This window comes from Callospermophilus lateralis, chromosome 20 (assembly GCF_048772815.1).
Source record: "Callospermophilus lateralis isolate mCalLat2 chromosome 20, mCalLat2.hap1, whole genome shotgun sequence".
NCBI classification, from domain to species: domain Eukaryota; kingdom Metazoa; phylum Chordata; class Mammalia; order Rodentia; family Sciuridae; genus Callospermophilus; species Callospermophilus lateralis.
In genome coordinates, this window is record NC_135324.1 from 14656812 (window position 1) to 14800990 (window position 144179).

The following is a 144179-nucleotide window of genomic DNA, read 5'->3' on the forward strand; positions in this document are numbered from 1 at the left end:
ACTTCCTGGGATGTCTTTGCTGCACAAATTCTTCAACCCTGGGTCTAAGGGATTCCAAAATGTGCTGCTAGAGAAGTTCTACTTAAGGAAGAACTAATGTGAAACCAAGATGGCAAGACATTGATAATCTCGGGTAAATAGTGAATGTTCTGCTTTGAGCTTTCTGAATTTTTAAAATGACATCGAGTCTCTCTATTTTTGCATCTGTACAGATAATTACTGTTGCATTTAAAAGTTGCCTTCACATGCAAAAACACAATTAAAAGTTATGACAAACTAGTGAAGGAGGTGAGGTAAAATATTTGGAGCCCAGCCATGGGTCTGGCCCAGCTAAAATAGCAGAACCCGGTACCCCTTGATGCTGTGATAGTTTGAAGACCAACACATCCTCCGTGATGCCACAGGGAAACTCCTGCAAAGCTTATGCCTTTCTTCATTTAGTTTTGAACCTGATCAAAAGGGATGACTTGGAAGGGATTGGGAGAATGAATAAGGAGAGATGCCATGAGTTCTTGGCAACTCTGTCAACCACTTACCTCTTCAATGTGTGATGAGCCTGACGTCACATCCTTTCTTTAGAGTATGGCGGACGGACTCTGAGACATTAGAAACTTGGTGCTGTGGATTGAACGTGTCCCCTTCCAAAATTCATGTTGAATGCCAGCCCCACTCTGGTGGTATTAAGAAGGAAGGGGTTTAGGAGGCTGTGAGCCCACCAGGCTCCACATTCATGATGGATGGGTGCCTGAGAGAGGTCGAGTTCACCTCTTCTATCTCTTCCAGCAGGAGAAGACACAGCTTCCTCCCCTCTGAAGGATGCAGTCTCAAGGCGCCATCTTGGAAGCAGAGACCAGGCCCTCACCAGCCAATGCTGGCTTCTGGATCTTGGACTTCCCAGCCTGTAGAACTGTGGGAAGTGAATTTCTGGGATTTGTTTGTTTGTTGTTGTTGTTGTCCTTTTTTTAGATACACATGACAGTAGAGTATATTTTGACATATTATATGAACATGGAGTGTAACTTATTCCAATTAGGATCCCACTCCAGTGCTTATACACGATGTGGAGTTGCACTGGTTGTGAATTCATATATCAACGTAGGAAAGTGATGTCCAATTCATTCTACTCTCTTTCCTACGCCCATCCTCCCTCCCTTCCCTTCATTCCCCTTTGTATAATATAACAGATTTCTATTCTACCCACCTCTCTTTCTTGTATGTTAGCATCCACTATTAGAACATTTGGCCTTTGGTATTTTGGGATTGGCTTATTTCACAAAGCACGATAGTCCCTAGTTCCATCCACTTACTGGCAAATGCCATAATTTCAGTCTTTTTTAAATAGCTGAATAATATTCCATTGTCTATATCCATTCTTTTTTTTTAAAGAGAGAGTGAGAGAGGAGAGAGAGAGAGAGAGAGAGAGAGAGAGAGAATTTTAATATTTATTTTTTAGTTATCGGCGGACACAACATCTTTGTTTGTACGTGGTGCTGAGAATCGAACCCGGGCCACACGCATGCCAGGCGAGCGCGCTACCACTTGAGCCACATCCCCAGCCCTGTCTATATCCATTCTTTATCCATTTACCTGTTGAGGGGTACCTAGGTTGGTTTCATAGCTTGGCTACTGTGAATTGAGCTGCTGTCAACATTGATGTGGCTGCATCACTACAGTAAGCTGTTTATAAATCCTTTGGGTATAAACCAAGGAGTGGGATACCTGGGTCAAATGGTGGTTCCATTCCAAGTTTTCTAAAGAATCTTCATACTTCTTTCCAGAGTGGCTGTACCAATTTGGAGTCCCACCAGTGATGTATGAGTATACCTTTTTTCCCCACATCCTTGCCAACGTTTATTGTTACTTGTATGTATTCTTAATAGCTGCCATTCTGACTGGGGCGAGATGGAATCTCCGTGTACTTTTAATTTGCATTTCTCTAATTCCTAGAGATGTTGAATATTTTTTTTTCATATACTTGTTGACCATTCATATTTCTTCTTTGGTGAATCTCGGCTTTTGAAATGCATGACTTAGTTTAAACATTTTGTTTTTTACCAGCACAAATAGACCAAGACACTCATTTAGGGTCGGTTAGCTGTTTACCCAGTCAGTGGTGAGGATAGAAGTTCAGTGCAGGAATTTCTGCCTCTTCAAACCTGGGATGCATAACCAGAGACCTAGGGAAACCGCAGCACCCTGTCCGCAGGCTGCCTCTGCCAATTCCCGTGTGCATGGCAGACCTCACTAATGGATGCTGGCTCTCTCTGTTGACCCTGCTTCAGTGCACCTTCTTTGTCAAGTAGATCCTCCAGTCACTACCAAGTGATTGAGCTGGGCTCTGAAATTAGTTGCTATTCTTTCATCAGCATTCCTGACTTTAAAATTCATCCTCTAAGTCACTAAGATACGCTCGGAAGAAAAAAAAAAAATTGCTAACACATTCTATCATTGATGAAGATGACCCTGTCACTATTAATACTGCAGAGTGATGTTTATGTATGCATTTTAGTTTAGACAAGTAGGAAATGAAATGAATGGTTTTTAATTTGGCACCGCAGCGCGGGCCGCACGGGGAGGAGGAAGATCAAGGAGTTTGTTTGATATGGAATATGCATTTTTAATGATTTAGGCGAGTGGAGTCACTGTGACTAGTTCCAAAGTATAAATAACATTTTAGATACCATGTGTCCAACCATCTGCAGAATTCCAGTATAATGTGTGTTCCAATGAACTTAACCATACAATAGGGAGTTGTGCAAGCAATCAGTGGCTTTGTGTGTGTCCCCTGGTTCCACGGGGAGGCTGGCAGAGAAAGCGAGAATTTGTAAGGAGAAAAGAATAAAAGACACATATACACTTTTAGTGGGTGAGACCATAAATACTACAACCATCAGCCCAGACTCCCGAAGTAAATACAAAGACCCTGAAATCAACCCTTCACGAAGGGTTTAGATCTCTTGTAATGCCTTCATTTCTTAAAAATCCCCGTTCAGACTCTGAAGATAGAGAATGACCTATTCAAGGGAAGTCCAAGAGCTCGGGCCACAGTTGCAAGTCCATAGAATTCTCTTCCATTTTCAATTATAATGACTTGCGGATATTTTTCTGAGACATGCTACAGACAGCTTATGACATGCTGACTTGAAGGGATGCATTTAGGAAGTACCAATGAATATGAAAGAACTTTTCCTTCTAGAAACAGAAAGATGGAAGCCCTCTGGGGGTGGCGGGTGGCTAAAGCTCAACAGCTCCTGCACCAACTCTCTGAAGTGTGGCACAGAGAACAGTTCAGAGGTAAGGATATTGCCCAACACTTGATCATATAGATTATAAGGCATCTTTATGACTTACTCTAGATGCTTTTATATTTATTGGCCATAACAGTTTTGCTTGCTTTCGCACACGATAATCGTCATGGTTAATTTTATTTGTCAACTGGACTGGTTCACAGAGTGCCCAAATATTGGTTCGACATTATTTCTGGTGCACTGCAAGGGTGTTTCTGGATGAGACTGACATTGGAAATGGCCCTGAGTAGAGCAGATGGCCCTCCATGGTGCGGGTGGCCTCACCCAAGCTGTTGCAGGCCTGCGTAGAATAAATGCATGGAATAAATGGCTAAGGAAGGAGGCCCTCTCCCAGTCTGTCCACCCGAGAGTGGGAGGTGACAACAATCTTTTCTTGTGATCACGCTCACCCTGGAACTCACACCTTTGGCTCTCCTGGTTCTGAAGGCTTTCGATACAAACTGGAAGTCAACCTGTGGTTGTCCCAAATCACCAGTTCGCCAGCTGCAGATTTTGGACTTCTAATCCCTCGTAATTGCAAGAGCCAACTCTTTACTGTAAACCTCTACATAGATACAAAGATGTGGGTGTGTGTGTGTGTGTGTGTGTGTGTGTGTGTAGTCCTATTTTTTTTTCCATTTCTCTGAAGAATTCAGACTCATGCAACAGCAAGCATATCCTGCCTTTGACTGTTTGCTTTACAGTCTCCCACGGTGTTTTGGGAGGAGCCTATTTTATTCCTTGTTATTTTAATTAAATTTTTCTGACACATTCCTTCCCTCCAACCTGAAAATTAGATATTGCTACGGAGGACAAAGCTGAAATCCCAAGTGTTTGCTAGGACAGACAGGTGGTAAGCGGGGGGAGTCAGACTTTGAAATGGGAAAAATCCGTGGTGACACAACTACCTAAGAACTTGGTAGGACTTTTCTTTTCTTTCAGCACTATGGATGATGAGACCTTAGGTGTGTCTTTCTCTGGTTCATTCTATCAATAATGACGTTTAAGTGGATATCCTTTTTTTTTTTTTTTTTTTTTAAATCAAGGAATTCCGGAACAATGATAAATACAATGCAGCAACCATGAAAACACATTACGGAGATTATATATTTAAGAAATACTAGAGCCAGGCATGGTGGTGCATGCCTGTAATCCTAGTGGCTTGGGAGGCTGAGGCAGGAGGATAACAAATTCCAAGCCAGCCTCAGCAAAAACGAGGCACTAAGCAACTCGGTGAGACCCTGTCTCTAAATAAAATACATAATAGGGCTGGGGAGGTGGCTCAGTGGTTGAGTGCCCCTGACTTCAATACCTAACACCAAAAAAGAGAGAAAAAAAGTACGAGAGAGGTACAGATATAGATAGATAGAGGTGAATAGAGAACTGGATGCGAAATTAGAATTTGTAGAGCTGATGCTCCCTTATTTGGCATATGCTATAATGAATACAGCATCTTTGGTAAACTTCTCGGAAGCCTCGGTTTCTTTCTTGCATTCAATGTTGAGTTTACTGGACAGGGAGTTCCCCAGCGTGCTGAGTGAGCTGGGTTTCCAAAACTTCCAAAACTCTCCTGTATTAAACATAGAATTGTTCAAAGGGGCCACTTTGAGAATCTGATAAAGGCCCTTGTGGATGTTGTCTGGAAAATACACTTGTCCCTAAATGCAGAGTTCAGACATAATGTCACATGTTGACCCCTGAACGAGACCAGCCCAGGGGTCTTTCTGTTCCGACATTCTATGACTCTGAAGTGTGATCTTCATAACAGACTTCACCTAAAAATGACTAGGTAAGATGTTTTCATCGTATCGATTATTCTAAACATTTCATTAAATTATAGGAAAAAGAGGAAATACGGCTTTTTTAAAGATGCTTCTAGCATACGTTTTGGAGCTTCTCATATTTTGCCAATTCTGTAGGGACTGACGGTCTCTTTCTATTTTATTTTGTTTTTTTAAATATTGAGCTTTACTGTTGTATTATTGCTACTGCATTTTTACGCTTCAGATTTGAACTAGCCACAGCTACAGCGTAGACTGTGAATATTTTTAGCATCATGGTAAAACCTGGGAGTGAAGAAGGACACCTTCAGATAAGCACCCTCTTCAGATAGAAGTACCAAGGTAGGTTCTTTCGGTCCACACAACAAGGTTCCCTGGTGCAAAGCTGCCTGGTGACCTGGGGGTTCCTCTTACCACGTGCTCTAGGTATCTCTATAACCTGAAAAGTTCCTTGAGATTTGTGAATCTGAGGAAAGCAGAGGACCCTGGGAAGGAAGATAATTTAGACAGGGTTTACAGTCATTTTCTCTGGGAATGAACATTAAAAGCTGCAGGGAAGACAAAGAGATACTCAATAGAAGTGGGCTGGGAATCATCTGGATGTCAAAAAAAATTTTAAGAAAGCTCTGTGTGGTTTATTCCTGGGCAGAGGGAACCTTCTGCCCAGATCTGGAGACATCCGTGAGCAAATGTAAGATCGCCCGCCCTGCCTCAGAACCAAAATAGGTGCTGAAGCAATTTTAAACCACTTTATAGCTTCTCAGAGCCCCTCAAGATGAACTGTGGATCATGGGCTCAATTTAAAAAGGAAAACATCACACAGAGTTGAGCAAATTTCCCTCAACTACTAGCATTTCTTGGAGTCAAAAATAAAGATTTTTTTTTTCTGACAGATATTAAAATCCCCTTCAAAATTTATATTACTGGGTTGTGGATTTTTAGTTCATAAATCATGAGAAAGGAAAAAAAATGCATGCTGTAACTTTTTCAGTCTAAAAGTCAATTTGCTACCTGGTTAAAAGCAATATTTAGAGACCTGAGGGAGGGTCTTTATATTTGGGACTCACTTTCATTCTTTCTGAAATTTCCTCAGGTGTAAGTGGTTTTCAAAATGAAGCTCTGCAGGGATTCAGTGATTCCCAGGTGCCATCTCCAGCAAATCTGTGGGTCCAGGTTCAGATCTACAGAACTAGGTACACGGAGGGCGGGTCCCATCAATCTATTTTCAAAAGCCCTCCAGGTGATGAATCTTAATTTCCTTAAAACTAGATAATAATGTAAATAATTCAGAGATCACTTCCATTTCCTTTGACCAACATTTTTAAAAGTCCAACTAAGAAACTATTTTTCTCCAGTCCTATGTAAGTATAAAAAGGCAATTTCTAACACACTCCTGTTAAGATTTGGAAAACACCAATCTCTTCGAAAGTAGAAAAGACCTATATAATTTGCAACATTTGCATTAAAGAAAGTGAGTAATAATCATGACAAGACTGTAGAAATGAAAGAGGAATGATCGATGAACCCTACTACATACAGACTTTTAAAAAGTCAGGGGCAAAAGAAAACACTTATATTGCAGAGTTTATAATACTTTCAAACACTACCATCTAGTGGTTGAATATTTTAACTGCATCTTTCATTAAAACTAAAATTTTTCATTGAGACTTTGATACCTCCACTACTTAAATTCAGCAGAGACGTGTGAAACAAAGCTGATTTTTATATTTTGTCTCTCTTTCTCTTGATAATATAAACATATCCCCCATGGAATTACAACCATACATTATAAACATTTTAGTTAATAATAATCATTCAAATTATAATGGGCTGTTATTTTCCCCAAACTTTATATACTAGTTTCTATCCTTGTAATTTTTAAATTAAAAAAAAATTAGTGAGTTACGTGGCACATAATTGTCTTAAAAACCATGAGCAACTTAAATAAGAGAGGACATGGTATTGGTTTTTTGTTAAATCTTTTTGCATTATAATCAGTTCTCCTGTATGTAATTTTTGTGCTTTTGCATTATCAAAGTATTTTTGGTTAAAGCCACTCTAATCCTAAATACATGAAAAAAATTTAAAACACAAGTCAGTAGGGTTTTTGTAGGCAGATCAATTATATTTTTTCTTACTACAAAATTATTGTATTTTCCCCATTTATGATTTACTTCATTAAGTTTTTTAACATATTTGGCACCTACTACTGTATACTGGGTCTGGTTATTGGAATGAGAACAGGGATGAAGACTACATTGTTGTTCCTGTGGAACAGATTAGGATGGGAACAGAGAAGAAAAATACATAAGAATAAATATTCATATAGTAATGATTGCTACGAAGAAATAAAATGAGATTTTATAATTGGCCCTGGCTATTTTCCAACTGATAATCAGCAAAGTTTTTTTCTGGTGACCTGAAGTTAAAACAGAGAATAACATATGAAAATAAGCCAAGTTGTACAGGATTTGGAAGAACATTTCAGACAATAAGAACAGCATTTGCCAGTATGGAGATTCCTAAGAAAGCTTGGAATGGAACCACCATTTGACCCAGCTATTCCACTCCTCAGTCAATGCCCAAAGGACTTAAAGTCAGCACACTACAGGGACGCAGCCACATCAATGTTTATAGCAGCTCAATTCACAATAGGTAAACTGTGGAATCAACCTAGATACCCTTCAATGGATGAATAGATAAAGAAACTGTGGTATATAAAAACAACACAATATTACTCTCATTAAAAGAGAAGATTATGGCATTTTTGGATAAATAGATGGAGTTGGAGAGTATCATGCTAAGTGAAGTAAGCCAATTCTAAATAAAGCCAAAGCCAAATGTTTTCTCTGATAAGTAAATGCTGATCCACCATGAAGCAGGAGCATGGGAAAAATGGAGAAACTTTGGACTAGACAGAGAAGAGTAAAGGGAGAGGAGGGAGTATGGGGGTAGGAGAGATGGTGGAATGAGATGGATATCATTACCCTAGGTACTTGCATGATTGCACAAATGGTATGACTCTACGTCATGTACAACCAGAGAAATGAAAAGTTATGCTCTCTTTGTGTACAATGAATCAAAATTCATTCTAGTCTCCTGTATAACTAATTAGAACAATTTTTTTAAAAAAGAAAAAGACCTTTGCAAAGTGTAGCCGAGGCAAGGAGTTTTGTCGGTTCCAGAAGCGGAGACCAGAGTAGCTCAATCTTTGCTCTGGGGGAAAGCCATTGGTATGTAGGGACTAGCTCATATGTGGTTATGTGGTTAGAAATTTGGGATGCTGGCTAAATTTATGAAGAAACCATTAACGCAATCTGGTTATATTTTATGGCATTTGTGGGATTATTCTATAGATTGAATATTCAAGTAAGAATGAGGCAAAAAGACCTCATTCTTACAGGAGAAAGATGATTTGGGATTTTGTAGGGTGCTAGTAATAGCAATAGAGTAAAATAACTGAATTTAAAATATATTTTGGAGTTGGCACTGTAGAAGGTGACCGGATATGGGACAGCAAGGGAAAGAGTTGATTCAAGACGGATTCAAGCACTCTTGGCTTGGGTTCCTGGGCAAGTGATGGGATCATTTATTAGGACACCCAACACCAGAGGAAGAGTGCAAATAGAGGACAGCCTTTATGCATTTTGCTGCAAATGACATGATTTCATTTTTCTTTATGGCTGAATAAAACTTCGTTGTGTGTATATATTGCATTTTCTGTAGCCATTCATCCATTGACAGACACTTAGTCTGGTTCCATCGTTTGGTTATTGTGAATTGTGCTAATATTAAAAACAGGTATGCATGTACTGCTATATTATGACTTTAATTCTTCAGGATAGATCCCAAGGAGTGGTGTAGCTGGGTCCTATGGTGGTTCATGGCTGGCCTTCTGAGGAGCCTCCCCACTGATTTCCCTAGCAGTGGTACCCATTCACATTCCCACCGACAGTGTCAAAGGTTCCTTACTCTCCACATCCTCTCCAGCATTTATTGTCATTTTATTCTTGATGGCTGCCATTTCTAACTGGACTGAGATGGAATCTCAATGTGCTTTTGATCTGCCCTTCCCTGACTGTGAGAGAGGTTGAACATTTTTTTCATATATTTGTTGGCCATTTGTATTTCTGCTTTTGAGGAGTTTCCGTTTAACTCATGCCTGTGTATTTGGACTAAGCATTGGACAACAATATTGTCATTTACTGAAGTGCACATTTTGGGTAAAAAAAAAAAAAACAGGTTTAGAAAAGGAATAGTATGCACTCACTTTTAAAACACTTAGTTTGATGTATCTTTTAGGCGTCAGAGAAAGTCAAGCAGAAATTCATGTAAAACACCTCGGCTCTCAGAAGGGTACTGTGCTGAAAATATCTTCAATTCATCTGTCTGCACCTGTCAATCAAAATCTTAGTTGGACAAGATATGTTAAGGCGTCAACATCGTGGGACAGACACCTAAGATTGAGTCCGCAGATAGCTGCAGGATCCCCCAAAGTGTGGATAACATATTCTCTTGGCAATTTGTAACGCACCAGATGTATTAATTTGTTTTTACCAGAATTTCCAAAGTACTTTGATGGAAAATAAAGTGATGCAAGAAACCTTCTTTGGAAAATGATTACATTAGCAATTACTATGACAAATTCTGGATTTTCTTTTCTGTTATAAATAGACCAGCCAATAAACATTTTTCCTGACCTGCTCGCAGAATTTATATATTTGAGTTGTTGCACAGTATGTGTGTGTGTGTGTGTGTGTGTGTGTGTGTGTATAAATTCAGGGACTGTCTGACCATTTTCTTCTTAAACAATTTGCTTATGTATATATAGGATAAGATTGCTCACACAGTGGCTGCTATATTGATGATACAAACCCCATTGTATTAGCATAGCTTAGCAACTGACTAAATTGAATGTCCTTGGAAAGTGGCTTCACTTAATCTCTGTATTGTATTTTATGGGGTATCAAGTGAGAATAGAAAAAGAAGAGACCGGTTTCATTGAATATTTCGGTTTCTGATAAGAACACAGAATAATCATCCTAAAAACATTCAGGACACTCATTGTGGAAAATAGTTCTGGAACCATCTCCCCCCCCCCCAATTTCCCACAGAAGTGAAGGGAATATGATGTTTGTGATTCATTTAAAATAATTTTTCTGAATTGCTACTTTGTAGACTTCACATATGCAATTGCTTTATATATATTATTTCCCCTATTATATATCTTGATCACATATCTCAAAACCAAAAGTTTGTAAACATAATCAATGAATCAGCATGAAACGAAACACACCATTCTTCAGCATTTTCTAAGAGGATGTGAAGGAGTGGAGGAATTTAAAAATATGTATTATATAATGGTTATTGACCTGATTTTGGACTCAACAGCCCTGGGTTTAATTTCTAGTCCTTGCTCACAGTAGTAACACCAAGTTATTCAGCCTCCTTGTGCCCTAGTTCTAAAGCCAAAGGTTAGTGTAAGGCTAAATGTGAGAATGTAAATAAGATTCTTAGTACAAATGAAAGGATTTCAAGGTTTTTTCAATTGATTGTCTACCAAGCCAGACTGGGTGTCCCAACTTTAAAACACTGTGAAAAATATCTGGTAGCCATATTTGAAAGTATAACATACTGAAAATCCTCTTGAAAAAAAGTTAACAGATGAATATACGTTGATCTTAAAGTTATATGTGTTTAAGTATAAATTTTATTGACATTACATTTTATAGATCTTGATGATGTCAAGTACTCTATTTGCAAAAAAAAATGAATTCTAATTCAAATCAAAGGACTTTACTTATACCTCACTTATAGTTCATTGATTTATACTTCATTCTTTAATAGAATCTGCAGCAAATGGAATTAGGGCTGATAGGTAAATTCTGATTCTTCTTAAAAAATGGATAGAAAACAATCCAGACATCTGTCGAGTACATGAAGTTGAACTTTTATTTTGAAAGCTGAATTTCATGTGTAGTGAAAATAGTTTTGAACCATACATAGTCAGAAGCATAATACAAACACCACCTACGATACAAACACATTTCAATAAAGTTCTACTGTGAGTATTAACCTAAGTAAAAAATAAAAATGGAAATTGGGGAGGAACCTGCTCTACATACTCTCATCTCTTCTGATGATATAATCAAACAATGTAAGATACAAAACAACATAAGCTTTGGCTCAGCCCTCCTTATTACGCTATAGGAACACTGGGATATGTACTACCACAGATTACAAACCCAATCCCATTATAACCAATTTAAAACTGTTACAAGAATTATATCTTAAAGGCATGTAAACATCTTTAGGGTTTCAATTGGCAATTACGTTTCAGATGCTTAGAAAAACACACCAACATTCTTATTATTGTCTTCTCTTTAGCTCATCTCTTCCATGAATATAAAATAGGAAAAATATTATTTGAGACTTCCAGCATAATTTCATTGTGCTCTACACGTTTATAAACATGGGTACATCTAAAATATCAGATGCCTTTATACCAACAGAATAAATTCACCAAATTCACATTTTCTTATAAATATGCATGCAAAATCAGTGGAAAAAAATCACTTTTGTATAGCAAAGACCCTGCTTAATTTTCTTCTGATTAATAATTTTCAATGGCATGTGCAAATCATACCACTCGGCGAGCAGTAGATTTATTTATTTTTTTTATTGTTTTTCTGTAGAGTTGTTCTTCTATAAAAATATATTTATATGCTCGCAGGATAAAAGTTGAGTTGGTGTGTGTGTGGGGGGGGTGACTTTTAGATACATAATTCGATTACAGTTTTGTTTGTGAAGTTAAAAGGCATCTTAGCTTTTTATCATTTGCAAATTTATATTCATAAAAAAAGAACACCCTGTGACAAAGATCATTAGCACTTCGTAAGTTGAGAGTTTGAAGCGAAGGAGTGTGAAGCCACTTGCCTAAGGTTGATGTGTAAAATCAGAGCTGGAACCAGGAAGAGGAGTAGGATCTACTCGGCCCTTGGACAGCTCGCTAGGGGGCTGTCCCCATCCACGATCGTTGAGATTCTATGCACTCGACCACATTAAAGTCACATTGACGGTACACCAGAGAAAGTAAAGCCAATTAAGGACAGAATTCTAGGTACTGGCTGCTCTTATTCAGTGGGCATTTTGCAAGTAATTATTTTGCAAGTAATTATTGCCTATTAATAACCAACACTGCGCATCACAGACTCTTGTTACTCGTTTTCCAAAGGAAAAGGAGAAAATCCAGTTTAACCTACTTGCTTTTGTTTTTCATTTAAAACTTATTCTGACTCTTACAACACATGGATAATTTCATAACTAAAACCAGGGAAAGTCATGGAATTCCGTGCTGAATGTTTCTAGGAAAAGCCACGTTGTATTGAGAAGAGGCATCAGGTAGGGCACGAGACAGACACGGTCCAATCTCATTTTTCATGTCTGTCAGTTTTGACCCTCTGAAAATATGATTAGGCACCTTGTTTCTCAGCTGAAGGATGACAAAGTCTCAGAGTCAATATTTCCATATTTGCATTGACTTCTGACTTAAGATTCTAATACTTCTTCTAATGGATCGACTTATCACACATGCCTCTCAGAAAATCTAGACATGAGGATACCTCTGATTTCTGTGCCTTAGAAATCAGCTCGTGCTAGAGGCTCAAGCTGCAGTGTTGGATGTGAGGACCCTTGCAATCACATGGGTGGGGGGCGGGATATCTCCCTTGGTGAATGTTTATTTCCAGGGAAGTGTGGTCAATTCCAAGCCCATCAATATGGTTTTAAGTAAGACTTGCATCTCTGGCCCGTGGGCCTGCAGGACACATGAGGTTAAAAGGACAATTATTCCATGCACATGACTTCATCAGCCATTATTAATGTCTCAGGGTTGGGTCCCCAAGATACACCATGGATCACATAAATCAAAGGTTCAGAATTAACAGTACACATTAAATAATCAAAGTTCAAAAAAAAAAAATAAAGCAACATCTGTGAGTCAATTTCTTTTAAATACTTAATCGTTTCAGGGTGAGGTTAAACAGGTTTCCATTAAATGAGAAGTTGGAAGCTCAACTTTACGGATAGGTATGAACACTCCTTCATACCACTTTCTACAACATTTCCATATATTATTTTGAAAAGGACCTACTAGGAGCCCACAAGCCAGGAACTCAATTCCCTGAATTTGCACTGACTTTGACAGGAGGAAATTATAGGGGAAGGAAAAGAAAATCTCACTATAAATGCATTTAAAATGTGATCTACACAAATCTATGCATAGGAATGTGCACTGTCAATAAATTTTCTTTGTTGGGGACTGGGCTAGGGGAACACTCAACAACAAAAACTTATTCTGAAAAACAGGAAAACCCTTCCCTCGATATTTATATGAGCTTTGATTTTGAGGCGGTTGGAAAAGCACGCTATAAGAACAAAATCCAAAGGCTTCATACAAAGTCTTCAGTTCAGGAAGCTCAGGTCACTGGCTGCAGTTTGGAAGAAGGAAGACGGCAATCTAACTATATACTCTACCTGTACAGACATGCCTGCCCGGGGTTCTTTTTCCCACTCCAAAATAAAACACATCTATGGTTTTAAATTGTGGAAATACTAACATAATCTGTACAATGCATTCATGAAACATATGCCAATGTACCACCACATAAACAAACAAAAAAAGGTCACAGTGACCAACTGGGACATGATGACATAGAAATGCCTATTAGAATTCAGAACCAGGTACTACACATGACACCTGTTCTTTGTACAAGGACCTTCTGACCACTGCACCTTTGAAGCTAAAGTTAGTGCCACAAAAAAAAAAAAAAGCTAAAAATGAACAAGAAATGAAGATGCTTCTGAATGTCATAACTGATAAAAAATTTTTTTCTTAAAAAAATTGATATTGAAATTAAAACGTTATAACTCTGTTTTAAACATGACCATCTCTGGGGCAAAGAGTTAGGAGCTCAATAAATACTAGTTGCTTTTTTACCTAAGACTTTTTTTTTTCCTACTAACATTTAAATAATAAATTCAGACTGTATATATTCAAGGAATTGTTTTAATAAGATATTCATATTTCTTTTTTCTTTTCATTTTCATTTTTTTTTTTTTTTACATTTTAAATAACCAGTTTGCTTAGGATCTTTTGAACCTGCAAGGAAGCAAAGTCACCCAGACAGTTCTCAGAGACTGAATACCAGTGTACACAGAGATTAAACCCAAAGGTGGCAAATCAATGCATACAGTGAACAGGAAAAAAAAAAAATCAGGCGATGTGGAGTGCTCAAGGGGTGCTTTGGATTCAGAGGAGGTGGATCTAAACCCAGGATCTGTTGTTGTGTTCTGCATTGTGAGCACCTGCAAAGTAAAGCAAAAAAAATAAGAGGTGGCCTGAAGTGTCTGGTGTTCCACCTTTGAAGGCAGTGCTGTTATTATTCTCCACCTATCTGCAGCGCGTGGCACTGGGGATGCCAATCTGCAGGCGTGTTTCTATTCCTACGTGAACGTTCTTGCTCCCTTGGACAGATGCACATGGAAGGTCGGGGTGACACAGGACCTCGTTTGCATGGGTGGTGTTTATGCTCGAAGTGGAAACGTTGCGGTGGAGCTTCCGTTGCTCTCCACAGACCCCTTCTCCTTGGACCCCGTGTAAGCGCCAATAAACGATCCGTCTTCGTTGAAGAGACCCTGGTCTCCCTCTCCGTACTCGACTAAGCTGTCAGCACTTTCCGTGGCTTGCATGTCCCGATGGAGGGACCGGAGGCTTCCTTTGAGGGGTTTCTCATCACTGTCACTGGGAAGTTAAAAAAGAAGGGTTCAACAGAATCCAGTACTCATCATAGACATCGGAAGCAAGACCTTCTCCCTGGTGCCAACAGGCTTTAGAATTCTCCAGGGATCCTTATTAGCATGGGAGACAGGTAGGGACGTGAAGCTCAGAGAACATTTTCACAAATCAGTGAGCTGCACCTTTCTCAGTAATGGAGAAATGATTTTCTATCACTGTCAACATTTCTGTTTCTCTTAAATTCAGGAGCTTGGGGGTGGGTGGGTAGGGGGGCATATAGAGATTCAACCCATTGATTGGCCAAGAGGCACTATGTTCTCAAAGTCTGTGAAATAACCAACGGATAAACGTTAACAAATTCAGATATGTTAAACTGAAAATAAGAAGAAAAGGTTGGTATTTTTAAAACATAAATGCTGTACGTCTATTAATAGGGTGGGTTTTGCTTTTCAAGAGAAGCAAATTGAATTTAGCAAACTAGATAGTGATACGATTTTCTAAATTTCTGATCAAGGATTTTTTAAAAAGTACCAATTAGTTTTAAAAGATGAATATCAGAAAAAATGAATTTATAAAACCTGAAAAAGCAATGATTCAGAAAAAAATCTAATTTAAACATATAGATTTTTGATGTGTGTATACACCAGTGCTATTCATCAAATATCTAACCTCAGCCTTCTGGGAACATGGCATGGTGGTAGTTCCTGTGCACACAGAGTTATTCATCTCCACATGTAACTTGCTTTGGCCAAAGAAAACTCAGTAAAGTTGCCTGTGTCACTTTCAAGAGGGAAATGTGGAGCCAGGGCTCCATTTCCCAGGTTCTGTTTACACTGCTGTGTGGACCCTGGATCCTCATCCAGCCCTGATGCTCCTAAGTGACCAGGAGTAAGCCGGGCTTACTTTAGGTTGCATATGAGGGATCCCTGTAAACGTTCTTGTGGCAATGCAGGAATATTCAGAGGTGACATGATTAGATTATGAGAGCTATAATCTCATCGGTGGATTAATTCATTCGATGGCTTAATAATTTAATGTACTAGTGAGTGGTAACTGTAGGCAGTTGGGGAGTAGCTGAGGAAGTAGGTCACTGGGGTGTGCTCTGTTTCCCCTCTTCCCTGACAGTATTAGGCATTAGACCCAGGATTGCTTTACCACTGAACCACATCCCCACCATTTTTGATTTTTTATTTGGATACAAGATCTTACCAGGTTGATTTTGAACTTGCAATCCTTCTTAGTCGACCCAGTTGGTGGGATTACAGGCATGCATCACCACGCCTGGCTGAAAAGGAGTCCCAGCACATCCTGGAGAGCCCCCTAATTTACACTTCATTTCTTGCTCTTTCTCCCATGTATGGCACCTTATATACCATTGTATGTTTGGCCGTGCTCTGCCCAGCAGCTACAGCGACACAATCTTCTCATCCTTTATGGCATACCTTATCTCTTTTGGATATTTCTTTCTGCAGAATCCACCCAGGCAGAAATCCCTTCCCTTTTGTGTAACTAGTTAATTTCAGTTATTTGCATCTATAAGTATCTTTCCCTCACGGACTTGTGTTACCTAGAGGGCTGGGTTTGTAACCTATTTACCTTTGTAGGTGCATGGAAGGTATACGCATGTGTCTGTGGATACAAGAGTGAATGTGACCGAGGTTCACTGTGGCCACGCTAAAGAGTGATTTTAAGATACTTGATCCACTCCAAGCAGATATTCCAGCTAAGTAACAGCAGTGTCCTTGTAAGACATGCACTTTTTTGCACCTTTAGTACACCTGATGAATATGTGCATTTTGAAAAGGCAGGTTACCATTTACCTGTATTCACCAAAAGTTTCATCTTTCACGGACTGGACTTCTGGGTCCGGATGTAAGTCCTCCTTTTCTTTCACTGAAAAATAAAAAATAAAAAAGTAGGGATGTGGATAATGCAAAAATTTGCTCATGACACTTTGGCAGTGCAGTGGAAAGGCGGTGAATCAAAAAGAACAGCATAATTCCAGGTTTTCTGAAACCAGTGATAAGAAAGAAAAGGAATTATCTGGGTTGTATGTAGTTTTCATTATGCCGTCAGTATGCTGCCAATCTTCGGGAGACTACTTGATATAATATTGTCCACACATCTTGAAAAAGTCACTTTATACTGGCCCCTCGATGAAGACCAAATTAGTTAATATTCATTTTACTATCCAAACATTTTCAAGATGCCCTCTCAAATCTGACATGAAACTAACATGTGTAAAAGAAATCAATCATTTAATTACTCTGTATCACTGTCTTACTAAAATTGCCTCAACAACAAATTATCAAGGGCTACTGCAACATTTTGAAATTTAGATTTATTTTCAACTGTGAGATACAAGTCATGGTTTCCCTTTTCTTGGAAAATGGAAATAAACCGTCCTCCTTTTTGGCACTTAGTACCAGTACTGTCCAGGCGATTCTCTTAGTTTTCATTCAATTTGAAAAGATGGATTGTCTTTTTTTTTTTCTTTTTTTTTAAGGGCATGATTTGAGGAAGTTCTTTAAAAATAGATGAGTCCGCACTTCACTAATAGTTTTTTTGTTGAGGCTACCCAAAGAGGAATGCTAAATCTCTTTAAAAGTTTCCAATGAAAGATGTAGAATATTCATGAGTCATCACAAATATAATTCATAATTGAGAGAAAAACCTGAGATGCATAACTGCACCAATTATCCATGGAAATTGTGCCCTTGATGGTTCTATGTATATGATGGATTCCCAATAAACATTTGCTGGAGGAACCACTTGCTAATAACAAGTAGTTGTGGGATCTAAACCTTCCCTCCTATAAAAAGCAGGATGAATTCTAAGCAAAATTATTTATGATAATGCATATATTCGAAAAAGACAAAATAAGTTTGAAAGGTGAATGCAATTAAAATAAAAGCAAACATTATAGAAAAAAAACTAGAATGCTTTCTATTTATATGGAATATACCATGAATTCAAGAGGTGGGGTACCCAACAGATGTCATGGTAAATAGCACCACAGTGTTACGCATGCATGGCCAAGGCAATGCAATGGTTAACTCAAGCAACATGGAGTAGTGGAGCCAGAGCTCCGGAAGGCACTAGAACAAAAACGTCAGAATCATGTATGTATACAGAAACATAGTATAGTTGGGTACAGGGGTCACTTGTTCTTGGGACATTCCTCTCATTTGTGGAAGCTAGAGGGATGCGGAGAATTAGGGGTAGGACATCTCATAATTATAGAAGGAAAACCAGTAGAGAAAATAGACTAGGGGGAGGTCCTGAGGAATTAAACTGATGCTATGTGTATATAGGATTGTGACCCAATGATGTCATGTGTCTGGATGACAGTGAACCCATGATGTTAGGTGCATGAATGATTGTGACCCCATGACACTAGGTGCACAGAAGATTGTGACCCTATGATGCTAGGTGCATATAATAATGAAACCCACTCTTATGCATTATTATGATGCAGTAATAAAAATTAAATTAAAAAATAAAAAAGCACCTGTGTGATTTATGAATACATGTCCTTAATATCTCAGTTATTTTATGGACAGAAAATAAAAGCGTGGAACTATTATGTGCCATATTAGAGCCTGTTTTAAATACTAGAAACTAGAGAGCAACTAAGTACTTAGAGATAATAGGATAGACCGCACATATTCTCTTTAGTTGGTTAGTTCAGCAATATTCTCCCTCTAGTATATTTATGGAATTTGCTTAAGTTTCACTTTGGTGTGCAATATAAAATAAAGGTTTCGGAAGAATGCATCCCAGAAAACACCATTTGTTAAAAATCACTCAGGAAGAAACAGTCTTACCTGAATACTTCCCACCTTTATTCCTCTTCACAAAGCAAACAGTTAACAGAATCAGTGTGAGAAGAGCGATTGCACACATCAGTCCGATAAACCAGCCTTGAGTGGAGATGTCATCATACAACCCGGCATATTCTGTCGTACGAAAAGAAGTCACAACGCTGAACGCTAGGAACAGTATGTATATATCACATCACTTTGGGGGGAAAATCAGAATTTTTTTTTAAACAACCAAAATGACATCAATATTATTTTTCCTTGGAATGATCCCAGAAGAAGGGTGATCTGAGGGTCTTTCCTTGGCGGGGGGTGGGGTGGGGGGGTGGGGGGGGCGGGGGTGGACACTAAGGAATCATTCCATATTTATTAAGAAAGGGCCTTTGATAATAAGTTGCTTTGATTAGGAGGAAAACCAGAGAGAACAGTGGAGGCAGGTGACGGTCAGTAGGCAAGAAGCAGAGGGGCAAAGAAAGCAGGAGCTGACTTGGTTATTAGCACAACGCCATGGAGCCTCTGGGAGCTGGGGTTGGGTTCTTGTTTTCCTCTTAGTTTTCGTGATTAACATGCGTTAATTAGCAGGAGGTATTTTTAAGCAACAACTCTGGTAGAAACCCTAGGGATCAACTGGACGAGTGCGGGGTGTTTTTCGTTTGGATGATTTTAAAATGCTGTGGCAATGAAAATGGACACGATGCCCTTCGGAGCGAGTGGACTCTCTGGTTTTTGTCTTTAATGTGAAATGTAAACTGAGTTCACAGGACACAGAGGGACGGCCTAAGACTACCCCAAACAGAAGCTCATTTCTCACCTCTCCCTCTTGTCTCAATTACATCTTGAAAAATACTATCGTTATCACCCCAATTCTTAGTCATGAGGTGAACTATATGTTCCGCTCCCGGCTCAAATACCTCTACGGGGTGAATCTTTTGAGTAAGATTTACTCCTTCTGTCATCTTCCTGACACCTGAGAAAGGTACACAGTGAAATCATATAAATTATGTCATCACTGAAAGGCAGGATATGACAGGTTAAAAAAAAAAATCTGTTACGTGAGATTGAAAAAAAAATCAAGCCATTTTAGCATTTCATTTTCTTAAATAGGTCTTGAATAATGGAATGAATGAGAATATCAACATTTCAAGACTTGGTTTTTTTTAATATGCTGAAATGAATAAATGAAATGAGTTTGATTCATGGGCTCTTGAGATGATAGGTTGTGGATGGAATGGTCTATAAATCTGCCCGGTCATGTGAGTGGTTCAAACCCAAACACAGACTTCAAAGAAGTTATATTCTGTAATGTCCAATTTGGATTTTCATAGACCTAGTGGGGAAATGACAAAGGCCTGTTTGATTTATAATTGACAGCATATGGCATTATGATTTTACTTAAATATATTTAAAATAACTAAATACTAAATCACTATATTATGTATGTACATATAGTTATATACACGTGCATATACACCTATAAATACATACATATTCTTTTCAACTCGATCTTCTCTATAAATACTGATGGAATAGCATCATAATATGGTTTTATATTAAATATTTGAAATTAGTGGAAATTTAAGCTACATAAAGTGCAGGTTTATAGGTACGTTTAAATGGAATGGTTTCACTGACATTTTTGAAAGTGGTATGAGAAATTAATAATTTTCCAAAAAGAATTATCGATATGTCAATACATTGATGGTAGAACCTCAGAGTAACAGATGAAAATGAGACAAGTTTCATTAAATTTCATTTCAAGTTTCATTAAATTTCATTTCAAGTTTCATTAAATACATAAAATTTCTGATCTTGCAACCAAATATGTAAACTATTTTTGCATTTAATTTATAGTTTTGCTAGGAATCAACTCAATTTTATAAATGCAAACCTGAAAACGATATAACAATTTATACATGAAATAAAGTGTTCCTTATTTAGAATATAAGGACTTATAAAAACTCTGTCTCAAATGGGTATATGTTACCTTCAATATTTGGTTATAACTTCACTATAGAATACAAATTGCTTATATAGTTAATGAACGACTGAAAGCCTTTATTTAAAGTGGCACCCTGGACAACATAAGGACAGTTATATAGCTGAGCAAAGCCTTTAGGATTAATCAACGTTGAAATAGAATGCAATCAATTTTGAGCCTGGGAAAAAAAGAAATATTAGTATAATGTTAAGTAGTTCAAACTTTTGAAAAAATAGAGAAAAGCATATGATTTATTGAAACAGCTAATCACACAAAATAATATTTCTAATTAACTTCGTTTTTTTTCCCTCTCTCAGATTATGGAATGGGAGTCACCTGAAAATTGGAGCAAAAACCAGAGGACATTTTTTTTTAAAAAAAAAAGCATGTCTATGACATAACACAGTATAAATAAGCACCAAACCATCTTAAAATGGGCTATGTAGGCAGAGCAAGAAGAAGAGAGACATGCAGTAGTAGATTCCAATTTGCACAAAAGGTATCATTTTTGCAGTACCTAATGATGCCAAGATGCATCTCCTCGGCAGAAATATACTTTTTTTTTTTTTGCAAAGATCATGTTGAAACCCAGTGTGTGTGTGTGGGAGGGGGTAAGGATAAGACATATGGCAAGACATGTCTACAGCAGAGAAATCAGTGTCAACTGGGGAAGGGAACAGTAGCTGGTAATTGAAAATGAAAATTCCTGAAAAAGAGTGCAAACATTCTAGTAAGGAACATTTTTATATTATCGACACATAAGACAGTGAAGAACTCTGCTTTAAGATACTAGAGAACATTAGTGATATCTTTAGTTTGCAGAGAGATGATGTAGCACCAGTTAAAATCACACACACGGCATTTCCATCCTGCACACCCCAATTTGTCAAACATGAATGCAACCCAGCCCCAAATTTTCAACCTACATGCTAGAATGTGCAACATATGTGAGGCAGTTGTGTGATTTTTTTTTTCCTTTGATGCTGCAAATTGGCAAGAATCAGACTAGCATTTCCCATGAATCTCATGTTCCTGTTTCTATCCAACAACCATTTCTGCGCCTTCAAACCTGTTGTTAAAAATAACGGAATTTATTTGGATATATTTAGAGGATGTATTTAGCTGATGACTTCTCATCTCTGAATGGAACCCTGGATGCCAGTTTGAATCCCTAATAAATAGGATCCTTTAGTCACTAGAAAGGGTCCAGCCACCCTCTTGAAGTTAGTTTAAATTTTATGGGAAGATAAATCAGTTTATTGCACTCAGTGTTCAATTCTCCCTTGGGAATAGTTTTTGGATGACTTTGCGGGTTATCTGAATGTATCTTCTTCCTATTTAAGGGAGTCTTAAGTGTTTAAAGATTTGGGAAGAACATAAAACTTTTGTTAACAAGATAAAGTAGAAGCCGGGTGTGGTGGTGCACACCTTTAATCCCAGCAGCAAAGGGAGGCTGAGGCAGGAGGATCCCAACAAAGCCAGCCTCAGCAACAGTGAGGTGCTAAGCCAACTCAGTGAGACCCTGTCTCTAAATAAAATATGAAATAGGGCTGGGGACGTGGCTCAGTGGTTGAGTGCCCCTGAGTTCAATCCCCATTACCAAAAAGAAAACAAAGAAGATCAAGTAGAAACAAGAAGAGGTAGAAACACACTGATTTATGGTGATTCACAAACTTGTGTCTATTTAAAATCTCTCTTTAATAAACTATAGACAATTTAATGTTCTTCTTTACTGTTTTCTCCTTGGTATTTCTTCCCCCTGAACCTGTTGTTTTTCTAATCTACAATTTGGAAAAGCATTTACAACAGAATGATATTTGCCACCTGCTACATGCTAAACAAATGCATGTATTTCCCTTCCCCAACACCCACTGCTTCTTTTTCCACCAAATCCCCCCATGCCTGCCCAGCCTGAACCCTTCAGAAGTCCTTCTTAACTTCTTAGTGAATACACCAGTTCCTCTGATGCTTTTCCCTTTACTCTGCCAGCTTATTTCTCTGCTGGTGCCTATTGGTATTAAAAAAAAAAAAAAAATTAGGAAGAACACCGCTAACATCATAAAAGGAGAAATAATTCAGGAAGGAAAATGTGGTTATAAGATAGGAATGAAAAGAAAAGTCTAGTTGAATAAGGAGAATTAAACTGCAAGTGAAATCATAATTGGTGAGCCACTTTCCATTCAGGTAGTTGGTATCAACCACCAGATAGTAAAACAAAATAGACATATACATCTATGCATGATATGAATCCAGGTCTGGAAATAAGACACATTATCTCTTGTGTTGCAAAATGCCTATTGAGGCAAAAAGATAAATATTATTCTTTATGGATTCATTACTCAAAGAAAAAATATCCCTCCACCAACCTCGTGAATGACTTTATGACCTCGTGTCTCCTACTTTAATTAAGAATAATTACGGTTCCTGGCCTTAGTGTAGGCTCGGCTGGGGTCTGATTGCTGCTGTTCATAACTCATCCGTGTGAACTTTGCCAACAGTGTTAGTAAATTCCATGCCTATGCTCACGGGAAACAGAAGGTCAGAGGGATTTGGACTGCAATCTTTCCTCATTTCCCATGAGTGCATGGTGCATTTCTTTTTTAGGACCACGGATGTGTCAAGACACAAGGTGCAGAAGGCTGGGGTACTTACTCCCTTCTCCCAAGGTGGCGCTCTCCTCCGTGATGGGCTTCCCGCAGCCTTTGGAGGTGCAAGCTCTCAAATAGAACTTGTACTTGGTGGTTGCATTGAGGTTCGAGAGACGCCAGCTGGGTTTGGTTGGAGTTGAAATGTTGACAGCATTTAATTCTCCAATCTCGTAGGTGTCATTGACTAGAGGAAGAAACCGAGATAATGATGCCTCACATTTCACATTACTCAGGTGACACCACCCCTTAGTTTTGCTTATACATATGCCTGAGTTACACACGGAGTCATTTTAATTATTCATAACTATTGACTCATCCGATCTTAGGGTATAGATGGGATTACTGATTACTCAGGCATTGGGGGATGACTGAGATTGATCCAGAATAAACACTTTGCCCAGATCTAGGGTCGGTAATTGGCAAACCGAGATTTGCATAAACCATCATCGTTTGACCCCAGAGATTGCATTCCTAATCGCTATGCCATATTGGAACCAGCCACCTTCATAGTACTCATTAAAAATGATGGACTTTCCCCCATTATTTTCATTGCATCCTTGACTTAAGTACTTTTAATCTTCTCCTGGAGGGACAATTTAGACAATGATTATATGGTTCCTAGTTTAATGTGTGTCACCAAATAAGTATGTATGTTCCTTGAATTACAATGAAGTTACATATGCCCCCAGGTAAGTGCGCTCGGTACGCCCCAATTCTTGCTTCCATGGAATACTGACAGTACAGATCTTAGTTGTTTTTTTTTATTATTATTTTAATAAAATAATGCAGAGAGTGTATTGGGTAATGATCTTGCTATACAGCAAGCATTCAAAAATGCTAAAAATGCTACTTCCATTTGAATCTGGCTTACAAGTAGCTAAATACATGCGCCCAACTCTGCAGAAGTCATTGCTGCGAAAGCTGCAAGATCTTTAAGTGATGCATGAGTAGCACATCGGAGCTCTGATGGGCTGGCTTTCCTAAGCCCGTTAGACTGGATTTCTTCTTCTTCTTTTTTTTTTTTTTTTTTTAACCTTACAGGATTTCACACCCTCAAATTCTAAAATCCTCACTGTTAGGCTACTGTGTAAGTTTTCTGTGGTCTGAGCCCCAGATTTTCCATTTAACTTGATGCTTAGATGAGAAGATTGTTATAGCAAGGATGTCCTACGATTTCCAAATGATCTAATTTTGCTTAAACATTTTCAGTCTCATGGCACAGAAGCATATGGGCAGATTATTTTCTGAGTCATGATCCAAAGACAACACTTTGGTCCTCTCCGTGTTACCTGAAGCAGAGTGATGGAGATACAGGCTTCTGCACACACAAGTACGTTTAGGGTTGAGACCAGAACCATGTATTCCAGGCAGATGAGACAGTGCAGTATGAGAGTCATAGTGCTTTGAATCTTCTTCTCTTTCAATTTTTTAAAAATATTTTTTAGTTGTCAAAATGGACCTTTATTTTATTTATTTATGTGCAGTGCTGAGAATCGAACCCGGTGCCTCATGCATGCTAGGCAAGGGCTCTGCCACTGAAGTACAACCTCAGCCCCTCGAATCTTCTTTATGTTGCAATATATAAATAAGAGGACATGGTCATGGTTGTGTTCCAATAAAACTTTAATTATAAAAACAGGTCGGGGCTGAAATGTTCCTGCAAGTGACTTTACAGACCTGTGTGCTATAAAGGAAGTATTGCAGCCTCCAAAACATGGCATTAGGTGATTGTTAGGTCTTTAATACAGCATGCCAAATCATCCTGTTAAAAAGTGACCTACAAGCAAGTGAACCCTGAGGCAAATTGCTACTTACTTATCTGGTATTGTAACAGATAGCCAGTTAAGTTTCCGTTTAGTTTCTTAGGTAGTCCCCAGGATAAAGTGGCAGTGTCTTTATCGACTTTGATGACTTTGAGAAAAGCTGGTTGTTCAGGCACTAGAAAACACAAGGTCATGAACAAACACTCGCAAAAGTGGTAAGTTCCTAGTAAGCCCCTATTAGATTACAAATTGTTACAGAAATTGAGGAGTTAACTCAAACAAGTATGCATTAACTATTAATAGGGTAGGCCATGTTTAATAAGGCCACTGGGCAATTCCCATTGTTAAAACTATTATTCTACTTGGTTCTTCTCTTTTTCTTTTCTTTTTTTTTTTTTTTTTTTAGTTGTAGGTGGACACAATACCTTTATTTTATTTATTCATATTTATGTGGTGCTGAGGATCAAACCCCATGCCTTACGCATGCCAGGCAAGCGCTCTACCACTGAGCCACAACCCCAACCCCTACCTTGGTTATTTTCTTACCTCCTTCTGGTGTTTGAAATATATAAGGCTCACTCTCGGGACCAGCACCTTTGGAATTATAGGCTAAGACGGTCAAGTGAAATTCACTGAAGGGATCTAGGGAAGGGACCATTCCATAGTTTCTTTGTCCTGAAAATCTCAGAATGTTTACTTCCTTGGGATGCACTCTTCCATCCAAGAGACTCTTCGTTTTCCACCAATTTATCTGCAATGAAAACATGAGCCTTTTCACCTATCCATCACACATCAACCGCGGTAGCAGATTCTCTCTTGGCTTCCTCCAAAATTAGCTCACATGGCTCAGGAGAGACCCAAACAGAACAATAAGAAAAGGGGTGATGAAGACCTGGTATCCTTTCAGATGTCCATGCACCCTGTCCTTGGGGATTGTTGACCAGCCAACTTTCACCAACGTGCTGTTTATAACGTCCACCCCATGGATCACTGGTGCGGTGTCGGGATCTGTTAAGCACAGAAGGTTGATGAGCTTTTTTAACCACCTCTAAACACAAAGATGACAATCCTTCCCTAGAGGTGATTCTCATACTGCTTAATCTAGGGACAAGACTTTCGTGAAATTAAATCTGAATGGAAACCAGATTTCCTCGTTCCAGAGGAGTTTCTCAGCCCAAATGGGTTCCTGGAAGAGAATGTCCCATACAAAAACTAAGACATGAGGCTCTCTGGAGGTTTGTCATGGGGGCAAATGTAAAGGGAATTTAAAACAACATACCGGGAAACATCCTGTGGCCATCTTGTCCTTTAAAGCAAATGAGCTACACCAGCATTATAAAATACGACTCGGGAATTCGTTTAATCAAATATTAAAAACAAAAGCACTCATCAAACACATGCTGTATGTCAGGCACGGTTCATAGGGTTATTCTAAAGATTAAATTAGCCAACCCATGTAATCCTTAGAGTAACCTTATGAGATTGCTATCATTATCCTCTTCTTAAGATTAATAACAAGGAATAAACCCAAGATGTGCATCCGGGGCTAACAGGTCCTAAGTGCTGTGTTCCACTCTTTCTATTTGAGTAGAAGAATCTGAAGAGCAAGTGATGCTGAAAGAGATAATGAAAATAACTCCCCATTTGTAATGATATGGAACACAGAGACTTCTCTTTTTCTAGTCATGCTTGCAGCAGTTCAAATGCTATTAGCAATTAGTAATATGATCATATCACCAGTGCCTCCTAACTGCTGCATGTGAACATGAGTGTGTGTGTGTGTGTGTGTGTGTGTGTGTGTGTGTGTACAATTCTATATACAGATCTGGGTCTGTGCCTTATTTGTAATAAGAAGTCTCCAGACAGACAGGTGAGGTTCATGGCTTGGCAGCAGAGAGCTGTTGGGAAGTCCTTCAAAAGGAAGGGCAAAGCTAACTAAAGACCTTTAAAAGTTCAGGACAGTTGTATTGCTTAACTGAGCTCAGTGATAATTTCAGGTCTTTTGATTTTTCAAAATAGAGAGAGAACGTTTCTCTGGGAAAACAAAGTTGAAACTTCCCAAGTACTTCTTCAGCACCCTGTATTGATCAACCATCCTGCACGCAACCTGAAAGTTATTTCTTTGACCATTTCCAGCTCTTATATTCTCTTTGTATGCAGTAGGTGCTCAAAATACTTGTGGACATAAATGCACTATGCTCAGGAAAAACTGTTCCTGAGTGCTAAGGGGTTTTCGGGTACAACACTTACAGTCTTCTCCAGAATACAGGGTCACTGACTGAGGCTCAGGTGCAGCACCAAGCTGATTGACGGCTTGAACTTGGACGTCATAAGGTGCATAGACGGTAGCTGTCATCACCCGCAAGGTGTGGTTTGTGACCGTTTCCTCTTCCCACTCCTCTGAGGTTCCCTTGGGTTTCCAGGACACTCTGTACTCCAGGCCTGGCCCATTCTGCTCCATGGATTTCAAAGGCTAAAATAGAAGCCAAAACACATTCGATGAATAGGTCAAGAAAAGGTACCCATACAGGATGAAGTTCTACACGGCCATGAAGAAGAAGAATGGCATTCTGTCACTCAAAGGTGAGTAGGTGGAACTGGAGAACATCATGTTGAATGAAATGAGTCCCAAGCAGAAAGACAAGGGTTAAGTGTTTTTTTCTCATATGCAGAAACTAGAGAGAAAAAGGGAAAAGAGGGATTTCATGACAGCAGTGTACCCCTGCCTGTAAATCCCAGAGGCTTGGGAGGCTGAGACAGGAGGATCCCAAGTTCAAAGCCAGCCTCAGCAAAAGCAAGATACTAAGCCATTCAGTGAGACGCTGTCTCTAAATAAATCATAAAATAGGGCTGGGAACGGGGCTCAGTGGTTGAGTGTCTCTAAGTTGAATCCTCGGTAACAAGAAAAAAAAAATAGATGAGAGACCAGTAGTAACAGGGTAAAGAAAGGGGGTCAGGGCAGGGAGGAGGGCAAGGAGAAATAGTGGGGAATAAAACTGACCAAAGTATGTTAGGTGCATGTATGAATATGCCACAGTGAACCCTCTATTATACATGACTGTCTTGTACCAATAAAAAGAAACACCCCATTTGATGTCATCATAGACATGTTGATCCAGAGTCAGTGATGAGCCATCCATCCTAAGTGGTATGAAAAATGCTACAAAAGAGGATCATTTTTTTTTTTTTTGAGATCTTAAATACTCTTCTTTGGGTCAGAACAGTTGTAAAATATTACTGTTATTCTTTAAGTTCATGCTTGCAAATCAGTCCTGTGCCTTCCTAAGTAAGGGGAAGCTTACTCTTGAAATGCCCGAATTCTGTTTCTTTGGTTAAATCTTAAAGTTTTCATCTAGAAAACAGTTTACAAATACATTCCACAGAAAGTTTTAGCTGGTGTGGGAACTTTCCATTATATATATATTATATTATCGCTCCAACGTAATTTGCAGAAATGAAAAAGAGGTAGCCACAGATTCTTGAGTCAAGAGTGGAATGTCCACTGTTTTCCAAGGAGAGCTCTCCTCCACAGGATTCCACTAATCTCATGCTCCATCTTTCTTCCATGACAGAAGAGAGACTATCTGACATTCATTCTAGAAAATAATCACATTTATACTCCAGAGCCCAGTAGCAGTAGTTCCTCTTTATACATTAATCATTCCGCAGCTTCTTAACTATTCTGTTTCGGATTCTTTAAGAGCATGTGCCTCTCTCATCCACTTTATTTTACTGTATACAAGTGTTTGGTGGAGAAAATTCTAACACAAGAAATTGATTATTCCCACCCTAGCTTTTAATTAAGCAATACTTTAATTTAAAAAACATTAATGTGATTTAAGCCACTTATTTAATTTCACAAAATGGGAATTTTATTTAAGCCATTCAGTTGTACGAAATACATTTAAAATACAATTTTAATCCTAGATATAAAGTTCATTTACATTAACAATAATTTCATTTTATATATGTGGGTGATTCAATAATACCATATATAATGTTCTTCCAGAATTTGTAATGGTTTTTTTATTCCATCTAATTTACTAAAATACTTATTAGAAGCATTAGTTAGAATTAAGTTGAAAGTATCATGCTTATTTCAGCAAATAATTTTAAGTTGTATGCCTATTCCAAGGTGAATAAATTTTCTGTGTGGAAAAAAAAAATCAAAGCAAAACAAAAAACTTTCTGAGAGATTCCACAGTCATTGTTAATACTTGCATTTAATGAAAAGCTTTACTCCAAGACATTTTTAATACAAGCCGGATATAAATTCACCAGGGACTTTAGCGCTGTAGAAATGAATCAGCTGTTAGCTCCACAGAGCAATCCAGAATGATAATTTCCTTCAGCCCCTCCTGACAATAAATGTGCACAGATAACCTTATTGAATTTATATGTGCTTTGCTCCAACGAAAAGAAGTAAATTTAATAAATTTCTCTAGCAAATTTTAAAATAAACTGGAGAGTGCTCAGAAGAATCTTTTAGCTATGCTGACAGGTTCTTGGCTGACCAGACTTCTGAAGAAGCAGCAGCGTGCTTCGTATTTGGCTTTAAAATAAGAATATTCTCAAAGAAGCTCCCCAAAAGAGAACAGCAGAAGGACTGGAGTAGAGATACAAGGCCTGCTGTTACGGGTTAGATGTGGCATCCCCCGAAAGCTCACATGGGAGACAAAGCAAGGTTTGGAGGAGAAATGATTGGGTTATAGCCTTAGCCTCATCAGTGAGCTAATCCCTGATGTAATTAACTGAAGCGATAGGGTGTGGCTGCAGGAGGTGGGCATTGGGGCCTGGCTTTGGGGTATATATTTATGTCTGGTGAGTGGAGTCTCTCTCTCTCTGCTTCCTGATCACCTCCATGTTAGCTGCTTCCCTCTGCCACACTCTTCCGCCATGATGTTCCTGTCTCACCTCAATCCCTGATGAATGGACCTGGCCTTCTATGGACCAAGACCTCTGAAACCTTGAGCCCTCAAATAAACTTTTCCTCCTCTAAAAATTGTTCTGGTCAGATCGTTTAGTCACAGCAGAGAAAAAGCTGAGAAAAACACTTCACTTCTCTGTACTGTGTTGCCCGTGAGGAAGAAGTCTCCAGAAGTCAATGATAATTAGCAAGAATCTTCATGTACAATTGTATATATAAAAAGGAGTCTACACTGCTAACATGTTTTCAAAGAAACCATGAGCCAATCAAGGTTTTAACGCTCTACCTAGAAACTAGACAGATGGCCACACTGCCTTAATTCTATTTAAAAAAAAAATTTTAAAGTTTGATCATTTTCATTTATTTTTAATTAACAAAAATTTTATTTATTTTATACAAGATGTAGTTTTAAGAAAGGCACACATTATAGAAAAGGTAAATTGGGCTAGTTAGTGTATCTCACAAATATACCTCAAATTATTATATAAAATATATCTCAAAAATATCATATTTTTGCAGTGGGAACACTTTTTACAATCTATTCTCATAGCAATTTTCAAGAATGCATTTTTCTAACTGGAGTCGCCAGATCATCTGACTAGAGTCTACTAATTGCATGTTAAAGCAGGTGGATCATTTTATTACACTTTCAGCAGAAATTGTTAACCTAAGTTCCTTCAGGAGCTACACAAGCTGACCATGCTCACCAAACTAGTAGATGAAGAAGCTTCTACTTTCCAGTATTGGTAGAAAGTTTGGTAATTGGTTGGTTGGTTGGTTGGTTGGTTTGGGGGGGGGGGTTTGAAATGAGATATTTGTTATTTATTGAAAGAAGTTGAAAATTTCATATGAATAAAATAATGCTTATGAATAGTTGGGAACTGCTAAGTAAAAATTATTCTGATCTATGTAACTAAGCTATAGGGGGCTCTTTTCTATTCTGAGAAACGGGCCATTATATTTTTAACACTTAAACAACACGGGTGACTGATGGTCTACTTAATACATGAAAAGTAGACTTGGAAAGGTAATGCCAACTAAGAAAACTAATTCTAGGATTAAATTAAAATTTAATGTTTACTCGAATTGAATTCTATTTAATGCTAAAACACACTGAAATTAAGGGCACTTTTTTCTGCTGCTCATCTGTTAATCCTCTTATGAAAGATCAACTTTCAAAAAAAAATTGTGTCTCCTTGATCATTTGCAGCTAGGAATAATTTTGTGAGTCAGTTGCTAGGGGTGGGGGTCAGCTAACTCCATACAGTATCTGCTTGTCCGCCCAGGCATCTACCTTCTTTCTAACAACTTCACAGATGATTCATGCAAAACAAAACAAAACAAAACAAAACAAAAAAAAAAACAAATCTCAATGAATGAATGTTCTTCAACATGGCTGGCTGTGTCAGTAGTGATCAGAATTGTGATTCTTCACAATAATATGAAACACAGTTACATACATGAGTGTAACTGTCAGTCTAGTTCCAAATCCCTGTGTCTACTTCCTAGCTCCAGTCACTTAATTCACGTGGGATTTGCTCTTCAAAGACAAACTACAAAAACTTTCTTGGGATAATCTCATCCCACTCAGAGAACATGAATTAGGTCTTGTGCAACTTTTGGGAGCAAAGGGTCACTTATAAGGAAGAGGAGCTGTAAGGTAGCTGGAGACTCCTTCCCTGCTCTTGTTACTGAGTCAGTGGGCGGCACCCAGGTGGGGGCACTAAACTCTCAGCTTCTCTGTACAAAAGATGCACCTGACACCACCATGGCGCTCCCAGTGGAGAGATGCAGAAGTTCACTTTGGTGGAACATGGGCTTCTCTGGGGGACTGACCTGAAAATTACACAGTAGTATTGTCATCTCACCAGTTCCACATCTATACCTTCTGGAAAGTTCTATGTAACTTAGAAATTTCCATGGAACTTGGGAGGATAAAACCAAAATACTCTAAAAGAATAAAGATTAGGGCTGGGATTGTAGCTCAGTGGTAGAGCGCTTGCCTCACATGTGTGAGGCACTGGGTTCAATCTTCAGCACCACATAAAAATAAATAAATAAAAATAAGAATATTGTGTCCCTCTACAGCTAAAAATAAATTTTAAAAATAGAATAAATGGTTAACGTAATTTCAGACTCATAAATTATCAAGATAATGTAGCAATAACTATTTATAACTGCAATTTTTTTAAAAAATTAGCTATAGATGCACACATGCCTTTACTTTGTTTATTTATTTTCATGTGGTGCTGAGGATCAAACCCAGTGCCTCACACATGCTAGGCAAGTGCTCTACCACTGAGCCACACACCCAGCCCCTGTGACTGCAAATTTAAAGACAAAATAATATTATAGAATATATCTAGTTTCTTAGAAGTACCATTTTTAAAAGAAATTTCCATATCTTAAATTTGCAAAATTTAACATCACAAAAATAGAAGTAAAATGTTAGTGTTTATATAAAAATATTGCTGAAATAATTTGTAAGGTTCGATCGTGGGAGTACATAATGAATACAAAGACTATGAAGGAAAGAAAATGAAATGAACTTTATACATTTTAAAGTTCTACCACAAATCATACCTACAATAAAGTGGAAAAATAAATTAGTATATTCTAGCCTATGTTCTAAAATGTCCTATATTTATGCAAAATTCAATGAAATCAATATTAGAGGCCTATGATTAATCAGACGGTTGAATGGTAATCTTTTTTTCGGGTAGGACAATTTATTTCCTCATGAAATATGTCTAAGTTCTAGATGAAAACTGACATGCTTCGCTGCTATAGAAGAAACTTGGAAATAATACTAGAATAACTGAAGTTATCCCAGAAGACATAAATTTTCCCCAAATTAAAGAGTAAAGTCTATTTAATAGCATTTATTAGGGATACGTGAAGGGGGGAGGTAGAACTGAATGTCTAAACATACCCATGTTTGAATCCTAGCCTTTCTTTTTTTTTTGGTACTGAGGATTAAACAAAGGGGTGCATAACCACTGAGCCACATCCCCAATCCTTTTTATATTGTATTTAGAGACAGGGTCTCACTGAGCTGTTAAGGCTTCACTAAGTTGTTGAAGTTGGCTTTGAACTAGCGATTCCCCTGCCTCAGTTTCCCAAGCCACTGGCATTACACCACGGGCCCTGGCACACCAAGCTTGATCCTGGCTTTGTTCATTTCTGCCTGAGCAGAAGTGGGGAGACCCTCACCATCTCACATCATCTCGGACCCCAGTTTCTCCAGCTAGAACACAGTGTTACTGATGCTCTAGGAATTAGAAATGAATATGCAAAATGGCCACAGGGGTTGGTGATTGTTACTTGCAGAAGTGGGGTGGCCAGGGGTTATCCACCCATTGGCATTGCCCTTACTAAGCCACATAGTGAAAGGCTTCCTGTATCTTTTGAAAGTGAGAGCATCTAAACATGGATGATCAAAAGACTGGGAATCTGAAACTTTCAGTAAGATACCAACCGCATCCACCTGTAGAGTCTTGCTTGAATGATTCACAAAGGCTCCACCTCTGTGAAACAACTTCATGGAATCACAGTGATCTTCGCATTGCACACATGCATTGCTCTGTCCTTATAGTCGGCAGGCAGACCTAAAAGGGAGAGCAACCAAAGGCCCCAAGAAACCCACAACACATCACGGAATACGCACCTCCCACTTGATGATCATCTCCTTGGGCTGAGATGCTTCCACCCTTATGTTTTCTGGGTTCTTGTCTGGAGCTGAAAAATGACAAGCAACCGAACTATTTTTTCTCCTTACTTTGTAACCAGTAAATAAATCACCGTATTATTCCCCTCCAAAACTACCCAATGGGTAGTACTGGGTTTGGGACACATCTTAGGTTTAAACCTTCTTGTTTAAATTCTAAACCTGTCCTTTGAAAATGTCTTTTTCATTCTAAACCTGCTGTGTTTTTTCCGTTAGAATCGTTGGTCGATATAAATGTTGTGAATGTTTACTTCTGAGAGGAGAAAATTAAAGCTCACGAATTAACACCATCAGCCGACTTTTAAGGACGTGAGGCAGCAAACAGCATGTCATGTCACCATGAAATATATTCAGATGGATCCACTGTATTAGAAATAGCTAAGCAGGAGGTGAGTGCTGAGTTCAAGGCACACTAAAATCATACAAGTATCAAATTCAGTTATCTCAACTTGCTTTTTCTCAGTCCAAAAAAGGAATTATATCCTTGCACATTTATTTCACTCAGGAAAAAATAACTATCATGCTGGACAGAGGGGTGCACACCTGAGGTCCTAATGACTCTAGAGAGTAAGGCAGGAGGATTGCAAGTTTGAGGCCCACCTCAACAATTTAGGGACACCCTGTCCTAAAATAAAAAGTAAAAAGAGGTGCGTATGTGGTTCAGTGTTAAAGTGCCCCTCCTGGATCAAAGCCCAGGAGATGTGTGTGTGTGTGTGTGTGTGTGTGTGTGTGTGTATTTTATATATATGTAATATATATTATATATATGTAAAAAAGTATATATGTATATACACACAAAAAAAATCTCCTGGGCATTGAACCAAGAAGTGACACTTTAACACTGAACCACACACACACAGCCCTTCTCTCCAACTCCCTCCATATATATATACACACACACACACACACATACACACATATACATATATGTACACACACATGTATATATACACATGTATATATGTGTGTATATATATATATATATATATATATATATATATATATATATATACATCCACCTGTAGAGTCCTGCTTGAATGATTTATAAAGGCTCTGTGTCACAACTTCATTGAATCACAGTGATATATATATCATATATGTTATAACCACACTGATTTTCAATTCCAATTCACCAACAGAAATTATTTGAGATCTATATTCATGAGATTTAAAAAAATAAAGAGTATTCTGCCAACTTACACAAGAAGATACAAGAAATACTTGTATGCATAAGATGAATAAAATTTAACCGAGTGTCATAGTCAAAAGTTGACATCAGAATATTGGACCCCCCGCATCTCCACCTGTGGATCTTCAGTTGAGAGTTCCTCTCTGGTCCGGTTTAAGCATGATGTTTAAGTGACGTGGAAACTCATCACCGCGCTGTGTTCTCACAGACCACCCTCCTGTCTACCCAACAACTAGGTAAATATTTCTGAGACCAGTGTACTTTGAACACCTTATGCTTCCTTACTTTACAGAGCTATTCAAGGTATCCGGACAAATCTGAGATCCTATACAACTTTAAAAAAAATTTTTAATTGAATTAATTTTAATTAAATTAATTAATTAATTAATTTAATTTTTAATTAAATTTTAATTTTTTTAATGTTCAAAGAAGGATCCAAAGGCACATTCTGGTAGACACCTGAGGAGACACCCTGCTCACCTGCCGGAGGTGTGTCATGATGCTCCGAAGGCGGGCTAGGCTGACTTCTCCCGACCTCGTTCACGGCGACCACCCTGAACTGGTACCTCACATAGGGGGCCAAGGGCAACAGGGCTGTGGTCTCCTTTCCTGGGACTCTGGTCAGCTCCTCCCACCTGCCAGGTTCCTCCCTGTTTCCTTCAAATTCGATGATATACTCTGGCCGGAGGAACAAGGGGAACACATTAGAACAGGTGGGTTAGGCTGAAGGTCTACCAAGATTGACACAAAACAGGAAGTGTTCAAAGGGGCTATTCCAATGTGACTCTGTGGGTTAAAGAAAATGATCATTCCAAGTCTTCCTACCGCTGATATTGCTGTTGTGGTCATCGCCAGCTTCCCAGGTCAGCCGGACACTCCTGTTCTCTCTTTCAGACAAGTGAAGGTTTTCTGGGGGATCCGGAGCATCTAATGAATAAAGTAGGGCAAAGGTAAGGAAAATGGAGGTGCATGCCCTCTGCTTCCCTGATTCCCTGATTCCCTGGCTCAGACCCAGTGCCCACCTGCTGTCCTCTCTGGGCCCAGGTCTTTCCACCCTGCTCCATTCAACTCTCCCCAGCCTGGAGCTTCTGTTTCAAACAGAGGGACACTCCCCCACCAGCAGTTCTGCAGTTGGACATGTCACTTCACTTTTGTCCAACTGTGGTGCTCAAAGGGCCAACCTTGACTGATGGTGGGTGGGCCTCAGAACTCTTTTAGAAGAAGATTTTTGTTGGTTGGTTGGTTTGTTTGGTACCAGGGATTGAACTCAGGTGCACTTGACCACTGAGCCACATCCCCGGCCCTTTTTTTGCATTTTATTTAGAGTCAGGGTCTCACTGAGTTGCTGAGGCTGGTTTTGAACTCACGATCCTCCTGTCTCAGCCTCCCGAGCCGCTGGGATTACAGGTGTGCTCACTTAGGAGTAGTTTTGAATAAAGGATACTTTTGTGTGCTATCTCTGTGTTACCAAAGGAGCTGGCTCTGGAAACCTCATTTGTGAACACGTTCCCTGGGGAATGATTATGCTCAATCAAGTTTGGGAAACATAATGTGTCCCAAATGGGTCCATCTACTTTCCTCCAGCTCATGCTTTTAGAGGTCTCGTTGCTCACCTGTGTGTGACTAAAAAAAAAAAAAAAAAAAAATCTTCCAGATTAGGGACCCTGTTATATTCATTCCTGCATTGCCCACGATGCCTTCTACATAATTGTGACTGAATGCTAAGTGAAAAACATATTGGCACTTCAATCATGTGAATAAATATCATGTAAAAGCAAGAAAAATTAATTTTTCGGGAACATGAGTTTGACCTTTCTTTTCTGCAATTATTTTGGATTTCCTTTGTAATTTATGACAACGTATATTCTTGGTGTGCAATAGCCACTTTTATCGCCTCGAATTACAAGACGGAGACCTGGCACTGGTGTGAAGGCACGTGGAAGGCTGATTAGGGGGTGATGAATGTCTAGGTTTAAAGGACACAGAAATTTCTAGGATATTCAAAATGAAATCAACATTTAAAAAAAAAAAATCTTATCTCGAATAGTCCTTGCTTCGGTAATGTGCTCTTAATTTTCTCAAGTCCTCTAGAATATTGGTCTTTGCCCAAAGGAGACAATGAGGGTATTATCCAACATCGCTTTGCAGAGGGCTCTTTTCTCTCTGAGTGGAAAGTAGCAGCTAAGTGCCGCTGAATTGTTGAAAATGGACGTTTGCCAAAAAGCTTTGTTTCCAGTTAAGAATGCAACGTTCTGATTTTTCAAGTGTCATCCCTGACTGTGTCCAAATATTAGGGCCTAAAATAAGAGGGTATCTTTTCACTACCAGGTTTCTGAATCTCTGAGCACAGAGAAATCTGGTTTTCTACTTAGCATTAAGAGTCCACTAAATTCTTAAGTTTCTGGAGACAAGGAATGCAGAGTGTTGTATCTGAGATTAAAATCTCACCTGAGAATCATAAGGAGCTAGATTTGATGAGCTTGCAACTGAGACTTTAGATAATGATACTCCGGAAGCATCTTTAGGTTAAGGCTTTGGGAAATGACATCTGACTAAATGGGTTAACCTGTGCTTTTAAAAATTATTTTTGCTAGGCATGGTGGCACACACCTGTAATCCCAGCAGCTAGGGAAGCTGTGACAAGAGGTTTACAAGTTCAAAGCCAGCTTCAGCAACTTAGTGAGACCCTAAACAACTTAGTGAGACTCTGTCTCAAAATTTAAAAAAAAAAAAAAAAAATTAAAAGTGGATCAGTGATTAAGCATCCCTGGATTCAATCCCTGGTACAAAAAAATAAAATAAAATAAAATCTTTTTCTAGGATATACGTCTTAGAAACAACAGTGGGTTAATCAACATTTATCACCATGAGTTATTGAAATATGCTTTTTTAAACTGGAGATTGGAGTGAAAAAAAGTAGAATTCAAACTCAAGGGAGTGGTTTTTAAAAAGGTATCCTATCTCATAGAATATTCTTCAAAAATTATTTTTAAGTTTATTCTAAAAAGCTTAGAACATTACTTTATACATAAATTGTACCAAAACCACTACTGATCTGAAATTACCAAAATGCAATGGTTCCGGAGAGTGGTAGACTCATCGTATAGACAGAACTTTAAATTTTGCAAGGAAATGGTGATACTAAAGACCAGGTCATAGCCTATGCTGGTATCACAGTTGTTACTCAGAACATTCAGAGGCAAAATTCATGGATCCTGATACATACTCCTATCCTCATGGTGCATGCGATAAACTCCAATTTATCTGATACTTACGTATTTTGTCTGGTGAATCATTACTATCTGGTTAGGAGAGTCATTCGAAGATTACATCTTTCTGCATACAGAACCCTGCAGAAACTCACATACCTACCACCAAACATCTTGCCCAAAGCTACAGTGTCACTGTGCCAAGTTCATACCCTTATAACTGGGATGAACTTTGTATTTCACCCCTCGCCCCCAGTAGAACCTAATTTGGTGGCTGTTGGCTTCACTTCAGGAATCCCAACCTGTAAACCCAGTTTTTACTTGCTGACCCCAGAGGAGACTATTTCTTTCCCAATCTACAGCACCCTTAGTAACCTACCTGTGACTCCAATGACCAGGATGCTAAGGACACAAAGTCCTGTTCATAACCATGATCAATCTAGATGCATGATGAAGGAGTTTCAGCAAAATCAAATGCTTTTAAGAAACATCAACCAGCTAATATAAAGACTAAGCAATTGGGCACAGTGGCTCATGCCTGTAACCTCAGAGGCTTGAGAGACGGAGGCCGGAGAATCACAGTTCAAAGCCAGCCTTAGCAACTTAGAGAAGTCCAAAGCAAATGAGTGAGACCCTGTCTCAAAATTAAAAAATAAGAAGGGCTGGGGATGTGGCTCAGTGGTTAAGCACCCCTGGGTTCAATCCTTGGTATAAGAATATATAAATAGATAGAAAGAAAAAAGAAAAAAAAATTTTAAAAAAGACTAAGTGGTGCCCAGTGAAACTGAATAAATGGAAATTGCATCATTGTCTGTGTGTCTGCCACACACACACACACACACACACACACACACACACACACTGCCACTCCCAGGGCTCCCTGTGGGCTTGTACCCAAAGATAGCTAGATGGCAAATGACTTGCTGATATTGTCCCCACAGGGCAGGTTTCCCGGAGCTGCTGGGGAGCAGATCCACAGAGGGAATTGGAAAACATCCTGTTGATGGGCCCAGGGCCATAAATGCTGGTGATTTCAGGGGCGATCACGTTGATTACACTCAGTGAAGTGTGCACACTGTTCCCTAATTAGGATGATCACTTTAAAAATCAAAGGCATGCAGAACACTTGACATCCCTCCCCACCCTCCCTGGACCTTGGTGGGGGGCTTCGTGTGTGGTTCCGGTGCACAGCATGGCCACCGTGCATCCAGCACTAGATCCCAATCCAGACCATTCCAGTCGCTAATCCAGCTCCACTCGGCAGCCTCATAGCCTCATTTCTATGCACCCCAGGACAGGGTAGGGAGCTCTGGGGGGAGCTACTAGGGGCATGAGCACACCTTGCTTTCTCTTTCTGTCGATGGCATTGCTGACCTCACACGGACACAGGCAAACTTAACCCAGGAAGGGAAAAGAAATTTAGTATGAATTGACATCTTCTATAGGAGGAGAGCTCATTCCAAGTGGGGTTGGTTTTGAAACGAACAGCCCCAGCTACTAGTAGATGCGCAGGGGCTCAGATAATCATCCCTAGGCTTTGTCACCTCGGAACAAGGGAGCACAATCAGCAAAGTCACGGCCAACTTACCAAGGACAGTGACTTGCGTCATCTCGGACACGCTATCCAGAGCAGTTTGAGCCCAACAGGAGTAAATGCCTTGGTCCTCCATAGTGACATTAGAAATGGTCAGATTGGCTCCGTCAATAATTATCCTACCAGGGAGGAGAAGAGAGTATCCGATGAGAATAAAAATAACAGAGACAATAGAAACAGAAGCCTTTGAAGGGCACATACTACCCATGGATGATGATTCTAAAGAGGGGGGAAAAAACCAATTCCACAGATTGCAAACATCCGGAAAGGAGGCCCCAGATAAATACTAGAGGTCAAGTATTATTCAAGCATACAGAGATGTCCACATAGTCATAGAAGGGATCCTGTGTTTCTTTTTAGGTATGTATGTGTCTTATTTTTTTATTTTTTAAAATTGGTGCATTATGATTATTTATAATTGTGGGACTTGGTGGTCACATATTTGGACATGCGCACAATTGAACAGTATATTTTGGCGGATTTCTTTTCTCAGTACCACTGCTGTTCTTCCCCCTCCTTCTGGGCAGTCCCCCTTGGTCTCCTCTACTGATGTCCCTTATGTCCCTTTGATTTCCATGAGATTCCCACACACTTTTTTGGGGGAGGTGGGGAGGAAGCATTTTTCTCTCTAGTTTCCACATGAGAGAAAACATGACTCTCGGCTTTCTGAGTGGCTTATTTCGGCTCACATAAGTAAAAACTTAGGATACCCTACCATCCGGGACGCAGGAGTCAGGACAGGACCAAGGTGTATTGGATGATTCCCGCTACATGAGCTGGGAACCCTACACAGCATCAATGGGGATGCGGCTTCCAGAGGCAGATTCCTGAATCCCACCTGGTTAGGAACCAGGACAACTGGCACAGAGTCTAAAAAAACACTCTGGTTTTGACAAGCTTCCATTTTCTCTCCCGCTCTGTCTCCAGGTGGAATCCTACTGAAATCTGATGACGATTAAACGGTGGGACTTGTGTGGACAGTAGGTGGCAGTCTAGGACTTCTTTCTAAAACTCATTTCAACCAGCGTTTTCTTCTTCCATTTTTGCCAATTTGTAGGAGAGTTTTTACTACTTGTAATTTTTAACTTTGTCTTTATAATTCACAAAGAGAATTAATTCTTCATAATACATTTTACCCTACACCTACATATTATCAGCATAATTTTTATATATTTTTTTTAAAAAATTCCACTAAATTCAGAACATACTCGTGGTAGTGGGGATTTAGTTGAAATAATGTTGTGTCATTCTTAGGCAAAGGGTGACTCTTCCTGAAAAATTCTAATGGAAAACTCATAAACTGTTGGACGTTTGAATTGTAGGAATCTATTTCAAAGTGTAGTCAAAAGTTCTGCCTTTTTAAAAAACTTTATTTATTTATTTTTATTTTTTACTTGTCAATGGACCTTTATTTTATTTATTCATATGCAGCGCTGAGAATTGAACCCAGTTCTCACACATGCTAGGCAAGTACTCTACAATCCCAGCCCCAAAAGTTCTGCCTTTTGATTATAGACAATAAGCCTCACGTGGGACAAGGGTCATTTGATCATGAAGTGCGAGTAATTCTGACCTGACGTACATCAAAATTTGAAAAGTCTTCTTTAGCAAGGATATGCTATGTATGCTGCAGTAATAAACAGTTCCAAATTCTCAGTGCCTGAGACAACAACATATTTTCTTTGCAGTTTACTCTTATCATAGGTCAGCTGGATGCTGCTCAAAGAACTTCTGTCTCTGTGCTTCTGGATTCTTTCCTCTGCTTGTCTTACCTGTGTGACTACCACACCTGAGTAGCCTGCTCGCTGGAAAACCTCCCGCCCCTTCATGTGCATTGCCCAGTTTTATCATCCCCCGTCCACATCAGCCTTCCCTCTGTGCACTTGCCACATTTCACTGAGAACAGAATAACAAAGTGATGACCTGGAGAGATGCAGTGGAGGCCCATCAGTTCTTACGTATATTTATTCTTAAACAAAAAAGTGAGCCCAGTTCAGCTGATGTGAAAAATGGGAATACCAATATTTTCTTTCTTTTTAGAAGTACAAATCGTATGAACTGATTCGTGCATACAGCCTGAGAGAAAAAGTGCTCAAAGGGAATAACTAAAAACACTTTAAACTTAGCTTATCTTTGTGGTTATCACCCGGCATGGTGGTAAGCCAACCCTGTAATCCCAGTGGCTCAGGAGGCTGAGGCAGGAGGATCATGAGTTCAAAGCCAGCCTTGGCAAAATCGAGGTGCTAAGCAACTCAGTGAGACCCTGTCTCTAAATAAAATACAAAATAGGGCTGGGAATGTGGCTCAGTGGTTGAGTGCCCCTGAGTTCAATCCCTGGTACCAAAAAACTCCAACTCCTCCCCGGCAGTACTTACCCCCTCTGCCCTGCACACACCTGAGGTCCCTGCTGAGCTCAGGCTACTGTCCCACTGCCTGTTCAGGGAATGCTGGGCTATCTGCAACACTTGCTCAGTCCACTGGACAGCCAGTGGTCCCTCTGAGTGGCAATCCCAGCATCTTGAAGAAACAGTACAACCCAGTCACCCTGAAAGCCTGGCTTAGAGATGCAGGGGTCACACCATCAGTGTGTGCATGTCACATCCCTGATGGAGCTTGGTCTCTGATTCTCTTCCTGGCAGTAGCCCAGAGATCCCATGGAAGAACCGAGGTAATTGGGTAATTTTAACAAGAGAGAGAATTCGGGCTGATTTCCGAAGCTGACAGGTTGACTGAGACCTAATGTGAGGGTCAAGCTGTCTGTGGCAGCATGTGGCTCTGTAGAGTTTGTCAGTTCTTGCTTCAGTGACAATGAATGGCAATGTTTACACTATCTTCCTACAAGTCTGTACATATAGGATGGAGAGGGGGAAGCAGGTGAGGTGCTAGGGCGGGCGGAGGCCAGCGCCTTCACAGAAAGGTGAGCCCGGACACACGTGCACGCTCACACAGGTGCGTGCACACAAATGCATACATATCACACATGCACTCACATGCAGTGCACATGCACACACACACACACACACACACACACACACCAATACCAATAGAGGCCAAGCAAGTTACAGAAACAAACAAAAAAGGAGTCTGGGGAAATGAACAGTACCAATAATAACTATCAAAGGGGTCCACAGTGGTATTTTCTAAGTGCTTGGTAAGTTCACTCACAATCACCCTACGATGAAGGTTGACCCCTAGTGTTTTCCATCAAGCCACGTTCTAGAATGTGGAGTGCAGGCAATACAGATGGAAAGCCATCGGTGACACAGCACAGCTGGGATTCAAAGCCAAGTCACCCACTGGAGTCCATGCTTTTTACTGTGATTCTGCTATGGTCTCACGGGACCATAGCAGAATCCCATTGAAATACCTTTCAGAGTCTTAAATAACAAAATCTGACTTAGGATTAGATTTGGCTCCAAGATGGCAGCTTTTTAACCCTTGCTTAAGTGACAGTGCAAAAGGACTCAAAGTCACCTTCCACACGTTCTCAAGGGACAGGGCGGGGCATCCTGATGCTTTCGATTCTGATGGATTCTTTTCCTCTTCAGTGTTACTAACATTCTCTGGTGCTACCTGGCACCTCTGTATACTCCCTTGCCTTCTACAGTTCCCCTGTGCAGAATACTCTAAAATACAACACCAGGACTCCACTCCCATCAGATTCTCCATTAATTGATTCAAACAATTGTGGATTGAAAATATTTTTACAAAAAGTTCATCTGTACTGACTATATAAGGTTCTTGTTGTTATTCCCGGAACAGCACTGTATAATGGCTACTTCCTTGATGTTTACATTGTATCAAATGTTACAAATAATCTAAAGATGAGTTAAAGTGTAAGATGTGAGGTTCAAAGCATAAGGAGCCTGGCTTGAAAGGGGGGTCAGAGTCACACTGCACCATTTTATATAGAAGGCATGAGCATTAACAGATCTTGGTATCTGGAGCAAGTCTTGGAACCAATCTTCCCCATGGATAACCATGGGAGGACTATAGTTGCTAAGTTCTTTTTAGCAACAAGAATTCCAATGCTGAAATTTTGCCAGCAAAAAGTTCTCCTAGGAGTCTGGGAGGAGAAGGGGAACGGGCACCATCTTTCTCTGAAGCAAGGTGAGCAGACAGTGGCTGTGGAGAACACGGTAGTGGGCAGTGGCTGGACTCTGCAGGGGGCCCCCAAGGGGGTGAGGTGGCTACGGAGACAGCAGTGGGTTCCAGGTATCTAGATCACAACTGCAGTGCCCACTCAGCCCAGCTCCTGCCGCGTCCCCAGTGGTCACAAAAGCACCTACTTCAGGGCAGCCCATCGGGGTGGGCTACCTGGAGTGGTTCCGGTTCAGGCACTACAAGGATGGTACATGTCATGTGACAAGCCGTTCCTAAAAACAGGAATGTAAACGTGATGGAAAAGACAAACGAGCGTCATCTGACCTTGTAACTAAAGACCTGAACCCTGAACTGTGTTAATTCGCTGTGAATTAAACTCTTTTTCTCCTGATACAAAGAATTCAGCCCACCCGTAGATGATGACCCTCCGGAGGCCTGACCCACCTGCCATCTTCTGTGCCGTTGAATTCGAAGGCTTCCCCATCTTTGCTCCAGGACAGCCTCAAACTGTGTTTCAAGTGTGAGTCGCATACGCTCTCGCAGTGTAACTCGAGCACGTGCGATCTGGGGACTCGGGGGTGCTTAGGAGAAACTCGGAGTTTTGTAGCATCTGTTTTCATCAAACGAAGACACAAGTTAGATCCGGAGAGCTCAGCTTACCTTGGGACCCATGACCTGCATTTTAATCGGCCCCAGATCGTCAACATCACTGTCAAACCCTCATGCGATGCTTGTGTCATATAATCTGACGTCATACACGTCATTACTGTTTTCTTTCTGTGCAGGCCTGGACCTCTGGAAAAAATGTAGGGAAAAGTGCAAATCAATAGCTTGACAGTTTTTCTTACCATTTCTTGGGCAAAGTGGGTAAGAAAAGTGTAAGCCAACAAAGGCTTCTAGAAGTTGCAAATAACACAATTTTTTTTTTCTAGTGCCTTTGGATGCATCATGCTGTAAAATGGAAAGTTATTTGATATTCTATTAGCATGCTTATTATTAATTCGGAAACCTGAGGCTAAGTTCAGAAGACCATGCACACGTGACTACCAACATGGACACGGGGAATTGGAAAGTGAGCCCTACAAAGGTCAAGTATGAGGCTGTTTTATTACACAGTGGACCATGGGAGCCCAGCAGGGAGTCTATGCAAATTAGATATTTGATACATACTGGAATGTCTTGTTGAATGCATAACAGTGAATGGTAGTTTAAAACAAAAATGAATTAATAGTATCAACAATAGAAGCTTAAACATTGATATTATGGCTGTCTTGAAAAATAGCTGCTTCTTCAGTATGGAGATTCCTTGGAAATCTGGGAATGGAACCACCATTTGACCCAGCTATCCCTCTTTTTGGTCTATATCCAAAGGACTTAAAAACAGCACACTACAGGGACACAGCCACATCAATGTTTATAGCAGCACAATTCACAATAGCTAAACTGTGGAGCCAACCTAGATGCCCTTCAGTGGATGAATGGATAAAAAAATAATGTGGCATATATACACAATGAAATTTTACTCATCAATAAAAGAGAATAAAATCATGGCATTTGCAGGTAAATGGATGGCATTGGAAAAGATACTGCTAAGTGAAGTTAGCCAATCCCAAAAAAACAAATGTCGAATATTTCCCTATCCCACTATGAATCAGGAGGCTGATTCATAGTGGGATAGGGAGGGGGAGCATGGGAGGAATAGAAGAACTCTAGATAGGGCAGAGGGGTGGGAGAGGAAGGGAGGGAGGAGGGGGTTAGCAAGGATGGTGGAATGTGATGGACATCATTATCCAAATTATATATATGAAGACACAAATTGGTGTCAATATACTTTATATACAATCAGAGACATGAACGATTGTGCTCTATATGTGTAATAAGAATAGTAATGCATTCTGCTATCATTTATTTTTTTAAAAAATCAAGAAAATATAAATATAAAAAAATAGTTGCTCCTCTATGACTGCTTTAAAACACAGTCTTGGGGCTGGGGATACAGCTCAGTTGGTAGAGTGCTTGCCTCACATGCACAAGGCCCTGGGTTCAATCCCCAGCACCACAAAAAATAAAGAAAAACAAAACAAAACAGTCTTTACTCTTTAATGAAAAATTGAAAGAGATACACTTTTAATATGGCACTTGGTACCTGGGAACCCTATTGGAGTCAAAAAACAAATCTCATGAACTGACCTCCAACTCTACAGCTGTGTCTAACATTCACTATCAACAAGTTTCTCAAGGAAATAATTTTTCAAAAAGGTAAAAGTGTTAATAAAATTGATTATTCCATGTCCCAGGCACAAAACTTGAAGTGACAATTAAACTGATTAAATATCAAGAATGATTAAATATCTTATCCTAATTCTAAATTCAAAGTAAAAAAAAAAATCATTTCATAAAAATAGACACACCATCGAATGAGTGATCATCGTATTTCCGGGACTCGGTACATTCACTGCAGCATTTTATAATTACAATAACTATAAATATTAATATTCCCACCTTGCACAAACAGCTTCAGGCTGAAATTGAGTGTGAGACCAAGGCTTCCTAATTGCTAAGAGAATTGAAGAAGACTTTAACCCAGCCCAGCAGAGACCAAAACCTACCCCTTCAGCTCCTCCTCTAGTTAGCGTCTTGCTGAACATTCTTTTAAATATACAGAACCATACCCCTGGCCCTTCATCCCTATGATTTTTACAAAGTCCTAACACATAAAACAGACACAGCCCACTGAAAGTTCCTGAGCTTGTCTGGTTACGGGCAGTGCCGAGGCCCACACGTTGGGCAGCAATAGTGTTCCTCTGGATTCTAGATCCCCTCTCCTTGACTCTGAACCCTGCCGATGGCTGACCCTTGACAGAGATTTCCTTTCTGAGGTAGAGAAGCAATCATCTTCATTAACTCCTTAGGAGCATCTCAACATTGTACATACTTGGATGCAGGGAGACTTCAGAGATGAGCACACAGAGGGAGAGAATGTTTGCATCGTCTAAAAATACAGCCCATGGGCTTGGCACGTTGGCTAGCTTAGGGCACGGAAAGAGATGCACACTGGGAAATCAAAAGAAGGAATAAGAAAAAAGATACAAGAGAGAGGGAAGGAGGCTGAGTCGGAGCAGAGGGAGAAGCTAATGCAGTGACATGTGATTGGACAAATGATTCCTCTCCTCCAGGCAGAACGAGGTGAGAGGCCATGACATCAGTGTGACACAAGAGCGTAACCCGTTCTCTGTGCCTGTAGGTCCTTTCTAATCTCTGTGTTTTCTCTGAGTAATATTGAAATCAAAACCCCAGGGATGCCCAAGAAGCTATTCACAAGTTCTCAGGACTTCGGTCATGAAGACAGACAGAAGAAAATACTATTTGTGGTTAAAAAAAAAAAAAAAAAATTCCCATTCTGACCTCCTTCAATTTTTATGAAAGCACAACTTTTATGAGTTAGTGAAATGTTTATCTGAAAGAACTGATTATCGGTAATACTACCTTGAGTTGACTACTGAAATAAAATATCATTACAGAAATAAATAAAAAATAACATGACATTTCAAAACTTTTAAATATCCAACACCAAGGATACCTAGCTCCCTCTTAAAATTGTTTAAATCCATGTATGTGTTATATTCTGTCATGCTTGTAAAAGTCTTCTCTTTGGGAGGCGGGTAATAGGGATTGGACTCAGGGTACTCTGCCGCTGAGCCCCATCCCAAGCCTTATTTTGCACTTTATTTAGAGACAGGGTCTTATTAAGTTGCTTAGAGCCTCAATTTTGCTGAGGTTGGCTTTGAAGTGGCAATCCTCCTGCCTCAGCCTCCCGAGCGGCTGATGAAATTGCAAGCCACCGCTTTTGAAAAGGGGTCTAGAGGACTTTGACAGGTGTGCAAACTTAAATCACGTGGTTTCACTTGAAGACACAATGAAAACCTGTGAGAATTCATGCAAAGGAAAAACGAAATCAAAATACTTCGAATATCCAAGTTGGCTGTGACTGCAGTTTTTCCTAAAGAGTTTTCTACCCAACAAGAGTAGGACCCCGCATCTTCTTCGGTGGTTCTGTTGATCTGCAACGTGCCGTTCCTGTGGACGTGGTACCGCCTGCCCTGGAGAGGCTGCGCTTCATCTGCCATCTCCCTGTGGAGACACAAAGTTGACGTCAACCTGGGGTATGACGGAATTGTATACTCTTTCGAGTTTCATCCCTGATATTATTTGGGTTCAGCTCTGCCTCAGGAGCTCAGCAGACCTTTGGAATATCCCACTGGGGTTGACATTTTTTTTTTTCCCTTGGAATTGGCCACAGATACCTATCTTATCTGCCCAGATAGACTGTGGCTAAAGGAAATCCGATCTCTGCTCTACGCCTCTGCCTTTCTCAGAGCTATCAGTACCGCTTCCCCTCTGTCCTCAGAGCTTAAGAAATATTTTCTGGCTAATTGATGGAGAACCCTTTAGTTCAGAATTGCTTCAGGGTACTGAATGGGAAAGCCAGTCATGGGAAGAGATAATGAACCTTCTTTAGCTTCCTGCTGTCCTGGGAGAACACGGGTCATTCCAGAATACGATAAGCCAGGGAATCCTGTCTGTTTGGTGGACATGGATCACATCTACCCTACCCACCCCAGAGTCATTTTCTCCCACCTTCGTCCATTTTTCCAAATATTTCCTGCCTCAGCTTGATTTACCCTGTTCATTTCACAATAAGCAACTGCTCTACGAAAAATTGCAAAAGTCAAGCCGGGGCTGCAGCTCACAGAGGATTTGGATGAGGCTGGGGTAGGTGAGGGGTTTGCTCTGGTAGACAAATTTAAGAGGGTGCCAAACATTTCCATGGGCGAGATAAATAATATTTTAACGAAGTGTTTATTAGACGAACAGTTGCAAAAACCCCACGGTGAACAAAAGATGACGATTTTAAGTACAGGCACAATGTGCCCCACCTTTGTAGGACCCTACCCCGCCCCTGAAGGGCAACGGAAACATTTATTAACCGAAGTTCAATGAAGCTCTTTCACTAAAGAAGCCCAAATGGTAGATCTATAGGACAATAAGTTTGAACTTAGAACGTCAATTAAAGTACTGGAAATAAAAAATCACAATGATGGTTGGTAAAGTTAAAAACATGCATGTTTGGTATGCAATGCAGATTTCCATCATTATTTAGAGAATTCTGGAATAACAGCAAAGGGGTAATGGATGGCTTTAGATGTCCGCCCCCATCATGGAAAAGCAAATCTATCTTTAAAATTGTCTTGGGAATCACTCCGATTCTTTGTTTTTTCTTTATGAACAAAAATGGCCTTTGGGCGTTTCCCCCACGTGAGACCATGCTAGCAATCCAGGCAATGTTTTCCTGGAAAGCAGCAGATAATGAAGTTGCTTTCCCTATTTCTCAGACGCATTGGCTCCATGTTAACAACACGGACGCCATGCAGTCCATCAGATGATGGATGGAGAAACAGGCACAAACTACCCACAGGCATTCTCTTAGGAAATGGCGGGCAGGCTTACCAGGTCACAATGGCCTCCGGTGAAGCGAAGAACTCGCAGTGTAAGAAAGCACTGTAGCCAACCACCGTCGCGTAACTTTCTTCATCTCTGGTTTGGATCAATGGAACAACATCTATTTGCAAATGACACAAACACCGTTTGAGACCTTCCTGAAAGAAGTACATGCGGATGACATTTTCCTACATCTCAGCCGTATTAATAGCAGTGGAAGAGATCTGACTGTTACAGGGCCCTGTTCTTGAATGACAAATGTAGCCACATTCAAGATGCTTTGCAAGTATAGTGCATCAAATGCCCACAGCGAAGGAGACTGAGGCTCTGATGGCTTCCCCCATGTTTTCTGGGTCCAGAATTCAGCCGGGACTTGTAACGAAGACCCTTGACCATTTTTCTTCTGCAGGCGGCAGATCCCTGCCTGCTCTCAGGTGCGCTTACCTACAACATCGATGTTGGCATTGGCCAGGATGGTGCCATGGACGTTGGAGGCTTCGCACTGGTACACGGCCGTGTGATTGGGCTGCAGGTTGGTGAAACTGATTTCCCTGGGGAAGACAACATCACCAGCGAATGGATGGTCTGAAAGGAATTACAGAATGTCAGTATGATAAAGGATAGGGCATAAAACATTTATACGCCGTTTATTAAATGTGTCACACAGTATTTATATTTTAAGGCCATTTTAGGGTGAATTATAGTTCACGAAAGCCAATTCTTTAAAGCCTTCTCCGCAAGCATCATGGATGTTTCTTTTCAGGACCTTTCGCATTTTCTTCATCCAAGTTAACGTTTATTATCAATATCTGCTGGTCTGCGGCTCCTTGCCCCTGCATAGTCCAATTCATAATAGGATTCTAGGTTCTCTGTTTGGTGCTCACGTTCTGACACGGACAGATCCTTGCTTACTCTTCTGAACCTAGGTCCAGATTCCACCCAGCACAAATCACCGCATCAAATCATCCTCATCTTTCCAATCTACCCACACTGGTTGCTGTTTTTCCTTCCTTGATACCTTTATTTCTGTTCCACTGCTCCGTCCTTCTGGAATTTTCCTACGTACACCGCTCATTCCTGGTGTCTTTACTGTTTAACTACTTCAATTACAATAGCTCACATATTTCATTTTCCCAGGATGAAACCCCTTCATGAGACCAGGGCTAGGTCTTCAACATTTGGGCAGTAACACCTATCCCACTTCCGATCTTGGAACTATCTTTCGGAAATGAACATGACTGATATTTTTGATGCATTTATTAAGGAACTAAGAGCTCTGCTGGATGGGCCCCCCTGCACAACCTCATTGATTCTGCTTAGAATTCCCTGAAACAACTTGTACAAGGCCATTAACATTTTTTATTTTTTCATTTTTTTTGGCGTGGCTGGGGGACGGCGACCAGGGATTGAACTGAGGGGCACTCAAGCGCTGAGCCACATCCCCAGCCCTATTTTGTATTTTATTTAGAGACAGGGTCTCACTGAGTTGCTTAGGATCTCGCTAAGTTGCTGAGGCTGACTTGGAACTTGCAATCCCCCTGCCTCAGTCTCCAAAGCCGCTGGGATTACAGGCGTGCGCCATGGCACTTGGCCTACGAGGTCATTTCAGCAGTTAGATTCAGAGCACATGAATGATACCTCCCACAGCATTTGGGAACATTTCTGCCTCCAAATCCCAAGTCCTTGCTAAGTCATGGACAGTGGAAAGTAAAACATTGGAGAGGAATGTTCCGGCAGGTGTGCATGGGTGTGAGTGTGTGTGTGCACGCGTGAAAAAAAATCTACCGTAGAAGTCACTACAAGATTACAATCTATCCCATTTTTTTCTCTCTGATTGGTTCCATGATGCTAAATAATGACATAGTACGTTTTAGGTTATAGAAAACGTTGAGTAGTACATAGTCAAATGGGAATCTTTCCTTATCCTTTCCTCCCTGGGAGTCCTAAGGGAATACATTTTCCACTTGACCATGAGCTGTGTGACCAGGGCCTGGTCTGTGTGGTTGGGCTCTCTGCCCCTGGCACTCCTGAAGATGTGCTCTATCCAGCGAACAGAAAAAAAAAAAAAAAAAAAAACCTGAAAAGATTCCGTTGGATAAGCGTTTTATTCACCAAAGATTACTATGAGGTTGGTAGGCAAAGAGTCCCTGAGAGATGGCTGGGATCCTTTCCCAGGATCTGTGGCTACGTCACCTAACCTGGAATAACAACATTGTCGACGTGATTGAGGTGAAAGATTTTGAGTCACGGAATTTATCCTGAATCATCCAGATAGGCCCCTGTAGCTGCACAGCTTCTTAAAATCAGAAACGCTTTCGGGGCTTTGGCCAGAGGCACCTGTGATTATAGAAAAAACTGGCCCAGTCAGATGCAAGACTGCTGGTGTTGAGGCTGGAGGAAAACATCTTGGGGCTGCCCACAGGGGCTAGAGAAGGCCACAGAAGGGATTCCCTGCCAGACCCGGGTGACAGTGAGACTCATGCAACAGCGGACATGATCTGTGGGGGCAATTTATCACCTGTCTCTTGAGAAGGGGCAAGATGAACAGCTCTTCCAAGTTCTTGAAGGCTGAACTGTCAAAGGGCTTTGTCAGGGACTGTTTCTGATCTGACCCTTCACCCCCACACCCCAACTCGGAGTTCTAAGTTTGCAGGGTTGATCCTGTCGTCCCTTACCGCATCGCCCCCCCCCCCCCCACCGCCCCGGGCAGCTGGGAATCAACACAGTATTGCAAAAGGAAGAAATGAGGCTATGTCCTTCTGTTTAAGTTGAACCACAATTAAACTAAACGTTCTCCAGTGTGCCTTCCAGGAAAGGACATTGCACAACATGTCACATGCTGGCCGCAGCCAACAGGAGGTGGGGAGTCAAAACAAGCAAACACACGAGTCCTGTCCTAATTCAGGAAGTCTCTTGTCAATTCTGTCTCTGGTCACTTCTGTGGGAAAGAATGCAGCGCAGAGGGAGAAAGGTCACCCATTAACTTGTCCCTGGGCCCCACCCAGCTCTGGCTCTAAATTGATGGGCCTGTGTTTTAAGTAAGTGATCTGACATCTGTGATGAGCCTTGGTCACTATGTCTGCAAACTGGTGGGTCATGAAAATCTATCTTTCAAAGCTGTTCTATGCCCAGCATGTGAAAAGATAAGGTCTGTATTCATTAATAGTATTCACTTGGGCTTAATTTTGAAATGAAAGGGAGAAAGAAGAGGATTTCCTAAAAGTGTGAGTGGAGAGAGGATTTGGATCCTGTTGTCGGGTTGCTGGCCTCACACCCCCCCCCCCCAACTACGGACGGTTGGGACCTCTTTGCTGGGGAACAAGGAGAACTGTGGTCCAGGAGCCGTGGAAAAAAGCCTGGGCCTGGGTTCTGCAGGGGAGGTTTGGGTTCCAAGCCTGCCAGGACTTCGCTGTGCTACTCTTGTTTATTTTCAGTCGTGATCTATCCATCACTAATGAACCAGTTGGCTCCACATTGGGAATGAATCCAGAACCTAACCATGGTGTCCAGTCTGGCCCGAGTCCCCAGCATCTTGTGCGTGGTCCCCTTCTGGGGTTACATAATCAGAGACCCCATTCAGAGACTGGAAATCTCCTTCAATAAAATGCAAATAATAGCATGCTATTCTTCCGCTCAAAATCCTGCATGAGCACCCCATCCATGGCCAAGGAGATCCCAGGGCCCTAACTTGGGTTTTCCCTGAACCTCTGCACTGGCCCTCTGCTGCTGGCTGACCTCACAGCCCAGCACTGCCCACTGGTCAGTCACAGGGGGCTCCTTTCTTTCCTCCACAGGCCAAACACCCCTCTTCATATCCACGGACCTTGCCAGCCTGAAAGCACATTCACAGGTTGTATAGGGCTGAGTTCCTTATCTCCTTCAGGGCACTGCTCAAAGGCCTAGGACCACAGGAATCTTACGATCTGACCTGATGCAGCAACCCTCCCTGGGACCTGAGCTCCTATGGGCTCCACTGATATCCAGCTGCTGTTTGCTACCTTAGTGCAGCATGCCCATGTGCTCCTCTGGCTGCTGACCACTGCTCCCCACCAGAACATCAGAACCAGGAGAGCAGGATTGGGTTTTATTCACTGGAAGATCCCAAGCAATAAGCCATAAGATCCCGTGCACCGGAGGGACTCCGTAAATATTACCGGAGACAAGAATCTGTTAAATATGAAAAGTAGTACAGCCTCTCTAAGGTCCTTCTGATAATCTGTGAGTGCCTTTCGCAAAGAGAGCAGCATTCCAAAGTAAAATTTTATGATTTTATGTTTTAATCTGCATTTCTTATTTTGGCAATCTTTACTTTATCCTTAAAAACTGTTCTTATTTCCTTTTGAAATGACAAGTCCAAACCTTGTTTCACTTCTTCTTCTATTCTCTAAAGAGATAAGGGGGTGGGGAATCTCACATTTGAAGATATTAAGGATGGAGGGCTAAGGTTTCCTGAGTGTCCTATGAAATGATAATAATCAGGCACACTTGGGGCTGTTGCTTAGGTGGCAGCTTCTGTACAGAGTGCCCTGTGACTTGTTTTATTTCATCCACACAGTAGCCCCATGACTCACTGCTATTTTTTCTCTCCTTTTTCCTGGTGGAAAAAAAAAAAAAAAAAAAAAAGAACAGTTTCTATCTAAGAGGCTTCCTCATATGCCCAGTTGCATAACTGGTCACGGAGCTGGCGTGCCAACGCAGGCCACCACGCGTCAGGTCTCAGAAATCAGACTGCTTCCAATCAGGCCATTCCTGATTTCCTGGTCCATCTGTCCTGCTCCTCAGCCACTTCCCAAGTCCCTTTGACCCAGAGCCAGGGTTTCTGCAATGGGGCCCCATGCTCTGTTCAACTCACTGTCCACTGGGGAGCCGTTGACTCTCCACTTGATGGTGGGCTGCGGCTCCCCTGCCGCCTCACAGAGCAAGATTCCGCTGTCTCCGGTGCTGTACACGCGACTCTCGGGCTTCTTGGTCCAGTGTGGAGGTTCTGGAAACAAAGAGAAGTGGTTCCCAGAGATCTGTAGCAGAAAGGTCCCCAAATGATTAGGCCTGTAGTATTCGGAAGCACCAGCAGAGGGCAGACACCACCAAGTCGATCACAGTTTTTTTTTTTTTTTTTTTTTGGTACATTTTGTTCTGTGAAGCAAGTTGGGTGTTGTTATTTGTGCAATCTGTTGTGTGCGTGTGTTTGTGTGTATGTGTGTACTTAATCTGGATGCTAAGCATGTATAATAAATCAACATGCTAAAAATAGTTAAATGCAACCACTTCATTTAGCTACACAAGCATCTATCTCAGTAGCAGAAAATAAAGGAGGAATAAACAGGGGACGTTCCTTAAGTGCTGACTCCAGCTTATCCACAAACTGCAGCAGAGCCTCTGAAAAAGGCTGATATTTTAGGGATACGTTGGGGAATATTTCAAAATCCTAGTATTTGAATTTCCAACATTCAAATTATTAATTAATGATTTCCTAGCATTTATGTATCTCTACCTATTCCTATTTATCTAATTGATCTGAAACTATTATTTTCCTAGAGATTTTGTTTTTTCGAAAAGGGACAGGGAGTGAAGACGACAAGCAATCCTGGAAGAAACAAAATATGGAAATCACTGGCATCTTCCTGCACCCTAATGCTTCACAGTAGAATTCAAAGTGGTGTTTCGGAACAAAACATTTTTCTTTAGCTCAAGTATCACTGTCATGTTTTGTCACCCTAAGAATGTGACTATGTCTCCAGCAAATACAATATTTAATGTGTGGATGGTTTGGATGAATTTATTCTGGAGAAAACTGTGCAAAACCCGCAGGTAATAATTCCATCAGCTGTTGCTTGGATAATTCCCCCAAGACATTTTGGATTTCTGCTTTTTTAAAAGCAAAATTTTTAAAGATATAAGTATGCAGAAAATGAAAAATAGCTTTAAAATTTTTTTTTGTAGTTGTAGATGAATAGAATATCTTTATTTTAGTTGTTTATTATGTGGTGCTAAGGATCGAACCCAGGGTCTCAGGCATGCTAGGCAAGTCCCAGCCCTGAAAAATAGCTTTTAAGTATGTATTAAGTAAGGTAGGAAGAAGGGGATTATGCAAAAATATCTATAAATTCCCCAGGAGAAACAAATAAGATATAGACACACACGCGTGCGAGGGCACACACACAAGTGTGTATATATACACAAATAAGTACAAAGTTCAAGTCTGAGCAAAAGAAATGCCTTTGGAATTATTCCATAGGGTGTGGATTTAATTGTTAAATTCCAAGCTAAACACTTGTATTCATAAATAAATCTGGAAATATTTCATCACATAGTTTAATACACAAATTGTCTGAATTATAAACTGTGGATCACTTTCTGAGGTAGAGGGTGTGTTTGTTTTGCATTTTTCAATGTCATTGTTCTTTTTTTATCTTTTCTTTTTGGGGCGGTTCTTTTATTCAACTCCAATAAAATAAAAAATTTGGAAGTTAAAAAAAAAATTCTCCAAGAACCTTATGTATATGTTTATTGTACTGTGTCTACTGGTTTCAGACCATGTAAAAATAAAGGCCATTCAAATGATGGCATTTCTCTAAATCTTCATGTGTAACAAAATCCAGATTTCTATTTCTGTTCTTATTCTACAAACTTCGTTAATCATCTTCTGGAGTCTGAATTAAGGTCCATTACTCTTAGGGGAAAAAAAGAGGTCTTAAGGTTCCACCTTATCAACTTATACACAGAAGGTGAGCTTTGGAGAATTTGTCTAAATTTCCCAGAGTCACTGGTAAAAGAATCCTCATCTCCTGGTCCTGCCAAGGATCTGTAGACTTAGCCTATGCATAAGCAGCCCTGAGACTCTGAAGCCATGGGAATGGCTTCTGGTTCACTGCTATCTTACCAACTTGGACCCAAACCAGGTCCCAGGTCAAATCAATTGACCAACTCTTGCTTCATGCTTCTGAATAAATCCAAGCTCCCCAAAAATCTATCCACTGACACAGGAAGTTCCACGGAGTCCGGCACAGTGGCACATGCCCGTAATCCCAGAGTTTGGGAGGCTGAGGCAGGAGGATTGTGAGTTCAAAGCCAGCCTCAGCAAAAGCCAGGCCCTAAGCAACTCAGTGAGACCTTGTCTCTAAATAAAATTACAAAAATAGGACTGGGGAGGTGGCTCAGTGGTCAAATGGCACTGAGTTCCATCCCTGGCACCAAAAACAATATAAAAAAGAAGTTCCAAATAAACTTGACCCTTCTTCATAAACTTTGTGAATGCTTGGATGTTGCGATGTGGTCTTCTCATGCCTCCTTCCCCTGCAGAAGTAAGCAGCTCCTGAGCAGAGGAGGACTTCATCACGCACACTGAGGGAGACTTAGGTAGGGAGACACTGCCCTCCCTTGCAGAGGGGCTGAGACACTCAGAACTCAAGTCCCTAGGGAGATGTAAGAGACTAGTGATCTCCTGAGACCTGGGAGGAAAGTCACTCTTCCTTGGATCTCCTCTGCTAGTCGTGAGGTCTGCTCAGAACAGACATATGTGGAGTACTTTCAAGTGAAAATGCAAGGATCAGTCCCCAAAGAGACTTCAGTGGAAAAGACAGAAGCCACCTGGGCGAGTCGGCAGGCACTGCACCCTGGTGGTCCATGCTCGCCACTGCAGGCAGTTACAGAACACACCAGCTTGTTCACTGCAAGAACACAGGGGGGCAGGGGGAGTTAGCTAAGGGATGGGAAATTGGGGCAGTTGAGGTGCAGGCCAGAGGCAAGAGAGGACAGAGAACAAATAGATGCTTTCCAAAGCTTAGAACAGGCAACTGTATTCCTGAAGGATAAGGCCAAGTTTAAAGGGTGAGATTAAACTAAAAAAAACAAAACAAAAAACAAAAAACAAACAAACAAAAAAAAAAAACATTGAATCCAGAGAAGGATGCAATGACATGGAGACTCATGAAGATGAGGTAGGAGGGTCTCAAGTTCAAGGTCAGCCTGGGCAAATAATGAGATCCTATCTCAAAATACATAGTAAAAAGGGCTGTGGACGTAGCTCAGTGTTAAAGCCCCCAGTCTACTAAAAAAGAGAGAGAAAGAGAGAGAGAGAGAGAGAGAGAGAGAGAGAGAGAGAGAGAGAGAGAGCGAGCGCAAAAAATAGCCAACACTGAAAATTTGGGGGGGCTTACTGAATTTCATTCTTTAATCTATTAACCTGAAATATATGACAAACAGATGAAACTTTATGTTGTAACTTTACCCAATTTAGCATAATTGTAACCAAAAAAAAAAGATGATACATTTATTTTATGCTACTGAAAATAGGGGTGCAAATATCTGATGCCAAGAATGCAAGGAAGATAGTAAGAAGTGTTTATCACAAGGAGGAGAATAAAACAGGAAGTTGACACCTGTCAATCATATGACAGCTGGTATTTTCTTACTGAAATTTTATCAAGGTTCCCACTAAATATTTATACCACAATAAGTCAATTGTTAGGGTCATCAAATTTTGGTTTAATTGCAACTCTTTGGAAAAAAAATATAATATGTACACACACACACACACACACACACACACACTGGGAATTACACCCAGAGGGTGCTTAAATGCTGAACCACATTCTCAGCTATATGTATGTTTGAGTGTGTGAATTATTTAGAGTCAGGGTCTCCCTAAGTTGCTGAGGCTGGCTTTGAACTTGTGATCCTCCTGTCTCAGCCTCCGGAGTCACTGGAATTATAGGCATGTGCCATGGCACCCGGCTAGAAATAGATTTTTTATTTGAAATTAAGATTTTCTTAAGAATACCAATGACTTAGCCAGACATGGTGGCACATATCTGAAATCACAGCAACTCGGAAAGTTGAGGCAGGAGGATCACAAGTTCAAAGCCAGCCTCAGCAATTTCGCAAGGCCTTAAACATTTTAGCAAGACCATGTCTCAAAATAATAAAAAAATAATAATGATAAGATAAAATAAAAGGGGCTGGGAACATGGCTTAGTGCTTAAGTGCCCCTGGGTAAAATCCCCAGTACAGAAAAAAAGAAAGAAGGATTACTTTGGTAACCAATTACATTGGTTATGATTAAAATGCATTAGATTTCACAGTGTCCTTTTAAGACTCAAGCCTATCTTGGATTATATTATAAATGCATAATTATTAATAAAATCTTTTGAATTAAATTTGTAGAATTTAAAAGACTTCACTGATTCAGAGGCTGACAACTCAAAAATTATTAGTGGGGGTTTATTTTTAAGAAATCAGTTGAAGTTAGTGGGGTCATAGTTTATTTCTTGGTTCAGAAATAAATTCCCCATTCCTGTCCAGTATCTCTTCTTAGTGTGTAAATGCCATAATCCTGGACACCTAGAAAGTACAGTGAGGACATCCTATTTTACTCTCATATATTATAGAATCTGAAGTGCGTAAAAGTTTTGGATTTGAGATGTTGTCGGTGAAATGATAAGTGCATAGATTTGGATTGTGTTTTGTAATAGAGAAGAAATATCACAAGTAGAGAGAACACAGGACAAGCTAGACTTCTACAAACCCTAGGATGTTTTCAGAATGGGCTAGATTTTTAGAGTTCCCGGTATAATTAACCTTTCCTGTAATGGCAAGCCCTGGATATTTAATTTGGGTTTCTAAACAAAAGAAGGAGGAGGAGGAGGAGGAAGGGTGGGGGGAATGATGATGATGACTAAAAGTGAACTCCTCCTTCCACAAGATTAATGAAAGTTATATTTACTGCTTTCACCCTTTTAGGGACCAAAAGGGGTCGATGAGAACCATTCTCTCTTTGCATGCATGCGTAAAGAGAAATTCTAAAAATATACTTTCCAGAGCACCTTAAGTAGTTTCTCAATAAAGAGAAAAATGATCAACTCTTCCTCATAAACACATTATTTACATCTTGACAGTGCTACTAGCTGTTTCAGGAGTGGCGAGAACAATTTTATTTTCTTCCAGGAAACCTATATTCCTTTGGAGTCCAACAGTTGACATTTTAAATTGCATAATTAATTTTCACATCTTTGGCTTATGTATTTATTTATTTATTTATTTATTTTGCAAGCCTTGCGTTTCTTTTTGAAAGCTTCGGTCTTAACAGTCAAGAAATCCGTGGCCAGATTGTTAAAATATTCAGCTGCCGTAGTGATGTTCCAGCCATCTGGAAGGATTTTCTGAAACACTCAGCATCTCGGAGTTGCTACAGCTAACAATTACACATGTCTGATTGGTGGGGTTAGTATGTGCTGGGGAGGAGAGGGGGGTTGTAGAAAAATATCCTTGTAGCAGTACGTAGCCCTATCATACAGACACTTCAGAGGATGATTATTAAACTTAGAGGCAAAATAAATCTTTCAAACACTTCCTCTGTGAATATCACTGTGAAGGCTTTATTGTCAAAGGCATATATCTCTGATGCCACGGGGTGAACACAGTGCATAGTATTAGACTTCCTCCTATAGCATTAGACTTTCTCCTCTTGCTAAACCCAAGAAAATGGAATTCTCATCTTTGGTTTTTCTTCCTTTCTATCACAATTCACCATATCCACAGTGGAGAGGGTTTAGAGACACAGTATTGCTCGGAACAAGGTCATTACAAAATCAATTATCTTAACATTTGCTCGTGAGTGGGATTTGTGTCTGAGTCTCTCTTTTTTCACATTAATTAAAACAACAGACCATTACCTAGGTGTTCCTTGGGCAAACCGAAGCTCTCAGAGGTGAACTTTATTGGAATATTAATGGCAGCCCTGGAGAGAAGATCTAAATGGTAGCCTGGGAGAGCAATCCCCTTTCATTGGCTTAGCCTACATGGCACTAAATAAGTACAAATGCAGTAATCATTCCATTAATCTGATCAATGCAGTCAACTTAACCATAGATGGAAGGCCTCAATGTGGTCAGACCCACAGAAAATAGTCTGCATTGGTCAAATTCACAGCAAGATCAGATGATTTGCACTTCTGTCACCCAATCGCCACATTGTGTGGCTTCCCTCTTTATTAAGCGGGGTCATCACTGCCTACTTATCTCTGCAAATACAACAAAAGATGATAAAACTGACCCAGATATCCCACTCTTCAGTCTATACCCAAAGGACTTAAAAACAGCATACTATAGGAACACAGCCACATCAGTGTTTATAGCAGCACAATTCACAATAGCTAAACTGTGGAGCCAACCTAGATGCCCTTCAGTGGATGAATGGATAAAAAATAATGTGGGATCTATACACAATGGAATATTATTCAACATTAAAAGAGAATAAAATCATGGCATTTGCAGGTAAATGGGTGGAGTTGGAGAATATAATGCTAAGTGAAGTTAGCCAATCCCCCAAAAAACAAATGCTGAATGTTTTCTCTGATATAAGGAGGCTGACTCATAGTGGGGCAGGGAGGGGGAGCATGGGAGGATTAGATGATCTCTAGATAGGGCAGAGGGGAGGGAGGGGAAATTGGAGTAGGAAAGATGGTGGAATGAGACAGTCATCATTACCCCAAGTACATGTATGAAGACACGGATGGTATGACTTGACTTTGTGCACAACCAGAGATATGAAAAATTGTACTCTTTCTCTATAATACGGATCATAATGCATTCTGCTGTCGAATCAACACATTAGAATAAATTTTAAAAAGATGGTAAAACCTCCGCTGATCCATGAAGCTTGGATTTACAGAGTTGACTCCTGTACACTGTGTGTTTTGTGCTTTTGAATAGGAATGAACCTTCGTACCATATATATTATACTATCTATTCTTACATCCCTGGTAGCAGCATGCTGAAAACCATGAGAACTCAAGATCCATACAACATATGGAACATCATCCATGCAACATATTGAGAACCATCTCAACTCAAGATACGGGTGAAAAAAAATGTAGAATTCAGGGTAGCGTTACGACAATTTGCCTGGCACGTTTCTTTGGTGAAGAAACTAACGTGCGGAGAAGTGAAATAAAGCCACAGAAAATTACAGACGCCACGAGACGCCAAGTCCAGATGTTGTTCCAGGCATCAGGGAGGATGGTGTGTATCCTAATCTGTCATCTTGGACCTTCCTCCGCATGCTGTTTAAGGTTGGGCCTGATCATATCGAAGTCACTATAGAAGTCATTTGTCACATGGACAAGGTAGGAGAAGAGGTTTAATGAATACATGAACAAATCACCAAGATCATCCCTGTCGATCCTTCACGGGAGACCTTTTCTTGTCCTTTGTCCCTCCCACGTGTCCCTCCCTCCCTCTGGCTTGGCAGGTTCATGACAAACTGGAGTGACTAAAGTGTATTATAATTCTGTGCCCAGGCTCAAGTAAAAAGCTGGGAATCTTCACCTGTTTTAACACTCACAGGACATAGTCCAAGCCCCATTCATGGTAGGAATTCTTTCTCTGTTTCAAGTAGAAACTAAAAACCATCCGGGGAAATGTACCTTCGACGATGACACGAAAATCGTGGCTGGCTGTTCCCAGGTCATTGCTGGCCGTGCAGCGGTAATTCCCTCTGTCCTCGTAGGAGACGTTCTCGATCTTCAAGGTCTTGCCATAATTTTCTTTTGTTTCTCTGCCCTTTGGTAAATCGCCAGCCAATTTCGTCCATTCCACCTGTGGAGTCGGTCTGTAATAAATAAATAAAATATATTACAAGATATTTTCCAAGTGAGAAAAGATTCCTGTAGGTAGGTTGAGGGAGCCAGAGATTATAGCCCTCTTTCCTGTGGTTAATTTGAAAAACCTGATAAAGTAGGACCCAGGAGAGGGAAGCTGGGACTGTCCCTAGGGTCCCCAAGATGGTGGCATTGGGGAAGGTGGCTCAGGTGCAGAGCCAAGTGCATAGCCCACTCATGTCAGGGCAAATTAAGACTTCACAGCGTGTAAAATGATAATCCTGTGGCTTTTCCATTCTTTTTGGGGGGGCGGAGAAGGGTACCAGAAATTGAACACAGGGGCATGGAAACCACTGAGCCACCTCCCCAGCCCTATTGTGTATTTTATTTACAGACAGGTTCTCACTGAGTTGCTTGGTGCCTTGCTGTTGCTGAGCTGGCTTTGAACCTGTGATCCTCTTTTTTCAGCCTCCCAAGCTACTGGAATTACTGATGTAAGCTTTTCCATCTGAGGGCATGTGGGAAAGGAGGCAGGCATCAAATCTCCCTTGCCTCACCCCATAAAACATATGTACAAACCAGGAGCAATAGCACATGCACACTTATAATACCAGCAGCTCAGGAGGCTGAGGCAGGAGGATTCCAAGTTCAAAGGCAGCCTCAGTAACTTAGCAAGGCTCTAAGCAACTAAGGAAGACCCTGTCTCAAAATAAAACATAATAAGGGCTGGGGATGTGGCTCAGTGGTTAAGCGCCCCCTTCTGGGTTCAATTCATAGTATAAAAAGAAAAAACAATACAAACAAGACAAGTGGTAACCTGTCACAGACTTTATGTGCAAGGGAGTTGAGACACACTGGTTTAAAGTGGTACAGCACTTGCTTTGCATGTGTGAGGCACTGGGTTCTATTCTCAGCAGCACATGGAAATAAATAAAATAAAGGTCCATAGGCAACTAAAAAATATTAAAAAGAAAAAGAAAAACCCCCTTATTGTGAAAATTGATGGGATTTTTAAACATGGCTAATTTTAAGTGTTAGAGGACAATTTTATTTTATTTTTCCCTCCCCAGTTGGAATACAAAGGGTGAGTGGCAGAAGGTTGATTTGTTATTTTTATTAACATTGCATGGTCTTCCTTACCATAGTCCTTTTAACCACTAAAACCTGAAAGTTACTGAGTCTGCACTAAACTTGGGTATGGTTACCATCATTTTATCAGTAACGAATCTAAAATTCCACAAAGCTGATTGATTTATTTAAGGTCACAGGAATAAAAAAATGACATATTAGCAGTTCAGCCCATCCGACTCTAATCCTGTCCTTTTTATTACCGTGTGCTTTTCACAGGACTCCCTGTCCTTCTTAACTCTATATTCTTAAAAAATTTGCTTGCCACCAAATTATTAATTATTATCCATTCAATTACTAATTTAATTATTGCTAGTTAATAATTAAGCCATTACCTCAAATTGCTTCTATCAATTATCTCAAATTGTTTGTATGCATAGGCAATGGGTAAAATAATTATTATGCAAAAAAGCACCGCAGGTTAGATGAAGGCCCCTGACACACATCTGTTCTCTCCGCCTTCTGTCAAAGCCCAAGGGCTGACCTGGATTATGGATTGGAAGCAACTACCTTATATTGGACCATGTTTGCGGCACCTGGCACCCGTCCTCAGGAAATTGTAATAATGGTCAGAGAGGAACATGAGAGAGCATTAGGCTTTAAGTTCCTGCCCACACACGGAACAGGAGGAGTAGCCCAGGTCTCCTGCCTACTTGTCTTTCTCTCCATCTGTTACGGGGGCAATCTGCCAAGCCCCAGGATTCTCTGGACCTTGGTGCCTTCAAACAGGAGTTTTTCCTGAGTCTGCTTTAATCGTGCCAGCATCTCACTTTCTACAAGATCTGTTTTACCCCCAGTCCTTGAAAACGACCAATTTTCTAATACTTTTCCCTCCAAAGAATCTAATAAGCTGATTTTGAGAATCACATGAACGAACATGCAATGTTCTCGGAGGGTGGATTCCTGTCGCTGCGAGAACTTCTAGATAGAGTCATACAATTTTGTTTTTTTCTTTTCGAACTTCAGGAACATCTCCGAATAGCACTTGGGCAATGAGGTTTCCAGCCATTCGCTTGATTCTCACATTATCCTGAACTGAGTTAGACTTAGATGTACTTTGCAGCTGGGGACAGGCAGGAGGCAATCCCAGTCCCCTTTCCCTGAGCTTAGAGAAGTGACTTCACTTCTCTCAGAGGGCCCTTGGGTTTCATTGACCTAATGTGCTAATGGGAATAATTACAGTCTCAAAAAGTACGGATGAGGGTAAAATGAGTTAATGTGTGTGAAGTCTAAAAACCAAACGCTTGACACAAAATAAGGGCAGGATGTCTTGGCTATGGTTATAATTTTGTTACTATGAAAGGTTTGTGGTTTAAATTCCCCAGAAAAAAAAAATAGAGTAAATTTCAAAACTTTTTTTTTTTTAAACAATGTGTCACTTTGATCTAGAAAGAGAACACAGGATGTCCAATCCAAACCTTGCATGAATAAGAACTACTTTAAGCCAAACCTCTTGGGACAAGGTTTCAGAATCCCCACATGCTGAACATGGAGCATTCTCTTTACATATCGCTTCATGACACTTTAATTTCTATAAAGCACTTGAGAGCATTTCTATTATGCTGAGGATAGTCTGTTCAGTCAACTCAAAAAGTAAATGATGGCATTTGTGAGTGATCAGTGAAAAGAATTATTGGGAGGTTTGCCCCAACCAATCCACAAAACTTGAAAAAAAATATAACTGTGACCACTGTAAACACATACCAATACAACGCCCCCCCCCCCCGCCAAAAAAAAAAAAAAAAAAACGGTGGTGGTTACCATCAAACTGAGAGTTAGGGCTGTGACCTCCTAACAATGCAGAGACCAAATGTATATCACAGCATATAGAGCATGTCAGAGTATATGGATGATTTGATTCGCACAACCAACCTAGATACATGTTCTGGGTGGAAAGAACAATCTACCAAGCATAGGATTTCTTGAAGCATTAATTTCCATGCCTTTTCTTTATGATCTAATTTAAAATTAGTCACTTGGAATATACACTGAATAATGAATGAGCGACTTTAAAAATTTCAAATCCTTGTTCAATTCAACAGACTCCCCAGAGCCCTTAGTTACAAAGCTGATTAAGGTGTAAATGAATAAACCAGGGTGCCGGGGAAGGAGGAAGATCATTTTCCACGGAATTCCTGATAGTAGAGAGGGATGGTTCCATGCAGATGGATAGTGGTAGATACAGGTGACCTTGTATGAACAAATATTAAATAAGAGGGCACCAGTTTACATAGACTTGAGGAGCTATGTGGTAGGCATTTTCTCAGAGCACAGAAAAAGGTAACATGACACCATCAGTATCAATGTGAGCCTTCTACAATGCAGTTGGAACATCCTTGCTACTCTGTATACAGCAATAGAATGCCTAACCAGAAATATGTATTACCTCCTGTGGGAAACAAAGAACTAGTAGGTAAAGGATCCTAACAAGAGTATGTAAGGCTATGCCTCCCCACACGTAATACTAACTAAATGTTCTGGATAAGAATCCACTGAGCCTATGTCGGCACCAATACACACTGCTTCCTGCTGAATGCCCTGTTGTCCTGTGGTTTTGTGGGAGAACCCTGCAACAGTTACTCAGTAAATATAACAACTCCAAGAGATGACCAAGCAAGGTCCCTTAGGGCTTTGGTGGAGGAATTGGAAAAGCATATTGTTTTTTGAGCTCATTGGGTTTTGACATGAAACTTCCTTAAATTCCGTGGTCTGAACCTGCTTGTGTGCAAAGAGCAGTGGGATAGAATATCAATAAATAAATAGGGGTCCTTGGAAACAAGAAGGGGCAGAGCTGGCACTGTAACAAATAGAAGTGGGACCAGCCAAGCCAGCAAAAAGGGCAAACCTGGTCCAGGAGGACCAGGGCTCAAGGCTGGCAACCTCAGGCTGCAAGGTGCGTAGCCGTCTTAGACCACCGGCTCAGGTAAGGGGAAGGCCACCTTTGTCCTCTCCATTCACAATGTATCACCAATCAACACAGAGGTGTGATGACAAGCCCATTTCAGTCGTGGTCTCAAGTCTGCAGGGTGAAGTCCAAGCCACTTCTTTGAGACATTCGGTAACCAGGGTTATTTTAAAGAAAAGAAGCGAAGCATTTAAAATCATGCATGCAAGCACATTTCTCTCGGATGTCTCATTCTTCAGGGAGTGGACCAAGTCCTGAGCAGGAGCCAGGGTACTCACAGGCCCTCAGCGAAACACTCCAACAGCAGGGTGTCCCCTTTGAGAACAGGCACTGAAGACTCGCCACCACTCTCCGGGGGAGGCAGTAGCAGCCTAGGCTTCCTCTGCTTGATGGAATTTGCTACAAAAGAGAAAAGAAAAGTCAGACATTTTCAAAGGATAGATAGTTAACACTCTGTGGCAATCTAGGTAGGTGTGTGTGCCTATGCGTGTGCACACATATCTATGTACAGACACACATTTCTATGTCCTTGTTGAAACAGACTGCCCTCCCTCTTTGCAGAAAGCGTGGGTTGTCCCTGAGATGTGCTAAGTGCAACGAAAAGTTTTATAAATGTTATGATTTACACCACCTCATCTAATTCAGAAAATCAGCATTATTCCAATAATTTCTCGATGAAGCTCTTAAGTTAATTGATAGGCTATGATTTTATATTCTGCACTTTAACCAGGCTGCACCATGCTTAATGGTTATGTGATCTTTAAAATAAAATTAATTAATGTGCTTAAGTATTTGATAAGGTTTCTATTAAAATACACCCTTCCTGGACTTTGCATTCAGATTTCTGATGGAAGGAGCCTAGGGCCTTGCTAAGTTGCTGAGGCTGGCCTCAAACTTGTGATTCTTCTGCTTCAGCTTCCTGAACTGCTAAGACTACAGGTGTGTGACAACACACCTGGCTGAAAAGATTTCAACTCAGTGTTAGAAGATACAGAAAAATATACATTGAAATTATTGATCGCCAAGAAAACTACTGTAGATGAATCAGCCCACCTTAACTCTGAGGGTATGCCAAGGGGGGCCCTCAGTCACCTCTGCTGATATCTCCAGTGCATTAGAAATCCGAGTTCAGTCTCTAGTCCACGTGATAGGAGAGGACTACTCATTGCATTTCTGTAAATGATTCTTCTAACCTTAGAAAACCAATCTACTCTCTAATTAAGCTTGAGACATCCTACATTGAACATAATTTCTGATGAATGATCTATGGAAACAAATAAAATTAAAGATTCCATAGATAAATGAGTGGGGAAATTATTTCCAACTATATTCTTTCTCAGAGAAGCACAATGCATAATGGCCTATTAAGTATTTTATGAAGTCTTACAGGAAAAACAAAACATGCATGTAACACAGTGTTTCTCTATTTCTCTTGACACTTAGCTATACAAAAAGGAAGGGAAAAATTGAACGGCTATCAACCTCATAAACCATGAGACATTTTGAGAGACCCCAAATAATTATTCCATCAAATATATACATTATACTATAGCTATCTATCTGCATGTTACTTCTATTAGTTGTAATTTTTTCATTATATTTAAAAAGCTACAGATTTATAGAGACAACTCCTTTTGCATGTAAGAAGAGAAGGGAGATAACTATAGCTTCTATGCTAGTCTCTTAATAAGAATATTACCATTTTAATAACTTGTGAAGGTAGTAAAGAAAAAAAAAAAACTCAAATTCTGAGGTGAAATGAGCTACTTTGGGTGAAAAAAAAATGAGAACAGTCTATACATGCCAAGTTTGACTTACCCTTGGAACTAATTTCTGTGGATGAACTTGAATCATTAGCATGCTTTACTGAAATATAAAAAAAAATATGGAAGAAAAGAAAACACATACATAATGGAAGATGCTGATATCAAGAAAGAATGAAAAATCAAATACTTTTTTGGTCAGGAAAATTACAACATGAGGTTGAACCAGGCTTCACTAGAACATTGGAGTAGAGGTTTACGTGGAAAAAGGATTTTTAGAGGAGCTAGCTTCCTCTTGAATCACCAAATGTTAATCCAGTTGGGGAGGATACAAGTCACAGCTGCATTAAAGAGAAATTAGGATCCTCAAAAAAAAAAAAAAAAAATGTTGTAGTGAAGCCTGGCACCGTGTGCATTCATACATAATCACGAAAAACTCATGTACCAAATTAGACAATGGGATGGTGATGCCAACTTTCAATATACCAGGGCCAATTATGCAGTCGGGGAACTGTTGGGGATTATCTCTTCCCTTTGAATCTTATGGTTCTTCCTCCCACTAATTACTTTTTTCCCATTTGGGAACCCAGACTGGCATCTGCAGAATCAAGTAGGAAAGAAGGGGGCAATTGGAATAACTTTTGCCAATTTGGTCCGAGGACAAAGAAAAAGCTTGATGTGATGGAAATGTTAATACCAGACTCTTTGTATTTTTTGACTCTTTGTGATATTCTCTCCCATTTTCAGCCTGCTAGTTTACCCAAGGTCACGGTCAATCAATGCCTGAGACAGGCTTAGGGGAGGAAAAAAAAAAAAAAAGAAAAGAAAGAAAACCCTGGGATTTCACTGTGCATTTCAACCACTGAAAATGCCTGGATCCTGCAGACGTCAAATGAAACCCATTTGTACTGTGAATTGAGATTTGATTTTTTTTTTTTTTCTGGCTGCCAGAGACAGAGCTACTGTGGACCTGCAGCTGCAGATGTCTCTTTCATCTGGATGCAGTCTCTAGAGTTGCACTCAACAATGATGGAAAAGACCAGCCTGTCTTTAACTGTCTTCACTCAGGATGAAATTATACACCATATTTGCATTCAGTGCACGCGATGCCATGATAAATTATTTGGACTTACAACTGTTCACTGTGAGCTTCATTGGCATCTTTTGTACGATCGTCCTTAGTCTTGGGAATGCAGCAAAGCAACAATAATCGTTCCGACTGTCTTTTTCTTCCACGTTTGCAAAGTACAGATCTCCCTTTTGGCTCATGTATACTCTCTCATCCTGTTCGATGTGTTCTAATTCTGAAAAGAAATACCTTATCGTCAAATACCTTATCATCATTTTTATTTCTTGTCTGTTATTTATTTGACTTGATTTTTCTTATCTTTTTTTTATTGGTTTGATTTTTTCTTATGGACAAGAAATCCTTGCGTTCAAATTCTTCTTACCATCTAGGTCTCTCTACCTGTGCTGTGCTGGTCTACAATGGCTTATCCAAAACTTGATCAATTGAGATCAAGGTCTACTTCTTACTTTCATTTGCTTCGGATGGTTTTTCTTTAAAACAGAGCTCCCCCAAAACTGATGTCTATAATATTAACCTCCCTGTCCTGGAGGTAGCCTGGGAAGTTCTAGTGTGACTGGAATGTGGAAATTTTGACGGTAGCCAGGAGTAGCTGCATTTGCTACTTCCTGAGTGCTGGACAAATATTTTTCTCTGTGGGCCACAGTGAAACGCACATCCAGGAAGACGGCTAAGACTCACTAGACGTGACCTCTACAGGAGCCTGAGATTTCAGATCGAGAGTCAGCAAGCCTTTTAGAAAATTGAGCACCAAGGCGGATACTAAATATGCTGTGGGTCACTGCATTTAGTGGGTAGAACATTACTCACAGAGACAAAGGAAACCAGCAACGTAATCAAGTCCTCCTCCACTCTAGCACAGCCTATATACCCAGGGTAGACCAGTTGTTTTGGAATATGGAAACTATCCTTTTACAGACACACTCAGGCATCTGGAAAACCTCTCCTCTTTGAAATATGATAAAAATCAAGAGATACCTTTAGTACTTTTCTAGTGTTTTCCGGTACACTCTGTTCAGTATGTATTTAGGATGAGGGATAAGATTTCATTGGATCTCATTTTACAAACCTACTTGAGTCGACATGGATACTGTTATAAGAATATTTTATTTTTTGGATTTTTTATGTGATTTCCATGATGCACGATGCCCCCCTCCCCCGGGACAGAGCATTACTTACCTATATTCATCCAATAAATGTGTAGGGGCGGGAGACCTTTAGGAGGAGTACACTGGAGAACGATAGGATCTCCTTCCTCTACCTCCAGAGGCTCAATTTTTTCTTTTGGAAATTTGGGAACACCTGGCATGAAGATCATTTTAAGACATTATTTCAAAATGAGCTTTTCATGTCAGCTAATATCTTAATAAATTCTCCATTTAAAAAAATATATATATATATATAAAAACATTTTTAGGACACTCAACCCTTGTTCTGACATTTGCCCTATAGAGGTAAGCACTAGAAAGACTCTGATACACATTCTCATGCAACTTTGCAAATCACTTCTGCACTGTGAAGTCCTAGAGAAAGACATTTTTTGCTATGTGACATCAATAAGGCAAAAATACACCTGCACGTATCTTTCAGAGCAGGGGTACAAATCACAGGGTTTGCTCTTTTTTTTAGTTTTGATAGACATGGACTCTTTTCTCTCCAAACACTGTGATTTCTTTTTTGGCCATGGTGTATTCTCTATCTCTTGCTTTAGTGCAAAGGCCTTGAATGTGACTGGTAACTATTCCATTCGGAGTAAAAACCACATAAAAAAAAAAAGTTTTTTTCAAAGCCCACGTGGGAAAAATCACAAAAACATAATGAAAAAGTCAAACAGGACTACTTTAAGTTGCAAAGAGAGCCAACCATCTTGGAGTCACTCCAGTAAATGAAACCTTAAGTGAAATGAAATTGATGTAGGAAACTTTCTAATATTTCCACCTATGGTCTCCTTCTCATATTGAAGTCAATTACCTGAAAGAAAAATCCAGTTACAACGGGGCTATAAGTCAGAACTGCAGAATGTGAAGTACAAAATCGATGTTTAAAATTGTTCTGAGTATTTACAAGGATATTCAAAATGCATACTGCCTGGATATTATATGGGCGCCTTTCAACTTTCTTGAAATTTGCATTCTAGAGTTAGGCAAACTCTGGTGGAGAAAATAACCTCATGAAGAAATTAATAACAGTCCTGCCCTGATGGAATTTATTAACAGGTTTCTCCATTGTTATCTTTTTTGATTAAGTTGTGATTCACAACCAATCATCCTTTTTCTTGGAAATCCAAAACCCTTCTTATTATTGCAGTCTCTTTTGAGAAGCTTTGTGCATTTCCTGTACATTGTCATGCATCCTTTCAAACTCAACCCCAACTCTTGAGTAGTTGAGGGTATTTGCTGACATTTCTCTTATGGTTGCACTGGCTGTTTACAATAAATTGCTTTTTGTCTAAATTCAGGGGCCTTTCAAAGCTTAGCATTGCAGGAGGTTGCTGTGGGGTCACTGCAATGTCTCTGCAATTTGGGAAAAGCACACTTTAGTTCTCTTTCTAATTCAGCCGTGCCACAGTGCTTCAGTAGATGGATTCCCTCTTGATCAAATCATCCAATCAGATGTCTCTTGGGAACATATTTGAAATGACGAGCGGCTGTGAATCATGCTTCTGGGAGAAGTAGCACAAAATTCCAGCTCAAAGTACATTCAGTAAACTCACTCTGCTAAGATCCTAGGTAGAAAATATCATTGGCAGCTATTTGGTAAAGCATTGGTTTCCATCGAAGGCTAATGTTATTCAAGTCATTCTGGAGGAAGAACACCTTAGATGTAGCAACTGATACAAAACTGTCAGGTGCCCAGTGCTTCAAATACAAATCACCTATTTAGTGTTACTTGTTATAACTGAAGTTCAAAACAAGCACACTGCACCATTAGGCAACTGTTTAATCTGTTTATTTTCAGTTACCAAGAGCAAAAGAGGCAAGGCAAAGTAGATCAGAAAATGGAAGGGCCGTAATAATCCTCCATAATAAGCCAACTTTACAAGGCTTAATGTAAATACACAGGTCGCTGGATGATATCTACAGTAAAGTAGATAATTAATAAGGTGCATCAATACCTAATTGGAGAACTGATTTCTCAGAGCATTCAGGGAAATTTAATGATTCAGAGAGTGCAACTAGGGAAGCTCAAACACACCCTCATTACTTAAATGTAGATTATAAAATTCTAGTTATAAAACTGTAAATATGTAACCCAACTGGCTTCTAAAGCATCAATAATGAAAAAAGGAAAGGAGAGAAAATTTATAAATCTACCAAACCCTTTTACAAGGCCATAAATCTTTGGGACAGCTTTTAACTAAAGACAAAATTAGTATCAGGAAAAGGAAAGAATATTTATATATTTATTAATTAAAGTTTCAGAAGGAACACGTTAAAGGAAATTAATTTGTCAGGATGTTTTAGATCTTACTTGACTTTGAAACTAGTGAGTCTGCTCCTGTTCTCAAAAGTGCAAAAAGTTTAACATTCACGGATAAATGTTAGATTTAATTAACATAATGCAAGGGTGAGCACAGAGTCGACCTCAATTCAAAGAAGACATGACTCTATATAATAACAAGTCAAATAGCCGGGCGCACACCTGTAAACCCAGCAGCTCAGGAAGCTGATGCAGGAGGATTGCAAGTTCAAAGCCAGCCTCAGCAACTTAGGGAGGCCCTAAGCAACTTAGCGAGACCCCGTCTCTAAATAAAATATAATAATAAAAAAAAGGACTGGGGATGTGACTCAGTGGTTAACTACCCCTGGGCTCAATCATCGTACCAAGAAAAAAAAAAAAAAATAGTCAAGCCACTAACTTACCAATTGTGCTTTTCTTATGACATACATTAGCATTATTGAGTGTGGACAAATGAGACTATAAAAAGTAAATTGTGGGCTGGGGATGTGGCTCAAGCGGTAGCGCGCTCTCCTGGCATGTGCGGGGCACTGGTTCGATTCTCAGCACCACATAAAAATAAAATAAAGATGTTGTGTCCACTAAAACTAAAAAATAAATATTAAAAAATTCTCTCTCTCTCTCTTTAAAAAAAAAGTAAATTGTAAAACAATAATTTTTGTGCATGTGATGCAACTACACTCTTCTGGCTTGCCAATATATTTCCAAGGGGAACTCCACCAACATCAAAAATCATGGTTTTTGGTTTTTTTAAAATTTATATACAACAGCGGAATGCATTACCATTTTTATTACACATGCAGAGCATGATTTTTTATATCTCTGGTTGTTTACAAAGTATATTCACACCAATCTGTGTGTTTACACATGTACTTTGGATAATACTGATCATCACATTCCACCATCATTTATAACCTCATGCCCCCTCCCTTCCCCTCCAGCCCCTCTGCCGTAACCATGAATGGACGTCACCGTGAATGTCCTCTCTGTACAGGGATCAGAATCTACTCTACATCAGAATCTACCTAAGCAGGACTTACAGAATGTCCACAAATCCCATCAACCACGACCAGATGTTTCCTTTCCAAATAACATCAAATCAGCTAATCAGGCACATGGCAACTTTCGTCTCCCGAATGTTCTCAAAGAGGCTGAGTATGAAGTACAGTGAAGAAATTTCTAGGAACCACCCCAAGAATGTAAGTGACACTTAAATATGTTCCTGTTGGGCTTCTTCATAACTTCCCCTTGGTCTCCTTCAAGCCCAGCACACCTGTGAATATGAACTCTGTGGGAGTTGAGTTCTAAAACTTCAGGTGCTGCCAGTGAGCTCTGAAAACTCATCATCTTGATTCTTTCAATCCAACATACAGAAAAAAAAAATAACTTCTTTGGATGACAATAGAGAAGGCTTTGACAGAAGGTTTTGTATCTAGAAGATATGCCACAGGATAAAGTGGTTTCTAGCCTGAGCAATGCCCCTGTACCATCTCACTAATAACTTTACCTTTCAGGGAGTTTCAGTAGAATTCACACCTGTGTCACTTGGAGGTAAAAGGAATTGGTGACTTCACCACTACCAAGTTATGGAACACTGCAGATTTTCTTGGGCCTTAAAGAAATAAAGTTAAAGGTTTCCCTGCTATATGATTCTGCTATTCTACTACCAAGCTACTTTTTCAATCACTGAGCCACATCTCAAAAAAAAAAAAAAAAAAAAATATATATATATATATATATATATATATATATATATATATATATATATTGTTGTTGTTGTTGTTGTTGTTTTGAGGCAGGGCCTTGCTAAGTTGCTTAGGGCCTCGCTGAATTGCTGAGGCTGGCTTTGAACTTTTGATCCTTCTGCCTCAGTCTCCTGAGCCACTGGGATTAAAGGTGTGGGCCACCACACCTACCCCAAGCTATTTTCAAGGAAGCACATCTTTCTGCATAATTAGAGCATATGTAACCTGAACCATCAGAGTAGATGGTGTATAACACCATAAGGCATCAAGTCACACCTATGAACTCTGAAGTCAGTATCTTTGGGTTAACCGCTACCTTGGTCCTTGAATTTTCTTAGGTAACATGCTTCAGTATCCTCATTTGTAAAATGCAAAACACGGTGACAACTAACTCACTTGATTTGTGTCAAAGTTTAAATATCATATTTCATATGAACCAACTGAAATAATCCCTGGCATTTCAAAAGCGCTCAAAATACATGGTAACTATTCAGATATTGCACCCTTGCAGGGTACACACAGCCACATGCCTAGAGATGAGACCAGCAAAGGACTGGAGGGCTCTCCTCAGCTGCTGCCCTGGATGCTCCTTGTAAGCCTGTATTTTAACAACCTTGGTGATTTTATACAGAGAGTTGAAAGAGGAAGTGGAGAGGGGAGTGGAGACTGCATATTCCATGCACAGCCTATGATTTATTTATTGAATTATTCCCCCCTACCCATCCCTGGGCTAATCTTTCTTTGCCAAAGAGCTCTATCTATTTTGACTTGCCTCTCTGTTTACAGAACGGGCCTGGTGAGCTTTTGAGTGCCGTAGATTCTGCTTCAATGTGCTTGGCACATGGCTTCTAGCCCGCCGTCATTATCATGAATGCAGGCTACTGAGCTTCCAGGCTGAATTTCCCCCCACCCCCAGCTTCCATCTGTAAGGAGATTTAACTGATTCCCATTTCCTGTAGAGTACCCCATTAATCCACTTAGGACCGCAGACTTCCTTTCAGCCCATGAGCTTCTAATGAATCCCCGTGGAGGAAGGAACTCCAATGCAGCCTGCTTCATGCCCGTCATTCACGAACCCTGATGAATGAGTGCAAAGCCCTCAGCCATAGTTAAACCCTGAACATTCAAAGTTGTCCTCTCAACTGAGCAAACCGATCGTCTTTGGTGGGTTTGCACATAGTAACAGACTCGTGTTTTATTCCTTCCCCTACCCCTCCCAAACCAGAATGGTAAGAAGCCCAGGTTTGGTCTTCAGGTAAATTGTCCTGAGGAATTTGAGGAAGATATGCAAATGCAGGGAGCGTGCACATTAGTCACTCTAATTGGGTTTTATTAAAACATTATATAGATGATTTCATCTCTGAGTCCACCATTTCTTAGATTATTTCCATCGCATGTGGACACTGAGTGATTACTTTTATTCTTTCTTTTCTTCGTCAGCCTCTGCAGGATAAATCAATCACTAACAATATGCATTCATGCAGCATTTCCAAAGCAATGAAAGGAGGGAGGATATGATAGCCCACCATCTTTCTTACTTTTAAGGATTCTAATTAATTTGTACGACAATCTCCAACAAGGACACCACTAAATGCTTTAAAGACACCAGACACTTTACAACAGCACATTTATAATAGCCAAGGAAGTGGAAATAATCGAAGCAGTCACCAACATATGAATAGAAGAAAAAAGAAAACAATGAGGTTCATCCATATGATGGATTATTACTCAGGAACAGAAAGGAGCAAGTACTGAGATATTCCACTGCACGCATGAACTGCCGAAAACAAACAAACAAACAAACAAAAACACTACGAGAAAGAAACCATGTGGAAAAAAAACTGTCTATGATTCCTTTTGCATAAAATGTTCAGGAAATTAAATTTAGAGAAGGAAAAATTTGATGGGTCAGTAACAATGGCTGATAGGTGGGAAAAGAGATTACGTGCAAATGAGCAAAGAGAAGTTTGAAGGGGATATTGGAATTGTTTAAATACAAAATCACAATGATGTTGCACTAAATATTTTTTTTTTTAACTAAAAAAGTCCCTTACTGTGCATTTAATACAGTTAAAACCATGACGTGGCCAAGATAGCTCGAAACATACGGTGCGGAAAAGATGTTAAAAGACCCTTTTAACAAACGGTGCTGGGAAAACTGGAAATGCATACACAGAAGAATGAAGTGCAACCTCATCTCTCACCCTGCACAAAGGCCAATGTGGACCAAAGATATAGGAATTAGATGAGAAATCCCACAACTTCAAGAAGAAAATGTAGGCTCAACACTCCAACATGTCAGCACTTCTTGAACAAGACTCCTAAAGCACAAGAAATAAAAAACAAATATCAAGAAACTATGATGGGCAGTGGCACATGCCTGTATTTCAGTGGCTTGGGAGGTTGAGACATGAGGATCATGAGTTCAAAGCCAGCCTCAGCAAAAGTAAGGTGCTAAACAACTCAGTGAGACCCTGTCTCTAAATTTTGTATATCTATCTATCTATCTATCTATCTATCTATCTATCTATGGGCTGGGGATGTGGCTCAGTGATTGGGGGCCCCTGAGTTTAATCCCTGGTAACCCCTCCACCAAAAAAAAAAGTCGGATGCATCAAACTACAAAGCTTCTGCATAGCAAAGGAAACAGAGTTTGAAAAAAGACCCTACAGAATGGATGATCTTTGCCACCTGCTTCTCAGATGGGAATTAATATCCAGAATATGCAAAGAACTCAAAAAAAAGAAGAAGAACAGACATTTCTCAAAATAAGACATCCCTCAAAAGGAATTTCTCAAAAGAAGAAATAGCAATGGGCAATCAATATATGGAAAAATGTCCAACATCTCTAGCAATTAGAGAAATGCAAGTCAAAACTGCACTGAAATTTCATCACTCCAGTCAGAAGGGCAAGCATGAAAAATTCAACTAATAATAAATGTTGGCAAGAATGTGGGGGAAAAGGCACACTTGTATGTTGTGGGTGGGACTGCAAATTAGTGCAACCGCCATGGAACGTAGTATGGAGATTCCTCAAAAAAACAGGAATGGAACCACCACATGACCCAGCAATTCCACTTCTCGGCATATATCCAAAAGATTTCAAATCAGCACAGGATAGTGACACAGCCACATCAATGTTTATAGCAGCACAATTCACAATGGCCATGCTGTGGAACCAGCCCAGGTGCCCTTTCATAGATGAATGGAGGAGAAAGAAAGTGGAGTATTATTCAGTCATAAAGAAGAATGGCATTATGGCATTTGCCAGTGAAGAATGGAAGTGAAGAATATTATGCTAAGTGAAATGAACCAGTCCCAAAAAGTCAAAGGTAAAATATTTTCTCTGATATGAGGAAACTAATCCAAAATAGAAGGAGAAGTAAGAATTACAGAAAAGGAAAAAATAGGAGAGAGAAAGAAAAAAAAGTGAGATGGAATTTCATCAAAATAGAGGAAAGATCAGTGGAATGAAACTCAGTGAGCTTTTGTATATGTGTGTATGGATGTGGACGGTGGGTACCAGTATTTGGTGTATCCACAGGACACTAATTAACAAAGAAAAAGTGAATTGTAAGTGGATTGAAGAGGGATCAGGGGAGTGGATTGGAGTGGGCTTTGGTCCATGATTTTGTGATTATGTCAGGGTGTATCCTGGTGTTGTATATAACTAAAAAGGATTCTGAAAATCAGAGAACAGAAAAATCAGTAGAAGTTGGGATAGATTAGAATGTTACATGGAGAGACCTGATTTGATTCCTAAAGGGTACTATAATAAGTACCATTATGTATATAATTATATTAAACTCTATGGATAGTTTATAATGAAGGCAAAAAAAAAAGTTTCTATTTCCCACATACACACACACTACCACACCCACATTAAGTCCTATATTATTACCTACCACTATGGCTGGGGTACCAAAGGCCTATGTGTTAGAAGCTTGGTCCACAAGGTGGCGCTGTTGGTAGGTGGCAAGACTTTGAGGGGCGGGGTCTAGTGAGAGGTCCTTAGGTTATTGGGGGCGTGTCCTTCTAGGAGATAACATCTCCTTGGTCCCTTCCTCTTTCTCTTTCCCCAGGCTCATCATGTAAGCAGGTTTTGGACTCTCTCACACTCGCTCCATGATGTCTGCCTCAATACAGGCCCAAAGCTATGACATCAGCCCACCATGGAAATAGAACCTCCAAAACCATGGGCCCAAATAATTTTTTTCACTTCATAAGTTATTATTTTTTATAAGGATAGAAAGCTGACTGTATTACACCTAGGAAAATGGATGGCATATGAGAAGAGCTTAATGAAGGCTTGTTGACTAGTTCACTGACTAAATCCCTATGCTACATCTTAGAAAACCAATTTAGTTCAATGACTTCTCAAGTATGTGTAAATGGTACATTCTGCTTGTTGGGCTTTTTTTTTTTTCTTCACTCTTTCCGCAGGAAACTAAACGGAAATATTGTTGAAAATAGAAAGAACTAAACAATGTGTATAAAAGTCTGCATTTATAGTGAACAACAACTGAAATGGCAAAGCTCCTATTAATATAAAAGAAGAATCGACTCTCTAAAGCTGAAGAGGAAAATCCATTGTTAGAGGTTGTGTCGGAAGTTTTAAATGGTCTCAGATTGATAAACTCCTAAGGACTGGAGTGATGGTCCTATTCAACATATAGATGATTACGGAAAGCTGTCCAATGATAAAATAATTTCAGGAAAGGCTGGAAATGATGCATAAGAAACCCAATTTATTTTGATCTTTCCTAGAGCGGCAGAAAGAGAGAGAGCAATTACCCACAGTGTAGTTTGGATTCAACTCTCAATCTCTTAACTATAATACTGTCATATTCTGGCCCAGAATTACCGTGGATCCTTTGTTCATCTGTGCACTTAGTCTACTTAGCTAATGAGAGAAAACATTTTTTAGAATCTTTTAATTGTAGAATCTCACACTCAATCATGCCATTTCTTTCTCTGCAATAGGTCTGGTGACTGCCTTTTCTTTTGTGTCTCCATAGCAACCACTAGAATTCAGGTTAGGCATCACCCTGAAGTCTTCTTGTCTTCTAAAACAGATGCTTAATCTCCTTCTCTCTTCTTCTGTCTCTCAAATTTCTAATCTTAATTTATTTCAGGTAGCTACATATACAGAGTTTCCCTCAGGTATAAACGTGGGATTTACTTTGGATAGCAAAATCTGTGATGCTCAAATGTCTTATATGCAATGACATAATATTTGCACATAATCTGCATGCATCACCCCACATACTTTAAATCATATCTAGATTATATATAACATCTAACATAATGTAAATGTTATAGAAATAGTTGTTATGCTGTATGTTTAGGGAATAGTAACAGGGAAAAATCTATACAGTACACAGGTATAGATTTTTTTTTTTAGAGAGAGAGAGAGAATTTTTTTTAAATATTTATTTTGTTTTAGTTTTTGGCAGACACAACATCTTTGTTTGTATGTGGGGCTGAGGATCGAACCCGGGCTGCATGCATGCCAGGCGAGCGCACTACCGCTTGAGCCACATCCCCAGCCCACAGGTATAGTTTTTATTTTCAAATATTTTCCATCTGAAATTGGTTGAATCCACAGAGGCGAATCCCACAGATACAGAGAGCTGACACTCTATATAATAGAGTCTCAAGATTCTCAGCCACAAATTTCAAGGCAATACTTCCTGATCCAGAATTCATGGGCATTTCTTATTGAACATCACTGAAAATTTAAACTTCTAAAGCCAATTTCCAAAGCTCATGTACATGCTGTGTCAATTACTATGGTTATAATATCTCAATAATCCAGAATATCTATTTCAGATGGATCGCTATGCTATATACTTAGTAATTTTGAGTACATAAAAAGGTGATCCATAAAATAAATGTAAAGAATTTGAAGAAGGAAAGAAATACAACTAAAATCTTTCCAGGCACCAAAGTAAATGAAGATGTATATTTTTCATCATAATGGTGGTATACATTGCTTAGTTGAATATATTTTCTGGATCTACAGTATGTCTCCCTTCACTTTTTTCCATTGTCTTAAGTCAGCTCAGTCAATTTCATCCCAAAATTATGTTACCGAAGAAGCTTACATCATTGAATTTTATCCCCTCTCCCTTTCCTACATTTTAAAGATGATAAATATTCCTGTAAATAATGCTATTAACTGCATGGGACATGTTTTGTTACGTAGAATTTTCACTATCCTCACTTGACAGTATTTTCTCTTTCCCTGTATTGCTATGGTTTTAGATATGAGGGGTAGCCCAAAAGCTTATACATGAGACAGTGCAAGAAAGTTTAGAGGTGAGACGATTGGTTTATGAGAGCCTGAGCCTAATCAATGCATTAGTCCACTGCCGGGGATTAACTAGGTGGCGACTGTGGTCTGGTAGGGTGTGGATGGAGGAGGTGGGTCATTGAGGGCAGGTCTTTGGGATTTATATTTTGTCTCTGGTGAGTGCAGCTCCCTCTGCCAGGAGAGAGACTCCACCTTCGATTTAATAATTTTGTATGCTTATGGTTTAAAATTGCTATACTACACTTTATAGATTCTCCTTAAGTTGGAGCATTTATTCTGTCTACTTATATCTTCCACCATGATGTTCTGCCTCACCTCTGAGCCAGAGCGATGAATTCAGTCATCCATGGGAATGAGACCTCTGAAACTATGAGACCCAAAGTTGTTCTTATCATGTCCTTTGATCACAGTCACACACAAAAAAATCTGACTAAAACACTTATTGAACCTATGATTAGTTAGAAAAATGTTAATGAGTTTTCAAATATGTAAGTTGTCTTTAGATTCCATTTATAGTGATTGTAACTTAATTATATTTTGATTGCATTTCTTTCATAGTTCAATGTTATCAAATATAATTTTTCTTCCCTTACTCATGAAAAAAACGCATTTCACAGTTTTAGATACAATATTCTATACATGTTAATTAGCTCCAGCTTATAACTGGGTTGTTTAAATTTTTATGGGATTACTAATGTTTTTCTCTGGTTGAGTCACAAAATAATGAAAGAGATATATTTAATATCTCTCACTACTATGACAGATTTGCCTATTTCTCCTTTCAGGTCTCCTTTTGATGTATACATTTCAATATCATATATCCTAGTGAATTAACTTCCAGAAAAGGTCTTTTTAAAATGAAATTTATTTGGACTGATATGATGAATACCTGCTTTTATTTTATTCAGAATAGCTTTTCCATTTCTTTCATTTTAATAATTTTGTATGCTTATGGTTTAGAATTGTTGTACTACACTTTATGGATTCTCCTTCACTTGGAGCAATTATTCTATCTACTTATATCTTCAATTTGTGATATACTTAGATTTGCTTCTTCTATTGTTTTCCATTCGACCTATAAATAATACCCTCAATGGCAAAGTGATCCACAGTTTGCCATGATTGTTACAGATGGCTCGGTCTCCTCTGCTAATGGGTACCCACATTATTTAAGGGGGACCATGGGTTTAAGTCAGATTTTTCATTGCTGTGACTAAAGGACCTGACCAGAACAATTTCAGGGGAGGAAAAGTTTATTTAAGGGCTCACAGTTTCAGAGGTCTTAGTCCATAGAAGGCCAGCCCCATTCCTTGGGGCTCAAGGTGGGGGTTAAAATGACGGGAGGAGAAGGTGGCGGAGGGAAGCAGCTCACAGCACGGTGACCAGGAGGCAGAGAGAGACTCCATGCGCCAGATACAAATATATACCCAAAGCCATACCCCAATTCTACCTCCCGCCACACCCTACCACTTTAGTTACCACTCAGTTAATCTCTATCAGGGGATTAATTCACTGATTGGGTTAAGACTCTTAATAGCCCAATGATTTTTCCTCTGAACCTTCTTACATTGTCTCAATGTGAGCTCTTGGGGGTCACCTCACATCCAAACCATAGCATAACATGTATCATGCGACTAACTCATTATTTATTTTTTACTTTTTATTGTTTCTTCTTAGTTATATAATATACATAACAGCAAAATCTATTTTGATAAAATTATACAGGCAAGGAATATGTCTTATTCTAATTAGGACCCCATTCTGGTGCGTGGGCATGATGGTGGGCTTGACTTAGGTGTTTGCATATGTATATGCAGGAAAATCATTAATATGATTTATTTTACTGTCTTTCCTATTCCAATGCCTTCCTTTCATTCCCCTTTGTCTGATCTACTGAACTCCTCTTCTTCCCCTCTCCACCCCTTTATTCTGGTTTAGCTTCTACACATCAGCGAAAACACTCGACAATTGATTGATGTCACCTAGCATGACAGTCTCTAGCTTCATCCATTTACTGGGACCACGTGAGTTGCTTTGCTTCATCCAAAAAAAATGAGACAGGTGTCTGGTAGCTTCTTGTTGAAGCATTTAGGATCCAGTACATGACTGTTTATGTGCACTCCCCCAGATTCATGCACCAGGGTAGAAAGTTTCCTAAGATGCAACCCAAGGATGATGGTTTCTCCATCCACGTGGATCACTCAGAGAGCTGCAGGGACATCCTGGCCCCTAAGCATTGCCCAACCCATAGCTACTGACTTATCAAGAAGCTAATGTGTGTTGACACTGAAGCTTTGGAATTTTCTATCGCTGCAGATTAGTTTAGGTGCTCTAATAATATGTTTAACTTAATCCTGATCCTAGGAAGCACAGTGAGCATTATTTTCTCTCTTGTCAGATCTAAGGTTATAGAAACAGCAAATTATGTTGCTTTCCAAAGTCATCCAATCTTAAGTTATCAAGACCTGGAAGAGATTTTCCCTTCCCATGAATGATAAGGCATATATAAATGGCCTAAATCAATATTGCTTTATTCAACGACAGCCAGATGCAACACTTCTCTAATACTTCTCTAAAACAGTTGTCAATGAATGTTCCATTGGAACACTTACCCGGAACTATAAATTCTATTTCTTCCGACATAGCCACTCCTAGTTTATTAGAAGCAAAACAGCGGTATTTCCCTTGAAAGTGAGATATGTGTCCCTCATTTGGGATCTTGAATGTTCCCGAATTGTTAGACACAATTATCCGAGGGTCCGAAAGATTGAAAGGCTTGTCATCCTTAGTCCATGAAAACCTGCAAGAGAAAAATCAACTTCATGTTCCCAAAGATCCTAATGGTTCTTAATTTTTAAAGATATTTACACACAAGTACACAGAGTGACAAAACCACAACATTTTATGGTAAAAACATAATATAGTAGAATACAATATAAATAAGGGTCTCAGAAGAATCTGAGAGATCTCACAAACTGTACAAATGGAGTCTCAATGAAGAGAATAAAACCAAAGACTGGTTTTGTTCTGTTCCTCTTATTTAAATTTCTTTTTTACAATTAGAAATGTAATGCAGTATCAGAGACTACAATAAATATAAATGTACACATAATTGTATGTGTGCACATGTGCAAATGTTTGTGTAAAGAGCTCATTCAAAATCAAGAACACACACACCAGTTCTACTAGTCACGTATTTGAGACCATGCTAAATACATAACTTTGCCAATTGAATCATGTTTGTTTTATAAAGGTACTAAACACATATTTTATTACTCCACTACATTCTGTCATATGGCTACGATTTTACTTATTTCACCATTTCCATGTTTAATACAATGAAAAATACCCTACATACATATTTTTGGGGACTGGCCCAAATATTTTCTTTAACCTAATTCCTTTAAGATAAAACCAAAAGACAAACAGGAAAATAAATGTTTTATGTTTTTAATAAATGTGGCAGCATTGGGTCCCCCAAAATGTATATATACACACAGTTAAATTCCTTCTCCATTATAAGAGAGCCGCGGTTCTGTGGACAGTGATGTAAGTTTTTTTTTTTCCTTTTTGGTACTGGGGTTTGAACCCAGAGGTGCTTAACCACTGAGCCCCATCCTCAGCCCTTTTTATTTTTTTTTTTACTTTGAGACAGGGTCTCACTGAGTTGCTTAGCACTTCACTGTTGCTGAGGCTGGCTTTGAACTCATGATCCTCCTGCCTCAGCCTCCTGAGCCGCAGGGATGACAGGTGTGCACCACCCTGCCTGGCTGTGATGTAACTTTTTTATATCCCTTAGGTAATGTGTAAAATAAGGAGACTTTATTTTCACAGACTTTGGTATCATACACTTGGGAACCCTGAGCTTCAGTTCTACATTTATAATGCAACAAGTTCATGGTTGTCAGATTAAAAATTAGCATGAAGGACGGTGTGCACTTCATGATTATGTGGTTGGAAGGGATACTCACTCGGGTGGCGGATTTCCTTTGGCTTCACACTCAATTTGAAAATATTCATCGAAAGGAAAGGCAACTTGCACTTGGGACTGCTTAGTGATGGTTGGAACCTGTTGAACTAAATTAGAGAACAAGTCTTCAGAAGGTGGGCAACCATTACTGAGTTGTAACAGAAACCCTTCCTCTGTGCTTTCTCTGTGGGCTGACAGGAAAGTGCAATTCATAGACCAACTGGGACTTCCTCTGGACAACTGTATTCTCTGCTAAGAAATGTCCTTCCCAGTTGTCATTTTGAGTTGCCACACATGTTCATTTTACTGAACTCCAGAAAAACGTCATGATTTTTTAAAGCAAAAGGAAAACTATCTTATCACAGTCTTAAAAACGTATGTTGCAAAAATGATTGGCATCCAGTCTATGTTGACATGAGTACATATTTTACTTCATTCGGTCCTTTGGGAAGTTCTGCTTAGAGCTCTCCATGCTTCTATCTAGACATTAAAATGAATTCACTGCTTTTCTGTTGGTGTTTCCCATTGATAGGCTGAGTTACTTGACAATTTTATTATTGAACATAAGAGGTTTTTTTTTTTTTTTTTTCTATTTCTTTTCTTTCCAGGTAACATGTATTTGAATAACTATCCAAGAGCAGATACGATTTTCCTATTGAATTACTGCCTGGTGATAAATTTCTAGGAATGTACATTAAATGACAATGATGCTACATAGATGCTAACATTCTACCCAGGGACAGTCCCCACAAGCAACTCATGATGACCGGTGGATTCCACATTGTTACCACCATTAAACTCTCACATGGAAAAAAGAGTCCAAAAAATCCTTTACTGTTTATTACAAAGGAAAATGTACCCCGCTCATTCTCTTTATCTTATGATTTCTGCGAATTGGTTTTGTTAAAAATAAGCTTTCCCATGGATTGATTTAGCGTTCATCATTTTCCATGCTAAAAAGTTTATCTTTTATCTTTTTAGTTACTTCTATTTCCCCTTGTAAAATTGAACCGACAAATATTCACTGATACAAAAAAAAAAAAATAACAGCTAGTTCATAATCTGTCGGGGGCTGCAGTTGACACATACTTGGTGCTCAATGTGTCCTCTCATCCTCTCACACAGCTAGTGATTGGCAAGTTAAATCAGCCTCAAAGCAAATAAAAAAAAAAAATTTAAAAGCAGGAGGTGACTTTGCCCTTCCCTTCATTGAGCAACTGGACTGTCGTGACTATGAAATAATGAACTAAAATAACAAGTGAATCGATGAATAAATAAAATGCATTACAGATACAGATTTGGATCAAATTTTGGAATATGAAACAGATAAAAATGCAAGCACAGATTTACTGCATTTTTTTTTTCCAATTGAGATGCTCCTTTTTTTAGTAAAGTCCTTAAAACTTGTAATAAAGCCACCAGGTTGAATTTATAAGGAAATGCAAAGGGTTTCGAACCAGGAACCATCTTTGGCAAATATATTTTGAGAAATGCAATCTGCCCTCGGGCAATGAGCCCAAATAGATGACTAATATTCCCCAGTACAGGGACAGATCAAATAGGACCCTGAAACCTGGGATGTTGACCAGGCCCTAAATCACTCACTCTCTGTTCTCACAATCATATATTTAGGATGCAGCCTAAATGAGTAATTTTCAAGAATTTTAGTCTCAGGACTCATTTAACCTCTTAAAAATTATAAGATGGGCCCGAAACACTTCTCTTCATGCAGGTTATAGCTCATATTTACAACATGAGAAATTAAAACAGAAAATCATTTAAAATGTTAATTCATGTCACATAATTCCATCCATCTTAAAATAAGTAACATTTTGTGAAACACTATCATGTGGAGAGTAGCATTTTTTTTTACATTAATGCAAATCTCTGCAATTTCTCAAAAGAAGGCAGCTACATCCTGTATCTGCTTCTGCATTCTTCCTGGTGCAAGAGATTGATTTATTTAAAGATATGAAGAAAAATCAGCCTTATGCAGATATATAGCTTAGAAGCGTGGAACATTTTAGAGTCTTTCTGACTGATGCAGGATCATCTCCCTGACTAGGACAGCAGAATTCAAAAGCGGTAGTTTCTAAAATGCTTATTGCAATGCAGAATCTGCAACCTATCAATAAACTTTTTTGTGTGTTCTGCGGCCTTAAAACAAATTTACCTGTGATTTTTAGCTTATGCATGATTTTGGAACAGCCCACAGCGGTCCTTTCAAAAAATATTAATTCTATAGCTCTTCTCAGCGGAGACGCAGATCAAAAATTCACTCTTGTTCATCTCACCACTGGTCCAATCAGAAAACTCATAAATGCGGGGGAAACTCAAGGTCATTGTCAAGGACATAAGTTTTCCAGGATTCTAATTTTTGCTTGAACACTTCAATTTTATCATTGACAGTCGACTGTCGGTTGTTTATCTTGAAGTGACAGGCTTCCTGGGTTCATTTGGAAGAAAATATGTGAGCCACCATAATTCATCTGTCAGTCATGCTTTTACGAGTAAAGGGCTCAAGGTCTCAGGCAATTGCCAGAGTCAAGAAAGAGAGAGTCCTCACACTAGGGTTCAGCAGATCCATCTCACACCTGCTGCATGGCCAGTGCATCCCAAAGTTAGACAATGAAGTCAAGGATGGAGAGTTAGGGAAGTTTTAAGAATGCTTCGCAATTTCAGCAATTGCAGTGTCCGGCAGAGCTGCTCTGTTCTGTATTTTGGAGGGGTTTGCTTTACTATGAGAATTCAGCCAGGAAGAAAATCTTGAGCACTATTTAGTGTGGTTTGGAGCTGAGGTCCGACTTGTTACTCAGCAGCAGTTTTCTACCATTGCTTTTGCACCATGAGTGCAAATGACAGGAAGGGAAATGGGACATTTCAAAATGACTTGACCTCATCCACCATCTGAAACCGCATGTTAAGCACCAACAGTCAGCCTAGAATAATACCTGAATTCCCTTCCCAATCCCCAAATTATATTTTCTTTATTTTTATCTAATAAATCTGATAAGAGAGTGTTATTACTTTATGAATAATAACTAGGTTCCATTATTAGTTGGATATTCAGAAGCATTTTAGCCATGCTCAAAGGAAAAAAAAAAGAATCTATCTATTCATTCTATTCATTGACATTTACCTTGTTTCTGATTGACAGTTATTTCTAAGTCTTAAGCTCACTGCAGATTTGTATTATTTAAAATCTTATTAGAGTCATAAATGGGCAGAGAAGAAGCACAATGGTGAGATTCCCTAAGACATCAGCTAATAATTTAAGAACAACTTGTTTATTATAACATTATTCTTTCTTAAATTTGCTAAGGTTGTAAAAGCTCAGCCATAACTAATTATTCAGGGAATGGAGCTAATAACCTTTGGGTATTTATATGAATATATATTCTACATTATAAATCCTTTCCTCTATAATTAGGCCAATTATAGAGACACCAGACGAGTTGACATTCAAATTGGATACCTGCCTTCGACGCATTTACCCGCGAGTGCTCTGGAGGACTGAAATAAACAGATACTATTCAGTTGCTCTGAAAACAAGCCATTAATATTTTATAACAATCGTAGTCAAAGGACATCACAGCATGAAAATGAATAAGTTACTGAGACAACCAGGATAAAAATGTGTGCGTGGATTAATACCAAATTTCACATCTTTCAACCCTGATCAGCAAGGGAGAAAAGACGCAAGGAAAAGGTAGGTGTTAGAGAAAGGGATAGGGATCACGAATGTTGGTGGCACCTCCGCTGCTGGTACCTTGGCTTCATGTGCTTATAGAAAAGAATGTACTGAAGGGTGCTTCAGACTCTCAGTCAGAAGGTCTGCAAGTGGGCGAGTCCAGAATGAAATTCCATGGATCATACAAAGGCTGGAAGATTTGCACTCAAAGTACACAGCACTTTAAATCTGTTTATCTATATGGCAGGGAGTAAAATTCCTTAAGAAATGGGAATTGTGAAACAGAGGTTTAACCATCTGTTATACTTTTATTTATTTATTTATTTGTTTGTTTGTGGGGGATACCAGGGATAGAACTCAGGGGCACTCGACCACTGAGCCACATCCCCAGCCCTGTTTTGTATTTTATTTAGAAACAGGGTCTCACTAAGTTGCTTAGGGCCTTGCTCAGTTGCTGGGGCTATCTTTGAACTCATGATCCTCCTGCCTCAGCCTCCCGAGCCACTGGGATTATAGATGTGTACCACCTGGCCCAGTTAACCAACCATTATAAATAGTAGAGAAGGGATTCCCAGCTGGGGAAATGGAAAGGTACTGGGTGAGGTGAAACCCCTCTCCATCAGATAATTTAAAACCACCCTCAGAAATGGTTTAAAAACACATTGTAGTATATAGTCAGAGAGTTGTTTTCTTTTCTATCCATATAAAGTCTGAATACTTCAAAATGAAAAGTTGCAGTTCAGTGTTAGCACTTTTCTACATTTAGTGCATTTTATGAGGTTAGGACTATTTCTCTAGAATTCAGATTATTCACAATGATCATGTCCAATGCCAAGATCCTAATAAACAACCAATGCCTCTTATAACTCTCAGATTATATATGGAAGAGACAGAAGGAATCATCATTGAACTGTACCTTAAAAATTCCTCAACAACCTCTCAGGGATCTTTAATAGCCTGCATTTTTACAACATAAGAAATATTCTCTAAGTACCTACATTCCATACTTGATGTACAATTTTTGAACTGCAAAAGACTATCATTTGTTAAACGTGTCTTATGATGGGTAAAATTTGCATCCAGGATTACCAATATATGTTAAGAAATAAATATTTGCAGTATCACTAACTCTTAATATGTAATACACATTAGATAATATGCTAGTCTTGGAGATCGTATCAGCTTATTATTTCAGTTATAAAATGACGTTTTGTTATTTCCCCAAATGTTTTCATTTAAAATACATAATTATTTTGAGAAAGAATTCAAAATTTACTCAATTCCTTTTTGTTACAATTTGTTGAATACCAGTAATTTCTAAATAAAAATTATCCTTAAAATAAACTGACTTAAACATATAAAAAATAAGAGCTGTGTGTACTATTGCAGAGTATCTTAGACAAATGGCAAAAATCACCTCATTTACCAGTCATGTTTCTTGCTATAGGCCATGTTTGCATAAAAAACAAAATCCTGAGCTACAAAATAATTATAGTAGCATAGTGTCATCCATCAAGGAAAGAAAGAAAGAAAAACATGCATGAATCCTTATGACAGATTGTTGGAAAATATGTAGAAATATGATGAAAAAGTTGCATTCTCAATCCACAAGTATTCTACTTAAAAACTGAAACGCAAATACAATTGAAAGCTGTCACTGTACCTGAGAGTGGTATTTCAGTTGCTGCTGAGGATTGTAACAGGAGGAAAATCAGAAATATGATGAATTCTCTTCCACTTAAAAGTGTCCCCATTGCTATTCAGGAAGGAGAAAGCCCAGAGAGACTGAAAATGGTAATGTCTCTCTTTCTTCTCCTGGATAGCTGGGCAGATGTGGACAACTTGGAAACTCTAAAAATAAAGAGAATGATATTTCAGTTCATGTACTCCAATGTCAACATCCCAGAAATAAAATAAATATTTCTGTTTGAAACCATTTTAATGAACCTGTTCTCTAACAATTCCACACAAAAAATGTGATGTGTTTCTTCTTCATATTTAAAATACATGACAGTTGATATACAGTATAATATAAATCATAAACTTTTTTCTTTTCTTTTTTTTTTTTTTTTTTGGATACCAAGGGTTGAACCCAGGGGTGCTTTACCACTGAGCCACATCCTCAGCCCTTTTTATTTTATTTTTTATTTTGAGCACCTCATTTTTGCTAAGTTGGTAGGGCCTCACTAAGTGGCTGAGACTGGTTTTGAACTTGTTGATCCTCCTGACCCAGCCTCCCTCTGAGATGCTGAGATTACAGGTATGCCACCAATCGCTACTGGTCCCATTAATTTTCTAATTAGTCATGTTTGCAAGTCAAAGGAAATTTTTATTAGAAAGCACCCTAATACAGTGTACTGAGTGTCAATGGCTAGGAGGATAATTTCACTTAGTTTGATTCAAAAGGCAGCTCTTTTACAATCTTTTTTTTTTTTTTTCCTAACAAGCACCGAACCCTATCAGAGTCGTCGCTAAAGATCACACAGACAAATCTTGGATCCTTCTGTGAAATATCTTGTTGTGTTCAATATTGTCACAATAGAAGATGAATATTTTTAGCAAGGAACAGGGAAGGGGGGCGGGGAGAACAAATTAATGAGGATAAGCCATTTTCACTAAACTACAGAGGTGGGTTTGATTCAAGCAGAAGATAACACCTTCCGACTTAAGCAGAATGTCTAATTCACTTCAAAGTTACCACCAATCGCAGCGACTGGTCCCTTTAAATTTTCCAATGAAACAGAATAAGGTTAAAATTTCAATTTTCCTTTACTTTATAGTAGGATATATCATTTTTTCCTCAAACATTGCAATAATAGATATATAAACATTGTTTATTATGTAGTCTTGAAAAATAACAACACAATGATAATATGCTTCAAATCATATTGCTTTCTCAAATGTATAGTTTTCTCCCCCCGACCCCAAAAAGTCAATTACTCTTTTTATTCCCTTAGAATTGCTCTTTTTTTTTTTTTTCAAGAAAGAAAAAATGAAAACAGACACAGAGAAGTCACTAAATTTATATTGAATTCCAGGTATTTTGACTTTTTAATTCACAAATTGCAATTTTGAAGATCAATGACCTATGTCTTTCCTACACAGGAGAAGTAGATCAAATTTAAAGTACCACCCAATGTGACTGTTTTATAATTTGGGAAATTTTAAGGGAGAGAAATCCAGTTTATATTTTTACTTTAAGAAAAGTTAGATTGAAGGGAAAAAATAAGTCAGATTAATCCCCTCCATTTACACTCTCCTCCAAACTATGATCTAGAATAACAGCATTATTCAATTTTTTTTTTCTGATCCCAATGATCCCCATCAGTAAAATGAGAATTAGAGAAAAAATCAACTTGGCTTGTTTCAGAACATTTCCTAAAATGAGAACTTTTAGCAGTAATCTAAAGTACTTCCAAGTTCTACAGTATGTTAATTGACACCCCCTTTTAAAAGAAGTGTTACTCTAATCAAACAAATAAAACACAGAAAATGTTGATTTTTATTATAAAAAAGAAGACACTGATCAAGCTAAATAAACTGAGCTTTACACATGGGTACAAATTTGGGAGTTACCAAGTCATGCATCTATTTCGAAGACAAAAAAGTCGAAAGAAAACTAATGCCTTCTCCTTAAAATTTTTCTTTTTGTTCTCTCTTCTGCAACAGTGTCATAATAATGATATAAATTCATTATTTACAATTGCACATCACTCCTTACCTGCAATGTATTATTTAATATTCTGTTCCATTAATACTCGACAGTGATCTCTTTAATGGCATCTCTATGTGTTTAATGAGCTGCCCTCCATTTACAAGAGGCAAGGCTTTTGAAACCACGGTGCTATTAGGAGACCATATTTCCAGATTAATGTCTCATCTATCATCTCACTCTGATAGAAGGACAACCAAATACGTGAGAACAGACAGGGTCAATTTCAGTTACTCTCCTAATTTGAGCTGGTGAGCTGGAGGGTCCATTATTGGCACAGGACACACTGGTTCTTGGCTAAAAGTTGTTCAAGAGTGGTGATCTGACTTTGGAATTCAAATGATATTCAGTACATGGTCCTGACCCATGAAATTCTGCCCCATGAAAAATGCCACATTGAACCCCTGCCTCAAAAAAAAAAAAAAAAAAATAAGACAAACACTACCTATTCAGAGACCTAAAGAATATTGATGACTTCATCAGGTTCCAGAATATGGGTCATGGTTAATTCTACCGCTGACCTTATCTCCTGCAGGGAATAGCTTCAATCTACCTGAGGTGAACGTAGGCTCATAGGCTATATCATTAAAATTACTGAAAGTTAATGTGTGACCCCCTGCAAGCAAGATTCCATTAAGTGGTGACAGAAGCCTCCAAATAGCTTTTAGATGGGAAAGAAAAGTCAGCCTTAATTTCATTGTCCCGTGCATAAAGGGCACATTGTTCGGTAATCCTGTTTTACAACAATAAGACAGCAATAAAATTATATCCCCATTCATCTCTCTTGAAAGAATATGAGGTTAAGTTCTCCTGCCAGACCGCAGAGCTAAGATCCATTATGGGAACTCAGGATGGAGCTGATACTTCAAACAAGAGCGAAATATACTAAACTATTTTGGAGACCCAGACTCACAAAGCTGATATCTGAGAGCTTATGTTAATTTTAACTCAGATCCAAAACCAAATCAATTAATGTTCCTGCATGTGGATGAACTGGATCTAATCTTTCTACTATTTTAACTCCTCCTTGGAAACAAAAAACATCATCTCTGACATCTACCTGCAGAGAGATTCTAGTGTCATATCATACAATTGATGCACCCTGACCACCTGTGCTTTTCTAGGTACCTAGTGGGTTAAGAATTAAGAGTATTACACAAACACACACATATCTCATAGGGTACTTCTGATGCAACAAAAGATAAAAAAGTGCTCTGTACTTTTTCTAAACAAAAACCTGTAACCTATTATATGATCAATATTACAAAGTGGCTACATAGATCCCTCCAATTTTCTCTCTCTCTCTCTCTCTCTCTCTCTCTCTCTCTCTCTCTCTCTCTCTCTCTCTCTCTCTCTCTCTCTCTCTCTCTCTCTCTCTCTCTCTCTCTCTCCTCTCTCTCTTTCAATTCTGGGCTTCATGCATGCTGGACAATCATTCTATCAACCAAGCTCTGATTTTTGTAAGTGAATTCCATATGGTGGCAAATCTACATACAAATTCACCTGCTTGACTTAACTTCATCTTCTGCCTTTGAAAAGGAAAGAGAGTTTACTAAGCTCTTGTTGATTCCAAGCTATGGAGACCAGCAGACCCACCAATGAAAGAGAATGATGTGCACAGAATAAGATTTTGAAAACTCAGTCAGAACAAGACACCACATATTATGCAGCCCAGGGCAGGTAATCTGCCCTCTCTCATCCATCCCTGCTAGTGCCTGGGGTAGGGATTGCAGCATAACATAGTTATTAGGGTTAAGTTGGGTAGCGTATAATGAGCACAGAACTCTAAATGTAATTTAATGAGAGCAGTGATGGTGATGATCACCTCATTCTTAATGGTGATGGGACTGGTCTCTACTAACAGTATTCTAATCCAAAAAGGATGGTGAATTTGTGCAGCTTCTATTAGAATTACAATTATCAAAAGATCCTCCCAAGAAGCAATTTCTGACCTCTAGAATCTGTCAGGCTTTGGTCTAATGAGGTCTGAGTCTGTATCCCAACAAGCCATGCAAGTTTTTACTCTTTCTGTCTCTGGGAACACGGTTTGGCTACCCTAAGAATGAGCCTGGGCCACTCTGCGGTCAGATGACAGTCACACCTCATGTCACCACTATAGTGCTGACCAACACCCAGTCATCCTAGACCAGCCAGCCCCCAGGGACCCACAGCTGAACACAAATGCAAACACCAGCTTCTCAATATCAGACAAGAATGGCTGAGATGGGTAAATCCAACCCAAAGAAACAAGAGACTCAGGAGCAACAGTAGCTTTTTTATTTTTGTTAAATGAGGAGGTTATGGGATGGTTTGCAATGCAGAAATAGTTCTGTGATGTAGAAAGAACAGGATAACAGAATTGATGTGATATTGGTAATAGCAGAAACTGTGCAATATACATGGAGATTCTTTTTCTATTTCAGGGGATATTTTAATATTTCCATAGTTCTGCATTGTTTCCACTGAAGACTGTTTTAAATTCTGCTAATGAAACAGAGCAAAAAAAGAATAAAAACGAATGAAGAATAAATTCTTACTAGGACCATTATCTACATATCTTCCACCCCAATAAACCAAACATGAAAAGCATATTTTAAAATCAGTTCAAAGGCCAAAAGCTTTTCTGACTGTGTTCTGAATAATAATCACCTCCCCATAATCACACGTCCCATTCACATCACAGTAATGATGTCATGTTTACTGAGAACCTTTGACACCCTGATTCTCTCGTGGTCAAAATGAATTGCAAATATTTTTATTTTCCCATTAGCAAATCAGATTATTCTAATTTGTCAGCTGGAATTTAAAAATGAGGAGGCTTCGACTTCATCCTAGGACAGAATCACATCAGATGAGTGTGGTGAATGGAGAAAAAGTAACTTTAGGAAAGGTACCTTGCCATTTTTTTCTTGATCATTATTCACAAACGTGTGTTCCGGTCACATTTCTAAGGAGAAAATTTAACAAAGCAAATTAAAAAAAAAAAAAAAAGGAAATTCTTAAAATTACTGTTTTAAAAATCCACTTTTTCCACGGGATAATATGGGTTTTTAAAACCGTGATTTTAAGAATTTGGATTGTAATGCATTCCGCTGTCATATATAAATAAAAAAATATTAATAAAAACCCATATTTCTACAGCATTCACTACATAAAGCAGAAATGTCAGTGATAGCCCATACACTATTTTTACAGAAGACATGAAATGCATGCAGTGGACCCATTAAGTTACGTGTGAGGGACATCCCTCTTTGCTGAGGAACAGCATCAAGTTGTTTTAGTCGCTATGAATTCCGGGGACTGGAGTTAACTTTGGCATTCTAAATCATTCAACATTTTTTTTTCTGCTCGGAAGCTTGCAATAGATCCACAGCCAGCAGGAAGGGATCTATTTTGACAAGGGTGCCCAAACAATAGTTTGAAAAATCACTCACTGGATTTGTGTGATTGGCTGAGCTGGTGTTGCAACTCGGAATAGTTTAAGGTTTCCTTTTCCTCTCCACTAGAAGGGCTTCAGTGTCCCTGAGTTGCATCAAGCAAATCTGATGTAAAGCCACTTGACACTTTCATGATGGAATGGATGTCACCTTTCCTTCCCTCTGACCCCAGCTGTCCCTCTACGAAACAGCTCTCTCTATGTGATCGCTGATGGAGGGTAAGCTGTTGCCCTGATTTGGAATCAGGTTGCTGGAGGGTGGGAGTCTTGCACATTTCCATGAGCCTCAAGTGAGACCCGAATCACTCAACATCTCAAAGCTGAGGAAGGAGGACAAACAAAAAGAAAATTTAAAAGGCTTTTGTTCAATCACGTGCTTGGCTAATACCGTCAATCAATTTACAAGTGTCATAAACACGGTAATTCTGAAATAACCGTTTCTCCCTCTGAAAACAACAACAAAAATACTGTACATTCCAGCCGCATCCATTCAGACTCTGTTTCATGTCACTTTAGTGACAAGACAAAGAGAGTGCTCCGAGTGTTAATTCATTCTTCCTGCAGAGCTGGCATATTTTTATACAGTGGTTCAAAGAAATGTAGATCCTATTATGAGCACATTGATTTTATTGGAAAAGCATCCGCTTTAGTTAATGTGGGATAAACTAATATCATTCATAATGCCATTTGTTTAATTAATTAGGTCAATACTGTAGTTGAGCTGTGATGCAAATATAACTGGATTTCTCTCTCTCTCTCTGCCCCTATACATCTGGCAAATAGTACATTGCAAGGACATCTAATTCAATTTTTTTTTTTTCAGAGTGAAAAATGATACAGAGAACTACCAACAATCAAGGTCGTTTTTGACTGCAGGGATGGAGAACATGATCTTAGATCTCAACATGGAAGTTATCTTCTGAGTTATTTTTCACAAATACCTTATATACCAGGGATGGTCACCTAGGGAATATTTCTTGAAATAAGGAAAACCCACCGATGTTCTAAAATGTGCAGACCCCGAGTGCACAGCTCAGCAAATTCTTCCTTGTATATAAACCCGGCTCAACACTGCTCACCTCTCTTAAGGAGTTGCAGGCGGCAAAAGCATTGTATTAGCTTCATTTGAGAGGATTCTAGGTGGCCAGTTCTCAAGATGGTAAACTCCTCTATCTTACTGGATTCCAAACAAGGTAGTAGCTCTCCAAGACTGATGTGTGGATTACGTGGGCCAGGTTGATTGTAGCAATAACTAGGGAGTGCTACTGGTGGTGAGTGGGCAGGAGACAAGGAGCTTAAATGACTTGTCATGGCTCAGTCCAGTTCCTCCCAAAGAAAAATGGCCTCATCTGAAATTGCCAATGCCCATTGGGAGGAACGCTGGTGTTTTACTACGGTCGGTAAAAAGAAAGCTGTGTGGTCAATACATTACATGTCTGTTACATACACTACTAAGGAACAGTTACTTTGGAAAGGAGGTAAATGATTCTTCGAAAACTCTGTATATTCTTAACCACGCAAACAGCAATTGTCCTCTTTAGGTTGACCCAAAGGAATGGAAAACCTCCACACAAAACTGATAGATAAACTGTGGTACATCCAAACAACGGTATTTCAATGCTAAGAACACATGAGCTACCACGCCATGAAAAGACATGGCAGAAATGTACATGTGTATTGGTCAGTGAAAGAAGTCCATTCGAAAAGGCCACTCACTGGGGCTATTTCAATTATATTACATTCTGGGAAAGGTGAAACTAGGGAGCCAGTAAAAAGGTCAATAATTGTCAGGGATTCGGGAACAGGGAGCAAAGACAAGGTACATGCCATAATACGTTTGTCCAAACCTTAGGAAGTACAGCACCAGGAGCCAGTCCCAATGTTAAATATGGATTTGGGCTTTTTGTTTTTTTGGGTGGTGCTGGGGCTTGAACCCAGGGCCTTGTAAAGGCTAGGTGAGCACTCTACCAACTGAGCTAGATCCCCAGCCCTGGATTTGGGTGCTTTTGATGTGCTATGTAGGTTCATCACTTCAAACAAATGGACCACTTTGGTGGGGGATACTGGTAATGGGGGGAGGTCATGCTATTTGGGGCAGGGGAGATGAGAGAAAATGTTGCATCTTCCATTCAATTGTGTTGTGAACCTTAAACTGCTCTAAAAACTAAATCAAGAAGAAAAAGAGGAGGAGGAAGAGAAGGAGAAAAAGTGAATAATAAAATGTATGGGTGAAATTAGAACACATAACTGATTTCTAAACTATAGCAGAAAAATCAGCTTCAGGAAATAAGGTTTTAAATTAAACAATGCACCTTCATAATTATCTTTAAGAGTTCCATCACAATAAGTAATAGTGAGGAAGACCGCTAATAGTTTTCATAGATACTTATTGATATCTATGTGTCAATTAGGTGATTGCTCTTTTTGTTTAAATTTGCTTTTTATTCTCCTCTGTTCCAGAATTAAATACTTTCCCTTCTACTTATTTCCTCTTTATTCCTTATATATTTCAACTTCACCCAGTTTCCTTAAAGGAATTTTCAACAAGGAAATAGAATACTTTCAGGTAAGAAAGAAAGCTCTTTGGGGCTGGGGTTGTAGCTCAGTGGTAGAGCGCTCGCCTAGCATGTGAGAGGCCCTGGGTTGGATCCTCAGCACCACATAAAAACAAATAAACAAAATAAAGGTATTGTGTTCAACTACAACTAAAAAATAAATATTAAAAAAAGAAAGAAAGCTCTTTGCCTCGTGAATAAATATGCTGGAAAATAATGGATACAGAAAATAATGACAAAAAAATCACCCTTAAGTAAGAATTTGGAATGTTTTAAAAGTTATAATAAATTACATAGAATGTTTGATGGTATTTAAATATTTCATTTAAAAAAGCCAAATGATCAGAAACATATATATATATACGTTTTAGATGGCTTTAATGTGTTTATTCACCTCTTTATATTACTCAAATATCTTTGGTGAACACATCCTATGTATAAAATTGATTTAAATAAGGGCAAAAAGGTGTGTTTGCACCTGTCTCATTTACATATTTGAAAGATTCTACATTTCTGAGACAGACATCAGATTCCATTCATCCTTATTGTTACTGCTAAGTGTTAGAGACATTAATAGTTTTTTTAAACAAAAACAGATTAATTTCTCGTGTGTGTGTATATACACGGGTGTATATATGTATATGTGTGTGTGTGTACACCCACAAAAGAAGAGACTCTTGTCTACATAAATAGGATATCAATTAAATATAAAACATCTTTTTTTCTCATTTATCCTAAAACAACACAGAAATTGAATTTTCTGAAATACTGATTAAAGTAAATATGGTTTTAAATGTTTAAAACATTGAGCCAGTTACACACTGTGGGCCTTGCTGTAGTGATTCTCTAAAGGTTAACAGAAATGGAACTTTCAGTGAATCCCATTAATGTTATCCGTGTCTACTTAAGGCTAACTATATTCACAGGTTTTAGTGCTTCTGCAAGTACCTGTAACAAATGCAAAGTATGACATTTGCTAAAATTTACTTTAAAATACTTTAGCATGGTCGGCATGCTACTTATGTAGCTGCGACTGAACTGCAATCTACTCATCTATGCCATTAGTTAATATCCAGAAGGAATTAGTTAAACCCTAAGTTTCTAATCAAACATAACTGAATTGACTACTACATTCAACTCAGGTGTCTTCGTTTGAAAAATATCAGGTGCCTTGGTAATTAGCATAATGCATGTTAGAAGAATGTCCTAGAATAAAACAAGTGGTATTTAATACAGGCAGAATCTCAGCTGGGCACACTGGCATGTCTCTGTAATCCCAGCTGCTCCAGAGGCTGAGGCAGGAGGATCTCGAATTCAAAGCCAGCCTCAGCAATGGCTAAGCAACTCAGTGAGACCCTGTCTCTAAATAAAATACCAAACAGGGCTGGGGATGCGGCTCAAGGGTCGAGTGCCCCTGAGTTCAATCCCCGGTACTCTCCCCACTCCCCAAAATACAGGCAGAATCTCTAGAAACATTTGTCCAGACTCTCCTCTATGAACAGGGTATGAAATAATGAAGAACTCTATGACCTACAGACAATTCCAGGGTGCTCCAGGGCTCCAAGCAGCCCCACAGTGAGGGCTGTTCCCTCAGTTGGAAAGTCAGCTGAACATGAGCCAAAACATCAGCTTGTCAGCCTCCAGGGAAGCTTTCTTATAGAGCTCTGTCATCATGCCTCCTATGTGTCACACACACACGTGGGCACATGTGCCAGCTGATGGCTAATACATATTTTCTTGCCTGGGAAACTTTAGCTGAAGATGGTCCTTGTCATTGGTACCTTGTAACCAGGTGGAGAGAGAAGACAAAAAAAAAACTTCATCACCCTCATTGGAAACAACCAATATTGATCGAATATTGAAAAATGAACAAATCAAAGCTGGTCAGAATGCAAACATGGAGAAGTTATAATATATTATGAACTTTCCATATAAAACCATTGTTCAAAATTTAAATAAAAAAAATACTCTTCTAACTCTGAGAAAACTACATACCCATTAACGTAAGGCTATTCCCAAGGCGTTGAAACATAGATTCCAATAAATGGCACTTTACGAAATCCCCATAATTACCAACTACTGCTGAATTTTATCACTTAGGACATTAGTACGTTCTTTCAGGAAGAAGGAGACTTGATGATTGCAAGGACTAGTTCATGTTTTTGAGCTTCTGATCTTTGATCTGTGACATCTAAACTGTTTTACAATTATTATTTTCAAAACTTCTGTCTGTGCCTCACATTTCTTCCACTACACTCTCAGACAAAAAAATACCTGGGGCAATTGATTGGTTAAAGACACTAAATGCTATAAATGAATGCTAAAAACCTTAGATTCTTTTCTCCTAAAATATTTAGTTTATCAACTCAACAGTTAAAAACCCAAATAATCGTATTTAACAAAATGGGCATAAGAACTGAACAAATATCTCTCACATGGTCAACAAGGGTACAAAAAAATTCCCCAAGACACTATTCCTCAAGGAGATGCCGATCAAAACCAGGATGAATTTTATTATTTTATTTAAATGATACCAGTGAGACACAACTTTCTGGGTAGAGTTATACAGTTCACCTATGAACATATAAATGTATATGTTTAATAATTTTAGGTCTGGAATCCAATATCATATTTCCAAAATCTGTACTCAGTGAGATATCATCTCACCTCAGTTAGAATGACTATTATCAAAAACAAATACCGGTAAGGAGGTGGAGAAAGGGAACTCTACACACTGTTGGAGAAATGTTGATTAGCATATTCACCATAGAAAAGAGGATTAAGTTTTGTCAATAAATTGAAAATACAACACCATATGACCCAGTAGTTCTTCCTGTGGGTCTATATTCAAAGACTGAGAAATCAATATAGCAAAAAGACCTCTGCATGCCCATGTCCGTTGTAGCAGTATTCACCATGGCCAAAATATGGATTCAACCTGAATGTCCTCCAACAGATGACTGTATAAAGAAAATGTGATGTAGACAAGAGAATACTATGCAGCGATAAATGAAGAATAAAATCCTGTGTGAGACAGCATGAATAGACTTGGTAATGGTAAAGTTAAAAACTCCGGCAAATACAGAATGATTTTCCTCATCAGGAACTCAACAGTGCTGAGCTCCCCGAGGCAGAACATGGAGAGCTGATTATCCCAGGCTGGGGAGGGAGGGAGGGAGGGAGGAAGGGAGTGAGGAAGGGAGGGAGGGGGGCAGAAGAGAAGGGATTTGTCAATGAGTACAAAACTACAGCGAGAAAGAAGGAAAAATGGGAGGTACTCTTAGGTAGAAGGGTGATTACGGTTAACAATATTGTTTCATGTAAATTAAAAACAGCTAGAATAGAGAATTTTAAGTTTTTTTGTTTTACAAACAAATGAAAACAGCTTGAGATAATGGACAAACTAAACACCTTCCACTGATAATCACACAATCTATACATGAACCAAAATATTATGCTGTGCCCGATAAATATGTATAATTGTTACCTGTCAATCAAAATAGACTTATTTTAAAACTTTTAAATTGTATTTTATAAAAATATCCCTCACGTCAATCCAAAACTTCCAGGTAGACCATAATGAAGCAAATCAACCCCAGTCAAAGAGATTTGGGACAGACTGAAGAAATAATGTATGCATAACCACACGCCAAAGCTTGCTAAATAGGATTTATTTATTCAGATTCATAAAAATGGTGTAAGAATTTTTGTTGCAAATAGTGGAACTGATAGATGAACGCCTAGGATGTGTTAGTAGAAATTTTAATTTTCTTGCCGTACAGATTACCAAAAGCAATTCTATTCTATTAAAGCCATACAAAATATGATTTCGAGGTACTTATGAGAAACTCATAAAGAGCTAATAATTTCATTTGGCTCGTCTTCTGCTCTGATGATGATTTTAGAGCTGACAAAGTTGACTGATCATACCTTGCATTTCATGAGAAGAATTACTGCAGAATCCCGACCCATAACCCAGATCTGGCCCTCACTTTCTATGAATAAGAAATAAGAACAGGAAAGCAATATCGGCTTCCGTGTCATTTGGAATCCATGGCCTTTTACTTGAATGATCCCAGTTAGACACAACTTTCTGAGTTAAGTTATACAGTTTACCCAAATACATATGTTTAACAATTTTAGACTTTTGATTCCAATGTCAATGTTATTTTTAAAATATGTACTGAATTTTTTTAAAATTTTTTTATTAGTTGCTCAAAACATTACAATGATCTTGACATATCATACATTTGATTCAAATGGGGTACGTAATCTTAATCTTATTTTTTCCACGTGTACAGATTGCAGGATCATGTTGGTTATACAGCCACGTTTATACATAGGGCCATACTAGTGTCTATTGTATTGTGCTGCCCTTCCTATCCCTCCCTCCCCTCCCTTCCTCTCCCCTCTTTCTACCCAATCTACTGTGTTTCTCTCTCTCTCTTTTTTCTTCCCCCTCACACCATCTTATATGTAATTTTGCATAACAATGAGTGTCTCCTACCATCTTCCATGCAATTCCCCTTCTCTTTCCCATTCCCACGTACCTCTCATCCCTATTTAATGGTAATCTTCTTCTCATGCTCTTCCTCCCTGCTCTGTTCTGAGTTGCCCTCCTTATATCAAAGAAGACATTCTGCATTTGTTTTTTAGGGATTGGCTAGCTTCACTTAGCATAATCTGCTCTAATGCCATCCATTTCCCTGCAAATGCCATGATTTTGTTGTTTTTTAAGTGCTGAATAATATTCCATTGTGTATAAATGCCACATTATTTTATCCATTCATCTATTGAAGGGCATCTGGGTTGGTTCCACAGTCTAGCTATTGTGAATTGTGCTGCTATGAACATTGATGTAGCTGTGTCCCTGTCATATGCTCTTTTTAGGTCTTTTGGGTATAGTTCGAGAAGGGGAATAGCTGGGTCAAATGGTGGTTCCATTCCCAGCTTTCCAAGGAATCTCCATACTGCTTTCCAAATTGGCTGAACCAATTTGCAGTCCCACCAGCAATGTACAAGTGTACCCTTTTCCCCCACATCCTCGCCAGCACTTGTTATTGTTTGACTTCTGAATTTTTATCACATAACATCTTAAATTAATTTGTTTTTGCTTACTTTTATAGTAAGACAATTCCCCTTGGAAAGAAAAATGTAGCAAAGAAACATGAAATTAAAAAGTTAAAGATTGTGCATCTACCCTGCTCCCCCATATCATGCCGGACAACGTTTAAGGTATGTCAGACATTCATCTTTATTTATAACATATTGTAATACTTTATAATAAATTATCTATAGATCTATAATACTTTGCTAAGTGAATAAAAAGTCAAATTTAGGGTGATACCTATAGAGCTAACAGGTAAGGACTATGTGGTTTTTTTCCTGGGACTGCCACAAGTTACTGGTTATTCTCATTTCAGTTTAGGAAAAGAATGGAGGAAACACTGTGGGAGTTCTTAAAGTTCTACAGTTACAAATTTATACTTAGGACAGAGGGCACTGCGGGTAGTGTAAATATTTTGAAGTCTGCCAACATCTCCAACATTAACTCAGTCATTGGATGTGAATTTTCTCTTTTTTTCTTTTACATTGGATTTCATGACACCAAAGACAATATTATCGTCACTGACAGACAAATCCTGAGTTATCTTCAAGTTATCTTCAAGCATGCCATGGATGTTTTGATTAAATCCGAGGTGAACGGAAGTGACTTTTAGATTTCTTCCTTGTTAGGGTAATCTGCTCCATAACTGCAAGAACTCAAAATTATCATTCTACTAAGATAGCATTAGCACTCATAAATCGCAGCTCTTAAGTTTTCATAAATGTTGTGGTTTGTCATGTGATTTGAATTCAATGTCCTTAGATGATCAAAGGGGAGATAAAATTTAAATACGTCTGCAGTGTGATTCATTAGGGAGCGGTGGGTGAGCCGCAACCTGCCCCTGGGTGACCTGAAGAGCGACTTCTTTTTGCAAGAGCTGTAGATGCGAGATGATTTCTATAGAATAATAACTGCACAGCCACCCTATGGCCATGATGCTCCTCTTTAGAAGCAGTGATTTTCACAGCAAGGATGTCTGCAAGGGCTTCTCACACTCCCAACTAGACAATGCTGAATGGCATCAAACAGTTACATAATTGCAAAAGAATGCATTCTCTGAAGGAGCAAAATTCACCCCCAGTAACTTCGGAATCACTTCTGAATTATTCAACGGGGGTTAATGGCACTCCAAAGGTAACTGCTGGCTCTAACTAATCACCTTTGCTTGCTTTTTGGGATTAGAATTGCCGGTAAAAGCCTGGCAGTGAATTATGATAACCACAGACGACAGCTGTTCTTTTATATTTTCTTTTCTTTTCTTTTCTTTTTTGTTAGAGTCAGAATTACCTAATTCCCCAAGAGAAGTGTCCTCTGGAGAGAATATCTGAAGCATTAGGTGTGCCGCTCCCCTGGATCTTTCTCCTCCTTGACCACTCCAGTGGTCTGCAGGCTGAGCTGACTGTGTATATTTGTGCCTGAAGAAAAAGCCCTGAAGAGACCTGGCTGCAGCTCAGTCATTCATAACGCAGTCCCCCTGAAAGATGACGGATCCCTTCTATTTCCTCCCTGGCTCTCCAATACCCCCATGAGGATAAAGATCTAGACCAATGGTCATTTTATAATGAAAACCGACAATAGAATCTCATTACTGCTAGAACACGGATCGCACAGGTGTCCCTCATCACTCTCCTCTTTGTCCCTAAGTACAGAGTCTTTTAACTCCCGTGTACCCCAGCTTCTTGTCAGGCGCTCTTCTCTTGGGCTGGAGCCCTGTTCACATCTGTCACCTGTACCTGGACAATAATTTCTCATCCTTAAGGTCTCAGCTTAGCCCCACTTCCTTGGAAAGCCTTCCAGTGTCACAGGGCCTCTTGTTATATTGTTTGGGGTTTTTATTTTTTTTCCTAGAAATACTCCTGGCTCCATCAGAACCCATATCTCAGGAATGCTATTGCTTAGGGTGACAGCTCATGATCATCTCCCTGTCACACTATAATGACACCAAGAACCAGTCGGTCTGTGCCTATCACTTGCCCACTATCAAAGATACTTGCAGAATAAGCAGGTACCCGGTGAATGTGTGTTGCCTTAGTAGGAAGAAACTCTGGGTTGAGCATCCCTAATCTGAAAACCAGAAATGGTGCAGAATGTAAAGCCTCTGAGTACTGACCTTGGGCCACACATGGAATATGTGTACATGAAGGTCACCGTCAAACAACAGTGCACTAAAAACATTATATAAAATGACCTTCAGACTCTATGCACAAGGTGGATATGAAGCAAACATGAATTTTGTATTGAGACTTGGATTCCATCCTCAGCGTATCTCTCCACGCATATGCAACTACTCTGAAAATGTAAAAGACGCAAAATCTGAAACTCTTCTGGTCCTAAGTTTTACAAATAATACAGACTCGACCTGTCTGTATGAAACACTGTTGTGCAAAGTAAAATGAAATACAGAAAAAAGGAAAGTTTGACAGCATTGCAACCCAGGTCTTTATAAGGTCCTTGCTGTACAATGTCCTTTCCCACCACTTCCTCAAAGTCCATCCAACCCAAATCCATGTCTTCTATCAGAGCATGCCCGCCCAAGTTTGCATCAGATCAAATTCCTGCCTGCCTGCATGTTTCCCGATCTGAAGCAAACACACTTCAACAATCAGGCTCCTTAAACTGAGAAAAATCCAAAGTTGCGTGGAATTTCCCCTTATGACAACTCCTAACTCAGTAGCCACCCTAGCCACCCTGGTGATCCAAGCTCAAAGCCTGAGTGCCCTAACACCATCTGGACCTTTTCTCTTTGTAAGTGAATTACCTCAGGTATTCCATTATAATGACAGTAAACAAGCCACTTTCTATCAGCTGATCTATGAGGGACTTACCAGATTCCTTCTATTTACCTTATTAGAGATCAGTCATTAAAAATTATCCAACATTAATTTATAATTGAAATTATTAGTGAATGTTGGCAATGGGTCAGATCTGTGAATCATGAAAATCTCTTTTTGAAATTTTACCTACTGGGTTACCTTAGCCTTCAGTAAATATTTTCTGCAAGAATACATTTGTATGCCTATTTAATGTCATGGGCTGAAATTCTGACAGAGATCTCCCTGGGGATAGGCAACTGCTGTGGTTTGATGTTCAGTGCTCTCTCTACTCCATGGAGCTATTGAAAAGTGATGGAAACTTTGAGAGATAGAGCCCAATTGGAGTCCTTAGGACATTGATTGCATGAGCACCCTCAAAAAGAGAATGTATGAACCCCGGCTCTTATCTCTCTTTGCTTTCTGGCCCACCAGTACAAACTTTGCTCCCCAGCATTACCATTCAGCACCCCCACCCTAGGTCCAAAGCCATGGGTCTCCCCGATCTTGCACCAGAACCTCCAAAATCATGCGCCAAAATAAACCTTTTCTCTTTGTAAGTGAATTACCTCAGGTATTCCATTATAATGAGGGTAAACAGGCAAAGTTCATAGGCTGATAAACTATCTCCTTCCTGAACCATTGAAAAGACTGAAGAAGATTGGTTGTGCACTCAGAGAGACACAAGGAGCCAGCTCAGGAGTGCATTAACATAATCACAGTTGATCATGGAGATGGTCTCCTAATACACCCTCTCTCTGGACCTATAGATAAGCCAGACCTGTGAGTCTGTCTGCATTTTGAAGCGTAATCCGACTCTATAATCACTAGCCCACTGAGATGGCCCAGATAACATTTGCTGCATCAGAGTAAAGAATTCACAATATTGAAATCCATTTGGCTTCCTGTTGTTCAGCAAGGGATTGTTTCTCCAGCCCCGCTGCGTGGAGGCAAAAAACGGGGCTCTCTTTGAAGCTCACAAAAGCTGAAGGTCAGAGCATCTCCATGGGATACAAAGCAAACCCAAGCAGAAGCAGCAGATAAATGGTATTTGAAGTGTCCTACTAGAACAAGTCCTTCTGTAATATACACCACTCACTCATTATTGGATGGAGCTTTGTTCTTGCTCCACCGTGTTTGAAGTAGTCTGTGATTTCAAAATGGAATAGGTTCTCTCTACCACTGATTAAAAATAGCACCGGTCTTTGAGATCTGTTATGAGATTTGCTCGTGCCCTATCGGGAAAGCATTTGTGAGTTGACAATCCATTGTATCCACCATCCTCATTTTACATTTTATGTCCCAATAATGGCAAAACACCTGGTCCAAAACCCTGAATGCAAAAAGAACAATAATAAAATCACTTTAATTTTCTATTAAAAAAATAATGAACTTTCCTGCCCCATTCCCTATCCCTATTCCTATATCCACTCTCTGGTCCTTTCTGTCCTTGCCTCCCTCCTTATTCCTCTTCAGTTCTCCGTAGCTCTCTGTCCTGCATCCTGTCTACACCCTCCTCATACCAGCTTCTATTCCTGTCTCTACCCCCATCTTCCTGTGTATTCTGCTGATTTAATTAAAAGCGTATGTATTCGCCCAACCTGAGAAAATGAATGTCACTTTAACTCTTCTCTGACTTAAGTACTTACCTTCTCCTTAAAGAGTTTTGCTGATATAAGTCTCCAAGCAATGGATATGATTTGAGGAACAATTATCATTCCATGGCCTGCAGCTCTCCTCATTTTTTAAAATAACTTCTCACCCATTTTTGTCTGGGGTGTGGGTTCCTGGTCTAAGCTGGAGCCTCCACAAGGCTTTGGTCTTTCCAGGACACCTGTGATGGACCCTAAGACAAGCACTTGGGACCCAATTGTAGTCAGCTGAAGCATTCTTCGAGAGCTTCCAAAGCCTCTTTTCCAGTGTGTTTGTAAAGTTCTGAAAACATGAGCCACAAAGCTCCCAATGACTACGGTTATAAACTCCTGGAGAAGTCAAAGGAAAATAAAAACGAAACAGAAGGAGAGAGACCAGAGACCGGGTAGATGGACTCGTGTCCTAAGAGCCTGCATCCCGAGGCCAGCCCCGCCCAGAGTTTCACATAAGCTTGATGTATGAGATTATAAATTCCATTATTCCTGTATTAGTTGAGTTCTGTTTTTGCCCACTCTCTGAAAAATCTTTACTTTTCTAATAGATACACAATTCTGTAGATTAAAATTATATAGTGACGGGTCTAACTCAGTGATTGGGCCAAGAGTAGTTACTAATTTTGAGAGAGAGAAAAAAATAACTGTGAACCTTATTAATAACTAGATGCACCATGAGATGTTACCAGGGAAATTTCAGCTGACCCAACAGAAGACCCAAGCTGTACAAATTAGAATACTCAGGAAGAAGGGGTCCAAAGTCCTGGGTACATTCAAGACATTAAAAAAAAGGTTGGGGTGTGAAAATTATAAGAGTGTTTCTCTGCGGAGAACTGTGCTATGATCCCCAAGTTTACCCAGGAAGGAGCAGTCCAGTCCCATGGATTTATTTTCTAAACCTACACCAAATGAGAGAGACTCAGGATTAGCAGACCATCATTACTTAAAATGTGAGCCCAGGCCAGGTGTGGTGGTGCACACCTGTAATCCCAGCGGCTCAGGAGGTTCACAACTTCAAGGTCAACCTTAGCAACTTAGCAAGGCCCTGAGCAATTTAGTGAGACCCTGTCTCAAAATAAAACGTAAAAAGGGCTGAGGATGTGACTCACTGGTAAGAGCCCCCTGGGTCCACTCCTCAGTGCCAAATATAAAATAAAATAAAATAAAACTCAGGCACCCCTGGTGTGGACCATCCTCGCTCAGGACACAAGCCAGTCAGTATGCCGTGAGCAGGGAAGAGTTAATAGAAAGAAAGGAAAAGCCACAGCTTCTGCATGGCTTGATCAGCTCTTGGCTTGTGCTTAGACCATGGTGTTTCATTGGCGTTTTGATATTTCCAATTCCAATTAAATATACAAAGGCAAAGGATTGACCTTTCACTGCTTTGGGGGTGGCACCATTTACATTTTTATTTCGGACCTCTGCTAGAGACGGATGGCTGTATCTTTCTCTGAATTACTTTCAGAGAACAAAACCCGGGACAATTTTACATCCCTGACATCTTTCCCAACATGTCCACCCTCTGCTTTTTGTGGCCCTTGCTCTGACGGAGAGGTCGAGCAAATAAAAAAAGGTAAACCCTTTTTATTCACCCACTCGGCGTTTCTGCCCATCACTCAAAGGGCAAGCAATGTTTAAGCAGCTGCTTCCCGTGTGGCTTTGGGGCCCTGGAAAACACTCATGATTAAATACTGTGTGCTTTTCAACTTCTGTTTAGCCTTTTTTGATACGCTGACTACTCATGTAAGAAAAGTAATTGTGCATGGACCTTTAACCCTTTGTCACTCAAATGGACCCTCTCAAAAAAGATACCAAGTCACCCGACTCCCTAAAATGCCTGTTAGATCTGGGGTGGAGACTGCAAAGCAAAGCAAGCCTTTCACTCAGAAATGACCGTGTGGAATCATATTTATGGCTAGAGAGAGAGAGAGAGGGAAAAAGAGAGAGAATGAGAGGGAGACAGAGAGGAGGAGACCTAGAAAGAGAAAGGGGGATAAGAGAGAAATGAAGAAGACAGAGATGTGGAAGAGAGGAAGGGCCAAGACAGGGGACCATAATCATCAAAGTTATCTCTCTCTCTCTCTGTATTAACAAAATTTTAACAAGTACGACTGCAATAATAAATAGTGTAAGCTGCATTAGGACCTTGTAGTATCTGGTGCATAGGAAGCAATCAAGGTTTATCAAGTCAATAAACACGAATGTTAATGTCATGCAACTCTTTGCTACTTAGGCAGGGCTGGGCCTGTGTGTTAACTGATGGGTGACTTCAGGGTTGGCTTTGGTCAGCGTCACCCCCAGAAGGTCAGTACGCGTTCCATCCTGGGATGGAACGGATCGGTAAGTCGACCAATATTTGCTTCCAAGGCAATCAGGTCTGTCCTGATGCTGACACAATTTCTTATTTAGAAAACACAGTTGGCCCTCCATCTCCACCACAGATTGTGCATCCTGAGAGTCAACCAACTGAGAATTGGCTGCATGTTCAAGGACATACAACTGCATTCATACCAAACACGTACAGTCTGTGCTTCTCGTCATTATTCCCTAAAGAGCATATAACTGTAGCTATTTGCATAGCATTTGCATTTTGTGAGGTATTGTGCATCAACCAGAGATCATTTAAAATATATCAGAAATGTGTGTCGGTGGTATGGGGACACTAAACCATTTGAGAATGTATTTGAACAACCAAGGACCTGCTATGCCCTGAGAGACCTGGACCAGATCCTCCATGGATACTGAGGAAGTACTATGTTTAAATGGATTTAGAAAAGGATTCGCTTCCTAAATCTAGTGTCAAGAGTGAATAAGAATAAGGAGAGAAGATGGAAGAATTTTTCTCTTAGATGCCAAATGTTATGACAGATCTTGGTATAACTTGTAGTCAGTGCTTGCAGAATCACAGTCAAAGTGTAACTGGTGTGTTTTCCAGCACATGCAATGAAGGGAGTACCTTGGTACCCTCAGGGAACTGGGCCCAGGAGCTCCTTTGTGCAGCAACATCTCTGGGCAAGTAAGTCCCTTGTATTAAGTAGCATCACATCTGCATATAATCATGTGCACCCTCTGTGTGTTTTAAATATGTGCTGGATTACTTACCTAATACAATGCAAACGGTAGAAAATGGTGGTTATGCTGTAACATTTAGGGAATAATGAAGATGAGTCAGTGTATTTTCAGGACACACACAATTTTTCCCCTGAAATATGTTTTGATTCATGGTTAGATGAATACACAATAAAAGAACTAAAAGACACAGAGGTCACAGGTAATGTATGGATAGCTTGAGAAGATCATGATCAATTTATCTTTCTGTGTAACTCAGACTTTGTTTTAAAAATCTTGTATAGCTTTCACACATAATAGATTGGGGAAGCCCAATTTAATATATGTCTCTCTATATATGTATGTACATATATATATGTATATATGTGTGTATGTATATATACATATTACACATACTATACATATTCACATATACACACATATGTTACACATAATATACATATTCACATATATATATATACATATATATTAAATTATACTATGTCATTGGGTATTTAAATTTATATTTATATCCAATGACATCTTTAAGTCATAGTTACTCAGACTTGTCATTTGGATTCCTTAACAGGACAGAGGTGTAAACTGTCAGGAATTGGTGGGTATTATAGCAAACATCAGCACATACACTTCTTGAACTTTGATTGCTAAAAAAAATTTATTAAACATTTATTGCTTTTTGTTTGTTTTACACTTGCTTCTATTTTAGGCCAATGGTGGAAAGATGCAGATTATTTTTTAATTAAAGCTATTTCTTTCACAGTTGAGTAAGTTTTCTTGCATAGTTTATAACTTAGCATTTGAAAACTTTAATGTAAAAGCACTTCATTATTTTAAAAGCATAACATTTTATTTCATAAACCACCCTGATCTGTACGTTTATATATAAGCAACCAATCAATAAACATTTATTGAGTCTCGCCATAACCGGTGAGTCAGGTTGATAACAATCATTCAAAAAAAAAGCACTGGGACTTCACGTGGGTAAAGCATCAATGCCCCACCCCAATAAGATCTACCTCCTGGGATGTGGGAAATCAAACTGACTAATTATGTTGGTGATATTAATTTTCCCTGTCGTTCCAAAAAGGCTATTATAATCTTTATTTACAAAAGAATTATCTTAAAAGGACTCACCGAACAAGTATAACAACTGATTTTTTTTTTTTTTTATTTCAACAAGTAAAAGAGCAAAAAGCAAATATATGGCCGAGCCAAGCAGAACTTTGTGATTAAATATGCAGACACAGAAATGAAGCTTTCTTCAGGCAACAGTCCCTCTGTGGGGAGGAAGAACACACCCACTGACAGTCTTAACTTGAAAAGCATCCTCAATGAAAAGAAAACGCGGGCTGCTTAGAGGGCTTTAGAGGGTTTAAAACACACAGTCAGCATTTCTGCAGTATCAATTTGTAAGGAACACTCACAATTTCCAGAGCTTGTGCAAAGCTGAAAAGGCAATAAAAAATGAGATAACCAGTAACAGACAGTTTCTAACACTTGGAAAAGAGGGAGATGTATGATTTCCAGCTTTTCTCTTTCCTGTTTAGCATTGAGACCAAAATGAGCATTTGGATTCAAGGGTGAACTTAAGCCTTGCCTCAGAAAGGCTACTTACAAGCATGCAAAGGTTATATTTATAAGCTGAGCTGCAAGAGACATTTCCCTGCTGTGAGGCTCCACAGGACCAGCCCAGTCAGCAGGATGTTAAAATCCTTCTGCAGACAAAATGTGAGCAGAGCTACTGGACTGGTCCAAGGCTCATTATGTTGGCTGACAGTCATTTTGAAAAAACATAGACCAAAAGGTTCTCAGTCAGCCAGTGCAAACAGGGATCAGTCAATATTTCAAAGAAACCAGGAAAAAAAAATTGACCTTTAAAAATCTCCTTATTGCAGAGTAACTGTATGTTCTTAATTGCAAAGAATGTTGGAAGTGTTTCTTCTTTGTGTAGTTACAGGAAGCCAATTATTTATTCTGTAAGTTTGTATTGGTGGCTCTAACAGTGTCAAGGCAAATACTGGGTGTATGGCCAGAGGGATGAGGTTTCTTTCTACCACTGGTTATTGAATTCCCCCTGAGAGAAGTAAAAAAAAAACAACACGAGAAAAAATGTTCTTACCCAATTTGTTTTGCAAGTGGTACACGTAGAATATAGTAGAATATATTTATAACAATGAGGAAGCACACAAGTTCAGGTATCTGATTTCACAGGTGTTTATTATACTTTTTGTTATCCTGGAGGATAAATAAATGCCCAAGTTCTGTTTTTATTTTGTTTCGTTTTTTTGGTTTTTCAGTACTGGAGATTGAACCCAGGGCGCTTACCACTGAACCACATCCCCAGCCCTTTTTATTTTTTTCTTTTGAGATAGGGTCTCATTAAATTGTGCAGGTCCTCACTAAGTTGCTGAGGCTGGTCTCTAACTTGGGATCCTTCTGCCTCAGTCTCCCAAACTGCTAGGATTATGGGCCTGTGCCATCCCAGCAGAAAGTTCTTTCCCCTTGCTAACTGCACAATCAACTTTCTTCCTTTCCTTAACTAACCACTTCTTGCCTTTTCATTAAAGGGGTTGCCAGTTTCTTACTTAAACCTAAATGTGTACATTAGACAAACTCTATAGTAAAAGTCCTATGATAAAGCATCAACCTTTATCATATCCATCATTTGTGAATTAGTGCCAGTTATACTATTAAGAAGAATTAAAACTGTCATTCACAAATGAAATTTTTGTGTGATTACAATTATACTGAGCAGCATTTGATGCTCATAGCATTTTAGAACGTTCCAAACGCGAGGGGTTCATTCATTCCTTCAACAAGCATTAATTGAATGCCTACTATGCACCAGGGACAGGACCAGAGGATCGGAGTAGGCTGTGATAAAGTCCTTTCTCTTTCCTAAACTGCACTAGTCAGGCATGACTAATTAGAATTTGTCATTCAATTTAGCAAACAAGGAACCAAAGAGAGGGAAGGAAACACTAAACGGAGGTCTGCCATTGGCTCTCTGAGTGGCTTCGAGGAACCCTTTTCTCTTTCCTAATGTAAAATACCTATAAAGTCAGTCTTCAATCTTTGTAGATTCTGCATTTGCAAATCTACCTCTTAGATAAATTTGGAGCTCCAAAATCAATATGCGTAGCACTTTCGTGGTCATTTCCGTGCATGTGCAGACAAAAAAAATTTGAGTCACCCAGTGCAGGTCCTCAGATGCTCTACCTTCAAGTTGGGGTCTCACACTCCAAACTTTTAGCCCATTTCACCATCTATTTACTTTCTCTGATTTTTCATGGTTTGGTGTGGGGATTCTGCCATTTTAAGTGGCTTGCGCTTTAACGGTGTACTTTTGATGTGCTAACGAGGGCTCCTGAGTAATAAAAAGAGTATGATGTGCCTTGGAGAGAAAGCAAGCATTACTTAAGCTCATTCCTCATGGGCTTGAAAGACCCCAGCCCAGCAACCTTAGGCTTAGTTACAAAATTATTAGGGCACGTCACAAACCTGCAGACAATGTGTTTTTCAGATAATCAGTTAAGTGTGACCGATTGAAAAGGGAAAAACAGGATGGTTGGGAAAGAGCAGAAAAACAGATTCCAGGGCATGCCTGAATAAACAGGGGCTAATAAGCAGGAACAGAAAAATCAGAATGCTCATATGTAACTGTCATGTGGTATTGTTCCAGGAACATAAAATGAAAAATAACTTTACCCTTTAGGTAACCTATATGCTGGGTTCAAAATAGCCAATAAGAAACCTGTTGCTTACCGCGCGCGCGAAACCTGCCCCTTGACCCTATAAAAAACCTGTACCCCAAAGCCCGGTGTGCCAGCTCACCGAAGCTCCGGCTGAGGTTTCGCTGAGCGCCCACAGGCGTCTGTGTCTGAATAAACCTCATGCGTTTGCAGCCAGTGCCTCGTGCATCTTTCCTGGACAGGGAGTCGGTGGGTCTTTCAGGCTCTAGTGCTGTTGACTCTGAGCAGGATGTCAGTGAATACATACCTTAAACAATGTGTCATTAAACAGAAACATATAGAACAAGGTCCTGCATTCCTCTGTGAACAAACCACTAGCCAGAGGTGTGTAGGAATCCAACACTGGGCTGAGAGCAGGGGCATCTTTCACAAATCCAGTGTTGGTGGTGCTGACTACTGAACTCTCCTACCACCAATTATGAAAAGTGACTGTTTTTGATTTTGTTTTCAGCTACATCTTACAACTTCTCTCAAATATGTGGACTAGTTTCAGAATGGAATCACTCATCTTAATCCACAGTACAGGATATAGAAATAAAAAAAAAAAAACTTCAAGGATTAAGAACCATATTAGTTGCACAATCCAACACTCTCAGGTGTTCAGACCTTCAAAATAAAGAAGAGAATCTGACTTGTAGTAAGCACTTTTTTCCCCCTAAGAATCAGATAAAATATTTGTTTTGCTTCTCTCTTTTAAGTTAAAAAAAAAAAAAAGTTTAAAGGAATAAGACTAAGAAACAAAAGCAAAGCAGATGAGCCCCAGATATTATTTTTCCACTTGAATTTTTGGCTACTACTCACAGGTTTTCCCCTGGATCATGCCGCTCCTTGTCATTTGACATGTTTTCCATTGCAAGAGACATTGATGAAAGACGCGTGGCAGGAAGAAATACAGCAATTGGTGCAAAACGGAAACTCACAAAGCCAAAGCTTTGAATTCTTTTTTTTTTTAAATGGAAAAGTCTTCATTAGGCTAACTAGACTAAAATTCCAAGTATTTCCTAAAACACCATTAATTACGTCCCAAGCTCCATTTCATGATAAGCTGTCTTCTCCATATAAAGTTAGTGTTTCTGCTCCTGTTGATTTAAAAACCCTTCAATAGTCCGCCCTGTGGATAGAACTTGACAATATACAGAATGCAAAGAGGGAGCCACCTCACATGTGCCATTTGTCAGGAAAATGCTGAGCCTTGACTAGGAGAGGCAGGGGGCTACAGAGAGGCCCTCCAGTCCCCCTATGTGGCCCCCTCCTGTGACAAACAGCATTTGTGGAACAGCAGCCTAGGAGCCTGTAGAATCAGTGGTGATGGCACCAAGCCAAAAGACAGACTCAGAGGAAGAGTAAATCTGTAACCTTGACCTCATTAGCAGCAAACTGTAACCAATTGCTAATTACCTTATGGCGGTATTGTAAATTGTATATGTGCATATGTAAATCGTACATGTGTGTATGTAAATTCTCTATGTGTGTGGCACCTAAAATTTGCAAAAATTAATGTGGTTAGAATCCTGGAGAGCAGATTCCAAATTAAAGATAAAATCTTTCAGTACTAGCTCACATTCTGATGGGAAATAGACCCCTTGTACTAAGGAGATTCACTTGGTAATAAATTAGCTTTGCTTTTGTTCTACATTCTGGGGAGATGTTTCAATCAGAATCTAAGTAAAAGTTAGCTTGCTAAAGAATTTCAGTACAGCAGTAAATATATGGACCCTCATAAAAACAACAACAACAAAAATACATCTTTAAAAGAACTACAGTTAAAAGCGCATATAGGTAAGAAGGATGATATCAGCAAATATTGTGAACTGGTTTCAGAACAGAATCACTCACCTTAATCCACAGTAAAGGATATGGCAGAAAACATCTGAGGATTAAGAAACATATTACTGATAAACACAGTTGCAAAATTAAGCAATCATAAAATTGAGTTCTGGGTTGTGGTTGTGGTTGTGGCTCAGGGGTAGAACGCGCGCCTAGCATGTGTGCAGTGTGGGTTGGACCCTCAGCACCACGTATAAATAAAAAATAATAAAATAAAGGTTTTGTGGCCAACTGCAACTACAAAAATATATTTTAAAAAATAAATAAATAAAATTAAGTTCATTATTAAATCCAGTTAGTTACATTTATTGTAAATGGTACTTAAAGGGTTGATTATATCAAATCAACCACAGGCATTTATAATCTCTGTAGAAGAGATTCCAGGGTGGATTCTAAGGTTACCCAGAGGTGTCTCAATCTGTTTCCCAAAGAACATTTCTACTGAAAAAAAAAAAAAATTCTACAAAGTCATATACCCACTTTGTGTCCCAGCACAGATTTATACAAGAAAAGTTAAGATGACCATTTGGTGTGTAAACTTATCAAGTGGCAATTATGCCACTATGGTCTTCATCATGGCTATGATTTGAATCTGGTTTGTTCCTTTTGGAAAACTCAGATGGACACCTAATCCCTATTGTGAGGTACCAGAGGCTAGAAACTGAATCCAACCGCCGAGAACTGTGGTGCTTGGAGCTGGGTCTTTGGAAGGCAATTAGGATTAAATGCATTAGGGTGCAGCCCAATCATTGCACACTGGTGGCCTTACTAGAAGAGGGGGAGAGACAAGAACAGGCGCACACAGCCAGCCTCCTGACTTAACGGATGAGGCCCTCGCACCTGGGCCCTCCAGAACACAAGCCAAAAGAAAAATCTTCCCTCTATAACTTCGCAGTCTGTGGTATCATGTTATGAAAACTGACTGTAACAAACATGTTTTTTTTTCCTTTTAAAATATTTATTTATTTTTGCATTACAATTCTTAATACACTGTTATATCACAATGTATCATATCTCTGATTATGTATAAGGTATGTTGACACCAAATTCACATCTTCATGCATATATTTTGTATAGTGACAAACATTTAATATATATATTAATATACATGGGCCAGACCTGGAGCTGGTGTCTAGAGACAGAGTGGGGTCCCAGAGGGGGGTCATCACTGACCCATTAGAATTTATAATCTAATGATAGGAAGGGAAACCCACCCTGCAGGAGACAGGCTGGCCGCTGGAATCCAGAGCAGGTGAACGTGGACCTCTTTGGGGAATGCAGGTGACGTCTAACTTGGATTCAGAACTATGAACACAAAGGCAATGAACTCTTTGAATCATGTGCATTACAAATTATGTTTACTGTACATTAGTGGAGTCATGCTCAATTACAAAAGTGGGAGGAGGAAAAGAAATAGGCCAAAGACAGACATAATGGGGAAAAGTGAGGAAAAGTAACCACAAGACCAGAAACCCTGATCTCCTTCAGGGAAACCGTTTCTCTTTCCTGCTGCAGGCACCAATACAGAGTCCCAATTTGCTCATAATGAGCAGTGACCACAGGAGCATAGAAAGACCCTGGTTTTGTTTTTTATTTTGGTTCTTAAGTTGTTTCTGCACAAAATAAACACTGCTAATAATAGAGCTATTCTGTACGGAGTGCTGCCTATGTCATGTGCATGCTCTGCAGAATACTTCGTTGAATAAGAACATGCTGGAAGAAAACCCTTAGAACCCCCATTTTACAGCTGACTAAACTCAGGTAGAGTGGAAATCGTTCCCTGCTGTTGCACATCTGGGGAGGAGTCAGGCTCCCCTCTCCAGAGGACAAGGAGGCTTATGGGCCTGTGATTTTTTTTTAATTACTATGTTAGAAAATACCATGAAAGAACTGTTGAAACAATTCTCTTCCCTGGCTTCCTTGATTCATGTGATCGTGTGCCAAATTCACAGTCCTGAATTTTGTTCTCAGTCCCCATTAAGCAGTGGAAGAATATGCATTGGTTTATCTGGTCCTTTTAAATGCCAATGGCATCTGTGGAGGACAAGGTAGGCAGGACTTGATGAGATGTCCCTGAAATGCTCAAGGTGCCCCCATTGTAACGATGTATCCTCTGCATAGAACGATCTTACTTTGCAATTCATCTCCTTCCTTTACAATATTTTGCATTTCATCAAGACGCTTGACCTACAACTCCAATTTTGACTTGGTCCAGCATCTTAGAAGAAAACTTGAAGAAGCAATAATGGATTCATTAGTCTAATTAATATTCCAGGCTTGCAAAGATCCTTTACTTCCAGGAGATAAGCCTACTTTTACGAAGGAAATATACTCGAATTTCTTTATGCAGGACTTCCACATTTAACAATGATTAATGAAAGCAAAGTTTATTTGATGAATGGTAGCATGTACGAATCTGTTTTTCCAAACATTCATTCTCTTGTCCCTTAATTCATCCACTCAAACATTGTTCAACAAACATTTGTTGTTCACCTTATGTGCCAAGTAATTTCAAGTTAGTAGGAGTCAATTCAAGAGTGTAAAAATCTTCAATATATTATTTGATTGGTCAAAAGAATGACACAATGGTTTCTGATTTATTTTATACTTAATTCCATTATCTATTTCAATAGAATTATAAATGAACCCATTAATCAGAAGTTTGCAGTTTTCTATACCCCAGGTATATATAATTTATGTGAAATACAACCCAGTTTATTCAGCCTGCCCGTGTTCAATGGGTAACTCAACCCAATTAAAATTTATGGCAAAATCAATTAATCTGACTCATGTCCTTGGACTAGCTGAGGTTGGAGAAACAAAATAAAGATAAATAAACATCACTCTCCTTCCTTTTCAACATATAAATGTATCAAACCAGAATTTTCCTGCCATGGCGGTAGAAATCATACTTGTGCTATTTATAACAATTTTCATTTCTTGTCCCATAGAATGCTGTAAGGTCTTCATATAGCACATTAGCTTTTTAATGGTTCATCTGCTTTATGGCATTATTACAAGACTTAATACCTTTACATTGGTAGGGCTGAACGGATCCATTAAAAAATGTAAAAGTAGGAAGACTTAGACTTTTCAAGCGATTAAAAACACTTCCTAAAACTTTCTGCGTAAATACTCTGGTATTTTTTGCAGGCATAGGTAGGTAAGTAGACCAGAATGCCCCCAAATGACCATCTCTTTGCACTTTCATGATGAACCGTAGGTGTGTGTCATAAAAAATGAGACAACTTTCATTAATTATTCATTCACATCTTTGCTTTGCTGTCCTCTTATTATTCAGTCTTCACCTTAAATGTCTCCTCAGAAAGACCTTCCTTGTCCAATAACCTAATATCGATCCTCGCAACTCTCTGCTTTATTATAACAAAACACTTAGTGGCATCTTGGGCCGAATTACTTGTTCTTTAAGGCTCACCAAAAGCCTCTAAGTTCCATCAGAACAGGGACTTATATTTCTCTACTGTTTACCCACTAATTTGAAATGACTTTGCCTCATAACAGGCGTAGGACATATGTGTGTTGAACAATATCTGAGTGGGTGAATCAATAAACAAGAGAGTGAACATTCCAAAAACATGTGCCAATATATTCATTCCTCCAACAAAACCTAACTATTATTAAACACCATTAAATGTTGATTTTAATAATGCAAATTATGACTGAAGAAGGAAAGAACGCCCTTACACCAGTGGCTATCCTTAGGGAAGCTACCAAACTTTTTTTAAACACATTAAAGTAAACAGTAAGGGAAATAAAATGATATACTAGAAAACATTTATTCGACACAAGAGAATAACGGACCAATAGAAAATCATAGATGTAGAGGGAAAAAGAGCAAAATACCAGACATCAATTCTACCTTATCAGTAATGATATTAAATGCAAATGGATTAGTTTATTAAACACTCTAAATAAAATCAGGGATTGACAGAATACTTAAAAATAAAGGACGTGATCCGGTTTGATGCCGTCTAGAAGAGATCAATTTCAGATTCAAGGACATTTATCGATTGAAGTCAGGAAATGAGGAATGAGAAATCTTGGAAAAGTAACCAAAATATTCTGCTTCCTCTGTACTGACATTTATTGAAATGGACTGTAATGAAGATAAAAAAACTTGTATTAGAGCCAAGGAGACATTTTAAAAAAGACGAACAATCCAGCTCATCGGGAAGATACAATAATTATGAACATCCATGCACCTAACAACATATTCCTAAGCTATACCAAGTAAAAACCGATGAGTTGAAAGGATGAATAGACAACTCAGTAATAGGAGTTACCAACTTCACAACTAGTCAGACTATCCGTGAGGAAATACAGAACATGGAGCCACGGAGATCTTCGTGGGTTTCTGAAGGAAGACACAGGAATCATTGGCCAGGAGGCCACAGGGCCACTTTTGCATCCTGTCTGTTGGCAGAATTTGCCTGGCTGGGAGAAGTCTGTCCTTGTTCTCTGAAGTCCTTCTACTGACTGTACCAGGCCAACCCGCATCATGGACAGCAATCGGCTTTACTCAAAGGTGGTCAATTTAAATGTTAACCTCTTCAAACAAAAACAACTGCAAACTTCACAGAAGCATCCAGATTGACTTTTGACCACAAACCTAGGCACCCTGGGCCAGTCAAGGTAAGGCACCCAATGAATCACGGCTGAGTTGGACACATGCTGTGACTGAGACTCAGGAAAGTCTGGCAGCAGCAGCAAAACCCGAGGTGCACTATCAGCAAGAGAAGGCCCCTGGGCACTGGTAGAACAGAGCCACACTGACCCCCATATGTCTCCTCAGGATTTAGAAGAGGAGCATTGGAGGTGACTGGGTAACTTTGAGGTGAAAGTGTAATTGCAGGGCAAAATGATAAAGGTGAAAGGAAACCAGAAGAAAGATAGCACAGGACCCAGATGCTGAGTGTAGGGACTCTTCCAGTTGTGCTCTTGAAGTTGTATAAACTCCCAAGCTCCTAGGCAACTTCGTGGTGAGCAGTCAGGGAAGAAGTGAATTCCGACTGTACAATTAGTAGGAAGACCAAGGTACCTAAAACAGTTGCTGCTCAGCCTGAGCACTACTGAGATCTTACATGGGACAACTCCTTGGGTGGAGATATCCTGGGCACCGGAGGAGGATTTGCCATAATCATTGGGATCCACCCTCAGAAACCAGTTTTGTAAGCCATGACAATCAAGAACATCTCTAGACGTTACTAGATGTCCAGTAGGGGACAAAATCACCGGAACTAAGAACCAAGGGGTTAGAGATTGTGATACCATCGATTGTGTGTGTGTGTGTGTGTGTGTGTGTGTGAGAGAGAGAGAGAGAGAGAGAGAGAGAGAGAGAGAGAGAGTGTTTACTATTAGCTCTTTACTCCCTAAGACAAAGGAGTAAAATTTACTATATTTTACTCCCATTACAGAAGAATATTTGTTAAATTAACCACCCAACCAATAAGCAAAATTTCTCCTGGTTTATCTTTTTACTCTTCATTGATTCCTTCTCCTAAAGTTATTCAGTTGGTGGTGATGAAGGGGATGTTTTACAGTGGTAGAACCTCCTCACTCTTCATAGTGTAGTAAAAATGACAGAAACGATGTGGAATTGATCCTTACCGGTAATAAAAATGTTCCCGGACTTTCGCTTTTGTATAAATTATTTTGTGGGTCCTGGGGTTGTTGTTTATAATAAAAACATTCACGATAGGTATTTTCCCCCTTTTGGAGAAGACATTTTTAATTTTTTTAATGCATTGCATTAGATACTGCATCGGTTAGCTTTCCAGTACCATAATGAAATACCTGAGGCCTTCTACTTAAGAAGGTGCACGGGTTTGGAAGTTCAAGTCCAAGATGGCAATGTTGGGGAGCCAGGCGGGGAACAAACTGCTTGCCTCAGGAGCCAGGAAACAGACTGAGACTGAGGTCCCACAATTCCCTTCCAGAGCATGTCCACAGTGACCTAAGGACCCTCCCTAGGCCCTGTCTATCAAAGATACCGCTACCGCACAATAGTGCCAGGCTTCCGACCAAGCCTACAGGTGGGCCTACAGGGAACACTTCTCCAAACCATGAGAGATATTGTGCCTATCAGCCCACATCTGCTGAAAACAAACCCCCACAAAAACCCCATTGTTTTAGATTAAAAGTTGCCACCCCCCATTGATGGCATTAAATATTAAATATTAAAATAAATATTAAAATAAATGTCCTTAATCTACAAAGAAGGTTTTAAAAATTTTATTTTATCTTACGTTTTATATTGATCCTGATTTCTCAGAAGTGTTACCTAAAACCTCGCCTCCAAAAATACACACACCACAATGCAGCCTCTTCCCAGATCTTGTTTTATTCATTTTGTTCTTTTCTTAACTTTTCTATTTTCTTTGTGGCTAGCGGAAACCTGATTTTATCCCAACACCACTATAATGAGCATTTAAAGAATAAAGACTGAGCAACGTGTGAAAAATCCATATTTTCATGCAATGATTTTATACCCAGTCTGGAGGAGAGGGAAAAAAAATGCTCATCAAGTCAAAGCATTAACACATTTTCAAGTAACTTCTCAAGAGCAATTTTGTTTTCCCCTGGCTCAGCATTTTATTTTTATGGCTGCTATTAATCAAGACTAAGCAGTCTTTAAATCCCCAGTGCCTGCTGCAGATTACACCTCATGGTTCTTGACCACGGCTTCCATGGTCCGGGTACCATTTTCTCGGCCTCCTTTGTTTGAACTTGGCTTTGGTGCTAACCCTTCCATCATCCCATCTCCACCAAGCCTTCAAAGCACAGCAGCCATCAATTTCTAAATCCAAAGAACGAGGACTAATGTTTGTATTTTCGAAGGGAATTCACGGAATAATAAAGACCATTTAAGAAATGCCAGGAAAAAATTGATTACTCCGGGATTCAGAGCAAACAGTTCAGATCACAGAAGAATACCGCCATTTATTTCTGAGAATCGGTGGACAGAGAAAAGGAAAAAAAGACGACTAAATTTATTTTTGTTCTCTATTGTGTTGGGATATCAGAACTTACAGAGAGGCATTTAACTTAAGAAGCGACCAGCTATAGGAAATAGTTTCCCCCTGAATTAAAATATTTTAAGATGCTAAGAATATTAAAAAAAAAAAAGATGTGGCAGAAGATCCAAAATTAATATACAGATGCAAAGAACCTGATAATGTCTCCATGATGATTCTTTTTTGTTTGTTTTTTTCCTATTTCACAGAAGTAGGAAGGCACAGAAAAATGTTAGGTACTTTCTTCTCTGTTCTTATCCTGAAAAGTAACTGCTCAATTGCCAAGGATTTGTGTTTCTATATGACTACGTCACAGTGAAACTCCACAGCAGGTACGACCACAAGAATGGGATCCTGATTAGAATAAGTGATGCTCCATGTATGTAAAATAGGTCCAAATACATTCTACTGTTGTGAATATCTAAAAAGAACAAATAAAAAAAATTTTTTAAAAAGATACCATTAATCCATTTTTCTCAGATATTTGTCATAGTTGTGAATACTTTCATTTTATAGATCTCCTTGTCTCTTGTCCTCATTAGAATAACGAGGTCTAAGCGTCAGAAACAGAGAAATCAGAGGAATCTCAGATTAATTAATTTTAACTCTTGAGGAGACCAGGGCAAAGTCATATCCGAAACCCAAGTTTCTTCGGTGTTTCTTGCACAAGACCCAATGCCACGACTTGCTCTTTTCTTACACTTGACGGAGTTCAGACACTGAAGCAGTCCATCCTACAGGATGTCCACAGACGGCTGGCTATTCCTACATATTTAAAATAGTTCCTTTACTGAATACCTCTGCAAAGATGCTGTTTATTAAGCCTACTATACCAATTCCACCATGATGCTTCTTGAAAAGTCATAGTAAATTCCTTCCAAATATAATTTCTTCTCATCTTTTTTTTTTCACAGATAATGCAAAAAAAAAAAAAACCATGCAAATCTTGTAGGAAAACAGGTTAATTTTATGCCAATCATGAAGTCTGGTGACAGGTGTCACCATATGTTAGGACAAGATCTCCTGGCCACGGGTCATTGCTTTGAAAGGCACTAACGAATGCCTGCGGTACTGTGACACACTGAAAGGCCCCATGGGACCTCATGCAAGATCTCTTGACAGGTATGAAATTAACATGTGGCCTCACGGTATTTTCCAAACATGACAGAACTCTCATCAGTTGCCACTTAGCACAGTGGGGACCTGGGGAAGAACGTGGGCGTCTCGTAAATTATTTCAATGGGATCACCCATGGCTCATGAGGAGAATCAGCTCCAAAGAGGATGCCCTAAAAGGTTAAAATCATAGAAGCTAGTAGGCCCCTGCATGGGCAGTAAGCAAAATCATTCTTTTTTTGCAACCTCTTGTGATTTTAATTTGCTTCCTGGCCTCATTTCCATAGAGGAGATGAATAAACTAATTCAGTATTATATTCTGAAGACCTTTTTTTCTTTTTTTTTTCCCTTCCTTGAGCTGGAACAAGAGTCTCAGTCACGCGCTGAGGAAGTACTTAGCCACCAAGCTTCCTCTGACACTCACACAGAAGCACTCCCAAGCTCCATCTCTCTGCCTCGTGAAGTACAACACACATGTCTAACTCTGAAGTTTTATAATTACGTCCCATGCACAGATGTAAAAAATCTGTAAACTGTAACTGTAAAACTCCTCATTATAAGAAAGAAAGACGTTCAAAGACGAAAGCAAAAACATTGACGTTACATGATAACGGAGTGAGTGACACGTTTGCTTGGCTGGCTGTTCATTCTTAATTCCTACATCAATTACAATTCAATGTCAAAGGTAAGAAGAGGAGATAGGCACTGTGGCACAAATCTGTCATATCAGCCTCCAGGCAGGCAGAGGCAGGAGGATGGTAAGATTCAGGACAACTTTAGCAATGCAGCAAGATCCTGTCTCAAAAAAAAAAAAAAAAAAAAAAATGGTGGGGGGCTGGGGGTGTAGCTCAGTCAGTGGTGGAGCACCCCTGGATTCAATTCCTAGTACTGAAAATAATAAATAAAACCAAACAAAGGTAACAGAGGAAATGGGAGGATGAAGAGGGCAGATAATGCAAATGAAAATACAATCTCATAAACCAGGTGTTTATTTTCTTTGAATTCCTAATGTAAAAACTGCATGTAAGTCCTGAATACTACATATTTTTTTGCATATTTCCAAGTCATAAGTATAATGATTATCATTTTAAATAAAAGCAGTTGGTTATCCTGAAAAGGGTAAAAGTAACATGGACATAAATAGGGTAGAGCAGAGAATGAGAAAATATACAAGGTTCAGTGCTACACTCTTCAGCCAACAGTTAAATTAAATGCATTGATATTATGTGGACATGTAGAATAGAATATTAGACTCTGATTTCACCATTGGATCCTAGTTTCTTACTTCTCATGTTTATTTTCCTTTTTTTTTTTTTTGGTTCTAGAGATTGAACCCAGGGGCGTTTAACCACTGAGCCACATCCACAGCCCTTTTTTGTATTTTATATAGAGACAGGGTCTCATTATTTTGCTTAGAGCCTTGCTAAATTGCTGAGGTTGGCTTTGAACTCGTGATCCTGCTGCCTCAGCCTCCGGAGTTGCTGGGATTACAGGCGTGCACCACTGCACTCAGGTTATTTTGCTTTTCATAATATGAATTTTCCAGAATTCCCTTATGATTCCCCAGATGTGGATTGCATTAGCATTTAATTCCAGGACCTGGAATGCCTTAACCTTTTATCAGTAATATGCTTCAGCTTCCAAACAGATATTCAATTCTTTAAAATCCATTTGGTGCATATAATAAATTATTTCCTGGATTTAATACGGAGGTTACAACCACTCTACAACACATGCTGTGTGATATACTGTGTGATGGATACTACTCCAAGATTTTTTAAGTCATTCATTTAATAATAAGAAGAAGGAGGAGGAGGAGGAGGAGAGGAGGAGGAGGAGGAGGAGGAGGAGGAGGAGGAGGAGCTATTATTTTCTACAGCGCTCAAGTGAAATTGCTCCTGTGTTACAGTCACCAGCTGATGAGCAAGACCCTTGGAAACTGGACCCTGGTGCCTGAACCACAGCTACACTCAGACTCCATACCATTAATGATCCACACAAGTCCATATTTCAGGTTGGGGTATTGTAAGGTCCTTGCTTAGCATCTGGGTGGCCATCTTAAGTGACAGCCGTCATCTTAAGGAGAGGTTTCCCTTTCCAGCCCGAGGGCCGTTGTGAAAAGGTCTCACCACGCCCTCATACCAACCCATTCCTTCACCACCCACATTCCTTCCCGCCCAAGGCGTACCAACCCCACCCTTAATTGACCGCATCAGGACCCACCCAGCTCTAATCCCTGAGCCACCCCCATAAAGGTCTCCAGCCCCAAGTCTCTATGGCCTGTCTCCACTCTGGAGGGAGGTGTCTTTATTTGTCAGCTCTGACCTATAAACTCTCTTGTGTTATCTCTGCCTGGTCTCTGTCTTCCATTCCTGGCTCACCCATCTCCTGCTTTCTTTCAGGTTATAGCAACCCTCCCGAAGATGGGTTTCCCTGTGACTGGTTCCAGAAGCATCTCGCCAAGACCTCACGGTGAGGATGAAGCTGTCCCTGAACTTTAATTCTTACAGTAGGGGTGCCCACTTTATATCACACCAACATTCTTCCAAGCAGGCGGAAAACTCTGCCCATTCCTGTTCCCAACATCCTGGAGACATCTGAGAAGGAAGGCCATCACAATTGAGTGTTTAAGCAACTCTAATCCTCAGAGACCCGGGTGATTCATTAAACCTACGTGGGTGGGTATCTCTCTCATGTATCCTTATATACCGTATCACTTAATAAAGGGGCAAGTTCAGATATGATGATCTTTATCTTCATGGCACTTTAATAGAGAAAACATAATGGTGATAACAACAGTGGATAGATAATATTTATTTTTAAATAATTTATAAATGAATCCTCTACCCAGGTGATTTGGATTTTAGAGTCCAAACCAGTCTTTGACCCCAAGTCGTGTGATCATTATTTTATAGAACATGAATTACTTTCTTACACATTCAAATTCTCAGGTTTTCCATCTATTAAAAGGGGTTTTCAGGGTTAAATGAAATAAAAGAAGAAAAGGCTTAGCAAATCATTTGGCGCATAAGACACATTCAGTTAATGGTATCTTTAATCATGATTGCTAATGATGTTTCAATTTCATAGAAGCTTCCGTTTGTGGAAATTTATCCTTATAAGTATTCTTTTCAGACTGAGAATTGTTCTTGGGAATCACGGTAACGGCATTTTTTCAGTTTGGGAAAATAAAGATTTTTCATTATAGAGCAGAAGCAAGTTTATTACATTCCCCATGCAACGTTGTCATGCATGCATAATAAGGCAGACTCCTAGAAAAATGCAAAACACCTGCTCCCTAGGTGTCTACTCTCCCTGCAGGTGACCTCCTGCAAACCATCTGCTATTTTTCTCGGTAGCAAAGTAGTAAATTTTTTACGATAGATGACAAAATTGTGTCAGTCCAATTCACGACGAAAGCAATTTATAAAATACGATTTTTCTGTAGAGATGAGACAAACCTATACGCCCATCAACAGAGATAAAAATTAATATTATAGAAGTTGAAACACCCATGCAGAACTGGAGAGCAAGTAGAATATTTGCTTTTGTCTGGCAAATAATTGATTTTTTTCCCCTCAACCTGATAATGGACGTCTGACTAGTAAACGGGAAGTTGAAGAAATAAAATCTTATAATGTAACCAAATACTCTCATAAGAGGGTGTGATGCTAGATCGTGAGTCACACAATGAGTTAGAACCTGTCCCTACCACTGAACAGCGGTGTAAACTTGAACACTCACTCAGGGCTCTAAGGGGCAAGTTCATCATTAGGAAAAAGGCAGAGTGATCCCCGACCCACAGGCTATAGCAAAAACTAAATGTCACGCAAGGCACTGGAGATGCAGTGTGGCAGAGAGCGCCCTGGGATGTCAACAGAACTTACTGTCCAAATTGCTTGGTTAGAAACAGGAAGGTATCATTTTTTCTTTTTTCTTTTTCTTTTTTTCTTTTTCTTTTTTCTTTTTTTGGTACCAGGGATTGAAATCAGGGGCACTCGACTACTGAGCCACATCCCCAGCCCTATCTTATATTTTATTTAGAGACAGGATCTCAATGAGTTGCTTAGTGACTTGCTAAGGCTGCCTTTGAACTTATGATCCTCCTGCCTCAGCCTCCCAAGCCACTGGGATTTATAGGCATGCACCACATGCCCAGCCCAAGATATTACTTTTTGTCTCATAAAAACGCTGAGGATAAACTACATGGTCCATGAGAATAATAATGAAGATGTCACCAGGATCACAGTGGTAGACCTAGAGAACTTGAGGACTCAGTAAAGCATCCATAATGCTTCTTCCACTTCAGTAATTGGATCAATCACCATGTAAATGAAAGAAACAGAGAGAAAATCATGCATTGATTTAGGCAGGTACAACCTTGCACTTCAGAAATGTGGAACAAAATTTTCCAATTGCATATGACTTTGATGCTTCAAAAATTTGTCAAAATTATCCAATTTACATTTCAAGCATCACGTTAGATATGTTCAAAAGCCAAGAACAGGCTGCTTACTAGCAAAAGCAGCTCTTGGTTGCAAGGATCAGTCTACATCCCAATAGAGTACAATAACTGAATGCTTCAGAAAAAAAAAAAAAAATGCTCAAGACATTGCTCCAAAAAAAAAAAAAAAAAAAAAAAAAAAAATCAATGCTCCAGAAAATAACTGAATGAAGGTTCCAGAAACCTGCAGCTTCAGGATGTAGAAGATTGTGAATTAATGATCTCTGAAGGCAGTTCTTTTCTAATTTAACTGATCTGAACAGAAGGCTTTTTTGTTCTGCTTTTCTAAAGACGGATTTAGTCAGCTTAATAGTTTTGACTATTCTAATTTGAGCATGGTTTGTATTAGGTTAACCTATTTATACTGAAATAGTTTTGATTTCTGAGTTCTGTGTGAAGTGTGTGTGTGTGTGTGTGTGTGTGTGTGTGTGTGTGATGTTGTAGGATGACCAGCAGGACTGTGTCTAGATCTCTCTTCACAGTCTACCCAGAGATGACATGTTGTAGTCAGCTTTTTCACTATTATAACCAAAAGACCTGATGAAAACAAAGGGACAAGTTTGTGTGGTGCTCATGGTTTCCGAGGTCCACAGATGGTCAGCTCCATTGCTCTGGGCCCCAGGGGAGGCAGAACATCATGGCGGAAGGGCGTGGAGCAAAGTAGCTCAGGACATGGCAACCAGGAAGCACAGAGAGCTCTGCTCACCGGGGACAATATATAAACCCCACAGGCACACTCTGGGGACCCACCTCCACCAGCCACATCCACCTGTCTACAGTTACCACCCAGGTATTCCGTCAGTGGATTAATGTACCAAATAGGTGTCAGCTCTCAAAACCCAACCAGCTCACCTCTGACTGTTCTTGTATTGTCTCACCCATGAGGTTTGGTGACACCACATATCCAGTGACCCTCAGCAAGTGATCACTGAAACACCTTGTGACGAGAACAGGAGGGAGGCCAGGTGAGTGTCCGGCACTGGTGTAACCAGGGTTAATTCTGTTGAACTTGAGTTTGAAGTCTACTGAGGCTTTCTTAGCCATTCAAGGAGGTGAACTTTATCCCAAGTGGAATGGAAAGTCACCAAGACACTTTTTTCCAAACAGGAGGTGATCAAATTTGTATTTCAAAATGAATCTGTTGGATACAGCATGGAGAATTATAATAATCTGGGCGAGAAGAGATGGGAGTTGTCAGGAAACACAACTAATAGGTAAATACCTGACGATATCGCTATCCCATTGCCTCTAATTTGACTGCAGCAGGGATGTTAATATGCAGAAATAAGAAGCAGCTACACTAGATGCACAGTATCCTTTTTTGAAAGCAGTCATTATGATTGGCAACATGGGCTTGCCATCAGCCCTTCTGGTCCCCCTGATTCCATGACGTATTTGATTTTGCCAGTTCCTTGAGGGTGAGATGGGGAACGGACAGGGGGGAATGTTAATGGAACTAACTTCAGCTCCAAGCAGATATTGATGAGGGTTAATGGGAAAACAATGAATGTCTGGGGAAGAAGACCCTGAATAAGATGAAAGGAGATAACACAGAGGCTGAGAGGAAGATGATTAAGTTTGGAAGTGATCATTATCTCCATGGAATTAAAAAAGCTTAACTCCTGGTGGGGGGTGGGAGGAAGAGAGTTAAACTGAAATGTATTGATTCAGGTTCCGGGATAAGAACTCTCCCTTGGCCGAGGCTGGGGAAACTCACAACTTTCAGAGGGCACAAGAGCGTAGACAGAGGAAGGGCGAATTCATTTTGGTAAAAAAAAAATCACTTAGCAGGGCTGGGGTTGGGGCTCTGTGGCAGAGTGCTCACCTGGCACGTGTGAAGCACTGGGTTGGATCAGGATGTGGCTCAGTGGTTAAATCCCTCTGGGTTCCATGCCCAATACCTAATAATGATAATAACAATAGCCCCAATATGTTTTGGCATTGCTACCTGAGTTTGTACAACTATCAAATGCTTTAAATAACAATCCAAATTAATGGTAAATCACAAAGCAATAAAAATGTTAAGGGATTTAATAGCTGAAAAATGCTCTGTGTTCACAGCATTGGTAGGATTCCATATATATATATATATATGTCATTTAGGGGTAATAAAATCTTGCTTACCCAATGCTGATGAAATCTCACTCTACTGTAGAAAACATCTGCTTCAATGATTTCAGAGTCTGCACGTATCGAAATAGTGTTTCATCACAATTTGATTGTTAATAGCTAGAGATATGACCACCGGATACAAGTGTCACACTTAACATCTTTCATGCCCTTAACATGAAAGATGACTCCCTCCTAAGAGTGCTTCAAACAGCTCCGGGATTCAGTGGAAGACCGGCCACACCTCCCACGCAAGGCTCTTACGCACATTTATCACTGTTCACTTTGATTCCTCCTTCCTCTCTCTCTGGCTTCTGTGAATCTATCTGTCAGATAACCATGTCACACGTTTCCCGATTTCCAGAGCATCATGCGAAAATATCAGCCTTCCCGGCTCTGTGCCCTGGCTTTCTATTTACGCCACTGTCCCTTCCAATTTGCCAATTGTAGGCTGTTTACCTCCATCCTCACAAAGGAAGGCTTCACAAGTCCCCAAAATCTCCTGAGAAATTGTCCTCGAGTGTATGGGTGAATCCTAAGAATGGGCTTTGTAAAGAGCTTTGCATTCTCACTTTTCTCCATGATTTTAGGAATATAAATCTTTCCAATCAACTCGCTCTGCATCATCCATGCATGATAAATAGTAAGAGTTACTATGTCTCGGACACTGGTTATCTCACTGAAATCCACAATAGCACAATAAAATGGGTATTTCTGCCTTCTTTTTGTGAGATGAATCTGGAAATGACTAGTGGCAAACGACTCACCCAAACTCACATAGGTAATAATTGTAGGTGTGTAACTGTTAAGTTTTCCTTTCTTTACCCTCCTCCGGCTTAATCTTTAGGAAAATACGAGCCATTTTGGTTGGACTGGGGTGTTAGTCCTGGTTTTTCATAGTGTGCTAAGCTTAAAACATGTTCACAAACTCTCTGACAGCTTCCTGGGAAGAAATGAGGTCTCTGCCCCTTTCCAAGAATCCAAGGCATTTCGTAGCTAATCTTCTGCAGCGAGAACGGAGGAAGCATGGCTCTTCCTCTAAGTTCTCTTAAGATGCTTGCTTGGAAGAGATCCAGGATCAGCATGCATGAAGTCCTGCTACCCTGAGACCGCCATCATGGAGAGGTTCCGCTACTGATGCTTGGGTGGGCATCCCCAGCTGAGCCCCCAGCTAACAGCGAGATCAAGAGCCACTAGGTGAGTGACAGATCCGCTCCCCCTTCCTGCTCCTTCACTGCCTGTGTATAAGATAGGTGGCTGGAAATTGGATTTGTTCTCTCAGCTTTTTGGACACCACCAAGGAAGGACTCAGGACTCTCTAGCAAGCAATACACCAGGCTCATTTCTGTATTCATTTGTGAACCCTATTTATTAACAGGGAAGAGATAACAACAACACAATACAAAGTTCCACTCAACATCTTTTTTCACATTCATCCATACCTGTACCAGGGAAGTCTAAATGAAGCTAATATTTTGGCTACCATATGAATCAGTGCTTTGTCTTTATACGCTCTGTTCCAAAACTGAACAGATAACCTATATTAATGGGCATATGAAATGTAATTCAAAATGTGAACTGGTAGCCCACACTGGTCATGATTTCTTAATATACTTTCCTTGTCATTGCTAAAACTTCTAGAAAATTCTATATTATTATTCCAAATTGTTTTTCTCATTGTTTGATATAAGTACACTACAGAGCCTAAGAAATCAATGGCCATTTTCATTATATATATATATATACCTGGAACATGTGTTAGGGCAAAACACACTTGGAGCAAGAATCAACATAAAATGTGACATTCACAACAAATTCGAATGGAATAAACCACCATCTGTGACACAGAACTAATGCACCATTTTTAACAGGAAAAGACAGCATTTAAAGTTGACTGAGAGGCAGCTCAACTCATTGCTAAAAACGATTCACCAGTGCTAACAAATCCCTATGATAATTGACATATCTTTTCCTTCAAGAAAATGCTTTTCATTGCTTTTTGGAAATAGTTCATATTTTAAATCTATTTTCTTTAGAAAAAAATACCTCTTAAATCTTAGGGACATTTGTTGTCAAAAAAAAAAAAAACTATATGATATTTAGTATTTTTCTTAAGTTTCGTGCAAGAACTTCATGAAGAAAACCAATGAGAACCTGACTTTGCCTCTAAGATACACACAAGGGTTTAATTAAGTGTTAATGTTAAAATTAGTGAGAATAATGAGATATAATATATGAGATAACCTGAGGTCCTCAAAAGAAGAAATTGTATGCTTTTAGTTTTAATTTCTCGCTTACCAAATAATAAATTGAAAAGTTCCATAATTTTAAGATAATGGCTACAAGAAACTTCTTAATATTAAAATTTCTAAGCAAATGAATACAATATTGAAAAGTAAAATATGAACAAAAAATAGAGGGAAATGAGTAACCACTTCCCACCCCGGGGCCTACATCACCTCAAGGTGGTTAATTAGGATCTTATGCAAAGGAAGTTGCTACCAGGGCCAGGAAACCAATTCTCATTAAATTCTGAACCCAGAGGTCACTTGGGGGATGATGGTGAGGCTCTTAGCATAATGTTTAATGGGGGTCTTTCTGCTGAGTAAACCTGCCTTAACAAAACTGCTATCACTCATTTGTTCAGTTATTCAAGAGGCATTTATTTAAATGCTGCTGTGTACAGTAAAAAAAAAAAAATGACAAGGAAAATACAGCCTAGGATCTTATCAGATTTGAAATAAAAATGGGAAACCACAGAGGAATGAATGGAACTAGATGCAGCAATATTGAAAATCATGAAGACAAATTATGTGGGTGAATGCCTCGGAGGTACTGACACATGATTGGTGATCAGCCAGCTTCTGGTAGATTCAACACTAGCATTTCATGTAGAGGGAGGAGAAAAGGTTTCCCAGGACCGCAAGAGGAGCCGGGAATGTCTCCAGTTTTTATTAGCTTCCTTTGCAATATTATTGCCCTAGGAAGCTAATGTGCATCTGGGAATGTCCTAAACTTTGGAAATCCCACTTGTCTGACTTGGCCAATATCCATCCTCACTCCTGACAGGTTGGAAGATGCCAATCTGCTAGCATTGCTCAGAAACTCTACCACTGGCTTTGCTTTGTTTGAAATGATGCTCAAATCTTATCTCATCCCTTGCATCTGGCTGCAGGAAAATAGCACAGAATCCCACTCAGACAGGGTGCCCCAAAGCAACTTCCATGCTGGTGTTGCTAGCACCAAGGCCAAATGGCAAAGATCCTTCTACAGGAGAGAAGGAGCCCCTCCTGGTGCTAGGTGGTGCCTTGGGGAAAGAAGGCAGCTCCTTCACAGTTTCATGCACAGCAAAGAAACTCAGAGTCTCGCCAGAACTATGCAGATAGAGGTGCAAGGCATCTCCCTAACTGCCATCCAATCAATCTCTCTTTCATGGGAATATATTAGCTACCCTTGATAAAGAGATGTCTCTATTTGCCACTCAACTGGTACCACGGTTGTAGGTCCCCATCAGTGCCATTTGTAGGTTGAAAGTAAAGATATTTGCGCTAAGCCAGCTACCAAGCTTGGGACCAAATGCTGACTAAACCATGTAATTCTTCAAGGATCTTTCCCTAAGTGTTTGTATATTCACAGAAGATTCTGCAGGACAAGGCTCACTCTGGTTACTAACCTCACCCTCTGATAGACCTGCCCCAGGGATGCATGTGATCTGCTCCCGGGAACAAGTTGCACAGGTGAAGCACCCCTATCCCTGCTTCAGACATGCCTGGTCCTGGTTTCTCTCTTTCTCTTTGCATGAAATGGTTGGTTTGTTTTCTTAGAAGGCTTGATATTTTAACCAAGGTTCCAGAGATTTCGAGAACTTCCAATTCCGAGTAGTGTCTTCCACTGGGTTTCTCCCAGTTCACTATGGCCCTCTCCATTCCACTCCCATCTCTTGGAAAGCATGCAGTTCAAAAGCCCTTGAATTCCATCCACCTTGCGAATACTTGATAAATTCTGACTTTTCATCTCCACATCTTCCGCTTGCAGGTTTTAAGTTAATGTGAGGATAATAAATGACTGTATAGATTTCTAGAAACATTTCAGGTGCAGCACTACCTTCTAACTTCTTCTACACACTTTCCCTCCCTCATTGGGTTTTAGGATCAAATAAATCAGAGGTGGAATTTTGGCTTAGAAAATCGACTGGTTTTCAATAAAGAACTTGGTGTAGACCTCGATTCTTCATCTCTGAGGATAGAGCATAGTTCTTTGTCTTGGGTCTATCATTGAGTGATATAAAAAACATCATGGCAAGTGTTAATGGGATGACATTATAGAAATGTCACAGCAAACTATCACTGAACGTTTCCTGTGTTCTCAGCACTTGATCTGCATTATCTGATTTAAGCACATAGCATCTTACCTGGCAAGTATTTCCATGGTCTCTCTATTTTATACGTGACATAACTGAGACACTGAAATACTGAGGAGTTTGGCCAGGTTCAAATAGCTGACTGGTGAACAGGGGACAGAACACCAACAACCTCAGTGTTTAATCTCTAGAGCTTACCCTCTTAACTACTCTGCCACACCACTCCTTAATTAAATAATGGACATTGTGCAAATAAAAGCTAAACATAGCACCTGGCCCACACACAGCTCACATGACTAGTAAATTGTCAGATTTGCAATATCGTGGAGAGCAACAGAAGCAAAGCACATCAGATAGGTATAACGTTGCTGCTACGTCTACAATGTCATTAGAAATTCACCAAATCTCCTACTACAGAGGGCAGGAACTCACTTGTAGCTCTCTCCAAAATCTCCAAATAAAGGCCTTTCAAACCCACCATGATCCCTGACCAGGAAGCAATGATTGGAAAGGAATGTTTACCCAGCCTGCTGGAGTCTGACTCACTGAGAGCCCTGGTCTTTTGTGCAAACCAGCATTGTGGAAAGAGACAGAAGGTCCTTGTGTTTCAGAATGACACATTCCTCTTAAAACCCCAAGAGGATTCTATTAATCAGAATGTCCATTGTTGGGAGACCAAGGATCATTCATTCTAATTTAGAGTATGAAAATTGACCTCTCGCTTCCCAAATATTCCCCCAATTTGAATATCCCAAAAACAGGAAGGGAGAATTTGTTCAGATTCTACAATCTTTGTGTTTGGAACACAGTAGGTCAATAGTAGTATCTGTACTGTGTCGAAGTGCTTAGGCCAGGGATGTTTTTTTTGTTTGACGGTTCCCCAGTTATTTCTTAAAGAAGATATCCCCAGCAAATACCCGCCCTGCTATTCTTTAGAGTAGGGCTTTCAAAACTATGACTCTCTTTCTGTTATGTCTGTTAAAAAAAAAAAAAAAAAAAAAAAAAAAACTACCCAGTCTCATTACTACTGAATTCTTAATTCTTCAGGAATGCAAAATGAGAGATGTAAAAGTTCATCTTTTTAAAACGATTCCCCAGTAGAGGGAAGACAGTGGAGGCCACAGCTAGGATGCGTCTCATTTATGGTGTGGGCTCAATTTAAAAGTACATAAAGAAATAATTTATTTGTCCTATTCATGTGGCAATGGTTTTAATGTCACTTGAATAGAGTACATAAAAAGACTTGTTCGATTTGTTTGACCACTAATTGGTCATCCTTACAGTAAGGTCTGTGGGATGACCTAGGCTGCGCAAAGCAGCCCAGGGAGAAAGAAAGTAGAACAGATGAGATCCAGATAGGAGGAACTCTAGATAGGGCAGAGGGGCAGGAGGGGAAGGGAGGGGGCAGGGGCTTAGCTAGGATGGTGGAATGGGATGGACATCATCATCCAAGGTACATATATGAAGATTCACACATTGGTGTATACAACCAGAGATATGAAAACTTGTGCTCTATTTGTATAATATGAATTGTAATGCATTCCACTGTCATATAGAAATTTTAAAAATTAATTTAAAAAAAAAAGACAGTAGAACAAAAACCTCCAGGGCATCTCAGAAGGCAGGAGTGGGGCAGCAGAGTAGCTCCATCTATGTGAGATAAGCAGATTCCTGGGGAGGGAGCCCCCCCACTCCCCAGGGAAGGTCTTTCTTTTACAGTCAACATCAGCCCTTTGTTCTACGGAATTTGGCTTAATACATGGAAATATACAAAACCCAGAGTTTACACAGGTGTCCGTAGCTAACAATGGTACAAAACATGTGGCCATCATTAAAATCACCCTTTCAATGTGCACTAAGCCAACCCAGTTGTGGCCAGTGCCCCTGTGTTCCAAGAACGACAGAAATTCCAAAGTCAGAGGTACAGAGGCAATCCCCTGCACAGATCAAAGCGGTAATACCATTCATGTCCTTGAGAAAACAGGACTTGATCAATCAATTATGGGAATAAATAAATCATAGCTACAGACGGGTGGTTGGTGATACAGAGATGCATGAATGATGGGAGCGGTGACCAATGCAGGTGGCACACAGGGAACCTTCCAGGATGGGTTATGCATTGTGCCCTGTCCCCGTTCCTGTGCAGGAACAAATGCACCCTCCCTTTCCCTGACATTCATTTAAAAAGAAAACCAAATAAGATACATGTTACTTGCACAAAGAAATGGAAACTTCAGAGTCACTGTGCTATCAATTAGAAATGTCCAGCTAACTGCTCAGCAAGCCATTGGCCTTATTTATTTATTTATTTTGATTAGCTGTTCCGAGAGCCATAACCTCTTAATGCACCGATCACACCCTAGGGATGAAGTTGAATTAGGTCTTTCAGATGGACAGAAGTTCATTTGATGGATTACCAGGAGTCTCAGGGCACTTGAGTGGACCAAAGGGTTGTGGGGCAGAGGGGTGGATGATGCTGCCTTCCGGTTCTGGAGTGTCTGGATTCTAATTAGCGTGGAAATCCTCAAAATAATCCACTCCCCAAATTTCCCTGACCTTGCACAGCATTTTGCGTCGGTCTTATTTAAAGGTCATTCTGAATTCTGCATGGAAATTTTTTTTACCTTCAAATCACTAAATAGGACTAATACTTAATACTCTTTATCTAAAGGTCTATAGGAAGCTGCTGTTAAGTAGGGACAACTAATCGTAATGCTGATGGGTGGCTGAATGGGAGAAGACTGGGGACCCTACTGGGGACCTCCTCACAGGTGTGCCTGATTCACCCTGCACTGTGGAACCTTCAATTAGCTTCCATTCCTTTAACACTGGGAGTTTTAACATTGAAATTCTGACTCCTGTCCTCTCCTTTAAAATGGAGCACGTCTGACAACCCTACTTGCTGTAGCTTGGGTGGCAAACTTCCAGAGGTACCAGCGCTTTCCTTCTGTGGAACACATTTGCTATCCTGTGCCCAAGTCCCCACCATTCCTTATTACCTCCCCATCTCCAGAAACACACCGATTAACATGGAAATGTCTAATCCCTGATGTATTAGTACTACGTAGGTCTAGAACATGAATATACTCAAAATACTAAAACTCTCAGACTACCAACTTCAAGCAATTATGAAGAATACATATGATTCAATTTCTCCCCATTAATTTATTGAAGACTAAGCTATCATCCAGCAAAAACCATGTCACAATTATTACCTGGGTACTCAAAAATTATTTCTCCTTGTATATACTGGTTTAGGTCTTCCAGAGCTGGTCCTTAACTTTGCGGCTCCTATTTTAAAACACTCACTCTATTCTTTCTGTTTCCAACTTCACAGAGATATTCATCAAACAGCGACACAGGTTTTAAGGTAGGAAGGTTTGCTCACCATCATTCAGCTCTGATGCATCTATTTCACAAATAAGAGCTCTGTATATTTGTATATTTTTTGAGAGCTCTATAAATTTACGAATTTTTGAGATCACACAGGCAAGGCAAATGAAATTCAAAATGGCAATATTTCTTAACACAGTCCAACACTGAATCTTGGTAACAACAGCCCATATTTACTCTATGGTGCACGACAGAGGAAAATAATAGTGTTGTCTTTTCTTTCTCTCATTCACTTTCTCTATTTCCCTCATTCCCCTTCCTTCCATCCCTTTTCTCCTTTTCTGCCCTCTCTTTCCTTTCCTCCTTGATTGATTGATTGATTGATTGATTGATTAACTGATTGGCGGGAGGGTGGGTACCAGGGATTGAACTCAGGGGCCCTTGACCACTGAGCCACCTTCCCAGTCCTATTTTGTATTTTATTTAGAGACAGGTTCTCACTGAGTTTTTTAGCACCTCGGCATAGCTGAGGCTGGCTTTAAACTTGCAATCCTCCTGCCTCAGCCTCCCAAGCTGCTGGGTTGATAGGTGTGCACCAATCCATTTACTTTTTAAATCAATCTCATGGTTCCTTTGGAGGTAAAAAATAAGTATCATGATAAACACACACACACACACACACACACACACACACACAGGAGATTATGCACTGACCCATTCCCTCTGTGACCCCTTTGGTTTGTACATGTGTTAGGTGAATCTGCATCTTTGTGTAAGGAACATTGGTTAAAACCTGTTGGGGACGTGGGGACCTGGCTGAGGAACTGGGGGCAGAACATGTGGCTAAAACATTACAGAAGTTAGCATGTTAGCTCATCATTCAAATGACTCTCATTCACTTCCAAAAAACAAACAAACAAAAAAACCTTAGCACAATTAATATAATAAACAATAAATGGGGACAGACAGCAAGGCTTCTCAAACTGTCAAAAAAAAGTAAAGGCTGATTTCTGACAGTCTGATGCACACAGAGCGGCTGACGCCTCATGGAAAAGTCTAAGAAAAAAATAACTTCATTTAAAAGCCATTTGGCTTCCCTAATCTTATTTGTTTGTTATTGCTCTTGTCTGTTGTTGTATTAGTCATGAAATTTATGGGAAAATAAGGGCCTCTCTTTCTATGGAATCATTTCAGTAGGCCTTTCCTTCCACTTGAACTTCTGAGACTGGGCTTTTGAACCGGGTTCACAAAGGTCAGGTGTGTCAAATATGCAACTTTTAAAAATGACTTATCTGGGTCAGAAAGCGTGTACGATGTACAAAACTCCGCGTCCCGCTGGCACAGGAATGTCATTTAGGATGGGAGTGAATTCTCAATCTATGGCATCATCCAAACAGGATCTGATTAAGGTCCATCTGTGTTTTTAAATAATAAACCAGTATCTGAAAAAATGTTCTATGCCTCTGGAGATAGTGATCTCCAGCTGTTCAGTGATAAGCAATTGACTTAAAATTCCAGTGCCTTAGCCAGCCATGGGAGGCTGAGACGGGAGGATCCTAAGTTCAAAGCCAGCCTCAGCTATGGTGAGGCACTAGGCAACACAGTGAGACTCTGTCTCTAAATAAAATACAAAATAGGGCCGGGGATGGGGCTCCATGGTCAAGTACCCCTGAGTTCAATCCCAGGTACTAAGAAAAAAAAAATCCCGTGCCTTCAGACAGACTAATATCTTCCTTTAAGAATAAGAAGGATGGCAAATCTTCAATATTTCAAACGTTACTCTTTACACTACATTTTCAGTGTTTTTGCACTGGGCACTTATTGAAAACCAGTCAGAGTAAAATTTCAGAATATAGATGAAGTAGTTCTGAGTCCCACTGCCAGAAATTCTAACTCATCAGCTGCGGAGGGCGGACCCAGGAATCTGCAGTGCAATCACATCCCAAGTCACTGTGTAGGGTGTTCCCTGCATTGTTCATTTAAGTGACTCACTGTGATAAATGCTCTGTGGTGCTGGGTCCTCAGTACTGTGGGTACAGTATAAAATCAAAGTGCACACTTTCAGGAAGCCTTTTAATACAAAAATTTTAAAATGTTTTGCAGTGATAATGACAATCGGTAAAAATAAAACAGAGCAAAGTAGATAGGAAGAGGAGCAGGCAAGACAGCAAACAAGGGGATACTCTGTGAGATGGGGCTGGTATCAGCAGATCAAGGACCAAACTTTGAGAAATACTTCTTTGAAACATGCTAAAAAAAAAAATGCAATGCACACCCAGCTCCTCAATTGGACTTTGTGTGACATTTCCACATACCTTGGAATTCCCCATTTCTCCTTGTATTTTACATTTTAATCATATTTCAGTACGACACACACACACACACACACACACACACACACAATACAGACCACATTGACGTCAGTTCAGAATAAAGATGTGTCATGATGGTATTACTTTTGTAAAAAAGGAATTAATGACTGTGATGAAATTATTAACAAATTAGTAAGAAATTACTGACTTAGGATACAGGAAAAGAAGTATGGTATCTACAATGTAGGAGGTCATTTTCTCATTTTTCCTTTGTCCACTTGAGCAAGTTAGGAAAATCATGTCCAGGTTTAGGAGATTCTATTTAAAATCGATTTACACAAGGTGCACTTGTTCAGAGATACACTCCAGAGTTGGAAGAAGGTGTCGCTGTTTTGTGGGAGGAAAAGTTCAAGGATTCAGTCTCCTCCTTTTCCTGGAGGAGACAGGACTCCAGTGAGAGATTCAACTCTTCCTCAAACATCTGCAGCTCGTAGAAAATGGATTAGAATGTGTTTTCTATGGTCCCCCAGGGCAGAACCGAGCAAAACAAATGAGAAAATCCTGGGAGAAAGATTTGGGGCCCCATTAAACACGACTCCAGGATTGGTGCCCTGCCCACGTGGATGACTCCTCCCGAGGAGCCCCCTCCACAAAGGTGTGGAAGTAGAAGTCAATGGCTACGTGTTGGGGTGGTGTCTCTGTTAGCTTTCCATCACTGTAACAAAACACCTGACATAATCCACTTCACAAAGACAACAGGTTTATTCTGGCTCACAGTTTTGTCGGTTCAGTTTAAGAAGGCTCGGCCCTGTTGCTTTGGGCCTGTGGCAAATCAGCACATCAAGGTCTGAGTGCAGGGAGTGAAAGAATGAGGAGGAAGAAAAAAGAAGGAGGAAGAGGAGAAGAAAGAGCAGGTGTGACCTGGAGCTCCACCATTTACCTATGAAACCACTATGGGGTGCAAGCATTCACCACGTGGACTTTGAAAGACACTGAAGATCCAAACGATGGCAGATGGTACCACAAAGCTCTTCGGAACCTGAATGAGGGGTTGGATGCAAGGGTCTCTTGCTAAGACAACCTGTGATGCAGGATGCACAATTCTGATTCAGAAGAGCAAGACAAATGTCCCCCACGAAATCAAGACTCTCTCTGACTCTGAGGGCTTCTCCAGCCGGTGCTGAGGAGGAGCAGCCTGGACAGACAGCCAGCAGGAGGATGTGAGGGGTTAAGTTGGGGCGGTAGGTCTTTGAAGGATCCTACGTTCCCTTTAATAATCTTTGCTTCCTATTTGGGAACTGAAATTAGTACCACTTTATAGAAAAAAAAAATGCGTACATTGAAACTGAAACCCACAAATTCTAAATCGACTTTGGGCCCAGCTAAATTCGATTTAGGGCCTTGCTTCCTTTTTGATGAAAAATAAATAGTAGCAAGTTTTTTAAAAAAAAAATTACAAAATCCTCATAACAACAACAACAACAGAAAAAAAAGAATCAGACTTTGACTTTATCCGAAAGACAGAAATGGGATTTTAAAAGGGAACATCAAGAAGAAAACAATTATTTGCTTTATCCATTGGTTAATGCTATCAAATCTGACATGTCCAGGAGGACTTTATTTTTCATCAATGTTATCCATCCTATAATCTGAGAAATACTGAGGTAATTAAAATGAATGTCTCCATAATAGGAGGCTTAACCCAGTCAAGTGACCCAGCTGGACAAAACGTTAAGGACTAACTAACTAGAGAGTGTGGCAGACAGCCTGGAAAAATTCCCGGGGGGGGGGGCGGACATCCTCAATCACTTACATATCATGTCCCTTTGTTTAATTGGAATTTCACATAAAAGCAACCGCAGAGAGAGACTCACTTCTTTGCTCCTATAACAGCTGCTGTTAGCCCAAACCCTGAGGCTGGGCTAAATACAGTTGTGCAGCTCAAGTCCTTCATTCACTCAGCCATCCAAAACCTACGCTGAACAAGTGACACACAGTGTTCTAGGGAAACGGCATCCAACAGTTGGTGAGGTCCCGACCCCAACCCTAATTTTTTTTTTTTTTGTACCAGGGATTGAACTCAAGGGCACTCAACCACTGAGCACATCCCCAGCCCTATATTGTATTTTATTTAGAGACAGGGTCTCACTGAGTTGCTTAGCGCCTCACTGTTACTGAAGCTGGCTTTGAACTCACGATCCTCCCATCTCAGCCTCCCTTTTTCTTTTTTTTTTTTAAGAGAGAGAGAGAGAGAGAGAGAGAGAGAGAGAGAGAGAGAGAGAATTTTTTAATATTTATTTTTTAGTTTTTGGCAGACACAACATCTTTGTTGGTATGTGGTGCTGAGGATCGAACCCGGGTCGCACGCATGCCAGGCGAGCACGCTGCCGCTTGAGCCACATCCCCAGCCCTCAGCCTCCCTTTGAGCTGCTGGGATTCCAGGCATGGGCCACTGCACTGGCTCCCACCCCTCAATTTACAGGAGGATTTTATGGGGCAGGGCAATGGGTATAGCTGTCCAAGTCAAGGTCATTCAGCATGGCTGAGGTTTGGAGCAAAATAAGTCCTTTTTCATGGTAAATTGTTGAGTGTGTTACAAGATTTTATAAACATCCCTGACCTCTGCTGACTATGTGCCAGTAGTACTACTCTCCCTCGTTAATTACAACAACAAAAACAACAAATACAAAACTCTCACTGAATGGCAAAAGTGCCCCTGGTTGAAAATGAATACCTCTGACCCTTTTTTATGCCATAAAGCAAGGCCACTGTGGGCCATGACTCTAGAGATCACCACACATTTAGAATCTATGTGAAGTTGTCACTGAGGTTGTAACAACTGTACGTCACTCCAAAGAAGCTCTGCTTTATTGGGTGATGTATGAAAATGACATGCTATGGTGTCATTTTATATGTCATTTAATATGTCATGCTACATGTTAATTTGCAGATTGGATAAAGCACCAGAATATATACCAACGCTCTATTATAGTTGTACATTATACTCCTCCACAATGATTCTCTTCTCTGTCTTCTTCCATGAATGTACACACATCCACACAGAAAGGAATGGAAAACCCTTATTTGCTTAAAATGTCTTTAATTCTTAGCAGAAGCTCAAATAAAGTGGAAAAGAAAGAGTGTGACTGATGAATCGTGGAGATAACACTGGGCGGTTCACTGCTCTTTTGGAAATGGGGGTGCAAATCCAAGCAATTCTCCAAAGTTGAAAGTATGGCGGTAGACAAGGTAAGGAACACACTCAGTCTAGAGACAGCTGTGGTTTAAATTAGCTTTCTCATGGCTGAAAAATACATCACAAGAGGTTTATGTGGGGCTCATGGTTTCAGGGGTCTCAGTCCAAAGATGGCTGACTCCATAGCTCTGGGCCTTAGGTGAGGTAGCCCATCATGGCGGAAGGGCATGGCTGGGGAAAGTAGCTCAGGAATGTGGTAACTAGGAAGCAAAGAGATGAGCTTTCCTCATGAGGGACAAAATATAAACCTCAAAGAGACG

At 39.7% G+C, this 144179-nt stretch overlaps 1 protein-coding gene across 1 annotated transcript; it reads right to left on the bottom strand.

The window, feature by feature from the left end:
* Positions 1-14128: 14128 nt before the first annotated feature.
* On the bottom strand, positions 14129-89833 carry Chl1 (cell adhesion molecule L1 like). The gene is made up of 25 exons (XM_076841034.1): positions 89646-89833; positions 84293-84398; positions 82934-83121; positions 69981-70103; positions 68848-69018; positions 67770-67817; positions 66230-66350; positions 61745-61929; positions 54176-54307; positions 49768-49908; positions 49333-49444; positions 47789-47955; positions 44269-44434; positions 39715-39839; positions 35743-35844; positions 35398-35595; positions 33669-33739; positions 27325-27547; positions 25967-26082; positions 25621-25825; positions 25127-25249; positions 23316-23495; positions 18692-18823; positions 16685-16757; positions 14129-14870 (listed from the first exon to the last, which is right to left on the bottom strand). Exons 1-25 carry the CDS (start codon positions 89734-89736, stop codon positions 14654-14656), a joined length of 3516 nt encoding a protein of 1171 aa, XP_076697149.1. The 5' UTR covers positions 89737-89833; the 3' UTR covers positions 14129-14653.
* Positions 89834-144179: the final 54346 nt, after the last annotated feature.

Bases quoted from the DNA above. Each gene is read 5' to 3' on its own strand.
- Chl1 (XM_076841034.1), bottom strand. From the start codon at position 89,736: ATGGGGACACTTTTAAGTGGAAGAGAATTCATCATATTTCTGATTTTC. The intron at 49,909-54,175 runs GTGAGTTGAACA...AATTCCTTTCAG, and splicing joins CAACGGCTCCCCAGTGGACA to ACCATCCATTCGCTGGTGAT. The intron at 47,956-49,332 runs GTAAGCCTGCCC...GTGTCTCCACAG, and splicing joins CCGGAGGCCATTGTGACCTG to GGAGATGGCAGATGAAGCGC.